The following is a 135,349-nucleotide window of genomic DNA, read 5'->3' as shown; positions in this document are numbered from 1 at the left end:
GTATGTTACAGCAATAGTTTCCTTTTTCTCATTTTGGTAAAGTGTAGTTGGTTTGTGTCCTAAATGTATTGTGAGTCATGCTGTTGATACATGAGCTTTGAGTTTTTGGAATTGTGTGCATAGTTCCATTCTTTATGTATGTTTTGGAAAAACATACGACGACGTGTCACATGGAGAGTAAGATATCTGTGTTCATAAGTGTCGGTTTGTACGCTCAGTGTATTAACAGTGAGCCAAACGCAGTCAGACTTATCCAACCTGTCAGACCAGCTCAGAGAGAGAGAGAGAGAGAGAGAGAGAGAGAGAGAGAGAGAGAGAGAGAGAGAGAGAGAGAGAGAGAGAGAGAGAGAGAGCTCAGACTTGCACGTAGGCTATATTTTGTGCAGTGTGTGTGTGGTGTGTGTGTGTGTGTACAGTATGTGTGTGTTAAAGAGAGAGAGAAGGACTTTACAGCATATTTTTGGAGTTGTATTGGTGTTATGGACAGTGTGCTTTGCTGACACCTGTGCATAACAGTGCATATATCATTTGCATAAATAGATTGTGTGTGTGTGTGTGTGTGTGTGTGTGTGTGTGTCGGTACGTGCACATCTACAATGGCACGGCGGCTTGCCTGCTGAAAAAGCCGCTTTGACGCTGCATCTTGATAGGCTGTCTTGCTGTATTCTCGATTCTGATTGGTCCATTTCAACATCGCGCTGGAACCGCCCCCAGCGTTTCAGCGTTTCACAGTCGCAGACTAGAGGCGGCTTCTCTCCGAGCGGCTTCACGCTCGCGGGGCGGGACTAGGGCGGGACCTTTCGTTGAAGCTACCCAATGACAGCTCTTCCTACACATTTCCTCCCCGCACCCTCCTGTGTACAACGTTTCTACAGGCTACAGCTCCAAGCTGGAAGCTGGTTTGCACGCCCACAAAACGCTGCGACACAGCGGAAAAGCGAATTTGCCATTGTAGATGTGCACGTACAGTGTGTGTGTGTGTGTGTGTGTGTGTGTGTGTGTGTGTGTGGTGGTGGGGGGGGGGGGATAGTGGTGTCATAGTCCAGAGTCTGTGGAAATATGGAAAAAAAAAAAAAAAATTGCCAATGTCCGGGACCCAATCAAAACGGCCCCGCGACCCACCTTTGGGTCGCGACCCACCAGTTGAGAAACGCTGCGAGGACACTAGTATGAGCCAATGGCACATAGCTGCACAAAGGTGCCTAGGTGGGTGGGCGGTCTCATAGAGTCTCCACCCTAGGAATGGTGCACGCGTTGGCTTAGTGGACTCTGTGCTGGTGTCTGTGGCGGTGTCAGTCATAATTTGTGACGGAAGTCAGTGAAGGCACTTGAGCAAACTATGATGTCATCAGTGAATTCAATAATGATGTCACTCAAGCAATTGGGATGTCATCAGAGATTTGAATCCTTCCTGGTATGAGCAGATGGCACACAGATGGAAACTAGCCTTGTGCTAAACCTGGCATTTTTTACACTTGTATCATTTGACATGTTTCAACGTGTTCATTAATTATGCTTTGTCCCTCCCAAATAAACGAATAAAGTAAAGTTGCACGTTGGGTCCCAGTAGTGCAGATGTAAAAGCACTCGCCTACCACCGAGAACCACGTCCAATTCCCGGCAGCGGTACTTCCGGCTTGGTCAGACGTTCTACAGACACAATTGGCCGTGTCTGTGGGTGGGAAGCCGGTGGGGTATGGAAGGAGGTAATGCAACATAAAGGATGCTAACTGCTGTAAAAAAACACAGAAGAGGAAGAAGTTGCACGATGGTGCCTAGGTGGGTGGGCGGTGTCTGTCTGTCACAGAGTCTCCACCCTAGGAATGGAGCCTGCATTAGGCTCTGTTTTGGTGTCATAAATCCTTCCTGGGTCTCGTAAAACTTCAAATAGATGCCGGGTCTGGCTTCATGTTTTGGTAAATAAACGCCGGTCCCAAATAGACGTGGGGTACTTTTTTCTTTACGGTATGTTTTTGTGTTGCGGTCAGACTGAATTCACAGTCACTTACGGTACTGACGTGGGCAGTGTGTGACGTGTTGTTGCGGATGTCAGTCATCTGTTTTGACAAGAGGAGAGATGACTTTCTCCCCGTCAGACAGTTTTACACTTTCTTTCTACATGTTTCCAGTGTTGGTAGCTTGCTACAAGTAGTGAAGCTACATAGCTTAACTACATTTCTCAGTAGCTTCACTACTTTTGAACCAAGTAGCTTTTTCAGTAGCTAAGCTATTTATAGACCCAAGTAGCTTGTAGCTTCGCGCAAAAGCTACAAGCTACTCGCCAGAGAAAATCCGGGGTTTTACCCCACCCTGACCACGCCCCCAGCCAAGCTGAGCCAGCTAACCCAGCGTCGCTGTTTGTAAACTGTAGTACTGTACTTAAGTAGAATTTTCAGGTAGCCTATCTGTACTTTACTGAGTATTTCTTTTTCTTGCAAATTGTTACTTTTGCTCCCTACATTTTAACACAAATATCTGTACTTTCTACCCCTTACATTTTCAAAACAGGCTAGTTACATTTGTCTTAATGCACAACAGACAAAAACCGCAGTGGTGGCCCAATGGTTAGATAAACTATGATTGATTGAATTAATTTGACAAATTAAAAAATACAATACACCAACAAACATACAATATAAAATAATTCATCAGAATATCACAATAAAGTCGTAAGACTTATTTCCATTGCGGTCCTGAGGTCTCGGCTGAGAGGCAGACATCCCATTTTACAATAATACACATAAGAAAGAAAACATCGATATAGGACAATCAAGAATTAAAAAACAAACAAACAAACAGGTTCAAAAACCAGTCAAACAAAGGTTTTGCACTATATTGGGGTGGGGAAAGTGAAAAGGCAGCGCTTGCCCCTCCCTCATTACCACCACTGAGGTGCCCTTGAGCAAGGCCCTTAACCCCAACCGCTCCAGTGAAGCTGATCAGTGGCCAGCAGATCAGACTGTTGTGGTACTGGTCAACTTCCAGGTGTGAATGTATGTGTGTGAATGTGAACAGGGCGCTCCTGAGAAAAGAGAGCATTCGTCTCAGTGAGACTTCCCCGAATAAATAAAGGTTAAAAAACATATCTCTTGTCTCACGCTCTCCCAGCTTTCACACTACTGTACTACCACTCCCTCTCTTCATGCAGAGTCTAGCTCGCTCCACCGCCTCCCTCTCTCTTAGTAATTGTACTTCTACGTAAGGAAAGAATGTGTGTACTTGTTGCATCTCTGCCAATGCCGCACCTAGACAGGATCAGATGCTTTAGGAACCAAGGGCCCCATAAGGACAATAGAGAGAGAGAGAGGCAGAGAGATAAGCCCTCACTCTCCCCGCACAGAAACTAGGCGACCAGCCAAAATCTAATTCAAGTCCCTGTATCACTCCACCAGCCAGTCAGTCAGTCAACCAGTAAAGTCAGCCTTCAGTGGGCGTGTTTTTGATTTAGTGTAGCTGTGAGGCTTAAAGTAACAAACATGATGTGCTAAATGCTAAATGCTGAACTATTTAGTTTCGTCCAATTTCCTTTGAATTGATCACGTCACTTGACAATTTATCACTGTCTTTCAGTCCACATGCACTTTCTCTGGGCGGATTTTGACGTGTCAATATATGTCAATATACCTTGGAAAGCCATGATACATGGATGTGGTTTCATTATTCTGTGATTCTCCTCTCAGAGGTCACATTAGGTCATTCTATACAGTGAAGTAAAGTTTCAAAAAATGGTCTCACTCCAATAAAATGGCGACTATGGGAACTAACATAATCACACATGGATACAATTGGGCTCAATGAATCCACAAGAGTCTCAGCTTTCCAGTCAATCCCAATGTATGCAACTCTAAGCAGAAATATTCAAATAGAATAGGTAGCATTTATACTGCATGCTAAAAACGTCATTTCTTTGTTTTTCGTTTGTTTGTTTTTTACCAGAAACTGCATTAGCATAAAGTTGGCATGTCTGTAAAGGGGAGACTCGTGGTACCATATCTCATTCAGATATATTGAACCCCGGAGAGGTGAAGGGACTCCTTTGAAAATGGTCATGTTAGTTTTTCACTCACCAAAACAGCCTTTAGAGCAGTGGCGGCTGGCCACTAGAGGGCGCCAGGGCGCCGCCCCACCTATGCCCACATGAAGGGGAAAATAAAACGTTATATATATATAGGCCTATTTTTTTATGAGCGAGGTGAATATTAGATAGTGATTATATAATCTGCAATAAATATGTAGATTCATAATGATCCACATAGGCTACTGTTTTTGGGTCAATATTTTCTTGCACCGAATTGCCACGGACGCCGACCGGGGACTTCCGGTTTCCACCAGTGCAGAGTGGTGCAGATCAGGATCTGTGTAGTTGCACATGCACTGTTCACTCTCAAAAACAAAGGGATTTGGGAGGGCTCTGGGCGCACGTATCTAGCGACCAGGTGGAGGTGGGGTCAGGTAGAGTGAGTGTTGTGGCGTAGGCTAGGCTACGTAGATGGGTAGAGACTATAGGGTAGCGATGCAGTATATATAAACACTAGTAGCAGTCCCACGCCGACGGCTTTGCAGCACGCGCGCGAAGCAAATAAGTTTGTTTTCAACTGCCATAAAACACAAAAGACGTTTTGCAAGAATGGAGAAAGAAAATTCTGTGAAGTCACTCAAAACGACGCCGTTTGAGAGACGGAATTTACAGGAGAAGCATCGAGTGAAAGAGCTTAGACCAGATCACCCTGAACTCGCCATTAAACAACAGGCTACAGACAGAGGAAGAAAATACACTTGTTTCTAGTAGCTAGTAACGTCCGTTACTACTTGCTTGATTTAGGGCTGGAGTGGACGATAATTCAATAGCCTATTATTGTTGTCTTTCAGTGGAATCATCGTGATGATATGAAGTTATTTTAATAGTGAGATTTTTGCTGTCTAAATTGATGATGACAAGCAAATGTTACTTAAAAACTGATCAAATGAGGTATGGCAGGAATATTATTTGAAAATATAAGGTTTGTTTGACATCACCATTCAGTTCAATGAGATGAACACTGATTTTGCATACGTGAAACATATGATATTGATATTGAGAATAATCCTTATGATTATCATATTGATTTCAACCCCATTGTCCAGGCCTATATTTGGTATAGCCCTCCACTTTCCACCTCTGAACGCTTTGTCAAGTGCCTTTAGCGACATCCTTAACGGTTTGTCAAGCGTGTTTAATGGAGGCAAAGGCTGTGGCTCAGGAGGTAGAGCGGGTCGTCCACCAATCAGAAGGTCGGTGGTTCGGTCCCCAGCTCCTCCAGTCCGCATGTCGAAGTGTCCTTGGGCAAGACACTGAACCCCAAATTGCTCCCGATGGCTGTGCCAGTACCCTGCGTGGCAGCTGGCCGCCTTCGGTGTGTGAATGGGTGAATGTAGGCACATTGTAAAGCGCTTTGGATAAAAGTGCTATATAATGCATTCCATTTACCATCATATAAGCGATATGCATATGGGGATATGCATATTTTGCACCAAATCTGCATATTACCTCTTTTAAATATGTGCAAATAGCACATAGCTTTTTTTTTTTTGCACAGGTTAACGTCCACAAAAGCCACACAATCCTTTAGACAATTCGCCCCTGAGTGCAGAAAATAGCAGGGTGCCTTTTCATCAATCATCCAGAAAGAAGGATTTTATCAATGTTTCAACACATTTCCTGAAACATGTGGCTCAGTTTCTCAAAACTCTAAAGTTAACACAAAACTGAAGAATATTAACCACTTTGTCAAAACTCCACAAATCTCTTGCAAAATGACACACGTCTCAAAATGTCTTCCCACCAAAACAAAACACACAGCTATTATGTTCATGTCTTACAGAGTATCAGTTACACACTGCTGTGATCAATTCAAAACACTGTTATCAAAATAGTGTTATGTATGTTTTGGCTTCATGAGACCATGTTAGGTCAAGGTCAAGGTCAACTTTATTGTCAATAGAGAGGCAAAGTGAACGCCACTTCCTGCTTCAGCACTGTACCAGAGATTTTATTCCGCTATTTATTTCCCCATACAACCTTTTTTTAAATGCTTATAAAAATAGTTTTACTTGGTCAAACCAAACGGTTCAGCTATATTTAGAATCAGGAGAGACCATAGAACATTTCGCTTGGACCAAAAAAAACAAAAACATACAAAAATATTTTCTTTAAATCCAAAAATGTTTATGCTTTGGTCCGAGGGAAATGTTATGTGGTCTCTCCTGTTTCTAAAATTTCTGAACCGTTTGGTTTGAACAAGCAAAACTATTTTCATAAGCATATTACGAAATGTTGATGGGAAAATAAATGGCGGATGAAAATCTCTGGTACAGCGCTGAAGGAGGAAGTGACGTTTCACTTTGGCTCTCTATTCTGCTATATATGCACGACGTACAGAGGATTGAAATTTTGTTTCTCTCACATCCACGGTGCAGTAACAATATACAAACACACACACAATATCCACCTTATTTTTGGCGGCCATTTTTGCCTGATCTAGCTGATGGGTGCTTCTTCCGGTGTGATCCTCCCAGCCTTGTTGCTGACAGCTTGACACCCGTCTGGGCGAACGGAGCAAATCACTAATCAGGTCCAGCTTGGCAAAAATCTCGTCGATAAATATCCCTTTAAGAGCGCAGTGCATTGATTCATGGGTAATCGTGGCTAATATTAGCCGCTAGTTAGTTATGTTACATGGCAGTAAAACGCCACTGAATGACCAAATTGATATAACTTTTAACCATTTCGGGCAAAACCGTTTCCATACGGACCCATCAGCATTGGTTAGTTGTTTATAACGTGGTTGGCTATATTTCTAACGTTCTATCTATCTCTGCACACTGAGAATACTGGGAGGCGGGCCATAGCATCTCTGTCGATGATTTGATTCGACAGTTCTGGGCACTGGCGTTGGCGTTGGCCAATCCTGGCGTGTTCCACCCCCAAATCGATTGTCTTCTGGTGCAAAGCGAGTGGCTTCTAGGACGAACAGGCTCTCTGAGCCTCGCGCCACTAACGTTATTTTAGAGCAGCGCAGTAAATACAATATTCCTGGAACGCGAGTTTAACTTAACAGTTACATGTCCTCTGCATTCTACATAAAATTAAGATATTACGGGTTGTTTTATTTGGTATGTTACATACTTATTGGCCAAGTTATGTTCAATTCAGCCAGGGTACAAGGGACTGAGTGTAGGTGGCCATCTTTTCAAATCAAGTAGAATACATTAGGAAATGGCAAGCTGCAACAATGAGTCACGTTAAACCGGACCTTGTACGCACAATTATTTTTTACAGTGGGGCATTCAAAAATAAGGTGGATAAAAGATATAAATCTAAAAGTACGTATAAATATAAAATACATAGAGTGCAAATGGACGCATTGCAAATATGGATGTGGCATTACAGTGCTATAGCAGTAATTGATTCAAGTAAAAAATATCTAAGTAAAACGAAGTAAAAAGTGGCTGAAGCCAAAAGTCTGTGCATGTGGGGGAAAGGGAGGGAGGGACAGGTCAGGACAGGAGCTAGCGATTTTGTGTGTGTGTGTGTGTGTGTGTGTGTGTGTGTGTGTGTGTGTGTGTGTGTGTGCGTGTGTGTGGGGGCGGGGGGGTAGTGGTGTCATAGTCCAGAGTCTGTGGTTGCAGGGGGCAGAGAAGGAAGGGGGGAATGTTACATCAAATGCATAGCATTGTATGTTACAGCAATAGTTTCCTTTTTCTCATTTTGGTAAAGTGTAGTTGGTTTGTGTCCTAAATGTATTTTAGCAAAACTCTGTACAATCAGAAACACTACAAAGAAAAGTGTGTATACTGTCTTTCTGGGGATGTCATGATAAATCAGAGCACAGATCAGTCCCCATTACAGCCAGTCTCTTTTTGAGGCCAATGCGGAAGTTGCCATACTCTCAAATGGCCAGTGGGGGGCGCAGCTTGTGTAACATCATCCCTGAACGTCCATTCAACTCTATGTGAAACGAGCCAACTTCTCTCTCGGTCTCTGTCTTAAATAAACACTTTACAAATGAGTTTATGGTCTGAAAAAACAATTTCAAGTATTTTTCATGCTCTCAAGGCCCCAGTTTTTTTAATTATAGCCCCATTCCGAGGAAAATAGGCGATATACTTTGGATATTGGGAAACAGTAATACTTCCGCCCGTTAGAGGCAGCAATGTGCCGCAAAGGCATCTAGTCTGCGGAAAGTACACGAATAAGAAAACCTAGCAAAACAAGGCTAGTATGGCTAGCAGATAGCAAGTCATACTTTAGCAAATTATCAGAAAATAGCGCTACTTTATGATATTTTAATAATGTTAGTAGACACACGTAACTGTATAGATGGCATACATGTAACGTGACGCTCATAACATGGCGGACCATTTAACGTTATCTAACGGTATGTAAAGTAGCCTAACGTTAAATGGTCTGTCCATGTTATACAGTAAGCGTCATAAGGTTATATGTCAACGTGACATAACATCACAAGTTTTTGCAGACATGAATGCTGTTGGTCGTTTGTTCAATTTGCTTTTCTGTATGGTATTGGACATTTAAAAATGATACATACTTGTCTTGAGGCATCCGCCAAGCTCAGCAATTTGTTATCCTTATTTTAAAACATACTTTATCAGATCGATAGAACTCAACATAGCCTAAGGTCTTGCACTAATATGTCTACTGGTAAATTAGGCATATATAGATAATCTACCAAGCAACACTTGATACAAATATAGGTAACCATTTCACAGCAGTACAGCCTACCATGGTGGAAAATTAACCATTCTTTAAGTTTGAATGATATCAAAATATATGTTGCATGGTGTAGCCTTTGTCGAATTGTTACAGCTAACCATATTTCAATAAATATAAATCATTCGTTGATTTGAAGCAGTCTTCTCCATCTTCATTCTTCTTCCTGGTCATTTGGTCGAAGCTGGTTCACTCGACATCAAATATCTTTATATCACATCTTATTAACAACCTGCCTGCTCTGACCAGACAACTATAATGGGCTTGTTCTATGAGATTTGCGGTACATTCGGGTACATGATTTAATTAGCACATAGCCTACACAACAAGGTTCTTTGTTGGCAATGTTTATTGACAAAAACACACTGGCAGATACATACCAAATGGTTCAAAGTAAATATATCAAAAGTCTCAAATCTGTCAGCATTCATTTAGCTTATGTTATTGCAATATCTTAGGTTGAACAACTGATGATCAGCAATATTCTCACAGTAATATGCACATGGGAATCAAAACGTAGCATTCATTTTCACAAATAATTTGACCAAGCTCCACCATGGTACTCCGACGGCCATCCCTTGAAGAAACAAACGACACCGTGTTATATTAATAACATAACGCCACCAAATTTCAGTTAAAGTAGGCTATAACGGTGCTCACACGTTAGCACACGATGCTAATCGAGCTAGCGTTAGCTTACAAACATGAGCATCACTCAAACAGTCCAACGAGTCCAACATAGCAGAGCACCAAGTGCGCGACCAAATCCACCTCAGTTATAAATTTTAGAGTTTGCCCAGAGATAAGTATAATAGCAGTTTACCTTGTGGAGGCTTAGCAGCAGCTAGCAGGCTGGAGACTCACACCAGCTACTCAGGCACAATGCACCAGGATCACACCACACCATGGTCTCTTGGCCAGGCCCCGGACAAGACGGTGGTCGGCTGGCTGGACTCCTACTCGCCCATACCTTCGGACTAAAAGTTATTATATTTGTTGTCCTGGACCATTTCACCACTGCAACCAGCCAGCCAGCGAGCAAGCTAGCAAACAGAAGCGAACAACAAGATGGCAGTCGTTCAAGCCTGTGAGACAAATTCGGAAACTCCCCCGGCAGCCGCTAGGGGCAGCCGCCCCCTCCTCCTTCTTCTTCTTCTACTAGTGTTTAACAGCCCTCTCTCCCCGTACTTCCGTGTAAAGTTAATCCATTCAACCAATCAACGATGAGCAGGAAGCGGGAGATTCAAGCCTCATTTTGTTCCATCAAAACCCAATGGGTGACGTCACGCTGACATTATCCAGTTCTATTATACAATCAATGGCACAGATACAAAAAGGTATTAAGGAAATATGTATTTGTTACTGCAATACACTGAATGTTCAGCTACTGCTGTCATGTGACTATGAGTCACCTGAGGCCTCTTTTATGCGACACATGATTGAAGTGTTTTTCCAGGTGAGTTTTGCCCCCCCCCCCCCCCCCCAGGTGAGACATGAGTGAGGTTGGTGATCAGGGTGTTGCATTTTGAAAAACAGTGTGGAACTGTGCTTAGAGTTGATCAGTTTGGAGTCATGCTGTTGATACATGAGCTTTGAGTTTTTGGAATTGTGTGCATAGTTCCATTATTTATGTATGTTTTGGAGAAACTAAATCTAAGGGACAACGACGTGTCACATGGAGAGTAAAAGATATCTGTGGTCATAAAGTGTCGTTTTGTACGCTCAGTGTATTAACAGTGAGCCAAACGCAGTCAGACTTATCCAACCTGTCAAACCAGCTCAGAGAGAGAGAGAGCGTGAGACAGAGACAGAGACAGAGTGAGAGCGAGAGAGAGATACAGAGAAAGACTGGGCCACATACTGTAATCAACAATGCTGAACTGGTATGCTGGGTCGGTAGGAATGAAAAAAAAGACAGGTGTGTTTCTCCAAAGAATGTAGTAACACAAACACAAGGCAGCAAAACAAACACATCAAATCAAGTTTAAACAAGACACAGCAAGCCAAGCTATCAGCCTACCAGCACCAGCCTTAAAGGCTCCTCCAGTCAGTTTGCATACCTGCATAATAGCAGAGTGGATAATCACAACAATTGTGTACTTTATGAGAAAAGCATGATGACATTTCTCACATAGTGAGTGAATATCATAAGGTTTCTTTCCACATGTGAAGGGAAGTCAGATTTGATCTCAAATCCAAGATGGCCACCAAACCCCCGGGTCGAATGTTCAAATATGCTTACTGTAAATGGTAAATGGTAAATGGCCTGCATTTATATAGCGCTTTTATCCAAAGCGCTTTACAATCAGTAGATAGTCTACATTCACCCATTCGTACACCGATGGCGGCAGGCTGCCACGCAGGACACAACGACGGCAGCTGGGAGGGAGCGGGGATCGAACCGCCAACCCTTGCGTCATTGGCCGACCCGCTCTACCTCCTGAGCTAAAGCCGCCCCGTACTGTATAACAATTGTGCACTTTTTCAAAGAAGCATGAAATTGATCACATAGTATATATATATATATATATATATATATATTAGCATAAAGGGGCATGTGCAATTTAGGAAAACTTGGCAAAAAGGGTTGTATTTTAGAGGTTCGGCAGGAACTGTCACCAGTGATAGCGCAGTTTCAATTGTCATGTCACCAGTGATAGCGCGGTTTCTATTGTGATGGCACCGGTGATGATTGACTATGGCATCATCGGACAAGTACATCACATCTCACATGATGTCACAGTGATGTCATAGTCGCGGTGATGAGGTCATCACCGAAATGTCATCCAGGGATAGTTCCAGGGAGCTGGCTGGATCCGAAGCCCTGGGTCAGCCCATGGTGGCGGCCATTGAATTGGTGTTGACGCGAAGGCTTTGTAACAGCCACGCCCGAATGTACTAAAATGTACATTTGAAAATAATACAAAGTTGGACGTGTCATTTTTGTGTGTTGGAGCGTCGGACCCCAGACTTGCACAAGGCCTGTTGGTTGCATGCGGCCTGTTCCTGGTGTATCAGATCAGAGCCACCCCCTCAGAAGGCCGAGTCGTGAAGCCTATAGCCATCAGACTGCCACCCCGTGTCGGCACACCGTTGTCGCTGCTTAGTCCAGGCGACCTCCCATCTCAAACGTGCGCGTAGTCGAGGTGGCTGCGCCTTTATTTTGGCCTCATTCTCCTTTATTTGAGTATGCCTTACTTCAATAGAAACTACCTGCATTTAGCCTCAAGTCTCCACTGAGGGATTTTCAATAGCCTGTTTCCTCCTAAGTCAAATTAATAACTCATTAACTCAAATCAACTCTCAATAACTGTCAAACTAGATGAATGATGAATAGTTTGACAGTTATTGAGAGTTGATTTGAGTTAATGAGTTATTAATTTGACTTAGTGTGGACCAGTGATGTCACTGGTCCACACTTTAACACTCAATAACTCTCAAATTAAATGACAGACTTCAAAACCGTTTACAGTTTTCTGATATACTACTGATGTTCTAATGATACAAAGCTGGTTGAAAATGGGCGGAGTGTTCCTTTAAGGAGGACGCATGCAGTGCGCACAGTGCAGAGAGAGAGAGAGAGAGAGAGAGAGAGAGAGAGAGACCTCAGACTTACACATAGGCTATATTTTGTGCAGTGTGTGTGTGAATGTGTACAGTATGTGTGTGTTAAAGAGAGAGAGAAGGACTTTACAGCATATTTTTGGAGTTGTATTGGTGTTATGGACAGTGTGCTTTGCTGACACCTGTGCATAACAGTGCATACATAATTTGCATAAATAGATTGTGTGTGTGTGTGTGTGTGTGTGTGTGTGTGTGTGTGTGTGCGTGTGCGTCAGAGTGCACATTATTTTAGGTGTTTTTATTCACTTGATCCCAGCATTGCATGATTTTTAGTTATTCAGTTTGGGATTCGGTTTTATTGTGTGTGTGTGTGTGTGTGTGTGTGTGTGTGTGTGTGTGTGTGTGTGTGTGTGTGTGTGTGTGTGTGTGTGTGTGTGTGTGTGTGTGTGTGTGTGTGTGTGTGTGTGTGTGTGTGTGTGTGTGGGATCAGCAAAAAAAAGTCAAATTAAGTGAAACAGGATTTTGTAATCGTTATTAACAAAAAAGAACATTCAAATAGGCTATGCAAACAGTGCAGACTATGAATTTCAATCAATAATAATTATTCCCCCCCCTTCCTCCCTGTTTATGAGTGCCCCTTGCGTTGCCCCGCATGCCCTTCCAAACGGAGCCACAAGGGGTAGGGGTTGAAAACAATTGCCTAGGAATTGGGGCACAACTCATTACGTGATCATTTTGCCAAACTGGGATAATAAAGCTGTTTCTGTTTCAAACAGATTGAATGAAGTCTGCAGATTGTCATACAGACAAAGTGGAGTTTGTCATCATATTTCCCAAAATTAATTAAGTGAATTTTTGTTAACTAATTATTCTTTAAATGATACTATTCTATTAATTGCCTGGTTTGCTCAGGAGTCACTGGCAAAGATGATTGTAACATAAAGTGGGCTACTATAGGAGAGTGTTTTCAAATTTACGTTATGATTGTATAGCCCACTTCTGGTTTTCAGACAAGTAAAATGCCAACACTTTATTTCTGGTTCAAACAGATTGAATGAAGTCTGCAGATTCTCATAGATACACTATTTTATTTTATTTATTGTATTCATATTTTCACAAATTAATTCATTAAATTCTTGATAACTTATTAATATTTAAATTACTGGAAAAAAATATAACATTATAGAGGCTCACGAGGATAGTAGCCTATATTAAAATGTACGTTGATATTGTAGCCTACATATGCAAAACAGTCTCTTAGAAAATTGTGAAATAGTAACATTGGTCCACAGCCAAAAACATTTCTATTTCACAATTTCGTCTAAAAAAAAATGTTAAATCGGGAACAAAAAGATTGGGAGTTTATACGTGGATGGGAGTTTTTAGAGGGGTGGATCTGGGTTAGCGTTAGCATGGGGCGTGGGAGAGGGGTCCCCGGGGTCTCCCAACCACCTACCTCTAACCCAGACGCAGACCCTAACCCCAAAAAATAATTTTTTTTAGACAAAATTGTGACATAGAAACATTTTTATGCCGTGGACCAATGTTACTATTCAACAGACAAGTAAAATGACAAGACGATCGGGTGTGTGTGTGTGTGTGTGTGTGTGTGTGTGTGTGTGTGTGTGTGTGTTTGTGTCCAGGTGTGCTCGTTGTAATTCACGCAGTGTCGATTGAAACACACCACCCCATTGGGAAACGAGAGGGAATCTCACCATTAAGTGACCCTGAAATAAACGTTCTTTCCGTGAACATTATGACTGACTGACTGACTGACTGACTGACTGACTGACTGACTGATTCACCCTAAAGAGCCGTCTCTTGACCATGCTCTGTGCACGTGGTAAAAATCACAATTAGATGTTTTCCCCAAATTGTTCAGCCCTACTCATGAGCTGTGTGTGTGTGTGTGTGTGTGTGTGTGTGTGTGTGTGTGTTTCTCCTCTCAGAAGATGAGTGTTCGTGTGGAGGAAGAGGTTGGAGCAGAGCCTCCTGACCGCTCTCTGTCTGTGGAGGAGTTTCTACTCTTCAGTCCTCAACATGGACCCTCAGACACAAAGTAAGATGACTGTTACACTCTAAACATTACAACTGTAATGTCATATGGTGCAACACTTTTCCTAGTCACTACAAGAAACTTGAAAGTCTGCAAAAGAAAATAATATGAGCCATGTCATGGTCGGGGTTTAACGCACCCACACGCCCTCTGTTCCATTGTTATGGTCTCCTGAGGCTTGCCGATTTTCATCTTCACCAAAATGCTTGCTTGATGTATCAAGTTGTGTATAATATGAATTTCAGACTGGCTGAGCTCATTCCAGTCTGCTGTCCCCTGCACACTCATAATACTAGAAATAAACATCTTTTATCTTTGGTATAAAAAAAAGAAATAAAAGAAAGCTTAAATGTAGCAGCTTAAGTATTACATGCAGGGGCTCGCAGATCTGGAATGAGCTCGATGACAGTACAAAAATGTTGAAATCCATCTCCACCTTTAAGAAAGCTCTGAAAGAAAAACTGCTTGAATCCTACTTGTAATCAGGCCCGGTTTTACAGGGGTGCAAAAGCACGCATTGCACCCTCATTTTAATTGTCTGCATGCTCAGTTTAAAAGAGTGGTAATATATATATATATATATATTTTTTTTTAATAAATGCTGTAGCTGCACACTTACTGTTTAAACTTGAATTCTAATTGTTGTTTTTCTTTGTTCTTTGATGTGAATGTATGGCTTTTTGGCACCTATATGTAACCTTTTAAGGTTGAGATAATTGTATTATCATTATATGGTCCAAATATTTCAGTAAAGCACTTGAAACACTTGAAATATTCTTGCTTGGCTGGTATCATTCTACTTGAAATGATGGTAAAATGCATTATTTTTAGTAAAATAACATGTCAAATTTTTCGGGCCGCCGGCCTTTGGCCGGCCACCTGGGTCGGCCCGTGCATGTGCACCCCTTCCTAACTAGGATGAATCCCTAGTCATCTTGTTCTGGAACCTGCCCTGCTTGTAATGAGTATCTACACCCCTCTGATAATGGAACTCTGTCATTGTATTATGTATTATGTGGTATGTATGTATGTTCTATGTGTTGTATTAAAGGGCCCATATTATGCATTTCTTAATTTTGTATCATATATATGTTGTTACAATCTTGGATGGTCATATTAAACATGAGCTAAGCTTCAAATAAATAGGTGAAGGTGTTTTAATGTTACTAGAGCCCGACCGATATGAGATTTTTGAAACCGATACCGATACCGATTTTAGGGAATAAAAAATTACAGATACCGATAATATCGGCCGATATATATATATATATATATATATTTTTTTTTAATCAAATATTTATCCCCCATTAGTGCTAATCCCCCATTAGTGCTAATTTTTTATTTATTTATCCTGGTTGCTGCTCCACCCTCTGCCGATCTGGGGAGAGCCGAAAACTGGCTCCATGCTTCCACATGGGCAGTTAGCCAGCCGCTTCTTTTCACCTGACAGGGGAAGCTTCACCGGTAGGACATAGCACGTGGGAGGATCACGCTATTCCAACGAGTTCCCCTCCCTCCGAACAGGCGCCCTTAACTCATTGAGTGCCAATGACGACTTTAGTCGTCAATTGCTTTAGTAACGTTGAGTGCCAATGACGACTAAAGTCGTCTATTGCGTTTTTTGACGGTGGGACGTGGATCAAAGCCAGATCCATCTCCTGTAAAATTTTGGGGCATGTTGAATGTGTATAACCTATTTTACTGACCCATTAGGTGGCGACAGTGCTCTCCAGATTAGAGAAAGGCGAGGAAAAAAGAAAGAAGAAGTCATGGGAAATGAAAATCGCATCGATATGCATGAAGCATAACGTTAGCTGTGCCTGTGAACAGCAGTCAATCTGCTGCCACAATTGAGCCCCTCCGTCTCCGCTGCAATAGCCCCTCCATATGATTTAGTTGCCGACACCAGAGTCTTTCTGAAAAGTTACATTATTCTCAGCTGGGAGCCGGCGACACGCTGTGAAAAAGCGGGGGGATGCAGCGCACTTTTCAGTGCGAGAGCAAACGAGAGCAAACGCAGCAGAGCCCCAGAGACACTCCCACGGAGGAGGAGGAGGGGGGTGGAGCACGCAGGGCAGCAGAAAGCCCAGAAAGCCCAGAATCGGATGCAGCTTCATCCCAGCTCACAACCAAAACCCCAGAAACGAGCGAGCCCGATCCAGACTGCCCCGACGAGCGGCCGCCATCCAGGCAGCAGACTCGCCTGACACAAGCAGCACTCAGAGCGAGCAGCAACATCATGACACACCCACGGAGGAGGAGTTTGCAGTAGAGGGGGGGTGGGGGTGCTGTTATATTGAAGGAAATTACTGTTCAGATGTTTCAGGTCAGAAAATATTAGTTTCAGAGTCAGTGATTTGCTTGAAATGCTATATTTCACAAAAGGCTCAATATCTCAGCTTCTAGATGGAAACGCATGTATTTGCTGTTTTTGACCTATCTTCTCCGGCTGATAACTAAAGAACGGAAAATGATATCAATAAACTTTTTTTTGCTGCTGATACAATAGAGTCTCATCGTTCTTTGTGCGTGTTCGGTGTTTACATAGTAATATCACACAATATTCTGTGGGCCTCGAGAAATCACTGAAAACGCTCTGAAACTCTGGCCCTGGGAGCGTCCGTTCTCCAAAAGTGGCTGGCACTCAATGAGTTAACGACCAGAGGAGGCACCACATCAGCAACCCTCAAATATCAAACACTTGACAAAGATATGATTGAGTTGACATGAATTGAAATATGTGATGTAGGCAGGATATTTTACAGCTTATTAATAAACTCAATGCAATGAAACAGTAAACTTAACTGGGAATTTAATAATTATAAATAACTAGAAATACAAAAACACAATAGAACAAATAGTTAAGAAAAAATATCAAATATACGCAACATGCTGTCCATGCTGTCTATAACTTATATATATATATATATATAAAAAAAAAAAAAAAAACGGCGCGAAATATTACCGATACCGATATATCGGTAATCGCCAATATCGGCGGGCCGATAATATCGGTCGGGTAAATGTTACCCCCATGAACCCCCCCTCTCCCCCATAAAGTCTCGTAGACGAGAGGACATGGATTTGTGCCGATTTGTGTGAGAGCAATAGTTCTAGTGACGTCAGGTAGGACTTGTTACCATGGTGATGACAAGCCTAGCCCGGGCCGGCAGTGCGCGCGCGCCATAGCCTTCACCCGTCCTCCCTGCCCCTCCCTTCCCTGTTCTGACTGCTCCAGTACACTGCAGACTTGTCAACCTAACCCCGCGTCACCAGGCTCTCTCCAACCTGGCTGTGACTCCACTACTGTATGTGCATCACTACACCCTCCCTCCTCCCACCCTCCCTCCTCCTGTGGAAGCTCCGGGGGAAAATGGCGGCGATTGAGTGCCAGGCAGCCTGAATGAATTTGAATGTAACGTTCCCAATTCTATGTAGGCCTATTAAATTCTAAAAAACTACCCTCAACATTTGGGAAGGCTAAGCCACACAACTAGGTCGTTATAATCGCATTTCATGCTTCGAAGGCGACTTGACGACCATGAGGACCGTGAGGACTCAATCACAGCAGATCTCCGCTGATAGATTACCACGGAGATCTCTGTTACAGGCGCAGGCAGTTATGCCTCCTCCTCCTGACCGCCTGGAGTATTTCCCGGAGGGTCGGGGTTCTTAAAGGGACAGGACCTAAAACAGAGCGTTTCAGACAGAGGGTGAACTGAAGGGGGCAGTGAGAGCCAGTACAAGATAAACAATGAGTTTTTTGAACTATGAATGATGCAATAAGTTACTCTACTGGAGGCCAACAATAAAATAATAATACATTATATTAGCAAAATATGGGCCCTTTAAGCGTTATGTGATACGTGTGTTTTACGTATGTATGTTTGTCCATTGATAACTGTAGGCCTTGTATGAGATCAGGCTCCTTCAAAAGCTTTAAACAGCTTCCTGGGAGACCTGGCACACTCACATTATAAACCTGATGATGGTGATGATTATGATGATGATGATAATGTACGGTGATGATGGCATCAGTTCTAAAGTCTATTCAGCTCCAATGTTGACTGAGCGCGCTCAGTGGGACTACATGAGTTTGTAACGTGCACGACTGCATCAAAGAGCTGAATGGGAGGGGCCTTCTTTCCTCATTTGTTGCCGTGGTTACCACTGATGCAAAACCTGGCATCCTGGACACTTATCAACAGACCATGTTATCAAAAACTCCAGATGTCAGAAAAACTGACAATGTGCAATGTTGCAAGAAGTTGTGTGTCTTTACTAGAGCTAATGATGATATGTATCAAACATCTGTGTTTGCAGAGGTCAGCACCACATGCAGAGAGCAGAGTCTCCAGTACCCAGCTGTATGTCTATGAAGAGTGACCAGTCTAAAGACAGACCTCTAAACTTCAGTAATGAACCTGGAAAGAAAAAGAAAAAAAAGAAGAAAAGAAAGAACCAGGAAGGTAAGAGAACTGGTTAGACTGTGGCCCCTATCGTTGCATCGGCGTTGTTTCTAGGCCGAGCGCCTGGCGCAGCGCAAATCAGTGGGCGTGGACCAGCGCACTTGATATCTTCGTGTTGGCGCTACACGCAGCCTACAGCATTACAACCACGCCTTTTAAGCGTCAAATTATGCACCGTCAGTTCATTGGATAAGTGCAATAAACGAATCACAAGCTTGCCTTTTAAGCTCCAATTCCAGTGGTCCAGCAAAACCAGACAAAAGCCAAGTGCTCTGCCCCCCCCCCCTCCCTTCGTCCAGTCTGTCTGTCTCCATATATAGGCTATTATTCCATATTATTATGCTTCTCAAACCAATCTAACTGCAGTTTAAATACTGCAAGCATGTAAATAACAAACAAAAAAAAAAATTATCACTTCATTTGGGGAAAACGGAGGCTATTTTATTTGGGTCAAATTTTAATTTAAAAAAGTCCCCCGAGTTTAAAATCATGGTGGGTGACGTAGCTGTTAACACCAAGGAGGAGATTACGTACCTTGGCTGCATTTTAGATAACAAACTTTCTGGAGAAAGCATGGCCTCGAAAGTAATTTCAAAAGTTAATCAAAGAACCAAATTCTTAGCCAGAATTACTTCTTTCATTGACAAGAGCGCCCTTGAAACCTTGGCAAATGCTCTGATTCAATGTCACTTCGACTATGCTTGCTCCTCCTGGTTCACGGGAATCACCATTAAACTCAAAAACAGGCTACAGACCTCCCAGAATAAATTAATACAGGTTATTCTGAAACTGCACCCCAGAGACCATCTCCTCCCCTCTCACTTCCATAGTCTTAGGTGGCTCAGAGTGGAGGAGAGGGTTTCCCAGATCAAATTGTGCATGGTTTTCAGGATTTTTAAACGGGAGGCTCCTCGCTACCTCTCTGACTACTTTTGTAAAGTCAGTGAGGTACATGGCTACTCCACAAGAGGAAGCACCTCCAACACTGTTCCCCCCAAATTTAAAACTTTAAAGGGTAAATGCACCTTTTCTTACTCAGCAGCTATTTTATGGAACAAACTCCCTGAGAGTATAAAGACCATTAACTCCAGGTTCTCTTTTAAGCTTGCCTTGAAAAAATGGCTGGTTGGCTCCCAAATGGGTTCCTAACCTTTTATTTTTTTCTTATGTCTCCTGTATAGTCGCAGTTTTTAAACCCCAGGTAGGTTTCTGTTTTATTATATGAGCTGGTCTCTATCTTATTATTTATTGATTGATGCATTTTTGTTAGGTATCTAAATAACCATTCAGTCAATGACTAAGCATTCATTGAATGTATGGTTGTGTGTAAAATGTTCTCATCTGTTTGTGTTGTTGTTGCCCGCGCACACACGCGCTCTTACCTGCATACATATTCACTCCTCTTGTCCCACACAAAGGACCACAATGGAAACAAGCCCTTGGGCTTTATTGTGTTTTATTCCTTTTGATCAATATGTTTTGTTGTGTTGTCTTGTACAATTCTGCTATTATTGTATCAATAAAGTTATCAATCAATCAATCAAATACCCTACACTATAGCAAGATCAAAGTGAAAATGATGTTCTAAATGCATCTAGGAAAATATAGCCTATTAGATTGGTGAAAGTTTGTCCAGAAAGATATAATTTTCTCTCGCCTGCTGCAGGAAGGATGATGCACATAAATATACCCTACATTATGTAAAGTCATTGCATAAATGTGAGGTCTCCAGACCATAGTTCAAGCAGAAGGCCACTCACGCGTAATCCGATCTCAACGTGGTCAAAAAATCCTAGTATGACGTCTGCTATGACGTCAAACATGACGTCAGTTAATCCTCATATATATAGCAAGGGTTCTACGTCACCTCTCTCTCTCTGGCCGATCATAGCAGCAGCAGCCCACGGCAGTCCATCTCCCTTGAAGCCGGCCTCCGAAGCGTTGTTTTGCACCAGATCCGCAGACCGAATCAGCACCCACGGGCCTTCTCTACCCGTGGATATTCCCATTCCTGGCATGTCGAGTTCCGAGCCGGAGCAGCCCACGGACCGTGACGGCAGCTTAGACATCGGTCCCCTGTCCCGGACCGGCCACGGAGCGTACTTGCCTTCCGAGGTGTCTGACGAGGACGTTGGCGAAGCGACCGGACCACGGGCTGCCAGCATGGCCCCGACGAGAAGGCCCAGCGCGCGTTCCCGTGGCGCGCCACTGCGACGGCCCGTGTATAACAGAGGACGAAGCGCCGTGCCGTGGACGCCCAAAAACGCGTGCGAGCGTGCCGGAGGGAGAGGCCGCTCGGCGCGGACGTGCGAGAGGCCGCGGGCGAAGACCAGTGGAGGCGGCTGCCCCGAGAGCCGGGAGCCGCCGGGGAAATGCAGGCCGCGGGGCCGCCGCGAGACGCCACGTACTTCCTGGTCGGGAACCGGCTTGGAGAAGCGCTGAAGCTGGAGTTGCCGTAGCATCTCGGGCACTCCGGGCAGACCGAGAGGTCCATGGGGCGAACGGTTCATTCTGGCGGCGACAGCTGAAGTGTAGTGCAGTCTGCTTTCCCTTCCAAATCCAGCGACGTAAGGTGGTCCATTCACGAGGGGAATAAGCACTCCCAGGAATACATGGACGATAGAGGTTCGACGTTACATGCAGTTGAGCAGAGGGTCGCACTCGGCAGTAAAACCCGCATCCATGTAACGTTGATCCATCGGGTGTCCTGTTCTTTCTGTCACAAAGACTATGATCCACCAGATCACATGACGTTTTGTCATCAAGTCTTTAATCCACCGTCACACTTCAGGACATCCTCTTAATCCAAAACAGAGCGTGAAAAGTAGCTGTCTCTCTCCTTGTTGTGGTGTTTGTGAAACGGAGGTTTACGGTAACCAGAGACCTTTTATTGTAAAGATGCGACAGCACACAGCCAATCCGCCATTTTGGAGACTAAGCTTCTGCCCCAGCAAGGAGCCGTATTCCAGGCCAAAATGGCCGCAGCGCTGTTTTCAAAAAGGCACTATATACTCTTGCCTTCTCATTCTCAATTATCTTTGCTGTTACACGCAGCTGAGTTTGTTTATTTTCTACCTCTGGGTCCCCAGTGACCCCACGTGACTGATGGTGACTGATAAATTAAATTAGGAAGCTTCCGTGATGATGACAATGATAATTTCTTAACTTTAGCCGATCTGAGGGGGTTCATTTGAACAACAATCTTAAAAAAAAAAAAAAAAAAAAAAAAAACGCGGGCAGAACCTACCCCGCCTTCCTGGAGCCCGACGACACCTTCATAATACCAGACTCAGCTGTAAGTCGCCAAAAGTCGAGAGTGCCTGCCGCAAAGAGCTGTAAGTCGCCAAAAGGTCGAGAGTGCCTGCCGCAAAGAGCTGTAAGTCGCCAAAAGTCGAGAGTGCCTGCCGCAAAGAGCTGTAAGTCGCCAAAAGTCGAGAGTGCCTGCCGCAAAGAGCTGTAAGTCGCCAAAAGTCGAGAGTGCCTGCCGCAAAGAGCTGTAAGTCGCCAAAAGGTCGAGAGTGCCTGCCGCAAAGAGCTGTAAGTCGCCAAAAGTCGAGAGTGCCTGCCGCAAAGAGCTGTAAGTCGCCAAAAGTCGAGAGTGCCTGCCGCAAAGAGCTGTAAGTCGCCAAAAGTCGAGAGTGCCTGCCGCAAAGAGCCGTAAGCCGCCAAAAGGTCGAAGGCAAGCTGCACTCGGAGCCCGACGACACCTTCATAATACCAGACTCAGCTGTAAGTCGCCAAAAGTCGAGAGTGCCTGCCGCAAAGAGCTGTAAGTCGCCAAAAGGTCGAGAGTGCCTGCCGCAAAGAGCTGTAAGTCGCCAAAAGTCGAGAGTGCCTGCCGCAAAGAGCTGTAAGTCGCCCTGACTGACAAGTTATTTGGCCTGTGATCTGACTATTCTACCCAGCGGGCATCTCAGCCTGCCTATCTCCGACACCTAAGCGGAAATCGCTTCTGGCAAATGGCCAGCGGGAGTCACAATAATAATAATAATTATAATAATAATAATTACAACAATAATAATAATAACCACGCAAGGGGCCATTCTAACACCCCTGGCCCACGGAGCTTGTCTGAGCATCAGCTAGAATGAGTGTTACTGCATAACTTCGGACCGAAGCCAGACGGCCCAGGGAATGCTGACGTCTTTCCGTGTTAAGCTACCCGGTCTTAATACACCACCTCCTGTTCTTAACGAATTTCAAAGTAAAATGCCTCTGGCATTTCTTCAGAAGCAGAATCAGAATGACTTAATGATCCCCGAGGGGAAATCGGGACAGGTTACAGTAGCTCGCTCACAGTACACACATAGCTTAAAATAAAATAAACAGTAGTAAATGCAACGCAAATGCAATATTAAGCAATAAGCAGAAAAAAACACAACATAGCATAGAATAACTAGTAAATGCGCTAGAAGCAAAAATAAGTGGAATGTCTAAGTAGCAAAATACAAAACACGTCAGGTAAGTATACATTCCGTGTCAATTATCATTATTGCACCCTGGACTATATTAAGTCGGCTTGCCCTATACGCCACACGTGGCTCAGCCAGGCACAGTTAACCTATCGGCTGGCTCAGTCTCAGGGAGACTGAGCGTCTCCGAGGTGCTCTTTAAGAGAGGCATTAAATAGACTAATGGCCACAGGCAGGAATGATTTCCTGTGCCTCTCCGTACTGCATCTAGGTGGAATCAGTCTCTCACTGAACGTACTCCTGCGTTCGACTAGCACGCCGTGGAGTGGGCGCGAGTCATTGTTCACGATGGAGCGTAGCCTGGACAACGTTCTCTTCTCTGACACCGCAGCCAGAGAGCCCCGCTGCCCCAGCACACAATAGCATACAGGAAGGCACTAGCCCCCTTCTGCCCTTTCTCGTTCATGGCTCACTACGTCAAGCTCAGGCCTCGGACCGGCCCCTCGGCTCCCCTGCTCCTCATCGCACCCTGTCACCACACGACAAGATCCCGGTTCACCCTGCACCTCAAGCAGACGCTCCAGCAATGCAACCCCCGACGAAGGACTACTCCAGCCACTCCTTCAGGATCGGAGCGACCACCTCGGCCGCCGAGCAAGGAGTGCCCTCCGCCTCCCTCCAGCAAACGGGCCGCTGGCCCTCATCGGCACATCGTCATCGCCCGGAACAATTCCCCCTTCTGCCCCTTCTCGTCCATGGCTCACTACGTCAGGCTCAGGCCTCGGACCGGCCCCTCGGCCCCCCTGTTCCTCATCGCACCTTGTCACTACATGACAAGATCCTGGTTCACCCTGCACCTCAAGCAAACGCTCCAGCAATGCAACCTCCCGACAAAGAACTACTCCAGCCACTCCTTCAGGATCGGAGCGGCCACCTCGGCCGCCGAGCAAGGAGTGTCCTCCGCCTCCCTCCAGCAAATGGGCCGCTGGTCGTCATCGGCATTCTCCAGCTACATCCGCCCGGAGCAGGCGGCCATACTGGCGGCCCAAAAAACCCTCCTCCCTTAAATCGGTGAGCATGGCAACAAACAATGTCCCGGACTTCCGTGCCGATGAAGAAAATGTCTCGTTGGTGGTGGCTCCCCGAAAGCACGGCGCCAGCAAGGCGCAGTAAACTCCCCGGCTCATTTTTGGGGGGGGAAAGAGAAAGAGAGAGCAGAAAGTCAGGGTAGTCGCGCCAAGGCAGCCAAGTAGGCCAAGCCGGGATGCGCCAAGCTAAATTCTAATGTACCAAGATCGAAGGCCCGACCGAGTTGGGAGCGCAGGCCGCAAATAGCCGTTAGCCGCTAAAAGGTCGAAGGCCGGAAAAGTACAATCGCGAAGCGCCAAGGCGGCCAGGTAGGCTAAGCTGGGAAGCGCTATCGCGAGGTGCCCGACCGAGTTGGGAGCGCCAGCCGCAAATAGCTGTAAGTCGCTAAAAAGGTCGAAGGCAGGAAAAGTACAATCGTGAAGCGCCAAGGCGGCCAGGTAGGCTAAGCTGGGAAGCGCTATCGCGAGGTGCCCGACCGAGTTGGGAGCGCCAGCCGCAAATAGCTGTAAGTCGCTAAAAAGGTCGAAGGCAGGAAAAGCAAGATCGAAGGCCCGACCAAGTTGGGAGCGCCAGCCGCAAATAGCTGTAAGTCGCTAAAAAGGTCGAAGGCCGGAAAGTACGATCGCGAAGCGCCAAGGCGGCCAGGTAGGCCAAGCTGGGAAGCGCTATCGCGAGGTGCCCGACCGAGTTGGGAGCGCCAGCCGCAAATAGCTGTAAGTCGCTAAAAAGGTCGAAGGCCGGAATAGTGCAATCAACTACTGGCGCCTGCAGATCTCAATTAACCTCCGGTAATCAGATCTTCCTTTTGGGGGATCTCCTAGCCCATGCAGGCGCCCTCCTCTGCCTCAAGAGCAGCGCCACTGGCCAATGGAGTCAAGCGCCAAAGCATTTGCCATGCACGCCGATTGCTAAATAAAGTTTGTCTAATCCTACCAACTGGCCTCTCCTGATTGAAGTGAGGTCTCCAGACCATAGTTCAAGCAGAAGGCCACTCACGCGTAATCCGATCTCAACGTGGTCAAAAAATCCTAGTATGACGTCTGCTATGACGTCAAACATGACGTCAGTTAATCCTCATATATATAGCAAGGGTTCTACGTCACCTCTCTCTCTCTGGCCGATCATAGCAGCAGCAGCCCACGGCAGTCCATCTCCCTTGAAGCCGGCCTCCGAAGCGTTGTTTTGCCCCACCCACCTCCCCAGTCCACCACCAACGAGTCTTGACTCCCGATCCCCCACGGGGGGGGGATCTCCTAGCCCATGCAGGCGCCCTCCTCTGCCTCAAGAGCAGCGCGGGGGGTCTCCTAGCCCATGCAGGCGCCCTCCTCTGCCTCAAGAGCAGCGCCACTGGCCAATGGAGTCAAGCGCCAAAGCATTTGCCATGCACGCCGATTGCTAAATAAAGTTTGTCTAATCCTACCAACTGGCCTCTCCTGATTGAAGTGTTTTTATTGTAAAACTAAATGTGAAATAGGGCCAAGTTATTGGAGCGGACATCACAGTGTAGCAGATGCCAGTAGAGGCACGTTCCTGCGTTCCGCTGTCACTTATCTAAATCATGTTAAATCGACAAGGGGTATATATAGGCCCAGGAGGACATATATGTTTCACATAGGGTGGTGTTTTCATTTCGATGTTTTATTTGGTCCAATATTGAAATGTTCTACAATTGTAGGTTGTGTTACCATTACACATTATTTAGAACTACCTTTCATATCTATTTCGGCTCATTTGGTTGCTATTTAGTAGCTAAATGGAGCAGCGCAATGCATGCTGGGACATGCCAGGCACTGAACTTACAACTTCTTTTTCCTATGGGAAGCTGGGTGCTGCTATGTGTTGTGTCTGTCTGAGCGAGGGAGTCACAGAGAGAGAGTCGTATTGTGCCTGTCAGACTGATATGAGCAAGAGAGAGGGAGTGACACAGAGAAGGGTGACAGAGGAGAGTCAGAGGAATGCTCCAGGCAACCAGCGCACTGAATAGGCCTGGTTTTCAAAAGCGCAAAGCGGTAAATTTACGCCAGGTGGGAAGATATCATTACGCCGGCATTTAAGGCCGACACGCCCATTCTGGCCCATTCTGGGACTGCGCCACGCCCATTCGGCCTAAAGCGCATTTGGCAGCGTAAAGCCATGTAGATATATTCCCGAGGCAGGCGCAAGGCACGTTTTTTTGCATTTAAGGCCCGTTTTAGCGCCGAAGGCCTGTGGGAGAATAGGGCCCTGTGAGTCTCAATATTATTATTTTTGTCTAAAATGAATTTCTAAAATTTCCACATTTATTTGGATGACAATTGGCGGACCCCCTGCAGTACCTCCACGAACCCCCGAGGGCAGTGGTGCCCAATGTTTTTACATTTCAAATCTACTTTTTTACATTTTTCAACAGCACCCTCCCCCACCCGCCAGGGAGCAGAGTCTCCAGTACCCAGCTGTCTGTCGATGAACAGTGACTTTTCTATGGATAGACCTCTCAACTTCAGTAATGAACCTGGACCTTCAGACACAAGGTAAGAGGACTGGTTATACTGCAATGAGGAAATGTGATTTGATATCCTACAGTATTGAGGTGAGCTTGTATTTACAAGGCTGCAAATTAATGCTGAACAAACAATGACTCAAATTAAACAATGAATAATGAAAATTGAAGAAGAGCTAAGTAGGCTACAGATATGGGCTATATCTGGTGAACACAGAGCCCACTAACAGGTCTACAGCTCAGTTCCTGCAGCATATCGCTCAAAAGGCCACCTCCCTACTGAAGAAAGTATTTTCTATTCATAAGGGGGTCACGCGTTATTTCTCTATCATCACAATTAGCGGTATGTATATTTACATTTACATTCTGTCATTTAGCTGACGCTTTGTGAAAATGTAGGGTAGATTCAGTTGTTTAAAATTGAGGGTGTGGTGTTTATATTATTATAACAATAATTATTTGTATCGATCAATTACTCGAAATTTTAGGGGACTCAAATAGAATTCCATGTGACCCCAAGGTTGGGAAAGCCGGGAGTAGCCCCTCCCTCTCCACCACCCACGCAAACCACATACGTATTCAGATTGTCACTTGCTGATCAGTAAATCTTTAGTGAATTAAACTTTAGGACACAGATGTGTGAAACTCTCTGAGTATAAATTACATCATGCAAGTTCTTATGTGTTTTCCTGCAAAAATGGCTGCATAGTTTCTGTCTAAAACAGTTTAGTGGTAAATACATAGGTGGGTAAACTATCCAAGGTGAGTAGTTTACCCACTATAGGCTATGAATGAATGAATGAATTTATTTGGTGATAAGATAAAAAGAACAACAAGAAGTGGACAAGTACAAATATCAAACATATAAGTCAATAGCAAACATCACAGGAAATCACCGAGGATAAAAACACAATAAAGCCCTAGGGCTTATTTCCATTGTGGTCCCGGTCGTTGGTGTGAGAAATCACTCTGATTGGCTGGTCAGGGGTAGAGAAATCACTCTGATTGGCTGGTCAGGGGTAGAGAAATCACTCTGATTGGCTGGTCAGGGGTAGGGAAAACACACAAAACGCTCTGCTCATTTTCCAACTTCATCTCATCTGATCATTCCAATACACGGATGTTTTCACGACGTGTCTTTGGGAAAGTCCATCGCCTCTCGCTGCACGATACCCATTTAGGCCATGTCCACACGGAGACGGAAGTTATCTTTTTTTTTTTGGTTTCAGAAAAGTTTTCCATAAACATGGAATCGTTTCATGAAATGTGTGTATCCACATGAAACCACTGAATACCACTGAAACTGCTGTAGAATATATGCCAGGCCGGTAAGTGGCGCTGTAACGCTGCCACAAAGTACACCAAAAACAGAGAATAAGACAATCTCGTCAATAATGGCATACAACCTCTAGGGGCGCACAGTCTATAATGTGTATCTCACTGTAGCGAGCAGCTTAAACCCTTGGCTTTGTGGGGAGGTTTGCCATGTCGATGAATAAAATGATTAAACCTATAGGCTACAGGCAAATGCAGAGCTGTTTAGCAGGGCTGATGGTCTCCCTGTAGCCTACAATATAGAACGTTAACTATCGGTGACGTTCCTGATATCATCCACTTCCATGATCTTTAGACATGTTGCAAACACATCCCAGCGTATTGGCCGCTCCTGCACATCACAGCACAGGCTAAATGATGCAACATAAATATACATTATATAAACTCATGGCATAAATGTGTTTTTATTGAAAAAGTCGCGTCAAGTAAGCTAAAGTCTTGTTGGAGTGGACACGAGCGGACATCACAGACATCACAGTGCAACCGTGTGTTCCTCAAACCTCTCACTTCCCTATTCACGTTGTATTTGCGAGGGCTATATATAGGGCAAGCCGAGTATGTCGGTTACACTCAGGGTTTACATTTCATTTCATTTCATTTTGTCCAATATTAAAATATTCCAGAATTGCATGTTGTATTAAAAATAAATATAATTTCTATCTAACACGTTAAGCCTGATTTTGTTTGTGTTATTGTAAAAATTTAGCCGCCGCTAAGCCTTCTGGGAAATATCCGATGAAGGGAGGGAGGGGTGGATGGGAAGAGTCAGCTGTGTGGAGCCCTGAGGATGTTGTACACGCTGTTCTCCGTGTCCACTTGTTGCTGACGGTGGTAATAGGGGAGCATTATATACGTCTATATGACAAAAAACTTTAGCGGATACACCTAAACTCGTCTCCGTGCAGTGGACATGGCCTTAGTGTGGTTTCTCCTTATTATTCACCTCCACCTCTTCCTTTCTTCTTCCACAAGTAAAAGACCAGACAAGACCTGACAACACCAGTTCCATTTGCAACTTTTCATCTGACATATTCTCCATTAGAAGCCTACGTGGAGGTAGAAACCGCTCTTCAAAGAAATTACTGGTGTGGATAAAAGTGGTCACTTTAGACAGTCATTCGGGAACAGTAATAATATCCAACGCGGATTTTTATTTGCGGTTTCATTCAATGAGGAAATAGGCGTGTCTGGGGCTGTAGGAGTTGGAGCAGTCCATATTGCATTGTGATTGGCAGTTGTTAAAAACCACGCCTCTTTTGCGGGCACGAGCTCCAGTGCGCGGGCATTTTCATGTGCATGAGCTCTCAGCTTGATTAGAAAAACCTGGTTCGAGTTAACGAGTGGCAATCGACGTTTACAAGTTAACTACAATCGAGCTGATCTGGTTTAGACAAACCAGATCAAGGGACAGATCCTGGATCTTCTTATAGAACATTCGTGGTATAGGGCCCTGGCATCCTGGACACTTATCAACAGACCATGTTATCAAAACTCCAGATGTCAGAAAAACTGACAATGTGCAACGTTGCAAGAAGTTGTGTGTCTTTACTAGAGTTAATGATGATATGTATCAAACATTTGTGTTTGCAGAGGTCAGCACCACAGGCAGAGAGCAGATTCTCCAGTACCCAGCTGTCTGTCTATGAAGAGTGACCAGTCTAAAGACAGACCTCTAAACTTCAGTAATGAACCTGGAAAGAAAGACTGGTTCGACTGTGAGTCTCAATATTATTATCTTTGTCTAAAATGCATTTCCAAAATTTCCACATTTATTTTGATGAAAATTGACAGACCCCCTGCAGTACCTCCACGAACCCCCGAGGGCAGTGGTGCCCAATGTTTTTACATTTCAAATCTACTTTTACATTTTTCAACAGCACCCTCCCCCACCCGCCAGGGAGCAGAGTCTCCAGTACCCAGCTGTCTGTCGATGAAGAGTGACTTTTCTATGGATAGACCTCTCAACTTCAGTAATGAACCTGGACCTTCAGACACAAGGTAAGAGGACTGGTTATACTGCAATGAGGAAATGTTATTTGATATCCTACAGTATTGAGGTGAGCTTGTATTTACAAATGAATTTGCAAATTAATGCTGAACAAACAATGACTCAAATTAAACAATGAATAATGAAAATTGAAGAAGAGCTAAGTAGGCTACAGATATGGGCTATATCTGGTGAACACAGAGCCCACTAACAGGTCTACAGCTCAGTTCCTGCAGCATATCGCTCAAAAGGCCACCTCCCTACTGAAGAAAGTATTTTCTATTCATAAGGGGGTCACACGTTATTTCTCTATCATGACAATTAGCGGTATGTATATTTACATTTACATTCTGTCATTTAGCTGACGCTTTGTGAAAATGTAGGGTAGCTTCAGTTGTTTAAAATTGGGGGTGTGGTGTTTATATTATTATAACAATAATTATTTGTATCGATCAATTACTCTAAATTTTAGGGGACTCAAATTGAATTCCATGTGACCCCAAGGTTGGGAAAGCCGGGAGTAGCCCCTCCCTCTCCACCAGCCACGCAAACCACATACGTATTCAGATTGTCACTTGCTGATCAGTAAATCTTTAGTAAATTAAACGTTAGGACACAGATGTGTGAAACTCTCTGAGTATAAATGAATTCCAACATGCAAGTTATCATGTGTTTTCCTGCAAAAATAGCTGCATAGTTTCTGTCTAAAACAGTTTAGTGGTAAATACATAGGTGGGTAAACTATCCAAGGTGAGTAGTTTATCCACTATAGGCTATGAATGAATGAATGAATTTATTTGGTGATAAGATAAAAAGAACAACGAGAAGTGCAAATATCAAACATATAAGTCAATAGCAAACATCACAGGAAATCACCGAGGATAAAAACACAATAAAGCCCTAGGGCTTATTTCCATTGTGGTCACCACAATGGATATATGTGTGTGTGTGTGTATATATATATATATATATATATATATATATATATTCGATATTGTGAAATTCAATATCGCCCCAGACACACCAAGCCGACAGTCGGTCGTCGGCCATGTATGGGCGTCTGTCGCTCTAGTATTTGAGTCATTTTGAATCGCCGTCTGGTCGTTGGTGTGAGAAATCACTCTGTTTGGCTGGTCAGAGGTAGAGAAATCACTCTGATTGGCTGGTCAGGGGTAGAGAAATCACTCTGATTGGCTGGTCAGGGGTAGGGAAATCACTCTGATTGGCTGGTCAGGGGTAGAGAAATCACTCTGATTGGCTGGTCAGGGGTAGAGAAATCACTCTGATTGGCTGGTCAGGGGTAGGGAAATCACTCTGATTGGCTGGTCAGGGGTAGAGAAATCACTCTGATTGGCTGGTCAGAGGTAGGGAAAACACAAAACGCTCTGCTCATTTTCCAACTTCATCTCATCTGATCATTCCAATACGTGGATATTTTCACGACGTGACTTTGGGAAAGTCTATTGCCTCTCACTGCATGATACCCATTTAGTGTGGTTTCTCCTTATTATTCCTTTCTTCTTCCACAAGTAAAAGACCAGACAAGACCTGACAACACCAGTTCCATTTGCAACTTTTCATCTGACATATTCTCCATTAGAAGCCTACGTGGAGGTAGAAACCGCTCTTCAAAGAAATTACTGGTGTGGATAAAAGTGGTCACTTTAGACAGTCATTCGGGAACAGTAATAATATCCAACGCGGATTTTTATTTGCGGTTTCATTCAATGAGGAAATAGGCGTGTCTGGGGCTGTAGGAGTTGGAGCAGTCCATATTGCATTGTGATTGGCAGTTGTTAAAAACCACGCCTCTTTTGCGGGCACAAGCTCCAGTGCACTGGCATTTTCATGTGCAGATCAAGATCAAAAGACAGATCCTGGATCTTCTTATAGAACATTCGTGGTATAGGGCCCTGGCATCCTGGACACTTATCAACAGACCATGTTATCAAAACTCCAGATGTCAGAAAAACTGACCATGTGCAATGTTGCAAGAAGTTGTGTGTCTTTACTAGAGCTAATGATGATATGTATCAAACATTTGTGTTTGCAGAGGTCAGCACCACATGCAGAGAGCAGAGTCTCCAGTACCCAGCTGTCTGTCTATGAAGAGTGACCAGTCTAAAGACAGACCTCTAAACTTCAGTAATGAACCTGGAAAGAAAGACTGGTTCGACTGTGAGTCTCAATATTATTATCTTTGTCTAAAATGCATTTCCAAAATTTCCACATTTATTTTTTTGGAAAATTGACGGACCCCCTGCAGTACCTCCACGAACCCCCGAGGGCAGTGGTGCCCAAAGTTTTTACATTTCACATCTACTTTTACATTTTTCAACAGCACCCTCCCCCACCCGCCAGGGAGCAGAGTCTCCAGTACCCAGCTGTCTGTCGATGAAGAGTGACTTTTCTATGGATAGACCTCTCAACTTCAGTAATGAACCTGGACCTTCAGACACAAGGTAAGAGGACTGGCTATACTGCAATGAGGAAATGTGATTTGATATCCTACAGTATTGAGGTGAGCTTGTATTTACAAGGCTGCAAATTAATGCTGAACAAACAATGACTCAAATTAAACAATGAATAATGAAAATTGAAGAAGAGCTAAGTAGGCTACAGATATGGGCTATATCTGGTGAACACAGAGCCCACTAACAGGTCTACAGCTCAGTTCCTGCAGCATATCGCTCAAAAGGCCACCTCCCTACTGAAGAAAGTCTTTTCTATTCATAAGGGGGTCACACGTTATTTCTCTATCATGACAATTAGCGGTATGTATATTTACATTTACATTCTGTCATTTAGCTGACGCTTTGTGAAAATGTAGGGTAGCTTCAGTTGTTTAAAATTGGGGGTGTGGTGTTTATATTATTATAACAATAATTATTTGTATCGATCAATTACTCGAAATTTTAGGGGACTCAAATTGAATTCCATGTGACCCCAAGGTTGGGAAAGCCGGGAGTAGCCCCTCCCTCTCCACCACCCACGCAAACCACATACGTATTCAGATTGTCACTTGCTGATCAGTAAATCTTTAGTGAATTAAACTTTAGGACACAGATGTGTGAAACTCTCTGAGTATAAATTACATCATGCAAGTTCTCAGGTGTTTTCCTGCAAAAATGGCTGCATAGTTTCTGTCTAAAACAGTTTAGTGGTAAATACATAGGTGGGTAAACTATCCAAGGTGAGTAGTTTACCCACTATAGGCTATGAATGAATGAATGAATTTATTTGGTGATAAGATAAAAAAGAACAACGAGAAGTGGACAAGTGCAAATATCAAACATATAAGTCAATAGCAAACATCACAGGAAATCACTGAGGATAAAAACACAATAAAGCCCTAGGGCTTATTTCCATTGTGGTCCCCACAATGGATATATGTGTGTGTGTGTGTGTGTGTGTATATATATATATACCGTATATATATATTTATAAAACGGCTCTCTCAAATCAAGCAATCTGATTGGTTCACAGCCATTGTATAAATCCAATAACCCACTCCAATAACCCATGGCCATGGGTTATTGGTTGCCATGGCAACTCTCTTACTAAAAGCCTTTGGTTACCTCAAAAAAAACAAATGGCGGAGACAGCTGTCAGATCCTTGTGAATCGATCTTCGCTTATAACTTTACTAATACTTTGCAGAAAATTATGTTTTGTACAAGAATAGATGCAGGCTAATGTCTTCTTTGCAAAAAAAAGGCTGTTAACCCCGCATTTAACCCCGTAACGTTAGTTGGTGTCGGGCTTTGCAGAAAGCACTCAGCTTCTCAGCAAGCGCTGAGAATGCAGCGCTGCGCTCGAGCTGCCTGTCGGGCTTTCCAGAAAGCTCTCAGCTTCTCAGCAAGCGCCAGGATTGGCCAATGTCAACTTCAGTCTCCAGAACGATCCAATCAAATCACCCGCACGTCTATCTTCTTGCTAGAGGTCCCGCCTTACAGTAGTGTTTCAACTGACTCAATCAGAATACCATGCCAGTCGGACTTATAGTATTATTATTATATTTATATTATCATACTTGGAAACCGTTTTATAAAAGCAATATAGCACTCGAGCAGCGTGTGTTGTGGCATATATCCCGCCGAGTGGGATAACAACTGATCAGCGGGATATATTTGCCACAACACACTAGCTCTCATGCTATATTGCTTAAATATATACCGTAAAACTGCCAATAAGGGCTTATTATGCTAAAGCAATTTGGACCCGGCCGTAAAAGGAAGACCCGGCGGCAATTAGAGTCAGGCGGTTATTTCCATTTGGGCATAATTGAGCCAGGCGGTTATTATTTTTTGAACAGAAATGCCTGCTCAGCAAAAATGGAAAGTATCAAATTGCTTATTTAAACCAGTGAGATAGTACTTAGTACACACAAGAGGGTAGGTACAGGCAGTTTAAACCAGTGAGATAGTACTTAGTACACACAAGAGGGTAGGTACAGGCAGTTTTGCATGCCTAGTATTGTACAACGGACTGGAATGAACGAAAACAATTGCCTTCGTCTTCATCGCCATCATCATCCAACTACTGTATCAGTTCATTGCTCTCCTCTTCTCCCTCTGCCAAGCAGCCATACCATATTTTAAACAAGTAACATTAGCCTACCGCTCACACATTCAGTTGTTTGTGTTTCATTGGAAAGAAGTCATAGCAATGTTATTAGTCTTGCTTGCCAGACACTCCCAGCAAAGCAGAAGGCACGCTAACGTAGCTAGCTACCAAGCTAACGCCAACCAAACAAACAGCACTGCAGCACTAGCGTTAGACAAAACAAGGAGACTTACCAAATAGTAGGTAGACGCCCTTTTCCCACATGCGCTTTGTACCGCAAAATGACCGGAACGTGGTGTAATGCCTGCATGTGAGAAAGGCGCCGTGCCGGTATAAGCGCGACCCCGTCGTCCCCGACATTTCACCACTTTCGACCTAGTCAGAAGAGCGGTATGCTCTTAAGGGGACGCAAGTGGAAACGGTTCCAGTCATTTTCCGCGACAGCGGTCCTTCAATCATGGGCGAGGAGTAGCCTACACACGTTGCTTAATGTTCCAGCGGGCATAATCTAATCATTCGCGCACATTAAAGCAAACTGGCGAAATGATCTTGTGATAGCCTAATAAGAGCAGTAGCCTATGTCAGCTTGCTGATTTCCGAAGGCAACCCCGGACACATCAAACGAAGCCAGTCTGCTTTCTCTACATACATACAAGCGTTGAGCAGCTTGCAAGCCTTTCTCGCTGTGTCTGTCCTGTGGCTGCTGCTCTCGAGCAGAGAGGGGAGGGGGAAATCGGCTGTGTTGATTACGCTGGCGGCTTGACGCTGCTCTTAAGTCAAACGAGTGTGATTTATTGTGTGACAACTGACAAGCGAACTTATTTCGAGTTTTGCCGACCCCCCAAATAAGCTCCCCCCTCCCCCCGCCCCCCCAACATACAGGAAAATTCGCTGATAGATTCCCACATGCGCGAGCAGAAGTGTGAAGGGAAATGTCTGATATTGACTTACAGGTAATTTTCCGGTACGCATGTGGGAAAACGGCTCAAGTTTCCAATACATGTCCAGTATAATGGGTATAATCCATACTGCATTTATGATCGCTGTTCCGCTGAGAGAAATGCACTTTTACAAGGCACAACTGAGCTACGTTAGCGTAAGTTGCCCACTGCTCCTGGTTTGACAGCGTCTCAGCACGTTGCCTACAGGAATCCGTAGCATTAAACAATGCGGTATGCATACTTGAAACATGTCAGTTACAGCATGTATAAATAAAATATAAAACTGTCTGACAGGATGAAACTTCCGCCTGACTTCCTCCAAAACAACGTCATTACCGTTTCTTGCTCTCTTGTGCTTCGGGTGTGTTCGGTAGCTCGCGGCTTGGTTCGTGACGACAAAAACAACAATAACAACGGTAACCAAAAAAATATTCCATTTCCGGCCCCGGCGGCAAAAAGAGTCAGGCGCTTATTATGCTAAATCAATTTGGACCCGGCGGGAAATGGAAGACCCGGCGGCAATTAGAGTACCGGCGCTTATTGGAAGAATTACGGTATATATATATATATATATATATATATATATATTCGATATTGTGAAATTCAATATCGCCCCAGACACACCAAGCCGACAGTCGGTCGTCGGCCATGTCTGGGCGTCTGTCGCTCTAGTATTTGAGTCATTTTGAATCGCCGTCTGGTCGTTGGTGTGAGAAATCACTCTGTTTGGCTGGTCAGAGGTAGAGAAATCACTCTGATTGGCTGGTCAGGGGTAGATAAATCACTCTGATTGGCTGGTCAGGGGTAGAGAAATCACCGATTGGCTGGTCAGGGGTAGAGAAATCACTCTGATTGGCTGGTCAGGGGTAGAGAAATCACTGATTGGCTGGTCAGGGGTAGAGAAATCACTCTGATTGGCTGGTCAGGGGTAGAGAAATCACTGATTGGCTGGTCAGAGGTAGCTGATTGGATGGTCAGGGGTAGAGAAATCACTGATTGGCTGGTCAGGGGTAGAGAAATCACTCTGATTGGCTGGTCAGGGGTAGAGAAATCACTGATTGGCTGGTCAGGGGTAGAGAAATCACTCTGATTGGCTGGTCAGGGGTAGAGAAATCACTGATTGGCTGGTCAGGGGTAGAGAAATCACTCTGATTGGCTGGTCAGGGGTAGAGAAATCACTCTGATTGGCTGGTCAGGGGTAGAGAAAACACACAAAACGCTCTGCTCATTTTCCAACTTCATCTCATCTGATCATTCCAATACACGGATATTTTCACGACGTGACTTTGGGAAAGTCTATCACCTCTCGCTGCATGATACCCATTTAGTGTGGTTTCTCCTTATTATTCCTTTCTTCTTCCACAAGTAAAAGACCAGACAAGACCTGACAACACAACTATATATATATATATATATATATATATATATATATATATATATATATATATATATATATCGCCTCTCGCTGCATGATACCCATTTAGTGTGGTTTCTCCTTATTATTCACCTCCGCCTCTTCCTTTCTTCTTCCACAAGTAAAAGACCAGACAAGACCTGACAACACAACTATATATATATATATATATATATATATATATATATATAAAAGACCAGACAAGACCTGACAACACCAGTTCCATTTGACACTTTTCATCACTGCTTTGTTTCATTAATCAGGTCTCACACAGGTGCAAATCGTACGTACTTGTTGCAGCATGAACTGGTTGTTCCTGGACCAACATTTCCTCCTAGTTTGGGCCGGGAAAACCCCGCCCCGAACTCATTTGATTGGTCGCCGCAATTGCTTCTTCCTGAAAACGTGTGACAAGTAAAAAAGATGTGGTTAAGATTAGGATTAGGGTTTTCTTATCTAACCACGACCATAACCAAACCCTAACCCTAACCACATTGTTGTACTTGCCTAAACCTAATGTTTTATAAAAATGTGTGTGGTTAGGGAAGGGCTTCTAGTCATGAGTCCAGACAGGCAGCTTGCAGGCAAGTGTTCGCTAAGCCTTGGCTGAGGAGCTCTTTACCTGAGATGATGAGAGCTTCCTCAGCATCATAGATTTTCAGCCTAGCTACCAGGCCAAGCCCCAGCAGCAGCCTAGCTACCAGGCCAAGCCCCAGCAGCAGCCTACAGTAGCTACCAGGCCAAGCCCCAGCAGCAGCCTAGCTACCAGGCCAAGCCCCAGCAGCAGCCTAGCTACCAGCTGAACCACCAGCAGTCTGTGTGCCTGCCTCTCCTGAACCGACTAACCTGTGAAGAGCCCATCCTGATTGTCTTCATAAAGACACAGATACCTTCACAATGTTCATAATGTGTTTCTCTCAGGATGCAGCAGGAGAGAGCAGACTCCCCTGAACCCAGCTGTGTGTCCATGAAGAGTGACCGGTCTATGTCTCACCCTTTTAACTTCAAAGATGGACAGCACTCTACTGATCTGAGGTATTTATTTAAAACTGATGATCACAACAGATGCTGTTGTCAGATTCACAGTTATCAGATGTAGAATTGGTCCGATCCTTCATCACATCCAATCAGAGCAGCATTTACACAGTTGAGTTCATTGTGTGTGTGTGTGTGTGTGTGTGTGTGTGTGTGTGTGTGTGTGTGTGTGTGTGTGTGTGTGTGTGTGTGTGACCTTATATGACCTCATACATCATGTCTTCTCAACAGAGTCGAGGAGAGGTCACAGGGTTCCAGTGGTCCGTCTGCCCAGGAGCATCAAACAGACCTGGACTCCGTATTTACGGTGTGAAAAGAAATAACACAATTTACTTCAGCTACACACAAAAACACCCTGTACTTCACCATCAAGTGAAATCAACCTGTTACAAAAAGGACAGAGGCTACTGTATCACGGCTAGTTATTATGGTTAGGAGTTACTAAGGGGGTATTCACATCTCGTTTGGAGCAGTTGTTTCGAAACAGAGAGCGTTTTCCCCCTTGGTGCGGTTCGTTTGGGGGAGTGTGAACACAGCAATCGCACTCAGATGCGGGACAAAACAAGCGGACCGAGATCGCCAAGAAAGGGTGGTCTCGGTCCGCTTTAAACAAACTCTGGCGTTTTGGCGACTTGTGAAACTAGCGTTTGCATAAATAAACTTTGAGGGATTTTTACATCATCACATCAGCAGTTTGAACTCAATCAACTTATCTGGTATAAATAAAAACAAGTCGTGGTAATCAGAGCCAGCCTTCTTTGTGATAAGATTGTCTGGTTCAATCAGACAATCAGACTGATTGCATGTCTCCCTCTAAAAGGCCGTAGGCTATTATTAAATTATTTATTCATATTTTATTCCTGACAGGACAGGTGTTCATATGCGTAATCTTCTGAAGAGTCTCCGTGATAGTAATAGTAGACGTTGCGAGGGTCTCCAAATTCCCGATAGATAGCCTAAATAGGCTATCTGCAGATCCCTCCCTCCCTCTTTCTTTCTCTCTCTCTCTCCTCGCATGGCACACGCCCGACGTAGCCTGATGTAGGTCTAACAAAAACGCATTCTTATAATCATAGAAAATCTCTGGGAATTATTTTTGCATCCTGGGAGGCTATTAGCCTATCAGAGTGTCTCCTGGCCAATCCAGGAAGTTTGGCAATACTATTTGGATCGTTTGATTTGTGGCTGTGTGAACACAAACGAACCAAGGCACAAATGCAACAATTGTATCAATTAAGCCCCTGAATCGGAACAAAGCAAACAACCTAGAGGTGTGAATACACCCTTAGGATGATGTCATTTAATGGACAAGAGAAACCTTTGACCTAAATATGCCAGTCCAGTACTTTCCCTACAGCCCCCCCTAACGGTACACCTCCAGTACTACAATAATATAAGCAACATCCTAATAAGTACTAAGAATAAGAAAGAAAGAAAGAAAGAAAGAAAGATGGATTTCTAAAAATTAAGAAAGTTATCTGACTACTGTCATGATTGTAATTTTCTGCAGGCCGTAGCATACAGTATAAACCATTCTGGTCATTATAATGTCCCAACCCAGTCTCACAAAGAATTGTGACATGGTAACGTGGGTCCACAGCCCAGATGTTCTACTTTCACCAAAACACATTTAAAATGGTTCAGAAATAAAGTTTGTGCCCCTAGCAACAGTGGGATATCCAGACATCAATCAGATCTAATGGCCTTTTCAACATTACTAGCTCGCCGGCTTTTTCTTTTTAGCTGGATATCGCCCACACCTCCATCACACTCACGCTGGATTCGTGAGCTAATGTCATTTCTTAAACTAGAAAAAGTCAGATGCACAGTCCAGGGTTCTCTGGAAAAGTTTGAAATGACTTGGCACCCCTTCTTAGATTATTACCATAAGGAATTTGATGCAAGAACTTTAGATTAGTAGCCCCCAACAGCTCTACCCTACCCTCTTCCCACCCCCCTCTTGTTCTTTCCTTGTCTCTATTATTTATTTTTTATTTATTTATTTATTTATTTATTATTATTTATTTATTTTACACTTGGTTGTCATTGCATCACAATTATTCAGGAGATTGTATACATGTATGACATCATGCAACCTTGCACCTATTTTGTATTGTCTGTCTTCTACGGGGTTTGTTTTTTCTTGTTTGTATTGTTTAAAAACGAATAAAAACAATTTGAAATAAAATAAATAAAGTTTGTTTGACCACTAGAGGGCAGGGCCGAGGCGGGGATGATGCTCCCACAACTCGCTACTGCGTTATTTCGAATCCACATAGGTTACGCCAAAACCATGCCCTGTGCCCGCCTACGCAGCAGTCAAGCGCCGCCCGGGATTGGCCAGGAGCAAGTCTTTTGTCTTCTTTTGACAGCTGGAATCTCCCACACCACAAACACTGCACGGCCCGCAGCCCAGCGATTTCATGAACCAACTGAATTGTTCTTGATAGCGGACATTGAAAATAAATTACTGTAATAACGCCAATGAAAACATAACACAAGCTTTTAACACACAATCGATTTTTAAACATTTATTTCAAAACATCATTGTAAAATTCAGGCCTTTAGCCAAAGCTTCAATAACAGCTCAGCTGACAGTTTAACCTGCAAATGAAAAATATAAAAAATATAAAATTAAAAATACAATAGGCTACAGCACTTAGGCCTAGCATCCCCCCCCCCCCCCCCCCCCCAGTCCAGCCGTTTGTTCCAGGCCAGTGAAGTCCCAACAATCTCCAAAAACATGCAATAATATAATAGATAAAAAGTTGAATCATACACAATAAATAAAACCAAAAGTAAAGGGTTAGCCTTCCCAATGGCCAAGGGCAGCATCTGTTATTCTGGCCTCATAATAAGCACTGAGGCGGGTGGTCAGAAAGTCAAATAATATTAAAATACATTGTATGCTTTGGTGCGATGTACTGTAGGATTCTGTCTTTCAATATCCTCATTGCAGCCTCGCTGCAGCCTCGCTTGGTGTTGTTGCTTCTCACAGGAATGGTGTCCCTGTAACAGAGAGCCCAACATGAGCGATGAGCGCCTGGCCAATCCCGGCGCTTGACTGCTGCGTAGGCGGGCACAGGGCGTGGCTTTGGCGTAACCTATGTGGGATTCGAAATAACGCCTCGCTACTGGGGCAACTCGGTGGTCACAGCCGGCTCAGTAACCAGGAAGTAGCTGTGGACTGAGGCAGAAACTGATGTTCACATTCAACTATTTTAGAGCCATTGTTGTGAAACTAGAAGGCTTTGTGCTGTGGGTCAACATTTCTATTCCATAATTATTTGTGAGATCATGTTGAATCTCCATGCTGCACTCTTTAGATCAGTGCAGGCTTTCAGTCTCTGAAGATGGATGTAATTTTGTCTGCAGATTTTAGTATGAAGGTTTAATATGTATATTATTCTGTTCCAGCTGCTTGAGGAGAACATCGTCACCTTTGTGAAGACGGAGCTGAGAAGGTTCCGGAGGGTTCTGAGTCCAGATGAGGCAGAATGCTCAGAGAGTCAGACGGTGGAGGAGGAGGTGGATGGTGTGGAGGAAGAGCCAAGGAGGAGCAAAGAGGCTTTTCTAAACATCACACTGCTCTTCCTGAGGAGAATGAAGCAGGAGGAACTGGCTGAGGAGCTGCAGAGGAGTAAGAGTCTTTAACAGCTTTAAAGGGATAGTTTGGTTTGTTTGAAGTGGGGTCCTATCAGCTAGTTGCATACACTAACTGAAATAGGTACAGTGTTCTGGACGCTGAGCGCACCGTTTATCGAGACCCAGCACTCTAAGCAACAGCCTCCACAGCTCTGTCTCTCTACTCTGTCTCAATACTCAAATCAGTTTTTCATTCCTTGGTTCTCTCCCATTTAGAATACTGCCCTGTAATCTGGTCCTCTGCTTCACAATCTGATCTGCTTCACAATCTGATCTGAAAAAGTTGCAGGTTGCTCAAAATAAGGCGGCTCGTTTAGCACTCAGTTGTTCATACAGAACAAGTATAAACTTCATGCATGCACGGCTGTCGTGGCTGATGGTTGTACAGAAAATGTCTCTGTGTCTCTTAATGTTACTGCGGAGCATAATTAGTCATAACAAACCATCCAGCTTGGCTGATCAGTTACATATGACCTCTGGGCATGGATACAGCACTAGAGGTGCTGCGGCTGGTCACTTTACACTCCCAGCTCCAAGAACCAATTTTCTGAAAATTACCATTATATTGTAACGTGTCGGGTAATCCAAGTATTACCTGTAATGTGATGTGCAACATAAGTGTATAGGAACTAATGTGTGTGGGTGTGTTCCTAGGGGAAACGGGGTATATAGGACCAGCGGCCGGGGTGCCGGTGTGAGTCTAGCTATGGAGCGAGCTGAGACGGTCGCTATGTGTAGAGCTAGCTCTGTGAAGCTAGCTGCTAGGAGCTAAAGAAGCCTGTGAATAAAGACCCTGTACCAACTACAACTCTCCGTTCTTTGGCGTATCACCGATACGTTACATTGGTGTCAGGCAGTAAAGCGGTAGCGCCTCTGATTCGGTCGAGAGGGGAGAGAGTGAGGAGGAACAACGGAGAATAGTTGGAGATCAAAGGCTCGAGCGACCTAGCGGTAGCGAGCTAGCTGTGTGAGCTAGCTGCTACGAGCGCCACGTGTGATGGTACGCCTAGAAGAAAGCCTGTCGGCGAACGGGAGAAAAGAGGGGCTGACGACAGAGATCAGCTCGATGCTGGCGGGCATGGAGGCCCGTGTGTTGAAAGAAGTCAGACGGCTGGTGGAAGGAACTCCTGCCTGGGCAGTGGAGGTATTGCGGACGCTGCGAGAAGTCATGCAGCGGTTGGATTTGATGAGCGCAGAGGGAGCGCAGTGTGAAGAACAGCCGGAGGAGCCACAAAATAGACTGTGTTGGAGCTGTGGAGAACCGGGCCATGTGGCGAGGTGGTGCCGAGGCGCTCCCGGGAGACGGACCGGGTATGCGGGACAACGACATGGACAGCAGGGAGCCTGCTGGGCATGCGGCGCGATCGGACATTTAGCCAGAGAATGTCAAGAAGCTGTCGGAGATTGGAGAACAGCGGGAGAGGAGAGACGGGCACGCGCCGGACAGGTGAGGCTTTGTTGGGCTTGCCAGTCGCCTGAACATTTAGCTAGAGACTGCACTAAGAGTGCGAACGCTGGAAGAGACACACAGCCGGGGGAGCAGCCGGAACAACAGGCAGAGGAGCAGCGGAGTAGCGGAGCAGTGGAGCAGCCTGAGCAACAAGCGGCGGAGCAGCGGAGCAGTACAGAGCCGATTGTTCTGGGCAGGAGAGTGACTGTTGAGCCGGCCCAGGCTAGCTGCTCTGGAGCGGGGATCGTTTTGAACAGCCAGAGGGAAGTGAGCGACATCATCTGCAGAGCTGTTACAGTCGGGGGAGCGGCGCTCGTGTCCCCGGGGGAGCGAGAGGGGTCGGGGCCGGAGGAGACGGCCCGGCCAGGCCGCTGCACAGCCCCGACGGCTGCACTGCAGAAAGCCGAGGCGGAGATCGACGCCGATGGTGTTCGCCCTGCTGTCCTCAACACGCCGCACCCTGGGGGAGAGGGACGGGAGGACGAGCGAGGGCAAGAGGTGGAGCAGATAGACGAAGACAGGGCCATCTGGGAGGTCGACGGGCATGAGAGGAGATGCAGACAGATGGAGGATGCGGATATCGGTCCGGTGTATGCGTGGGTGGCGGCCGGACGCCGGCCCCCTGTGGAGGAGATTCACATGTTTTCCGGTGCCACGAAAGGACTGTGGAACATGTTTTCGGACCTGCAACTGGGTGGAGCTAGGGTTTTAGAGAGAAAGGGGCACGGGAAAAGCGGGACACAGTGGGTGGTACCCGGTTGCCTGCGAGAATTGGCACTGAAGTGGATGCACAAGGGCCCATACGGTGATCGTGGGACCGAAGAGACACTCAGCCTCATCCGTGGACATTTCTACTGGGGCAAACAAAAGGAGGACGTGCGGAGATACTGCAGGGAGTGTGAGGTCTGTGGGGCACAAAAGGTGGGACAGACGCTTTAAAAGGGGGGATGGAAATAGTGGTTGAAGTGAAGTGGGATAAGGTGAATAAGAAAAAAAGGTTTAAATGAAGGTAATGGAAAAAGAATGATGTAAATGTTGGGGTTATTGTCTAACTGAAATGATATGTGGGTTGAATTTAAATGAATGGGGAAAGAGGAAAGAAATGATGTCAATGTGATGGGTTTGAGTTAAATTGAAGATGAGTGCAAAGAGAAAAGAGGGAATGTAAATGTTGGGGCTTGTGTTAAGTGAAAATGTTGGGGAAAAGGGTGCTAATGAAAAGAAATGCAAATGGTGGTGGTGGAATGAAAATTAAGAAGTAGTGAAATAATAAGAGACAAATTGGGGGAATACAAAATGTTGTGGGGTGGTGTGTTTTGGTACAGGGGGATATGTGTGGGTTGTGGGTGTTAACGTGGGCGTTAACAAATGTTGGATGAGGAGTATGTAACGTGTCGGGTAATCCAAGTATTACCTGTAATGTGATGTGCAACATAAGTGTCTAGGAACTAATGTGTGTGGGTGTGTTCCTAGGGGAAACGGGGTATATAGGACCAGCGGCCGGGGTGCCGGTGTGAGTCTAGCTATGGAGCGAGCTGAGACGGTCGCTATGTGTAGAGCTAGCTCTGTGAAGCTAGCTGCTAGGAGCTAAAGAAGCCTGTGAATAAAGACCCTGTACCAACTACAACTCTCCGTTCTTTGGCGTATCACCGATACGTTACAATATATTTAAGCAATATAGCATGAGAGCCAGTGTGTTGTGAAGAATATATCCCCCTGATCAGTTGTTATCCCACGAGGCCGCAGGCCGAGTGGGATAACTGCTGAGCAGGGGGATATATTCCACAACACACGCTGCTCGAGTGCTATATTGCTTTTATAAAAGGGTTCCAAGTATAATAATATAATAATAATAACACTATAAGTCCGACTGGCATTTTATTCTGATAGAGTCAGTTGAAACACTACTGTAAGGCGGGACCTCTAGCAAGAAGATAGACGTGCGGGTGATTTGATTGGATCGTTCTGGAGACTGAAGTCGACATTGGCCAATCCTGGCGCTTGCTGAGAGCTTTTGCAAAGGCCGACACCAGAGCCGTATGCCTACACCAAGCAGAGATGGGAAAAGTACTGACATTCTGTACTTGAGTAGAAGTACAGTTACTTGTGTAAAAAACTACTCTGGTAAAAGTAGAAGTACTGATTCAATTATTTTACTCAAGTAAAAGTAAAAAAGTACAGGCTCTGAAATGTACCCAACGAGTAAAAGTAAAAGTATTTTTACCGTATCTTTCTGAATGACTGAACCTCACATCATAGAATATAATTTGAGGATAAAAGATCCCCTACAAATGTTTTACACATCTTAAAACTCTACTTTAAATAGTGTGCTATGGTTTTTCCACACAAAAAAACCCCATTAAAATCATATCTAGTCCTCCCTCATTAATATTTCCATGATATATGAATGTGCAAATAGTTAGACAAGTTTAACTGCTGGATACAAGGTGTCCCTTACAAAGTGCAGAATCACAATACTCGAGACTGATATGATACTGATACCCAGAGATGGGCGAAAATACATCATAAAGTATTTTGATACAAATTACAAATACTTGCTCAAAAAATGTATCACAATACAAATACAAAATACTCATCTGAAAAATGTATTTGAGATACAAATACGTATTTTGTATTTTGAAAATACATAAAAATACATTTTATAAAAACTGATAAAGAACTGCAACAATTAGTCAATCCATCAATTCATTGCTAAATATTACATTAATTGCCTATTTTGATCATCTTTTCATCATTTTGAGCCATTTCTGTAAAGAAAATGTCCTAATTCTCTGATTCCAGCTTATCAAATGTGAAATTTTCTGGTTTCCTTAGATGGTAAATCATCTCTTAGTCCTCTGTGACAGTATTCTCCTTTGTGTACTAGGGTTGGCAGCACCATGGACGATGGAATCGACCATCGTCGATGGGCCGACCCCCATCAACCTCTGACACTACTACATCGGACCATCGTGATTATCTGTTTGAATCAAAAATTTGGCAGATTTAATAATAAAAAAGGCTATCTCCACTCAACCGCGACACACGAGGGACGCACAGGCGGCATTAAACAAGCGGCAAAGCGTACCTTAGCCCCAGTTCAGAGAAGTGGTAAGGCGGAGAGGAAGATAAGATAAGCAGAAGTTGGTTGTGTTGTGAAAATGTTAAGAAAGAAGAAACTTCACGTTCTTTCCTGTTTGCAACCCAATGTGAGTAATGTTACAAGTCTTCAACTGTGAATTCAACTCGCCTGTTTCCAGGAACTCTCTCCATTACATACTGTGTAGGCTGCCTGATGCTGTGTTTCTATCCCTCCTTAAGGTAACCCAATGTTAGGTTCAAAACTGAGCCCACACAAATCTAACGTTAACCACCACTAATTCTGCCCCTTTTCTGCCAGCTAGTTAAATTAAACACACACACGTTGTTGGTCACGATCTGTAACGTTAACGTTTGATTGTTTTGTGCCTTTCAATATTGCTGGTAGTGATAGCCTACTGTTTGAATTGCCTGGCTCTGTGTAGTAGTAGCCTATCCAAGCCCGCTGGTCTCTCATGACATGTAGAGCTCAGCTGTCCTGTTGTAAACGTGAACGTACATTGCAGTGGCGCAGCCAAACGGCACCGCATGGACTTCATAAATCATTAATTAACCCCACCCCCTGTCAACGACGATGCCAACGTCCATCGCGATGTTTCACTGTGGAACCATCGCGATGGTTATTTAGGTGACATCGCACAACCCTATTGTGTACCCTAACACATTACAGTTCTTTCATTTCAGTTTTAGCTGTTTTTCAGCACAGCTAATTTCTCCCTCACTTCAGCTGTTAATCACCTTCTGTGAGGGCTTTTGACTTACAGGCAGCATTTCTACATGTTAACCTCAAGCTTTGGAACTTTGACCATGTTAGCCCTAAATATCTGACATCATAACAGTATCCCTGGAGATGATGCGCCATGGCTGCAGTTATGGAAATCGCCGGCTCCACGGGCTCCCAAAATCATGACTGACAGACAGACAGACACCGCCCACCCACCTTGGTGCCATCGTGCAAATGTGCGCCATCGGCTCATACTACATCAGAGTTGCTCGAGTGACATCACTGATGACATCACAACTGCCTGAGTAACATCACAGTTGCGCAATCAGTGGCTCGAGTGACATCACTGATGACATCACAATTGATCGAGTGACATCACTGATGACATCACAATCATGACCCACACTGCTGCCACACACACTGCCACCCACTTTGCCAATTTTAATTAAGAAGATAGTTAGTTGTGTCTTGATACATACAATATGATACACAGGTTTGAATATGCAGTAAACCGTTTAATTTGCAGATAGGCCAGTGCATGCAATATCTAATCATCAATTTATATTAGTAATTTATCTCTGGGGGAATTTCCACCAACACAAGGCTTCATACTAGACGAAGAAGTGATGTGAAGTCTGACTCAAGACCCACCCTACTCTGCCTCTGATTTGTCGTTGAGTTTGTTCAAAGCGTACCTTATCCCCAGTTCAGAGAAGTGGTAAGCGGAGAGGAAGATAAGATAAGTCGGTTGTGTTGTGAAAATGTTAAGAAAGAATAAACTTCATGTTCTTTCCTGTTTGCAACCCAATGTGAGTAATGTTACAAGTCTTCAACTGTGAATTCAACTCGCCTGTTTCCAGGAACTCTCTCCATTACATACTGTGTAGGCTGCCTGATGCTGTGTTTCTATAGTAGAAGTGACATGTCACATTTCTTTCCTCCACAGTTTAAACCTGTGTCAATGGTAAGAATGTGTCAATTTGAGAATCAAATAACATAAAATTAAAGAAAAAAGTATTTTATGTATTTAAAATACACAAAATACAAGGTCTGAAAGTATCTTGATACAAATTACATCTTATTTTTCTCGGTCCAGCCAAATACAAATTACGAAATACACAAATGTATTTGAAATACTGCCCATCTCTGCTGATACCTAATGGATAAGGAACTGAATGTCCACAGGTTGATCACATTCACAAATTCAAGGTTTATTATTAAGACAGAACTGTCTCTGGTGTTAGAAGAACACCACCATATTCCATATTAGCTGAATGTTGACAGTGCACAAACTGAATGTATGTGTTAGAACAACACCATAAGGGGCCATGCGGTTATTTAAAAAAGAACGCTTGGAAAAGCCAGATTATTGGCAACTCTGGAAGCAGCGAGATGAAAATCCTCCTCTCCTGGGAGAAGACTCGAGGTGGGAGGAGTGAAGAGGAGCAGGGCGCTTTTCCTGTTAAACTTTCCTCAGCTTTCAGCCGCCCAGAGCGCTGCGCTAAAAAAAACACCACCAGCTTTTAAACGCGATGAAATGCTTCTTGAAAGAGATGCGCGCTAAACGCGTACTTATAGAGAATTAATTGCAAAAAGAGGAGCGCTAATAAGTGCTGGCTGTCTGCACGGCTCCTATGTCTGCGTGTGTCTCCCCTCAGAGAAAATCTGTGTTTCTCTTCTTTGTCCCCGCCCCGGAAGAGTGCCAAGTCATACTATTGGCGGAGCTGGAATGAGCTTTTATCAGCAGCGCTGGGAAACTCGTCTATTACTTCTGCTCCGTTCTCCCTTTTCTACTCGTTTTTAAATTACATTCTCGTGCATTTAAACAAAAGTAACGAACCTGTTTTGAAAATGTACACAAGTAAAAGTACAGATACTTGTGTTAAAATGTAACGAGTAAAAGTAAAAAGTCGTCAGAAAATTAAATACTCAAGTAAAGTACAGATACTCGAAAAATCTACTTAAGTACAGTAACGAAGTATTTGTACTTCGTTACTTCCCATCTCTGACACCAAGTAACGTTACGTCTTATTTAGAAATGCAGGGTTAAGAGTGAGGACGCGCGAGAGAGGGGTTAAGACATTAGCCCGCGTCTATTCTTGTACAAAACATCATTTTCTGCGAAGTATTAGTAAAGTTATAAGCGAAGATCGATTCACAAGGATCTGAAAGGTGTCTCCGCCATTTTGTTTTTGAGGTACTTTTAGTAAGAGAGTTGCGCCATCATGCGTCCATAATGACTCATTGTACAAGACTTGAAGGACTAGTGACCCTCCATACAGCAGATCAGGAGAAAGCTGTTTGGCTCGAGCGCAGCGCTGCCTTAGTAAGAGAGTTGCCATGGCAACCAATGGCCATGGCACACCAACCATGGCCATGGCACACCAACCATGGCCATGGGTTATTGAACTCGGTTACTGGAATTATACAATGGCTGTGAACCAATCAGATTGCTTGATTTGAGAGAGCCATTTTATAAAGATCAATAGCACTCTGGAACTCTCTGCCAAAGGAAATCATATCTACTGTTAAGAATAAAACTACTTTTAGAAAACTAACAAAGCAATACCTTGCCAAATAGCTTTTGTCAATCTGTTCAGTGGTCTATTTCATGTTTTTTTCTCTGTATGTTTAATTGTACTGTTATCTGTTAACACGTCATTTCATATTTTCACTCAGTTGTATATCTGTTGACCTTATTAGTTTGTGTTGTTTACAATCAGTGTGTCTAATTGTTTTTTTTATCTTATGTTGAGTCTATTTTTTTATTTTTTTATTATATGTTTGTATTTTCTATGTCCAGGACCCCAGGAAGATTTTAGAGGTGCATTCATGTCCTTCTAAGGGGGATCCTTTAATAAACTAAACTACACAGGGCCAAGAACTAAAACGTAATTTAGCCACCTAAAACAATGCCCACCTAAACAAATCGATATCTGTGAACATGTACGCTCTATTTTGACAATTTTGAGCGCTTTACTTTTCCGCCAAACAGCCGTCTCATTCGGCACTGCTTTTTCTCCCAACCGTACAACTACCGTATTCCTCCGCTAAACGCCTGCACAGAGCACAGAGCCATGATTTACAAAACAGAAAGGCTTAGAAGAGAGACAAAACACTGACTTACTTTAGAGAGAACAAGTCCAACCCGTTCTCACTCCGAGCGCGTAGCATATTGACGCTTTGTCCCGTCCCTTGTGCGTCGCTTGTTACTAACATGGTACCCTTGAGCGACACATGAAACGACTTGGGCTTTCCGACTAAACTCAATGCAAACCCATGGAAGTAATCTTTGACGCTTATGGCAACTGCTCCCCCATTAGCCTAACTGCTCCCCCGTTAGCCTAACTGCTCCCCCATTAACGTCTGGAGGAGCTAACCTCTCCCAGACCCTAACCCTAAACCTAACCTCTCCCACCCCATGCCTAAACCTAACCTCTCCCAAACCCTAACCCTAACCTCTCCCAACCCATGCCTAAACCTAACCTCCCCCAGACCCTAAACCTAACCTCTCCCACCTCCCACGCCTAAACCTAACCTCCCCCCAGACGCTAATGGGCGAGCAGTTGACTAATGGGCGAGCAGTTAGGATGATGGGGGCGCAGTTGCCATAAGCGTCAAAGTTGACTTCTATGGGTTTGCATTGAGTTTAGTCGGAAAGCCCAAGTCGTTTCATGGGTCGCTCAAGGGTACCATGTTAGTAACAAGTGGCGCATAAGGGACGGGACAAAGCGTCAATATGCTACGTGGTCGGAGTGAGAACGTGTTGACAAGTCACCTGGCCTCTCTGGTCTGGGACGTTTTCCCCAATTTATCCTGGGAATGGTGAAAAAGGTCTGCAGGACACCCCGGCATTTAGGCAGCATATTATGGCAGTTCCTCGTATCTCTCTTTCTGCCTGTTCACTCTCTGCAAAAGTTCCTCTTCTGAATATTACTCTCTCTGGTTCATAATTGTATCCTCTTGTCACCAAGGTGAATGGCATATCGTATAGCTATCGTATAGCTATCAAAATCACTCATATTTTCATTTGTGTATTCTATTTGTTGTCTCTTCACTAACAAGCTGGGAGAAATAACCCAAAATAACAGCTGATCTGTGGAGTAATCCAGCGCCGCGGCTCTATGCAGGCGTTTAGCGGAGGAATACGGTAGTTGTACGTTGGGAGAAAAAGCAGTGCCGAATGAGACGGCTGTTTGGCGGAAAAGTAAAGCGCTCAAAATTGTCAAAATAGAGCGTACATGTACACAGATATCGATTTGTTTAGGTGGCCGTTGTTTTAGGTGGCTAAATTACGTTTTAGTTCTTGGCCCCGTGTAGTAGAGAGAGCTGTGGAGGCTGTTGCTTAGAGTGCTGGGTCTCGATAAACGGTGCGCTCAGCGCCCAGAACACTGTACCTATTTCAGTTAGTGTATGCAACTAGCTGATAGGACCCCACTTCAAACAAACCGAACTATCCCTTTAATGTCATGGAGAGAGAGGGGAGGTGGTGGAGAATGGGTGATTTATGTCTGTTAGAGTTTTGTTGGGTTTTCAAGACAATGATGCCACCTATCAATCAATCAATCAAACTTTATTTGCAGACTCCACCGTCCAAATAGACATAAAAACACACACCACAACAACAACAACAACAAAAAAAACATAAGAGGCGATATATCACATATTAACAAAAAGTGCTTATGCAAATTCAATAAAAGGCATCTAAAGATAAGAACAGTAAATGCCATTAAGATGCCATTTAAAAGTGCTTTATACACATTCTATAAAAGGCACGAATACCAGTGTGTCCACATATAGGATTGGTATCTCACAGAGCTACACCTTGGGTTGGTCAACTGTATAATGAGATCATTCTGGGACCCCTGCAGTCTACATATGAACTTATACATCAGTCTTCTCAGGGTGGCCTGGAAGGTGTTTATCCCTAAATCACAAAAAAGCTTGCTGGCACTACTACCCCTGGGCTTCTTGAGCAGGATTCTGAGACAGTCATTATAAGCAACTTTGAGTTTGCGCAAGCTCTCTTTCTTATATCTCACCCAGAGAGGGGCCGTGTACAAAGGGGTGCAGTAAGCTCTAAACAGGTTCACCTTCACTTCATCAGAGCAGTAGTGAAATTTTCTTACTAACACATTGGCTTGGACATATAGCATTCTTCTCTGTCTAAGCATGTCAGCATCATCCTCCATCTTATCATTGATGATGTGGCCTAGATATTTTACATTGGTACACACAGACAGGGTTTGACCAGACAAATAGAAACCTGGGAAATTAAGATGTTGATCCGCCTTGGTCCTACATATCATTATTACACTCTTTTTGGCATTATACTTGATGTCAAACTTGACCCCATACTCTGAGCATATGTTGAGAAGCTGTTGGAACCCTGCACTACTGGGAGATATAATGGCCAGATCATCAGCGTACATGAAATGGTTGATTAAGGTGTTACCCATTATGCACCCTGTTCTACAACCTCTCAACTGCCTTGACAGGTCATCCATGTACAGGCTGAATAGGCCTGGGGATAGAAGCCCTCCCTGCCGTACCCCATTACCGACTCTGAAGGGAGAGGATGAGATACTCCCCCATTTTACCTGCATAGTCTGCCTGTCGTACCAATATGCCAGGATACGTATGATGCTACCTGGAACACCCCTATGCTTCAGCTTGGTGAAGAGCTTGTGATGATTGACTCTGTCAAACGCCTTAGAGGCATCAATAAAGCCTACCAACATTGTTGAGCCCTGCCCTCTGTACTTTTCTACTGCTTCTTTTAATGCATAAATACACAAATCCGTACTGTGCTTGCTCTTAAAACCGAATTGGTTGTCTGTGGTGCAGATAAGATCCCCAACTCTGTCTATTATTACACTTTCTAGCACTTTAGACAGTATGCTGGCTAGGGCAATGGGTCGATAGTTATCCATACTCCCTACCTTCCCAGCCTTGTCTTTAATGATAGGTACTAAGACAACTGTCAGCATAGCATCTGGCAGGATGCCATGTGTTACCAACCCTGAAAGACAGATGGACAGCAACACAGCAACCCTAGGGCTGGCTAGCTTCAGGTGCTCTGCAGTAATGTTATCCTTGCCACATGCTTTGTTATCCGCTAGTTGCCTTATGGCTTGGGAAATCTCATAGGGGCTGATGTGTACCACTTCCTCCTCTATGTTGCCTGTACAGTAGGGCTCGCTTCTGACACAGTTAAACAGAGCAGCATAGTGCTGCCTCCATAGTTCAGTTATATTTTCTCCACCAGATACACCCTCAATGTTACATGGCAGTGCTGTTTTACCCCTATTTATATTTTTAACTTCTTTCCAGAAGCCAGTGACATTGCTGTCAAGCAGTTTTCCAGCCATAGAGTCAGCTCTCAAGGCTTGCTCATGCTTGCCAACAAAGCGCACTGCATATTTGTATCTAGCATTGGTTAGCTTTTTATGCTCTAGAACAGGCCCCTGTCTAGGTCTGCCAGCAATAACCCAGGCCTTATGGGCCGCCTTAGCTTCTGCATGGGGGCCAGCTACATATCTGTTCCACCCACCGATGATGACTCAAATACATTCAGAAAAAATTAAACACGTCTTAACAAGTCAAATGAGATCAAAATGAACAAAACTCAAAATATAATGTTCTTCTCTCTCTAATAATTTGTTTCTTGTTTGGTTATATGTTCTTTCTTTGTTGCGGTTGAGAACTGTGGCTTGACAGCATCTTCCAGCTACAGCTTGTGCACCTGATTCAAATGAATTAGATGAGTGAAAGAATTGACAAAACAATATAGGAACAAATCATTTGGGGCGCCTCATCTAATTCATTTGAATCAGGTGCACAAGCTGTAGCTGGAAGATGCTGTTAAGCCACAGTTCTCAACCGCAACAAAGAAAGAACATATAACCAAACAAGAAACAAATTATTAGAGAGAGAGAAGAAGATTATATTTTGAGTTTTGTTCATTTTGATCTCATTTGACTTGTTAAGACGTGTTTAATTTTTTCTGAATGTATTTGAGTCATCATCGGTTTGGAACATGCCAAATCCATTCCAACAAGAACCCAAGATAAAGAAACTGAGGGTGTATTCACACCTCTGGGTCGTTTGCTTTGTTCCGATTCCGGGGCTTAATTGATACAATTGTTGCATTTGTGCCTTAGTTCGTTTGTGTTCACACAGCCACAAATCAAACGGTCCAAATAGTATTGCCAAGCCTCCTGGATTGGCCAGGAGACACTCTGGTAGGCTAATAGCCTCCTGGGATGAAAAAAATAATTCCCAGAGATTTTATTATGATAATGTGTTTTGTTAGACCTACATTGTAGGCTATGTCGGGCGTGTGAGGAGAGAGAGAGAGAGAAAGAAAGGGGGGGGGGGGGATCGGGAGAGAGAGAGAGCGTGAGAAAGTTATTTATTTATTTAGGCTATTGAGTCTATTGGGAATTTGGAGATAGAAGATCAAAGACCCTCGCAACTTCTGTTATTACTATCACGGAAACTTCAGAGGATTAGCCGACACATACTGTAGGCTATATGAACACCTGTCCTGTCAGGAATAAAATATTAATAAATAATTTAATAATAGCCTATGGACATTTCAAGGAATACATGTAATCAGTCTGATTGTCTGATTGAACCAGACAATCTTATCACAAAGAAGGCTAGCTCTGATTACCATGACTTGTTATTTAATGCAGACCAGAGGTAAGATGATCGAGTTCAAACTGCTTATGTGATGATGCACGGTTTTTAAACGATAAAAAAGCTCGTTCTTCAGGCCATTACACACAGCGCAGCTGATTACGGCAGCTGTTTTATACAAAAATGCGCTTTGTTTCCTGCTTTGTGTCGGATCGAGGTCGGATCACGTTCTCACCACAAACGAACCGCACCAGAGTTCGTTTGGAAGCGGACCGAGACCACCCTTTCTTGGCGATCTCGGACCGCTTGTTTTGTCCCGCATCCGAGTGCGATTGCTGTGTTCACACTCCCCCAAACGAACCGCACCAAGGCGGAAAACGCTCTCTGTTTCGGAACAACTGCTCCAAACGAGATAGGTGTGAATACACCCTGAGTTTAGTCCTCCTTCGTGTTGGAACTTTACAGTTTATAGTGGCTATAGTTTAAAATGATAGAAGCCATGAGCATGTCCAAACTCTGCTGAAAATCTAAACATTTGCCAAACAAGATCTATTCATTACAAGATTTAAAGGTAAATGAGCGGAATCCCTCTGGATAATCTGGTAAAATTATTAATTTGTTAATGTGAGTGTAATACGCTGAACACAGTGGTGCACACTAGGGTTGGCACGATGGACGATGGCATCGACCATCGTTGATGGACTGACCCCCATCGACCTCTTAGCCTTCTACATCAGACCATCGTGATGTGTGCGTGCGCGTGTGTGTGCGTGTTTGTGTGTGTGTGTGTGTGTGTGTGTGTGTGTGTGTGTGTGTGTGTGTGTGCGTGCGCGTGTGTGTGCGTGCGCGTGCGCGCGCGTGTGTGTGTGTGAGAAAGAGACAGTGGCTCCTGCATGGCGAGCAGAGAGATGTGTGACTCAGCAGTGAGTGTAGTGTGTGTTCAGACTATTTGTCAGTGAATAAATGCTACTACTGTACATATATATTTAAACATGTTTCTGATGTCTGCATGGAGCCTCGTTAATAGTTTTTTTAATTACAAACCTGTTTGCGTCGCTTGTCCTTTGATCCGCGTCTTATCGTCTTTTTTCATTTAGTTTTTTTCTCTCTCGTTCTCCACATGCTGAGTGACCTGCTCACCAGAACATTACTCTGTGCTGAGCTCCATAAGAGTAATGTTATGGATATGATTAAAGATAAGATAAGGCTACTAATCATGTTCAACTGACATGATGCGGTGATATTGTCGCACAAAGCACAGATACCTGTACACGGACAGACTTTTAAAAGGGAGCTGTTGCTCGAAATAAGAGAAAACCTTGCTATTTTTTGAGTGTTTGATTATTTTAAGAACACTCTTTTGTGAATGTTTATTCACGTTAACTCGGGAGAGACTCAGCAGCATATCCGTTAAGGAGCGGGCGGCTGTCATAGACAAATGAGGGCGCACTCTGTCATAGCCTCAACACAAGACTCATCAGCCATTGAATGACTGATGAGTGTCACGTTGAGGCTACTCTGGCACAAACTGGACCGTGCGTGAAGTCGCTCGCATTTAGTGCAGAGAACATCAGAATGAATTTACGAACTCACCCACTCCCAGCTCGCCAAAATGAACGTTTGAGAGTAAGGACAGGTGGTCGGCTCATTATGCGTCACATGCTGCATGTGGAGGACGCTTTGACAGTAAGCAGGACGTGAGAGAAAAAAGAAAAAAGAGGGAGACGCAGATCAAAGGACAAAGTGACGGCAAACAGGTATTAAAGATTTTAATAATGAGAATCAGAAACACGTTTAAATGTACCTGCAGTAGTAGCATTTATCCACTGCATTCACACACCTCTGGGCTCTGGCTGCCATGCAGGCACTGCTGTCATAACACATATACACACACAGCCCCAGCCCCCCAACCTGTCAGCCCCCCCGTCAACAACGATGCCATCGTCCATCGTGAAGTTTCACTGTAGAACCATCACGATGGCTATTTTGTTGACATCGCACAACCCTAGTGCACACTGAGAAACAAAACAGCACCACACCAGTTGTCTTTCACACTGAGCTGCACACAATCAGGACCTGTTTGTCCGCTCACCACTGATGAGCTGAAGAGATGTCATGGAGTGGAGATACACATTTACCAGGAAATGTTCACATTTCTCATGTTTACCAAAACATCTGCTCACTGTTGTTCTTTGTTTGTTCTTTGTTCTTTCAGAAACTCAACATCCACAACAAAAACACAAATCCAGTCTGAAGGAGAAGTTTCAGTGTTTGTTTGAGGGCATTGCTAAAGCAGGAAACCCAACACTTCTGAATCAGATGTACACAGAGCATTACCTCACAGAGGGAGGGAGTGGAGAGGTCAATGATGAACATGAGATCAGACAGATTGAAGCAGCATCCAGGAAACCAGTGAGACCAGAAACAACCATCAGATGTGAAGACATCTTTAATCCCTTACCTGGAAGAGACAAACCAACCAGAACATTGATGACAAAGGGAGTGGCTGGGATTGGGAAAACAGTCTTAACACAGAAGTTCACTCTGGACTGGGCTGAGGACAAAGCCAACCACGATATACAATTTATATTTCCATTCACTTTCCGAGAGCTGAATCTGCTGAAAGATAAAGAGTTCAGCTTGGTGGAACTTCTTCATCGCTTCTTTCCTGACACCAAAGACGCAGAAATCTGCAGCTTTGACAAGTTCCAGGTTGTGTTCATCTTTGACGGTCTGGATGAGTGTCGATTTCCTCTAGACTTCAAGAACAACGAGATCCTGACTGATGTTACAGAGTCGACCTCAGTGGATGTGCTGCTGACAAACCTCATCAAGGGGAATCTGCTTCCCCTTGCTCGCATCTGGGTAACCACACGACCTGCAGCAGCTAATCAGATCCCTGGAAAGTTTGTTGACATGGTGACAGAGGTGAGAGGCTTCACTGACCCACAGAAGGAAGAGTACTTCAGCAAGAGATTCAAAGATAAGCAGCAGGCCAAAAGAATAATCAAAGACATCAAGACGTCACGAACCCTCTACATCATGTGCCACATCCCAATCTTCTGCTGGATCTCTGCTACAGTTCTGGAGGATCTGTTGAAATCCAGTGAGGGAAAGAACCTGCCAAAGACCCTGACTGAGATGTACATCCACTTCCTGGTGGTTCAGTCCAGACAAGGGAACATAAAGTATCATGAGAGAGCTGAGACAGAGACCAGGGAGATGATTCTCTCTCTGGGAAAATTGGCTTTTGAGCAGCTGGAGACAGGCAACCTGATCTTCTATGAAGCCGACCTGACAAAGTGTGGCATTGATATCACAGCAGCCTCAGTGTACTCAGGAGTCTTCACACAGATCTTTAAAGAGGATTGTGTGTTGTACCAGCAGGACAAGGTCTTCTGCTTTGTCCATCTGAGCATTCAGGAGTTTCTGGCTGCTGTCTACATGTTCCACTGTCACACAAACAGAGATGAGAGGGTACTGGAGACATTCCTGAAAGAAGAAGAAGAAGCTGGTGAACAATCCCTGGATGTCTTCCTGAGGAGAGCCATGGTCAAATCCCTGAAGAGTAAAAATGGCCACCTGGACCTCTTTGTCCGCTTCCTTCATGGTCTCTCACTGGAGTCCAGCCAGAAACTCTTACGAGGCCTGCTGGGTCAGACAGAGAGCAGTCCTGAAAGCATCCAGAGAGCCATCAGCAACCTGAAGGAGATGAACACTGATGATCGCAAAGGAGTAAACTACATTACCTCTCCTGAAAGAAGCATCAACATCTTCCACTGTTTGATTGAGATGAATGACCAGTCAGTACATCAGGAGATCCAAGAGTTCCTGAAGTCAGAGAACAGATCAGAGAGTAAACTATCTGAGATCCACTGCTCAGCTCTGGCCTACATGCTGCAGATGTCAGAGGAGGTTCTGGATGTGTTCGACCTGGAGGCCTACAACACATCAACAATGGGGCGACAGAGACTGATCCCAGCTGTGAGGAACTGCAGGAAGGCTCGGTTAGTACTCCGTTAGTAACAGTATAGAACAGTGTAGACCAGCGGTTTTAAAAGTGTGAGGCACGCCTCCCCTGACGTGACACCGAAAAAATGTAAGAAAATGCACAGCCTCCACCGGACATGTCCGTCCAGTCACAAAGGTAGCGTACACGGTTGTCTGCAGCACACCCTCTGATGACGGAATTTACGTCACGCAGACCGTGGCTTCATCCGGGGGCACAGCACCCGCAGTCTGACTACCTCTGTGAGGTGAGCTCAGGGTGTCAGAGGAGAAACCAGAAAGAAGGAAAACACAATTTTTTTAAAATGCGTGTTTCACTAATACAATTGTGGCAGTTCTTTGTATGTACATCAAACACATATATGGTCATGAAATGAAAAATTAAAGGAACCACCGCAACACTGAAAATGACTTACTGATATTTATTTGTGAACAACGCGTTTCGCGTACAGCTTCATCAGGTTCACAGAGAATGCCATTGGCACCCACAGGTGAGTTAAATACATTAGGCAGGGTCACATGACCAATTATCACAGTCGTCTTTTTTAAAGATACAAGTTACAAAACAAGTTTTTCAAAAGAATGACATGTATTTACCAATATATCACAATTATGGCAGTTAATTTACATAGTATATCAAATATATTTTTTGAAGATATTTAACACATTGACTGCCAGCCGTTTTTTTTTTGCTGTAGGTAGCTTCTGCCAGGCCGTTTTTTGAGGATTCTGGCTCATTTTAAAAGAGCCGAGGATTTTCTGCTTGGAGTTTGTGAACACAAAGTTCAGAAAAGTACTAATAGAATGTGTGCTTTCTCTGTCTAAAAGAGTTAGTTTGTAGAGTTAGTAGTTATGTAGATATTAGCCGTTGAGTACAGCATGGTTTCAGCTGTCTGAGAGTGAAAGCTGAGATAATCGCAGTTTTGTGAAATTCAATCAAACAGGCAGAACAGTCACTTTAACCATTTATTTTTGGCATCAGTGAGAGATCAGACATCCAAACAATATAGTTCCGAACGCCCTCTCCTTCAACTCCTCCCTCCGTGGGCGTGTCTAGTGGCTTTCAGCCTGCGTTTGTCACAAGCGAGTGCTCTGCTGCTGCTGCTGCTGCAGCGAGTTCGAGCAGCCTCCCTCCCTGGCAGCGAGTTTGAGCAGCCTCCCTCCCTGGCAGCGAGTGTGGATAGGGCTCACTCGTCTCTTGGGTTTGAGAGCCCCGATGAAGCCCCGTGCGACTCTAGGCTTATGCAAATTTGCAATCCCCCGTGTGCTGCTGCTGGCGCGGCCCGAGAGCGGCGAGTCTGGTGACTGATGACTGTAAAATCGGCAAGCCATTTCCTTGAGAATGGAGGAAGCAGCCGCGGGAGGCGGCTGCTTTTGGTTGACTTTCTCTCTGTCGGGAGGGCACCGTCGCCACCTAGCTGGTCGGTAAAATAGATTATACACATTCAATACTTCCAATATCTCCATAGGAGACGCGGGGGGCATTGATCCACGTAGCACCGTCAAAAAAAATATATTTTTTTTTTTGACGACTCAACTCGTCGTTGGCAGTGAACAGCTGGATTGTGTTTGACGACTCAACTCGTTGTTGGCAGTCAACGTGTTAAGATTTTTCAAAGGAAAAAATACATTAAGAAAAGTACAGAGTTAATATTCAGTTACAGAATGAGAACATTTTTAAGACTAAGCACCTGCACTCCCTCTATCACTAAAGGGGGGGAAAAGTGTAATGGGACTTAATGGCTGGTCTCTTCCTAGGCTCCAGATCACCTGTAGGAAGAGACAACAATTAATATAGATCACAAAAAACAACTAAAATCTTGCATTTCATTAAGGCCAAAAGGTTCAATGGTGTGTAATTCAAAAATCCAGAAAGCCTCTCGTCTCAGAAGTTGATTGATCAGATTGCCTCCTCTTGGGTTGGGCTGTATTTTTACACTTTTTTACACCACAGACCGAGCTGACAAAGTGGTAAATATGATGCTGTAGGCTCAAAACTTTAAAAGTTACTAAACCCCAACCAAATCTGTGGTGAAGCCAGACTGACTCTAATGGTGTCAGGCTGTTCTACTGAGCTGTTTTACCACAACTGAACAGCCTGTGGAGCTCACACTGAAATCTCCATCATTTTTCATTATTTTCTTAAACTGTTTTTTACAGAAATGCTTTAATATGATACAATTGCATTCATGTATTATTTTCTGTTTGGTTTATGCTTATATTATACATTAATCACTTTTGGAAAATGTCAAATTATATAGTATAAATTATTGCTATTAGTTTTATTATTATTATTTATTAGTAGTAGTATAGGTCAGGAGGAGGAGGAGGAATGCTTAATAGGTTTTGATTAGGATGCTGGTCTGATAATCTCTCATTTTACATTAAATCTGTAAACAGTCTTTCTATCTGTGAACTCTGAGACCTCAGCTCTGAAGTCCTGGGGCCGGTTGAACAAAACACCTTGAGTTAAGATTTGCCTTAGAGTCTGAAGGCCCTATCTTCCCAAATGTGTTAATTTAGCGTTTGCGCTCGTTTAACGCCGTGCGCAATGCAAATTGGGGGTGGACACAAGCGTATGCCTGTGATAATTGTGCTGCCACAAGCCAAAGCAGGCGTTTCAGCGCTAAAATGTGGTGATAGATGGCATTATGCTATCGTCAGCAGCGCACAATTACTTTGGGCAAAGAGCTTTGAAAAGGACCTCTTACGCGCAAATACCTCTCTGCGCTAGGTTGCGCACCATCATTTCCGTGCAGCGCAGCGCAGTGCAAGTAAAATCCCTTTTGGATATGTCATTACGCACAGCCTTGCCATACCAGGACATCAAATTATGCTGCTAAAATTGGGTATTAGCAGATAATTCAGAGAGAAACTTTTATCACATCCAAAAGAGGGAAATGAATTGAGAGAACTTGTTGGACAATGGACATAGGCTATTTACCTTCATAACCACCCGGAGGGTCGTTGGCACCACAGATGATCTCTCAATAAGCTCTCTCTGTCCTCGCACGAGTGAGTACACTCTATTACGCATGGAGAGAATTACAGCATATTGCATGCCTCGCGCAAACAACCATTGCGAGACGGGAATCTGATTGGTTTTGATTGACGTAATGCCCAGCCTTGTCTGGCCACGCCTGTGAATAATTCTGGTAGTTAAGACCGCCCAAATCCCGTTTGCGCAGGTATTTTGGGGCGCAGATGATTTTGGCACGGCTCTAATTTGCGCTTGCGACACGTGCCGTTAACCTTTCCGCATCCCGGCCGAGAATTGCATCCCCAACATATTTCGGGGCTGTTTTAACTTAGAAATCAGGGAGGTCACGTCTACCAGACAATTATATCACTTTTAAACAGTTACATTTCTTTATAAATCATTACAAGTATGCTCCCGTGAGGTGGGGATGCTTTTTTTTGCTGCTGCGGGGGAGCAAAACTCAGCAGAACACCTGGTGGCGCAAGGCGGAATGCTATCTTCCCTGCCTAAAGGCATGCGCAAACAGGTGCGCAAGCGCTATTAGGGGATAGCGCCTGACGGAAGATAGGGCCCTGAGTCCATAAAATAAAATTGGTTGCACAAAACACCCTTATAAATCTTCTCCTTAAGGTTAAAAGGTTAATGGACACCTTAAATCTTAACTCAAGGTGTTTTGTACAACCGGCCCCTGGTCTCAGCTCTGGAGTCCTGGGGCCCTATCTTGGTACAAGCGCTATTTGCTTTTTGCACTTGCTCCCTGGATTGCGTACCATTCTGCGTGTTTATGCTATCTTCGGTACGATAGCGTCCACTTTTGCACCGGGTTTTCCGGCCCGGCGCATCTGTGGGTGTGCCTTATGGTAAACCAGGCATGGCCACGCTAAACCTCACGTTTGCTATCATCCCTGTGTGCGCAATTCTTTGCGCTTAGAGCTCTGAAAGCAGGTCTAAAACCCCGCTGCACCCTGAGCGCACCATTATTCTCCGCACTGCTCCAGCAGTGCACGGGAAATCCTTGGGGCCCTATCTTGGTACAAGCGCTATCCGCTTTTTGCGCTTATGTCCGGGTTTGCACGCCTTACGTCTTATGCTATCTTCCCTGCGTCTTATGCTATCGTCCGCCTCCCGCCAGTGCCAATTTGTGTGTTGGCACGACACCTTCCAGTTTTGCGCCGGCGTCTGGGCCAAACACAGGTGTGGGTGTGCCCCAAGCCAATCCAGGTGTGTCCCCGCAAAATCCTTGCCTTCTGTTATCGTCAGCATGCGCAAAATTCTTTGCGCACGGATGTCCCATTAAAATACAAATGCCAGGACATCAAATTCTGCTGCTAAACTTGGGTAACAGCAGATTACTCAGTGAGGCAATCAACTATTATTCACTGAAAACCTTTATCACATGTAAAGTACCACAATCATGCTGATATCCTCTTTCTACAGTGGGCTAACCCCCTCTCTCTCCCTCCCTCTCTCTCCAAAACCTTGTACGTGCACACACACACACACACACACACACACACACACACACACACACACACACACACACACACACACACACACACACACACACACACACACACACACACAGTAGATTACTTTGAGCAAATTGTGTGGGCCAGTGATACAGTAACCCCCTTCCCTGCAATTGCACGCATGCAATAGCCTATTAAGATGAACCTGCACTTGGGACAATTTTGATATGTTGAAATAGGCTAGAATTAAATTCTCACACATCCCTGCCTATTAAAGAAACAGATATTTTGACATGTGTATGTTATAGCCTATTTATATGAACAAAACGTCTAATGCACGTGGACAACCATATGACATTTGCGCAAATGAATTGGAGGGAATGAAAGGAGCGACACTGATTGGTTGTGTGGATGATAACGCCCACACACAAGCCCACACGCCTCTGAATAATTTCCAGAGTTAATCCTGCATAAATCACTGTGGTGCTGGGACAAGTGGCATTTTGCGCATCACGGAGAATAGCAGATGATTTGGGAACGTCCATTAATTTGTGCTGCGCCCGGCGCAAGCGCTAAATTACCGCTTTTGCCACGATAGGGCCCAGTGTTATTGTTATGCAATGCTGTGGAGATGTCCAAATTACGCATGGAGATTACAGTGTCCATCGTGCAATTTCATTCAAATTCATTTGCAGAAACAGTTAAATGCCATCCTTAAAATGAATAGACAACACCTGTTTGATATTCCCTTAAGTGCACATTAAAAAATTACATTATTTTGGGAGTTTATGTGAAAATTATGAGGTGAAAATGTTTTGTTAATATGATCGATTATACCCCCCCTCTCTCTCCGAAACCGCACGTGTGCACACACACGCACACCATACTGCATCGCCCAGATTAATTAATCACCAATGCCTTAATGCCAATTAATAGCCTACTATAATATTAGTCTACAATTATTCCCCCCCTTTGAGTAGCCTACATCTGTCAGTTCCCATCTTCCTCCCTCAGGAAGAAAATAGGCTACAAATAGGGGGTAATGGGAAATGAATTGAGAAAACTTGGACATTGTAGCCTACTTGCAATATTATTGTCAATCAAATGTCCCTGTTTCCCCGTTGCAAACATGTTTCTATTTTCCAGCCAACTAAAGAACCCGAATTGCATCAAGTAAAAGCTGCAAATCACAGATGTTTTCAAATGATGTGATGATTGTTGTGAGATGTCAACACACTTGACCACGCCCCCATTTTGCGGTGCGCCTAGCGCTAAACACGCACAAGCGCTAAATTACCGATTTTACGACGACAAGGCCCCTGGTCTCAGCTCTGAAGTCCTGGGGCCCTATCTATCTTTGTAGTAATTCACATGTATTAACTCACATCTAAAAAGGACACAGACTCACTGCCTGCCTCTAACGTGAAGGTGATAGTAGGAACTCTATAATTAAGAAATTCCTTCAAGCCCTCCAGCTCCTCAGATGAACCAGTGAACACAAAACAAATCATCAATGTATCTACCAACATTTGACAAAAGAACAAGAAGGATTGTTCTTATAAACATAATCAACCTCAAATTTGCCTCGTTTTATATATGAGGTCACACCCATTCTCTCATTAACACTGAGGAAAGCCACAGGCTGAAACACCTCTGTTCACTGCTGCTGTGTGGATTAAAACCTTTTTTTCAAACTTGACCTGTAAGTGCTGCTCGTTCCATTTGACTTTTCATTATTTGCTTGAGCCTAAACTGAGTGAAGAAAAGATATGAATATATAGGGCCCTATTCTCCCACAAGCCTTCGGCGCTAAAACGGGCCTTAAACGCAAAAAAACGTGCCTTGCGCCTGTTTTGGGACGATATCAATATGGCTTTACGCTGCCAAATGCGCTTTAGGCCGAATGGGCGTGGCGCAGTCCCAGAATGGGCCAAAGTGGGCGTGTCGGCCTTAAATCTCGGCGTACTGATATCTTCGCACCTGCCGTAAATTTAGCGCTTTGCGCCTTTGAAAACCAGGCCTATTCAGTGCGCCAGTGCACTTCTGCCTCTCCCCTGTCACCCTTCTCTGTCTCTCTCTGAAACCAGGCCTATTCAGTGCGCCAGTGCTCTTCTGCCTCTTCTCTGTCACCCTTCTCTCTCTCTCTCTGACTCCCTCGCTTAGACAGGCACAACACACTTCCCATATAGGAAAAATAAGTTGTAAATTGTCTGGCCTGTCCCAGCATGCATTGTGCTTCTCCATTTCGCTACTAAATAGCAACCAAATGAGGCGAAATAGATATAAAAGGTCGATCTAAATTAATGTGTAATGGTAACACAACCTGCAATTGTACACATTTCAATATTGGACCAAATGAAACATCGAAATGAATACACCACCCTATGTGAAACATATATGTCCTCCTGGGCCTATATATATCTCTTGTCGTTTTAACGTGATTTAGATAAGTGACAGCGGAACGCGCTGTGATGTCCGCTCCAATAACTTGGCCCTACTTCACATTTAGTTTTACAATAAAAACACATTTATGCAATGACTTTACATAATGTAGGGTATATTTATGTGCATTATTCTACCTGCAGCAGGGGAGAGAAAACGATATCGTTCTGGACAAACTTTCACCAATATAAAATTAATCTCATCATATAGGGATAGGCTATATTTTTCTATCCGATGCATTTAGAACATTCTTTTCACTTTGATCTTGCTATAGTGTAGCGTATTTAAACTGCAGTTATTGGTTTGAGAAGCATAATAATATGGAATAATAGCCTATAATGGAGACAGACAGACTGGATGAAGGGAGGGGGGGGGGGCAGAGCGTTTGGCTTTCATCTGGTTTTGCGGGACCACTGGAATTGGAGCTAAAAAGGCAAGCGTGCGATTCGTTTATTGCAGTTATCCAATGAGCATGATGGTGCATAATTTTACGCTTAAAAGGCGTGGTTGTAATGCTTTAGGCTGCATGCAGCGCCAGCACGACGATATCAAGTGCGCTGGTCCACGCCCACTGATTTGCGCTGCGCCAGGCGCTCGGCCTAGAAACAGCGCCGATGCAACGATAGGGGCCATAGGCTACAATACAATAAGCCCTATTGTATTACCTGCCTTCATCTGAGAAGTCCCTTGCCTCCCTTTCTCTCTCTCCCTATCTCTATACAGTATATCTCTCATTCTCTCTTGGCAATGTAAATAAATAAATAGATAATGATAGAGTTAATTTGCAGAAACAGTTAAGTGCCATTCTTACAGTGAATAGACAACACCTGTTTGATACTCTTGGGAGTGCACATTAAAAAATAACATCATTTGGGTGATTTATGTGAAAATTATGAGGTGAAAATGATTATGATCGATAATACAAATATGTGACGGGTTCTCCACGCACACAAACGGTATTAAAGGGAGTGAGAGACGGGAATCTGATTGGTTTGATTGATGTGATGCCCAGTGTCTGGGCTTTACATCAATCAAACCAATCAGTGTGATCTGCATCATTCTTGCCTGCACAGGTGATAAGCACGCCCATTTCATGATTTTGCATGGAGCACACAGGCATTTTGCACGTCAGGGAGAATAGCAGAGGGTTTGGGCACGCCTCTAAATTGCACGAGTGCCCACCGTTAAACACTGCACAAGCGCTAATCAGTGCGTTTGCGAAGATAGGGCCCCTGGTCTCAGCTGTAAAGTTCAACTTCTTCTTTATTCTTTATTCAGATTGAGGTTCTGCGAGTTGAGAGAGGTTCACTGTGAAGTCGTGGCCTCAGCTCTGAAGTCCAACCCCCATCTGACAGAACTGGACCTGAGTGACAGCAACCTGCATGATTCAAAAAAAGTGAAGCTGCTCTGTGCCGGACTGGAGAGTCCACACTGCAGACTGGAGACTCTGAGGTCAGACATCATATTTAATAATGTGCTGATATGAATATTATATGGATTTTGTAATGTGTGGACGTCTGTATAGAGTCGATCAATCTGAAATCAGACATGATCTGGTTTTAGGGGCTTAGATCTCAAATTCTACTCATGTTGTTTGCCTTAATCATTTTACTCTGGAGAGGAGAGAGAGGGAGAGAGGGAGATTCATATAGGCCCTAATTCACCTGATTACAATTTATGCAACTTCTTTGATTCCGTTATATAATACTTGCTTTCTTGCCTTTAAAGGACGGCTTTACCGGTAATCAACCCACTTTGTATCATATATAATCTCAGTAATATAAGCACATGGGCAGCCTTTATCTTCTCTCTCTGTTTACCTCACGGAGAAAAATGCTCCTGCTCCTGTCTGCAGAAACTCTGCCCCCGTCAGCTGCAAGTCATTAATGCTCCTTAAGGCTCTCAATGCATTCTCCGTGGACGTGCGCATAATTAAAAAATAAACAATAAACAATAACAGCCGCCCTCAAGCAGATTCCACGTCTCCAGCAGAACTTCCGCAGCTCCGTTGTGACGTGAAACGCGTCACAACGGCGCGCTATGCCAGAGGAGGAAATGGGAGATCTCTGTGAGGAAAACACAGAGAGGTAAATACTGTCCATGTGCTTATTTTACCAAGATTATTAATGATACAAAGTGGGTTGATTACCAGTAAAGCTATCCTTTAAAGTATTGTATTTATTTGTGTTCTTTCTTTTTGTTGTGTCAAACTCTTCCAACAGGCTGGCAAGTTTGACACAAACAACAACACACCAAACCTCCATCCAAAAACACATAACAGAAGTACAGTAGATCAGGCTGCCATCAAAGCCCTGTGAAGCTGATATTAGTAATATTGTTTATGAAGTCTGTCTTCAGTCAAATGTGAAGAAAGAGAAAGTGGATTATATCACACAGCATCAGACTCCAATGCTTCATGTATCACAAACATCCACCACTGCATATTTAGCATGCTATGGCATGGTATTGTTTCAGTGGTGTTGATGTGACTGGAGCTACCAGAGCCACACACACACACACACACACACACACACACACACACACACACACACACACACACACACACACACACACACACACACACACACAGAGTGAGAACTAACTTGAACAATGAATCTAACATTAAAAATAGCTACTGTAGCAGGGACAAGGTACAGTGTCCCTGCTACAGTAGCTATTTTGGATGCTAGATTCATAGCCAGTTTACAGTAGGCCTGACTAGGGATGTCACGATACCAGAAATGTAGTAGTCGATGCCGATACCAGTGAAATTCCACGATACTCGATTCTTTTCGATACCACGGTAAAAATAAAAACAAAGCGATAAATCCCATGTAGTTCAACATACACTCCTTTATTAGAACCATTTCTTCAGTATTTAAAACAAACAATACTGTGTGCGCTACAGATCAGTTGTGCAGGCATAGAATTGCTTCTCTTTGAAATGCTGGGTGATGAGGTTTCTAGTTTCAGTGTAGAGTTTGGGGATCTCTGTGTACATGAAGTAATTCCTACATGGTAGCTCATATCTGGGGTTGAACTTTTCAAGCATTTTCTGGAATCCATGCTTTTCTACGGTGTAGATAGGAACTTTGTCCATGCATATGAATTCAGCAACTGTCCTATCTAATTTCCTTGCTTCATGTGAGTCATGGCCATATTTTTTGAGCTTCAGAAAAGCCTCCGTTTATTGTTGGCTGTTGCTGCTGCTGTGGCTGTTGCTGGCTTTGCCCTGGCCCGGCCCTGTCCTCCTGGTCCAAGTCCTCCTCTGGCTCATACTGTGAAAGAAAATATATATTTAATTTAGTAGGTACAGCTTAATGACTACACACACACACACACACACACTGCAAGCAGTAGTTTACTGACATGGAGTGGTCGTGACATAACGTTTTTTTTATCGTTTTTTTTTGACAGAGTGAACGGTAGCCTATTACAACCGCACACACACACACACACACACACACAAACACACACACCTAAACAGCAATGCCAGCCTTCCTTCTCAAACAAAACGTTTGATAACTTATTATTTCAGGGTTGTTTAACGTTACCTTAGGTAACGTTATTAATAGATGGGCAATGACAACACGTTAACACGTTGTCAAGTTACGTTACGTTGAAATGAAACGCACTCACCTTGAAATCTTATTATTTCAGGGTTGTTTAACGTTACCTTAGGTAACGTTATTAATAGATGGGCAATGACAACACGTGTTAACAACACGTTGTCAAGTTACGTTACGTTGAAATGAAACGCACTCACCTTGAAATCTTTGTAGAGGTCTGGATGTCGGTCTTTTAGATTCTTCGCTAAGTTGGATGTGTTCCCCCCTTTCATCTGGAAACTGCGCCGGTGTAACATACAGGTTTATCGGGTTCAATTATTAATCCATGCTCATCAGCCTCGAATCCAAAGTACTTCCATACCAGACTTTTGGTGTTTTTCTTGCCAACTAATGGAGGGGCAGCTGTCGCTGCAGTTGTTAAAGAAGCAGATGCGGGTGCCTCCGCCATGTTGCATGTTGTTCTCCTGTGTGTAGTGTGTGGGTATGTAGTCACGTGTTCACGGCTGCACGTCTTAAAAAAAAAAAAAAGGTTGCCAGATAACTGCTGATTTACAGCCCAAAAACAACACAAATGAAGCAACCAGATTTGCCTCCTCGGTTCCCGTCGGTACTTTGGGTATTGGAGGAAAGCGAGTACCGTCACGTTTTCAGAATGTTGGTATCGACTTGGCACCGAAGTATCGGTTCTCATGACATCCCTAGGCCTGACTGAGCAGTGAGCGCTGAACTGCAGGTATTCATGGTGAAAATCCTGAAAGCATTTAGTTATGTTATGAATCTGGCTAACTCAGTTAGCTGGCAAGCTAGTAGGTCTAGATCAATTTTAGGCAGTGTAGCCACTATAAGTTAGCCAACGTTAGTTGACAAATGGTCTCAGTTAGCTAAAGCTGACAATTCAATCAGAAACTGAAAAAAGAAGCTGTCCAGCTAAATGCTTTCGGTACTTTAAGTGATACCACAATCACTTAGCCGGTTTCTGAAGTCGATCTCCGCCGGGCCATACCCGCGGCAGACACTAATTGGGCTTGGGAATCAATCCCAGAATGCAATCCAAATCAATCCCAGAATCCAAAGACAATGCAAGATTGCGCATTGCATCTTGCATCTCAGTGATGGCATCATTGATGATGTCATCCGTGATGTCATCCTTCCTGGCTGAGGCTATCCACCATATTTCTAGCTGCCATGATGCCTGATGGGTGCTTCTTCCGCTTCCGGTGTAATAGACTGTTTTACAGTCTATGGTTTTAACTTGACAAAAAAAAACGTTTATGAGGATTTTACAGCAGAGCTATTCTGCTCTACAGCCGTGTCGTTCGGGTGCTGGGATAACGTAATGCATTGTGGGTAGTCGGCTACTGTTGCTAATGCTAGCGGCTAGCGTAATAGTTACTTTACATGGCAGTAAAACGCCACTGAATGACCAAATTGATTTAACTTTTAACCATTTCGAGTAACACTGTCTCCATACGGACCCCCAGCGTTGGTTAGTTGTTTATAACGTGACTATATTTATAACTTTTATAAGGTACTCCAGTTTCTGGTTTATAATTCAGGTCTGCAGCCGAGTATAACAAAGGAAATGGCAAGCTGCAACAATAAGTCACGTTAAACCGGACCTTGTACCCACAATTATTTTTTACAGTGGGGCATTAAAAAATAAGGTGGATATAAATTCAGTGATGATGTCATCAGTGATGATGCCTTCACTGATGTCATCCGTGATGCTGTCATCAGTGATGTCATAGAGCAGGCGAGGCCGCAATGCGCAGTGGTCATCAGTGATGTCATAGAGAGGCGAAATATGAATGGCGGTGAACGGAGAATAACGTTACTTTTTTGATCCCGTTTGAGTTGTGCCACAGGGTGCCAACATTCATTTTGTCAATTTAAAACATAACTTTGCATGTCAAGAAAGTCGCAGTTTGTCGCCAAACTGTTGCACTATAAGTTATAAATCAGAAAGACTACATACGCTGTCGCCTAAGTGACGTCACTTTCTCTACCGGCAAAGCTGAAGACCGGCGATATGCAACAAGCTTCCACGAGCTATGTAGTTTTTATACGAAACTAACCCCTGCGTTTCAGTTTGACGACAAACTGCGACTTTCTTTACATGCAAAGTTATGTTTTAAATCGACAAAATTAACATTGGCACCCCGTGGCACAATTCAAACAGAATCAAAAAAGGAACGTTATTCTCCATTCACTGCCATTCATATTTTTTTCAACGCTGGTACAGGAAGTGACGTTTCACTTTGTCTCTCTATAAGAACAAGTGAGCCAGCACAGCAGGTGAGCTGCAGGGTGGGCATGCTGCCTAGGATGTTCAGCTGTAATAATTTGAATTGTTATAATAGTATGATCAGATCTCGGTCACCAATCATACATGTTGCTACCTTGGAAACAAGAGAAAAATAAATAAGAAAACAATCAATATGACTACCTTGTCCTCTAGGCCAGTGGTTCTCAAAGTGGGGTCCAAAAAAACTATTTTCACTATAATTCCATCCATAAGTATAACAATGACAGAATACATGACTATTTTGGTCATGGGTTTCATATACTTTCTGTAATAAAACATCCAAAAGCAAATATCTTATCAGATGGGGGACCCTGAGACAAAATCTTATCAAATGGGGGTCTGTGGTCTAATTTGTGTCAGTTTAGGGGTCCTTGATGTGAAAAAGTTTGAGAGCCATGTGTATCTGTTTAAGTCAGGATTCTGTATAGCCTCCAAATGTCCACTAGATCTAGAGATGCCTTCATTCCTTGAATTTCACCGAGAGCCTGCATGGTTATTGTAGGAATGAGTACTTTACTTTACTTTATGTCATTTAGCAGACGCTTTTGTCCAAAGCGACTTACAATGCAATACAATACAGTGCAGTACAATATACAATCAAAGAATACACATTATCAGCAACAATACAGAAAAATATATCAAGCAATGAACAAGGTAAAAAACAACAAATACTTATAAAAGTATCACTTATAAAGACACAGCAAACAATAAGCACGGTGAACAATCAACAACTGAAAAGTAGCACTCTACTGTAGCGCTTTCAGCGCTCTACTGAAAGGTCTGATCCGGAAGGGCCAAAATATAGTCCAAATAGGTGAGTACCTGCTCACCTTTGTTTATATTTAAAACTGTATTGAAATTTCCAACTATGATATTTTGGTTATTCTCTTGAGAAGAGATAATACTATGGATTTCCTCTAAAAGATTGGATTATCTCCATTTGGAGCATATATTGATTATATTGATATTATAAGTAGAGCTGGGTATTGGTTCAAATTTCAAGAATCGATTCGATTCCGATTCACAAGGTTGCGAATCGATTAATCCCGATTCGATTAGATTCCGATTCGATTAATTTCAATATCGATTTGGTTAGTGATACCAAAACGTGTTTTTTGAGCTGTAACCTGAATTACATGACTGTCCAGTTATGTAACACAGGGGTTCCCAACCTTTTTTGCGCCAAGTAGATAGATGGGGAAAAAAAGTTGCGGACCGGTTGTCAATTTTAATATATTTACTCACCAGGTGGTGACAATACAAATAACAAATAACAAATAACAGCCTTTTCATCTGTCAATAAAGACACTTTCACAATTATGCACAGTGATTTTATTTCAGCCTATATAATTTCTAAAAGTAGATATTAATGATCAAACATTTCCATTTATGTAGCCTACAGTATTTATGTTTTTGTTTCAACTACAAACATGAATAAACGTCAACTTGAAACTATGTTTCAACTACCACACACAGCATAATATTTTAGCCTGTTTATTAAAAAAAAAATAATAATAAAAAAATCGATCTCTGGACATATGAATCGATATCAAAGGATTAAAATTAAAATCGATAAAAAATCGGAGAATCGATTTTTTTTTTAACCCAGCCCTAGTTATAAGTTATCTATTGTAACATCTAGCATAGATCTCTATCTTCCATTCTCATCAGTTTGGACAGCGTGGACTGTCTGTTGCAGTTCCTTCTTTTTTCTGATCCCCCCCCCCCATTTTCCCCCTAGTTTTAATTGGCCAATTTCCCCCTGCTGCCCCACTTGGTGCTCCAACCTCTGCCGATCTGGGGAGAGCTGTAGACTCGCACCATGTTTTCTCAGACACATGCGCAGTTGCCAGCCGCTTATTTTCACCTGACAGCGGGGAACTACACCAGCAGGACGTAGCACGTGGGAGGATCATGCTATGGCCACCACTTTCCTTCCGCCCTGAACAGGCGCCCCAACTGACCCGAGGAGGTGCTAGTGCAGCGACCAGGACACACCCATAATCCGGCTTCCCACCTGCAAACACATGGACGCCCGACCAAGCCGGAGGTAGCATGGGGCCGTGAACCTGCGACCCTTGTGTTGTTGCAGTTCCCAAAATCATAGCCCCCCTACTATTTCTAAGGCCATGACTAAAATATATATTATATCCCCAGTCCATTCGGATTTCCATTTTAACTCACTTCCTAGATTTGATAAAACCCTGCAATATTTGATTTGCTCTGATCTGTTGCTTCCGTATAGACAATTGGAGGGTTCAGGTTAAGTTAGGGTCCAGTTAGGGTTAAGTTCCCCATCCAATTCAAATTCTGCTTTTATTACAACTTTTCCAGATAAACTGCCATCTGAAAATTGTGTCCCCAAAAAAGTGGATTCTGGACCATAACTAAATATTTATTTATTTATTTTAAACTACTTGGCATTTAGATGTATTCATCTGGTCTGTTACAGAAAGTTTTCAAGGAAAATGGGCTAATCCTGAAACAGAGGAGTGACAGTCTGTCTGGTTTCAGATGGAAAGACTATATAAGGCTGACATGATGCTGATCCACACTGACAACAAAGTCCATTGGATTATAAGACACTGGATTGGTTAAAGCTTTAATGGAATATTGTATTGTATTGCTTTATTCTTTACTCAGATTGAGTGGTTGCAGCTTGTTAGAGACTGACTGTGAAGTTCTGACCTCAGCTCTGAAGTCCATCTCCTCCCATCTGAGAGAGCTGGACTTGAGTTACAATGACCTGCAAGATTCAGGATGGAACCTGATCTCTGTTGGACTGGACAGTCCAGAATGCAGACTGGAGACTCTCAGGTAAAGTCAGTTTACAGTTTTTCTCAGTTGATTCAACACATTTCCCAAACTTCTCTCAAAACAGGATTCCTGAATCTGCAAAGGTTGTCCCGAAGGTTTTACTTGATGATTTGACTTTTATTGATACAGCTTCACGCCAGTGAAGCTAGTTGAACATAGAGCAGCTAGATGTTAAACAGTGGGAAGGTGACAACATCATCTACCCAGTTTTAACATCTGTCCTCTGGTTACTAGTTAGAGAATTCATATTAAAATGTGACACCAGCGGGCGGAAGGTACCGTAATTCGGCCGTGGCAGTTCTGTGCAGCAGAGCGTCAAAGTATTTTCTTGAAAAAATGTGGTTTTGCTTTTTTTCCAATAGTACAAAATATATTATTTGAACTATCCATTCCACATAAAATTGAGTCGTTTTAGAATCAGTAAATAGGTATATTTAGCGATTTAAAAAAATCAAGATTTCAGGCTTGAGTCGCCTAGCTGAGGCGACTCAAGCTCATTTGCATGCGGCGTTTCACTGGCTATAATGTCTCTATTGTTCCGAGTTTGGCGGGAGAGTTGCTGAAAATTTCCAAATCTGGTTGTGCTTCACTGTTTTTTGGATAAAATTTGACTGAATAACGATATTTGACTGTGGTGCTGCTGACGTTGGGACTGTTTAGTGGTAGATTTGCGGGGAATAGCGGTAGGAATATCGACCGACGGCCTGTATAGGCCCGGAACGGTATTCTTGCCGTATTCTTGGCAATCTGCGAAGGTATGGCAGGAGTAGGTATGGAGGGGATTGTGGCAGGAGAGAAGGGGAAAGGGGGTAGTAAGGGGGGGAGAGGAATAGGGAATCAGCAGAGTAAAAGAAAAAAGGAGTCTGCCGATAGTTCGAGTGCAACGGAGAGTGAGGGGGGTGATGAGGATGAGCTGAAGGAGAGAGTGATAAATGTAGTGGTGAGATTTGTGGAAGAGGGGGGTGTAAAGAAGGTTGAGCCGATGAAGTTATCAAATGCCATTAAAGGACAAGTTGGAGAGGTGAAGTATGCAAAAGTTTTGGGGGATGGAAACTTGCTTATAGGGTGTTGCAGTGAAGGTGATGTTGGGAAGGCAATGCTAATGAAGACTGTGGTAAAAATCAAAGTAGCTAGAGTAGTAAGAGTGGGGGAGAAGAGGGACGGGGGGTGTAAGGGGGTTATTTCTGGAATACCTATTACAGTTAATATGAAGGAGCTGGTGGAACAAGTGAGTAAGGAGAATAGGTCAGTAAAGAATGCTAAAAGAATGACAAGGGGAGCTGAGAAAATAGAGACTGAGACTATTTTGATTGAGTTTGATGGCAATGTTCTCCCAAATGAGATATATTTTGGATTCATGAGGTACAGTGTTAGGGAATTCATTCCAAAGCCAATTAGGTGCTTTAAATGTCAGGAATTTGGGCATATGGCTATGGTGTGCAAAGGGAAGAAAAGATGTGCTAGATGTGGTGGGGAACATGACTATGGGAAGTGTGGAGCTGGAGTGGGGCCAAAGTGCTGTAACTGTGGGGGGGAGCATAGTGTTGCTTACTGGGGATGTGAAGTTATGAAGAGAGAGGTTGAAGTGCAGAAGATAAGAGTAAAAGAGAAAGTATCCTATGCAGATGCAGTTAAAATGGCGGGTAGGAAGGAGCAAGTGAGATATGTTAGCAGTAATCAGGAGGGTGGGAAAGAGCAGGAGACAAGTATTATGCAGAAAGTGGAAAGAAAGATGGAGGAAGAGAGAAAGAAACTGGTGACGTTCATAGCAGGAGTGATAAATGCGACGGTAAATACAACATCTAAGACAGAAAGGATTAAACTTGTGATTATGGCAGCTGTCCGTCACCTGGATATGAGAGGGTTGGGATGGGAAGAAGTCAGGGATGAGTTGAATGCAAGTGCAGAATTGCAATGTATTGGGTGATAGTCACAATTTTAATCCTCCAGTGGAATGCAAGAAGTCTGATTGCGAATGGGCAGGATTTTAAGCAGTTCATTTACAGTAGGAGGGAGAAACCAGACCTGGTTTGCATACAGGAGTCATGGTTAAAACCAAATCTAGACTTTATAATAAAGGGATATGTGGGAATAAGGCGGGATAGGAAGGATGGGGTAGGGGGAGGATGTGTCACCTTTGTGAGGGAGGGCATTCCCTATAGAACTATAGATGTTGGAAATGAGTTAGAGTGTGTGGGTGTGGAAGTGTGGGCAGAAAGGAGGAAGCTGCTGGTTATAAATTTCTATAACCCATGTAGAAAGTTAGAACTCAGTAAGATGGAGGAAGTAGGAGGAAGTGGAGGTAGCTATGTATGGTGTGGGGACTTTAATGCACATAATGTGTTATGGGGGAGTGACAGAACAGATTACAATGGGCAGGTAGTGGAAGAATTGTTAGATGAGAATAATCTAGTAAGTTTGAATGATGGAAGAAGCACAAGGATAGATGTGAATTCTGGGAGGGAATCTGTGTTGGATTTGACATTAGTTTCTAATACTTTAGCTCCATTGTGTGAGTGGCAGGTGTATCAGGAGGGGACTATTGGGAGTGATCATTTTCCAATATTTACTAGAGTAGAGATAGCAACGGGACAGGTCACAGAGAGCACAGGGGGGAAGTGGATTTTTGGAAAAGCTAACTGGGGGAAGTTCATGAGTGAGTGTGAAATAAGTCTACAGCAGGTTAGTGACAGTATGAGTGCAGAAATGATGAGTTGTGAAATAAGTGAGGGTATAATAGCAGCGGCATTAAGTTCTATTCCTAGAAGTAAAGGAAGGGCAAAGAGAAAGCTAGTTCCATGGTGGGATGATAAGTGTAAGGAGGCAGTAAAGAGTAGAAACAAAGCATTCAAACTGGTTAAAAGAGCTCATAATTATCAGCATGTGATACAGTATAAACAAGCTCAAGCAGTGGTTAGGAGGACAATAAGGCAGACAAAGAGGAAGTATTGGAGGGAGTTCTGTGGGACGATAGGGAGTAGCACTCAAATAGGAGAAGTCTGGGGTATGGTAAGGAAAATGGGGGGAGATAGGAGGGAATGGAGTTATCCTGTGTTGAGCTCGGGAGCAGGTGGTGATGTAGCAGTAAATAATAAGGAAAAGGCTGAGCTAATGGTTAAGACCTTTGTTAATGTACATAGCTCCAATAGTTTGACAGAGGAGGGAAAGAGAGGCAGGGAAAAAACGAAAGCTGGAAATATGGAGGCTCTAAGGAGAAAGGAGAGTACTGAGAGTGAGATGGATTTACCATTTACTATGGGGGAGCTGAGGAGAGCATTAGCAAAAACAGGAATGAGTGCACCAGGGAGTGATGGAATATGTTATATAATGGTTAAACATTTAGGAGAAGGGGAATTAGAGAAGGTGTTAAAGTTATTCAATAAAGTATGGAGGGAGGGGAGAGTCCCTATGAGCTGGAAGGAAGCCATTATAATTCCAATCAGGAAGCCTGGGAAAGATCCTAGTAACCCAGGAAACTACAGGCCCATCGCTTTAACATCCCACATCTGTAAGTTAATGGAAAGGATGGTCAATGAGAGGCTCATGCACTTTCTGGAAAGGAGGGGGCTGGTGACAGAGTATCAAAGTGGCTTTAGGAGAGGGAGGGGGACAATGGATTCAGTGTTGTGTTTAGAGGATGAGATTAGGAAAGCGCAGGTAAATAAGGAGATAGTGGCTGCAGTGTTTTTTGATGTAGAGAAGGCGTATGATATGTTGTGGAGGGAAGGGTTGATGATAAAACTGCATAGGATGGGAGTAGAGGGAAATACTTTCAATTGGGTTATGGATTTTCTAAGTGGGAGGGTTATCCAGGTTAAAGTAGGGTCAGAGGTTTCAGGGAAACATGTGATAGAAAATGGTACTCCCCAGGGGAGTGTTATTAGTCCAACGTTATTTTCAGTTATGATAAATGATATTTTTGAGGGTATTCCAGCAGGGATGGGGAGGTCGTTGTTTGCTGATGATGGGGCCTTGTGGAAGAGGGGAGGGAATTTAGAGTATATAGTCAAGAAATTACAGGAAGGGATAGATCGGGTGGAAAGATGGGGATTTGAGTGGAGTTTTAGGTTTTCGGTGGAAAAAACTAAAGTTATGTTCTTCACAAATAAGAAAATTAGGGAAGCGAGAAATTTGAAGTTATATGGAGTTAATTTAGAAAGAGTAGAGTGTTTTAGGTTTCTAGGAGTACATTTTGACCCCAAGCTAACATGGAGGGAACATATTGCTAGTGTAGTAAAGAAGTGTAAAAAAGTCATAAATGTAATGAGGTGTCTTGCAGGAGTGGATTGGGGAGCTGATATAGAGTCAATAAAATATATATATATAGCATTAATCCGGTCAAGAATAGATTATGGGTGTGTGGCATATGGGTCAGCAGCTAAGACTGTGTTGGGACAGTTAGATGTTATTCAGGCTCGGGCTCTGAGGATTTGTTTAGGGGCAGTGAAAACAGCACCAGTGTGCGCACTCCAAGTTGAGGCAGGAGAAATGCCGCTGGGGTTAAGGAGAAAACAGCTGATGGCTAATTATTGGATAAATTTAAGGGGACATGGGGTAAGTCATCCGACTAAGGGGGTCTTGGAGGATTGCTGGGAGAGGGGTAAAGGTCAGAAAGGAAGTTTTGGGTGGGTAGGTAGGAAGGTGGCAGAGGAAATGCATATTCATGAGGAAGAGTTTGGGCCAACGGTGTTGTGGCCAGTGAGACCGGCGTGGGCGTTGAAGGAGGCGAGGGTGGACATGGGCATTTTGGAAATAAAGAGCAGGAGTAGACAGGTAGATTTAGTGCAGGAATTTTATAGTCATATGAACAGGGAGTATGGGAACTACGTGCAGATTTTTACAGATGGATCTAAGGATCCACAGACACAGGTAACAGGGGTGGGGGTGGTGATTCCCAGTAAGAGGATAGATATCAGTAAAAGAACATCAGATTATTTAAGTGTTTATGCAGTTGAGTTAGTGGCAATTTTGTTAGCGTTAGAGTGGGTGGAGGAAGGGGTGGAAAATAAAGTAATAATTTGTAGTGATTCAGTGGCAGCGTTAGTAAGTATTAAAAATGGAGCAGGGAAAAGGCATCAAGAGTTAGTATATGAACTGTTGTTTGTTAATTCAAGGTTAGATAGGCAGGGGAAAATTATAAAGTTCATGTGGGTGCCAGCACATGTAGGTATCTCAGGTAATGAGAAAGCAGACAGGGCAGCAAAGGAGGCGATCAGGAGAGAACAGGTGGACATTGACATCAAACTTTCAAAATCAGAGGGGAAGAGCATAGTATGGAGGGAAATAGTTACACAGTGGCAACAGCAGTGGGATAGGGCAATAAAAGGGAGACATCTGCATAGTATACAAAATAAAGTGGGAGTGGTGGGGAATAGTGGGGCTAATAGGAGTGAACAGAGAGTCATAGGTAGATTGAGAATTGGTCATAGCAACTTAAATGGAACACTTAGTTTAATAGGGAAGCATCCAACTGGGCATTGTAGTCAGTGTCAAGTTAGGGAGACAGTGGAGCATGTTCTGATCTCATGCAGGAGATATGAAGCAGAGAGGGTGATCATGATGACTGGACTGCAGAGACTGGGACAAATAGAGGCCAGTGTGAAGGCTATAATGGGATGTGTGGGAGTAGTGGAGGGGAAGAAAATAGTGGTCAGTTTTTTGAGAGGAACTGGACTGTTAAAAAGACTGTAATGGAATAGGAATAGTGGATGTATTAGTCCAGAAGGAGGCGGTAATGCAACATTTTGGATGCCAACCGCCGTAAAACTAAACAGAAGAAGAAGTTTCGGCCAATGAGTCACATCAATAGAATTCAGCGTGTTACATGGGGCGGGGTGCAAAGCTCTGTTTACAACAACCCAAACAGGCGAAACATGGCCGCCAGACAGTGACTCTCTCTCTCGTAACGGGACAAGCCCTTATAACAAAACAACCACTATTGCAATTTGCAATACATGTCCCGCAAGGTTTCTGAGATTAGGGGAAAGTCTGAGCTGGCGTGGGGAGGAGTTGCGGATTTGTTTGGCGTTAACGTTAGCTGTTGTGTGGTGGCTAGCTGGTTGTGGCCTAACTAGCTAGTAGTTCAGCAGGCAGCGGTCCACAAGCTTGTTGTGACCAAAATCCCCGCATTTAAAGCACTTCATACTCCCAGAGCTTGCGTAAACCATAGAGAACCTCATGCATTACTCAAAATGAAACGTCCAGGGTTTGTGTCTCCAAAAGCAACCCGCTAACGTTAAATGCAAGCTAACATAGCTAGCTGCTAGCTAGTACACAAAGAAAGAAGTGAGTGTTAGCTCAGCGCTGCCGCCATTTTGGCCCGAAAATCGTCCCCTTTTGCGTGGTGTCATCGTCATGGGTGTCTCCAAAATGGCGGGTTTCTTGTGTGCGATTGACTCTCTCCAGCGCTTCTTATCAATAAGTTCTTTGGCGGGACATAAACCATAGATTATTCGCCTATTTTCAGATCAACTGTAACAATCAATGAGGGGAAACACACACATCTCTTGTTGAGAACAAAACTTTAGCGTGCTAGCGAGGCCTGCTAGCCACGGTGTGTGTGTGTGTGTGTTTTATTTTTGTTCAGCAGCTCCTGTCTCTTATCAAATCTTTATTCATATTATATCCTATTATTATTATTATATAAATGAAACCTTTATTGCCCCTCAGGGAATTTTCTCTGCACAAGGAGCCCAAAAAGAACATAATAGGCACACATGTAATAATAATTACAATAATCCAGATGAGAAGTGATAAAAGCATGGATACCTCAAAATTAGACCACGCGTACCCCATTTGATAAGATTTTTGCTTTCAGATGTTTTATTACAGAAAGTTTATGAAACCCATCACCTAAACAGTAGGCTATTACATTCTATCATTGTCTTACTTGTGGCCTGTGTCCCAGTGTGTCAGAGTGACAGTTATCAGCTGTTGGGAGTGGTCAATGTAAATGAGGAGCCAATGTTCACTCCCCCTTGGCTGGCTGTCCCAGGTGTGAAAAACTTCTCAAACTTTGAGGGCTTTTTTCTCAGTTCCTGCTTTTCAGATTGTGAACAATCAAATAAGCATATCTCCTTCATTTTTTTTCAGATTACAATGTGTGACACATCATTTGAAAGCTTACAGTCTGCCATTTCAGAATCTGTAAAAATCAGAAAAATGCCCTCGGCCTAATTGAGGGTCAAAAGGCCAGCTGGTGTCACAAATGTCACTGAACACATTTAAAGCAGGCTAGTTTTGGTCCTGAATTACACTGTGGAGATAGTTCCCTGTGAGCTGAGACTGTGGAAAGCCTTCCTGAGCTACTGACGCTGCAGATTTACTATCCATTTGTTTTTAAAGTGTTTCCTAATTATATCCACTTTTTTCTTTTTTCATGGCTTGTTGTGCAGCATAACAAATCATGTGCCATTTTGGAGGATTTATTGATCCAATCACCTTATAGCACCATGTGTGGAAATCAAACCAGTTTTCCTGTCAGTGTTAGTGGGGACCTGCTTTAGACCAGGGCCTCAACAGTACAGTCTGTCAGTAGAAATCATACAATAATGACACAATATAACAATAGCATGTCTTCTTGTGCTTCAGGCTGAGTGTCTGTCAGCTGTCAGAGAGAAGCTGTGAAGCTCTGGCCTCAGTTCTCAGCTCCCAGTCATCTAATCTGAAAGAGCTGGACCTGACTAACAATGACTTCCAAGATTCAGGAGTGAAGCTTCTCTCTTCTGGACTGAGGAGTCCACACTGTAGACTGGAGAGTCTCAGGTCAGGATCACCATTACTGTTTAACAGACCATTTAAATTCTACTCTACATTTGTATGAAAATACCTGAACTCTCATTTTCCTGCTGATGTAATTTTTGAAACCAAAATGCAGCTATACTTTCTCTCCTGCTGAGAAAACATTTCATTATTTCTCTCCACACTGCATCTGTTGGTAAAATCTGAAGCAAAGGACTTGTCAGATTCTGTTAAACTGAGTGCAGAACTGTATGAAAACACAAATATTGGAGACAGTTTTTTGTAATAATGTGACCTGCTCTGATTAAATCAGTCACATTGACCCCGAAACACATTTTGAGTTTTATACACTGTTGGAAAGAGGAGAATGTCTGCTTTCCGGTGATGTCAATTATCAAAATGATCTTTGTTCTCCAAATATTGAGTGAGATGCAGCCCTTTATGTCTTGACTGTTTCCAAACTGTTTTGAGAAAAACGGCCTCAAAGTTTGACAAAGTAAGCTAGTTATACTTGTCACCCTAACTTTATGAGCTGAATTTGAATTTCACAATAATCGCTACAGAGAATGAAAACCAATGGTTTATTTGACTAAAATCTTCTGAAACCCCAAAACAGCCAAAATCAGCATTTTCTTATAAAATCACATTTCTACACCAACAGTGGGCCTGTGCTACATGTGACTGATTTTGTCCGAGCAGGTCACATATAATAAGTGATTTCAGAGCAGTTTATTAATGGGAATATCCAACATGTAGCTGGTTTTAAGAGCTTCCACTGAGAGCTATGATCTCTTTTTTTAGAGGGTTAGGTTTAGGCTCAAAATCAACAATGACAAACTATTAGTGTTCAGTGAAGAAGCTGTATATGTTATTACAAAAATGTTCATATCAGGCGATGTTGAGTTTCATAACTATGCAAAATCACTATTTCTGTAGGTTTCAGTGGTTAATGTTGCTACTGAATAAAAGTTGAAAGAGTCCAATTTAATGTCAAACACATCTTTACTGCCACAATACTCCCCTTAGTTGTAACATGGAGGTTATCCAACACCTGACTGCCTTCAAGACAAGAATATAAAGTAGTGAGCAGGACCAGATGCAGCTGGAGCAGTTTGTAGAGTTTGAATGAGGAGAAAACCTCCTGAAAACTCACATTGAACACGTTGGTGAACACATTCAACAACAGATCCTCCTGGAAGCTTCAGTTGGTGCTCTCGGCTGAAGGCCATTCAGCTGCCAGCTGGCTGCCATGCAAAGAGCTGAACTTTGTGTCCATGAGAAAAACGTTTGTCTACTCATTGAGAATGCTGGCATCGGCAGCCAACATTACTATCTTTCAGATTCTAGCAGGCCCATTTTAAAGTGAGAGTGAAGATACTAGTACCATATGAAACTAGAAGACCTAATGCATCTATTGGTACCAACATGCCATGCTAGCTTGTTGTGAAGAGGGCTAAATTACCCTACAATTTATAATAATATAATAATAAATAAATTCTGTAAATGACTAAAGGAAAATGTTGGTCATGAGGCTGACCAGTTGAGAACCTCTGCGTTTGTGTGTGTGTGTGTGTGTGTGTGTGTGTGTGTGTGTGTGTGCAGGTTGTCAGGCTGTCAGCTCACAGAGGAAGGCTGTGATTATCTGGCCTCAGCTCTGAGCTCCAACCCCTCCCATCTGAGACAGCTGGACTTGAGCTACAATAATCCAGGAGCCTCAGGAGTGAAGCTGCTCTCTGCTGGACTGGAGGATCCACAATGGAGACTGGACTCTCTCAGGTATGGAGAGGTTAACGTCTGCTAGAAGGCTGTGCCAACTTGTGAAAAACTGATGTTTGGTCAGGACCCCTTTTTAACGCACTGGATACCCCTTTTTCCTCATTCTTCAAAACCACGACAGCATAGCAACAACTTGTGTCACGGTTATGTTTAGGCACCTAAAGCAACTGGGTTAATGTTAGAGAAATGGTTTGGGTTAGGCAGTCATAAATAATATTAAATGTAATGTAATGAAATGTACTTACTTTGAACATGCTGGGAATCGAACCCCGGTCTCCAGCATTGAAGAGGAGGGTATATACTCTGCCTGCTCCTCTCTCTCTCTCTCTCTCCTTGCCTGTTCATGCCCATTTTCTCTGTCCAGAGAATAATATTCCTGTATAGAGTCGTTTCCATGTTGCCAGACACTATGACAGTTTGAGTCTCCCAGCAGCAAAACAAGCAATTTTAGTGAACTAGGGGTGTTAATGATTAACCGATAGTCCGTTAACTGCCGTTAAGAACGTAACCGATTAAAATTAATTAACTGTTTTGACTGACAACATTGTTACTTTGTGTCATCAATTCAGTCTTCATAGCTCAGTGTGTTAATTATACCAGTCCAGCAGAGGGCGTACCTCGCCCAGCTAGCGCAACAGAAGGAGTGGTCACGTGAGAAGGTCGTCACACATGCATGAGGAAGTAGGAAGTGAATTGAGCAAACATGAAACAAAACAGATGCTAAAATTAGCCGCAAGCTCACGCTAGCAACAGCATAGAATGATTACACTCTAAAAGTAAATCTGTAAATACTGCGATGCCGTTCTCAAAATTCAACTCCAGGGGCAATTTATGATTCCCCGACGAGCATCGCTCAACGTCACGTTACGTTCCATTATCGCTGGACGCTGATTGTGGACGCTGTCACTCATAAAAGTTATAGCTAAATATTAATACTAGGCTGATTGGAGCAGGCATCGTGCGTGCAGACTAGAGACAATAACACAGAAGCCTTGCTTTATGGTGGAAAAGAAGCGTGGTGGACGGTGAGGGATTTCATGAAGTTTATTGAACCAGGCGATAACGTCCCCCTTTGCTGAAATGACTATTAACTCATTGAGTGCCAATGACGACTAAAGTCGTCAATTGAAAAAGTAACGTTCAGTGCCAATGACGACTAAAGGCGTCAATTGCGTTTTTTGACGGTGGGACGTGGATCTAAGCCTATTACATCTCCTATAAAAATATGGGAGCTATTGAATGTGTATAACCTATTCTACAGACCCATTAGGTGGCGACAGTGCTCTCCAGATTAGAGAAAGTTGAGGGAAAAAAAGCAGAAAAAGCCTGCTTTTCAGTGTCGCGCTGGGTGCACAAGGCTGAGCGCTCCGAAAATAGACTGGGTGCAGTGCACTTTGAAACGCGCAGCAGAAAGCCTATAATCGGACGCAGCTTCATCCCAGCTCACAACCGAAACCCCAGAAACGCAGACGAACGCGAGCCCCATACAGACTCCCCCGACGAGCGGCCGCCATCTGAACGTTGATCCGTGAGGCAGCAGAGCCTGCCATAGCAGCCAGCAGAGACTCACTTGACACACGCAGCAGCCACTGCCAGCCAGCAGAGCGAGCAAAGCCACCAGAGACACTCCCACGGACGAGGAGTTTGGAGTTGAGGGGGGTGTGGGGGCCGTTTATTGAAGGAAATTACTGTTCAGATGTTTCAGGTCAGAAAATATTAGTTTCAGAGTCAGTGATTTGCTTGAAATGCTATATTTCACAAAAGGCTCAATAACTCAGCTTCTAGATAGAAACGCCTGATTTTGCTGTTTTTGACCTATCTTCTCCGGCTGATAATTAAAGAACAGAAAATGATATCAATAAACTGTTTTTTGCTGCTGATACAATAGAGTCTCATCGTTCTTTGTGCGTGTTCGGTGTTTACATAGTAATATCACACAATATTCTGTGGGCCTCGAGAAATCACTGAAAACGCTCTGAAACTCTGGCACTGGGAGGGTCCGTTCTCCAAAAGTGGCTGGCACTCAATGAGTTAAAGACAGGCGGCTGTTCAAAGGAGGTGAGCCTTATTGTTTTTAGGCTAATTATAGTTTTATTATTATTTTCATGCCATAAATGATATGCAGCTATTGTGTGACTGTGAGGTTAAATAGAACTTGAACTGAGAGAAAGACGAGACTTGATATTTTTTTTACGGGGGGGGGGGGGGGGGGGTTGGGGGAGAGAAACAACGTTAACAATTAACCGATTAACTGATTGTTAAGTTGCGCAACTAACGGTTAAGGAAAATGCAGGAAATTCCCATCCCTATAGCGAACGTGGAATGACGGTGCGCAATTGCCCGACTGGGTTACACTGGTAGTTGTTTGACGAGCTGTAAACTAGGCTATCTCGGTGAGTACTCAACCAATAGTTATAACTGTGGCCCGTGCATCTCTACTGCACCATGATATCGGCACAAGATCGTTATCAGACGATAACGATAGCCTTATAATCGGAAATGTAATTTCTGACACGGCAATTATGCTCAAATGCTTGAATTAACGTTGTTGTTGTCGCAAGTGGTACATAGATAGCTCTGTGGAGCCGATGGGAGCTACTATGCGGTTGTGCTAATGATACGAGCTGATATAGCTATGTATTTGCTGCTAAATCCAGCTGTGGATCCTCATTGTAGCTTCATGCTGTTCAGTTCACACAGTTCAGTTATGAAGGAGAGGCTAAATCCAGCTGTGACTCCTCATTGTAGCTTCATGCTGTTCAGTTCACACAGTTCAGTTATGGAGAGAGAAGATTTTGAATGAAACTGAAACGTTCAGCTGTTGATCCTAAATCTGAGAGTGGATTCAGTCGCTTTGAATAGTGTGAACCAGAAGCGGAGTGGACAGCCGCTTGTCACACAGACACACACACACACGCGCGCGCGCACACGCGCACACACACGTGTGTATGCACACACGCACGCACACACACACACACACACACACACACACACACACACACACACACACACGGCCTCTTGTTACATGACGTCAGGCTCCACACTCATTACTAGTTACCTAACTTTATGATGGTTAATTTGGTAACACTTTACAATACTGGTGCAAACATGTGCATGAATGCATGCTTAACTCATGATGAATTAAGCCATTAATTGATGCTTACCGCATCATCAACTAATGAAAGGTATGTTTGATGAACACACCGAGTCATATATGAATTACTATTAATTAAGTAGGCTATGCCTATATCATCATAGTTAATTCCTCATCAACACATACATTAACACACTGTGTTCAATAATACCGTAATTCATGTGTTAATTACCACTATTAATGTCACTTTTCCCCAACCAATCTGCATTTTCCTTCCTTCTTAGCTATGTTTTATTCCTGCTGTAATTTGCCCTGTTTTTAATATGTATTTATGTTCTTATTACGTGAAACTGTTTTTATATGCACTGTAAGGCGACCTTGGGTGTTCTGCAACCGGAACTTTAGCGTTACCAGACCGCAATGTCGATAGCCCACATCAGAACCAGCTGAGCGAGGCGGTGTGCAGCGTGTCAGGGACCGGCTGGATCTAACCTCTCCCAGCCATTACCTCGTTCATCATGGGCATTCCTTCCTCTTCGAAGCTTGGTCCACTGCAGGGACACAGAACATGTGGCCGGTGTTTTGTGCCTATCTTACCGGGTGTCTAAATGCACGACCCAGCAGGCCAGCCACCCCCTACCACTACCCAGGCTAAGAGCCTCTCTCCCGGCCCGACACCCAGGGCAGCCCCCCTACTACCACCACCCATCCAGTCGCCTGCAACCGGGAAATCGATTGAGTTTCCCCCGTTGCATAACGAAGACGGGATGCGCTAGCCACGCTCCTCCTTGTCCGAGCTAGCCTGGTAAACCAGCCCCTGACGTGAACTCACATTTAATTTCCAAATGAAATGTGAGTTCACGTGACGGGCTGGTTTACCAGGCTATGTCCGAGCGACATCTCAGGGGAAACATACTCGACTTCGGGGAAAGAGAGTCTCTATGTTTTACCGGTGCCTAGCTGGCTGGAAAGAGAGGCGTTCGGGGTGCAGCGGAGTCGCCTCTGCTGTTAGTTTGTCAGTGGTGGCGGGGACACAACTGGGCTCAGTGCACGCCCCGGCCGGCCGGCTACGGCGATTTCAGCAGCTGTGCTGTAGTCTATGATACTATCAGTAGGCTATCATTCTGATTACTTGTTACTAGTGTAGTAGTGTAGGCTACGCTATTTTATGGAGGTTCCTCTCGTGGCTGATCGAGTGATTGATGCTTGGTGCTCACGGGTAAACTCAAATTGACAGTAGCCTAAAAGAGGCTTGCCCATGGGTTTACCCAATCTGGCATCCATTTACCCAATCTGGCATCTGAGTGAGCGTGCTATTACTGGGCCACTGTCAAGGTAGCCACGAGAAAACATATTGTTTCCGGCCAAGACTTTCAGAATAAAAGTCGAAATTCATGTTGTAACCAGCTACGCAGTACTGCGCTCTGCGTGCTTTTATTTTTGATGGCAGGCTGAGGCAACGGAAGTAATTGTTTGTGTGCCATGTCTTTCTTGACACTTATTCTCGTGGTCGAGAGCAACTAGCTCAGCTTTGCACAAGGTGGTGGTCGTTTTGCAAATATCAGCAGCCTCCGTGTTCTAATTATTCTACGAAGAGTACAAACTGCAAAGCCTAAGAGTCGGTCACAGTGGCGGTGGCAGTGTCGAATGGATACCAATCGCAAGAGGAACGAGCGGGTTTGTTAGAGTTTCAGGTAGCTAGCCGTAGCAATTTAGCGTTAGCAATTTAGCTAGCTTGTGGTTTAGCTAGCTTGCTTGTTGTGTGTGCGTGCATGGTGGAGACCTGTCGCTACAGTCACGTTGGTTCGGGAAGTGAAGAGCAACACAAGTGAAAAAGGACGAGAGCTGGAAGTTGGAGTTGGACCCGTTGGAGAGATCGAGCAACGCGGGCCGTGGGGATGAGAGGGGAGAGGCCAGACTGTTTCCCCCAAGCTGATACAGACAAGGGGCACTGGAGAGCGAGTCCTTGCTCCAGGGCAGAATGGACATGTTCACAAACTTGATAAATAAATGTGCTTTTATAACTCCAATGATGGTCTTCACTGATTACCTATATATTTTGAATTGTTCTCATGACTGGAATGCATGCAATTGTGTTGCTATACTGTATAAAAGTGATTTCATGATCAGCATCCATCTACATTAGCTAATGATTTGTGAGGATATCATTATGTTGTGACTTTACAATATGTGGCACAAAACTATTAATTAATACATAAGTATGTTGTGACTTTACAATCTGTGGCACATAACTATTAATTCATACATAATGATATAGGCACTTGTGAGGCACAACACTTAACTCATACATATATGTGGTTCTTGGCATATAGAGCCTGCAAGACATACATCCAGTGTTTGATGTCTGTTGGAGATGCACAGTGGATACAACGTCAGAGAATGTGTTGGAGTTGGTCTGGTTCGGGGCTACCAAGGCGGGCTACTACACGCATAGCCTATATCAGAGCAGCAACATCGGAATGATAACTACAGCTGCTGAAAGCCGTACCCGGCTAAGAGGTTCTGAAGGGCTCTCGGCCGGAGGTGTGGGACCCAGGCAAGGTGAGGGGCAGGGCGGGTAGGGGTTGGGTGGTGGTAGCCTGGGTAAACCCAGCCCCCTGTGACCTGCTCTCAGACAGACCCTGCTCACTAGTCAACAGGTCTGAGAGCAGGTCACGTGGGGCTGGGTTTACCCGTGGTAGTAGGGGGGCTGCCCTGGGTGTCGGGCCGGGAGAGCGGCTCTTAGCCTGGGTAGTGGTAGGGGGTGGCTGGCCTGCTGGGTCGTGCATTTAGACACCCGGTAAGATAGGCACAAAACACTGGCCACATGTTCTGTGTCCCTGCAGTGGACCAAGCTTCGAAGAGGAAGGAATGCCCATGATGAACGAGCTAATTGCTGGGAGAGGTTAGATCCAGCCGGTCCCGACACGCTGCACACCGCCTCGCTCAGCTGGTTCTGATGTGGGCTATCGGCATTGCGGTCTGGTAACGCTAAAGTTCCGGTTGCAGAACACCCAAGGTCGCCTTACAGTGCATATAAAAACAGTTTCACGTAATAAGAACATAAATACATATTAAAAACAGGGCAAATTACAGCAGGAATAAAACATAGCTAAGAAGGAAGGAAAATGCAGATTGGTTGGGGAAAAGTGACATTAATAGTGGTAATTAACACATGAATTACGGTATTATTGAACACAGTGTGTTAATGTATGTGTTGATGAGGAATTAACTATGATGATATAGGCATAGCCTACTTAATTAATAGTAATTCATATATGACTCGGTGTGTTCATCAAACATACCTTTCATTAGTTGATGATGCGGTAAGCATCAATTAATGGCTTAATTCATCATGAGTTAAGCATGCATTCATGCACATGTTTGCACCAGTATTGTAAAGTGTTACCGTTAATTTAAAGAGTCTCTCCTCAACACTGCAGCTGCTCCACCAGTTATTTTCTATCAGTCTGTCTCATCAACACTGCAGCTGCTCCTCCAGTTATTTTCTATCAGTCTGTCTCCTCAACACTGCAGCTGCTCCACCAGTTATTATCTATCAGTCTGTCTCCTCAACACTGCAGCTGCTCCACCAGTTATTCTCTATCAGTCTGTCTCCTCAACACTGCAGCTGCTCCACCAGTTATTATCTATCAGTCTGTCTCCTCAATACTGCAGCTGCTCCTCCAGTTATTTTCTATCAGTCTGTCTCCTCAACACTGCAGCTGCTCCTCCAGTTATTTTCTATCAGTCTGTCTCCTCAACACTGCAGCTGCTCCTCCAGTTATTTTCTATCAGTCTGTCTCCTCAATACTGCAGCTGCTCCACCAGTTATTCTCTATCAGTCTGTCTCCTCAACACTGTAGCTGCTCCTCCAGTTATTTTCTATCAGTCTGTCTCCTCAACACTGCAGCTGCTCCACCAGTTATTTTCTATCAGTCTGTCTCCTCAACACTGTAGCTGCTCCTCCAGTTATTTTCTATCAGTCTGTCTCCTCAACACTGCAGCTGCTCCACCAGTTATTTTCTATCAGTCTGTCTCCTCAACACTGCAGCTGCTCCACCAGTTATTTTCTATCAGTCTGTCTCCTCAACACTGCAGCTGCTCCTCCAGTTATTCTCTATCAGTCTGTCTCCTCAACACTGCAGCTGCTCCACCAGTTATTTTCTATCAGTCTGTCTCCTCAACACTGCAGCTGCTCCTCCAGTTATTTTCTATCAGTCTGTCTCCTCAACACTGCAGCTGCTCCACCAGTTATTATCTATCAGTCTGTCTCCTCAACACTGCAGCTGCTCCACCAGTTATCCTCTATCAGTCTGTCTCCTCAACACTGCAGCTGCTCCACCAGTTATTTTCTATCAGTCTGTCTCCTCAACACTGCAGCTGCTCCTCCAGATATTTTCTATCAGTCTGTCTCAACACTGCAGCTGCTCCTCCAGTTATTTTCTATCAGTCTGTCTCCTCAACACTGCAGCTGCTCCACCAGTTATTTTCTATCAGTCTGTCTCCTCAACACTGCAGCTGCTCCACCAGTTATTATCTATCAGTCTGTCTCCTCAACACTGCAGCTGCTCCACCAGTTATCCTCTATCAGTCTGTCTCCTCAACACTGCAGCTGCTCCACCAGTTATTATCTATCAGTCTGTCTCCTCAACACTGCAGCTGCTCCTCCAGTTTTTATCTATCAGTCTGTCTCCTCAACACTGCAGCTGCTCCACCAGTTATTATCTATCAGTCTGTCTCCTCAACACTGCAGCTGCTCCACCAGTTATTAGCTATCAGTCTGTCTCCTCAACACTGCAGCTGCTCCTCCAGTTATTTTCTATCAGTCTGTCTCCTCAACACTGCAGCTGCTCCACCAGTTATTTTCTATCAGTCTGTCTCCTCAACACTGCAGCTGCTCCACCAGTTATTATCTATCAGTCTGTCTACTCAACACTGCAGCTGCTCCACCAGTTATTATCTATCAGTCTGTCTCCTCAACACTGCAGCTGCTCCTCCAGTTATTTTCTATCAGTCTGTCTCCTCAACACTGCAGCTGCTCCACCAGTTATTTTCTATCAGTCTGTCTCCTCAACACTGCAGCTGCTCCACCAGTTATTATCTATCAGTCTGTCTCCTCAACACTGCAGCTGCTCCTCCAGTTATTTTCTATCAGTCTGTCTCCTCAACACTGCAGCTGCTCCTCCAGTTATTTTCTATCAGTCTGTCTCCTCAACACTGCAGCTGCTCCTCCAGTTATTATCTATCAGTCTGTCTCCTCAACACTGCAGCTGCTCCACCAGTTATTCTCTATCAGTCTGTCTCCTCAACACTGCAGCTGCTCCACCAGTTATTATCTATCAGTCTGTCTCCTCAACACTGCAGCTGCTCCACCAGTTATTCTCTATCAGTCTGTCTCCTCAACACTGCAGCTGCTCCACCAGTTATTTTCTATCAGTCTGTCTCCTCAACACTGCAGCTGCTCCACCAGCTATTTTCTATCAGTCTGTCTCCTCAACACTGCAGCTGCTCCACCAGTTAATATCTATCAGTCTGTCTCCTCAACACTGCAGCTGCTCCACCAGTTATTTTCTATCAGTCTGTCTCCTCAACACTGCAGCTGCTCCTCCAGTTATTCTCTATCAGTCTGTCTCCTCAACACTGCAGCTGCTTCACCAGTTATTATCTATCAGTCTGTCTCCTCAACACTGCAGTTGCTCCTCCAGTTATTTTCTATCAGTCTGTCTCCTCAACACTGCAGCTGCTCCTCCAGTTATTTTCTATCAGTCTGTCTCCTCAACACTGCAGCTGCTCCACCAGTTATTCTCTATCAGTCTGTCTCCTCAACACTGCAGCTGCTCCACCAGTTATTTTCTATCAGTCTGTCTCAACACTACAGCTGCTCCTCCAGTTATTTTCTATCAGTCTGTCTCCTCAACACTGCAGCTGCTCCTCCAGTTATTTTCTATCAGTCTGTCTCCTCAACACTGCAGCTGCTCCACCAGTTATTTTCTATCAGTCTGTCTCCTCAACACTGCAGCTGCTCCACCAGTTATTCTCTATCAGTCTGTCTCCTCAACACTGCAGCTGCTCCACCAGTTATTATCTATCAGTCTGTCTCCTCAACACTGCAGCTGCTCCACCAGTTATTCTCTATCAGTCTGTCTCCTCAACACTGCAGCTGCTCCACCAGTTATTTTCTATCAGTCTGTCTCCTCAACACTGCAGCTGCTCCACCAGTTATTTTCTATCAGTCTGTCTCCTCAACACTGCAGCTGCTCCTCCAGTTATTCTCTATCAGTCTGTCTCCTCAACACTGCAGCTGCTTCACCAGTTATTATCTATCAGTCTGTCTCCTCAACACTGCAGTTGCTCCTCCAGTTATTTTCTATCAGTCTGTCTCCTCAACACTGCAGCTGCTCCTCCAGTTATTTTCTATCAGTCTGTCTCCTCAACACTGCAGCTGCTCCTCCAGTTCTGTGTCTTGAGGCCAAATGTAGTTTTTCTTTAAAGTCTAAAGTTCATGAGGTGGGAGAAGAGAAACCACGCCGCTGTCTGTCAGTGGAGGTTTATTAAAATCTGATAGAGAACTGAGGCCTCTGATTACTGGTGCTACTAGTGTCCAGTAAACTAAAAACACAGGAAGCCGCCATATTGGTCTGCAGTAAACGTTACTATGGTTACAGACATTATTGACAGGAGTGGAGTGACTCGTGTTAGCGTACAGACTCAGTCTGGTCATGTGACTCAGGTCTGCACCAACATGAACATTGACTCTGATTCATGAAGTCAGTGTGAACAGAGCTGCTAGAAGCTGAGGAATATTGTTTGATTTTGAATGGAGGATATTAGTGACGGCGTCTGGAAAAATCCCTCCTATGGAAAGTTATGAAGGTTATTTGTTCATGATCAAAGAGATGATGCTGTCTAACTTTATTTACCCCCCTCCCCCACAGTGTGGACCATGATGCAGTGCGGTGGTTGAAACCAGGCCTGAGGAAGTGTAAGTGTGTATTTAGTTTGATTCAGTTTCTATTGAAATAGAAAGCTCATGTGTGACATCTATTCATTCAAATCCTATTCTGAAAGAAGATGGCTGACAAAATGTGTTATGATGAAATTGAAGAAATGAACTGTCAGTCTGTTAATACCATAAAACTTCAATTAAAAGCCAAGTCCCATATAGACACCATTCCCTTTCAGTGGCCAGATGTCGCTACACGTTTTGAAAAATAAATGCGGGCCTAATTATTTATTTATTTATCTGTTTGTTTATTTACTTGCATTCAAACGTCCCAGGTCAGATCACTACAGAGAGAAAAAATTGCGACCTGAAATTCAAGCTGTCCATTTTTTCTTTTTACTGAGAATGAACCGTGGAATGACGGTGCGCAATTGCCCGACTGGGTTACACTGGTAGTTGTTTGATGATAATGCTCGAGCTGTAAACAAGGCTAGCTTGGTGAGTACTCAACCAATCTGAAAAAATGATGTCACGATAAGTCCCTTAGACACATACAGTGTGGAAAATAGGGTCCAGGTTGGGAAAAAAACGCAATTATCCTTTAAGCGCCCTCACAAAGTTTGAAGTTGATCCGACAAATAGTTCTAGAGATAAACCACTTTCTGTGTTTGCCAGTAGGTGGTGTTATGCCGAGTCTGTGTGCATGGGTTGAGGTGTGTGTGTGTGTGTGTGTGTGTGTGTGTGTGTGTGTGTGTGTGTGTGTGTGTGTGTGTGTGTGTGTGTGTGTGTTGGGTGTATCGGTCACAAAAGTGACATGGGGTCACATGGTGACTAACAGACAGCGCTACCTACCCTGCCTCCACAACTTGATTATAGGAGTCAGTCTGAGCAGAAGCAGAGCACACACACACACACATACATACACACGCGAGCACACACACACACACACACACACACACACACACACACATACACATTAACACACATACACACAAACACACATGCACACACACACATACACGCGCGCGAACACACACACACATATACACATAAACACACATACACACACACACACACACAGACGCGCACGCACACACACACACAGACGCGCACACACACACACACACACACACACACCCATTAGCACACATACACACACACAGATGCGCACGCACACACACACACACACACACACACACACACACACACACACACACATACACACACACACACACACACACACACACACACACACATACATACATACATACCGTAGCATACATACATACATGCTGGAGCCAGATCTGTTTTGTATTCCTTTTGTCACCCTCTGCTGGTTGTTGTGTGTAGGGTCTTCTGGAAGCAGAAGGTGCTTCTCTTTGTGCCTGATGGACATCACCCTGCAGCACAATTAAATATCCAAATCGTAGGCTACTGTGACCTCACTTGGTTTGCCATTTAAAGAGGAGTATGTTTGATGAGCAGCTGGCTTCTGTTTATTTGACTGAATGACTGGAGCATCATCTCGGAGAAAGGGAAACTTTTTTTTTTTTTTTTTTTTTTTTTAACGGAATCTGGCTGTCATTAGGCATTGATTAACTGGATGCTATTGCTAACTGATACCTTGAACATCCATTTGCAATGATTCTGGCTGGATATTAACTATTGTAAATTTGTCACAATGAATGCAATTTGTGCACAATGTGTAAATACATTTAATATTAATTGTTTAGGCCTAATTATTTGTAAAGTCGCAACACATTAGAGATGTGTGTAGTTCTTCGTAGATTTAGCCTCTTCATTTTGCTCTCGAATGCACCAGGTTGACGGATTTTATTTTAACACATTCACTGCCAGCCGTTTTTTCAATACTGTAGGTAGGTTCTGCCAAGGTTTTTTTTTGAGGATTCTGGCTCATCTTACAAGAGCCGAGGATTCTTTTCTGCTAAGATTTTGTGAACACAAATGATCTCAAAAGAACTAATAGAATGTGTGCTTTCTCTGTCTAAAAGAGTTAGTTTGTAGAGTTAGTAGTTATGTAGGCATTAGCAGTAGAATACAGCATGGTTTCAGCGTCTGAAAATTTATTCTGAGATAAATGGCTTTTTGTGAAATTCGATAGAACAGTCACTTTAACCATTTATTTTTGGCGTAAGACGTCAGACATCTAAACAATAGTTTTGAACAGTAATTTCCTCCATAGCAGCAGGAAACCCCCCTCTCCTTCAAACTCCTCCCTCCGTGGGTGTGTCTCTGGTGGCTTTGCAGCGTTTGTCACAAGCGAGGCTCTGCCTGTCTGTGCTGCCTGGCTGCTGGCGGCTGCTCTTTGGGTGAGTCTGCATGAGTCGTTTCGGTTGTGAGCTCAGCTGCAATGAAGCTGCGTGCGATTGTGGCCAGCATGCTTTGCAAGGTGACGAGCGTCAGGCGGCAGGGAGGGAAGGAGGGGCCATTTCGAAATCGACCAATTGAAGACGGAAATACAGAAGGGCAGCCAATCACGCTGTAGCAGCAGGCAGGGCTGCTGAAATGTAATCTCCTCTCTCCCTCAGTCTCCCTCCCTCCCTCTCCTCCTCTCCCTCTCCTCCTCTCCATCAGTCTCTCTCCCTCTCCTCCTCTCCATCAGTCTCTCTCCCTCCCTCTGCTCCTCAACCTCTCTCTCTCCCTCAGTCTCCCTCCCTCTGCTCCTCTCCCTCTCCTCCTCTCTCCGTCAGTCTCTCTCCCTCTCCTCCTCTCTCCCTCAGCCTCTCTCCCTCCCTCTCCTCCTCTCCCTCTGCTCCTCTCTCCCTCAGTCTCTCTGCCTCCCTCTCCTCCTCTCCCTCTGCTCCTCTCTCCCTCAGTCTCTCTGCCTCCCTCTGCTCCTCTCCCTCTCCTCCTCTCTCCCTCAGTCTCTCTCCCTCTAGTCTCTTAGAACAGATGAGTTGGCTTCCGCAATTTTCAAATGCTTCCGCCATACCGTCTGTAATTCGTGGGGGAGAATCATGCACCAACCGGAATGGGAAGAAGAAAGGCGGGTCTTCCGCTCATTAGGCCAATCTGAATCCAATATGCCGCATTTTTCGTGGACACACGTGTTGTGATTGGTCGGATTCCGTCGAACTTCCTTCCAGTCTGAAGGTTTTTTCCCAACTTCCTTGTGCATGTTCTGGGGGTGTAACGTACAGACTGTTTAGCTGCATTCGCCGGATGTAGATGAGACTGTTTTCTCTCCCTCCCTCTGCTCCTCTCGCTCTCCTCTCTCTCCCTCAGTCTCTCTCCCTCCCTCTGCTCCTCTCCCTCTCCTCCTCTCTCCCTCAATCTCTCTCCCTCCCTCTGCTCCTCTCCCTCTCCTCCTCTCTCCATCAGTCTCTCTCCCTCCCTCTCCTCCTCTCTCCATCAGTCTCTCTCCCTCCCTCTGCTCCTCTCCCTCTCCTCCTCTCTCCCTTAGTCTCTCTCCCTCCCTCTCCTCCTCTCTCCATCAGTCTCTCTCCCTCCCTCTGCTCCTCTCCCTCTCCTCCTCTCTCCATCAGTCTCTCCCCCTCCCTCTGCTCCTCTCCTTCTCCTCCTCTCTCCCTCAGTCTCTCTCCCTCCCTCTGCTCCTCTCCTTCTCCTCCTCTCTCCCTCAGTCTCTCTCCCTCCCTCTGCTCCTCTCCCTCTCCTCCTCTCTCCCTTAGTCTCTCTCCCTCCCTCTGCTCCTCTCCTTCTCCTCCTCTCTCCCTCAGTCTCTCTCCCTCCCTCTGCTCCTCTCCCTCTCCTCCTCTCTCCCTTAGTCTCTCTCCCTCCCTCTGCTCCTCTCCTTCTCCTCCTCTCTCCCTCAGTCTCTCTCTCTCCCTCAGCTCCTCTCGCTCACCTCTCTCTCCCTCAGTCTCTCTCCCTCCCTCTGCTCCTCTCCCTCTCCTCCTCTCTCCCTCAGTCTCTCTCCCTCCCTCTTCTCCTCTCTCTCCCTCAGTCTCTCAAATTCAAATTCGCTTTATTGGCATGAATGTCTCAAGTACAATATTGCCAAAGCATAAAGAATTGATAAAACAAAATAACATTAATAAAATACAATTGATTACAGTTACAATACATACAGTAGTCACATGTCAACAGATCATATTAATTCATGGTTTTTCCCTCTAATGTCATGGCAGAGTGTTAGCCTACATATTGTGCAGCTAAGTCTGTCAATTGTGGTTCTTCACCTAAACAGTTTCATCAGTTCATCACACGTTTTTCCCTGATATGACGAGTCTGCTGCTCTGAGCTGCTGCAGGAAGGCCTCTCTGACAGCAGGGGGCAGTCTGCTGACTGCTGCTCTGAGCTGCTGCAGGAAGGCCTCTCTGACAGCAGGGGGCAGTCTGCTGACTGCTGCTCTGAGCTGCTGCAGGAAGGCCTCTCTGACAGCAGGGGGCAGTCTGCTGACTGCTGCTCTGACCTGCTGCAGGAAGGCCTCTCTGACAGCAGGGGGCAGTCTGCTGACTGCTGCTCTGAGCTGCTGCAGGAAGGCCTCTCTGACCGCAGGGGGCAGGAGAGGAGAAAATGGACCTCACTTTCTATTTCCCCTGAAGAACACTGTTTACACACTCTCAGTTCTCTGGGCCTCCATTGCTTCTTATGAGGCAATGGAGGGAGGCTGTCAGGCTTGGAGGTGCGCGCCATTATCGTTATAAATGTAAATAATATTCCTGGAATGCGTGTTTTAACGAGCCAGTTACATTTCTTTGCATTCTTAGACATTACCGTTTGATTTAGTTTGCATAATTGCTCAAGTTAGTAGTTAGTTTATGGGCTAGAAACTCTGCCAGATGACAGGCACTAGGCGCCATTTTCCCCTTCATTTGGAAGAGAAAATGATCCTGAAATGAAGATTTGATTGACAGCTGCATGTCGTGATATGATTGGTTGAAATGGGGTACAAATCTGATAGTACTAGGTGACGTCAGCAAACTGTACATTACTGTTATCAATGAAATCTTGAAAAACGAACTGTTGATGTGAAAAAGTGTGAAAAACTAAAGAAATTAGATTTGTGTGATTTGTTTTGCATACATTATTAAATAGGTGCACTGCATACCCAGGTATTTGAACTAAAAGAAAAGAAAAGTCATTCTTGGGTTCAGCTCGACTTTAAGGATCTCTTAAGGATCTGTTTCTGTGGGTGTTGTGTCCCATGAGGTGTGTCTCTGGTTCATTGGTTAACTCTCTCTCTCCCTCAGTCTCTCTCCCTCTCCTCTCTCTCCCTCAGTCTCTCTCCCTCTCCTCTCTCTCCCTCAGTCTCTCTCCCTCTCCTCTCTCTCCCTCAGTCTCTCTCCCTCTCCTCTCTCTCCCTCAGTCTCTCTCCCTCTCCTCTCTCTCCCTCAGTCTCTCTCCCTCTCCTCTCTCTCCCTCAGTCTCTCTCCCTCTCCTCTCTCTCCCTCAGTCTCTCTCCCTCTCCTCTCTCTCCCTCAGTATCCCTTCCTCTCCTCTCTCTCCCTCCTTCTCCTCTCTCTCCCCCAGTTTCTCCCCCTCTCTCTCTCCCTCAGTCTCTCTCCCTCACGGCTCGTGCACACCATGAAACGCTCTGCGGCATGCCTCCTGTGAAAGCCTCTTTGACGCTGCATCTTGATAGGCTGTCTTGCTCTACTTCCACGTCTGATTGGTCCATTTCAACCTCGCGCCCCCTGCCGCTGGAACCGGCCAGCGTTTCGCTGTTGCAGACTAGAGGCGGCTTGTCTCTGAGCCGCTTAACGCTCGCGGGGCGGGACTAGGGCGGGACCTTTCGTTAAGCTACCCAATGACAGCTCTTCCTACACATTTCGTCCCCCCACCCTCCTGTGTACCTCGACCTGAAAAGGTTTCTACAGCTCCAAGCTGGAAGCTGGTTTCCACGCCCACAAAACGCTGTGACACAGCGGAAAAGCGATTTTTGCCATTGTAGGTGTGCACGAGGCGTCAGTCTCTCTCCCTCTCCTCTCTCTCCCTCCTCTCCCTCTCTCTCTCCCTCCCTCTCCTCCTCCCCCTCTCTCTCTCCCCCAGTTTCTCCCCCTCTCTCTCTCCCTCATTCTCTCCCTCAGTCAATTCAATTCAAAGAGGCTTTATTGGCATGACCATAGTGAGTTACAGTATAAAGCACATAGTACATGTTAGTACAGACAGAGGGAGAACAAAACAAAAACAGTTTGTAACATACAGAACAGAAACATTATGTTACTGTAACAAAATACAGGTAGTTCCAACAACAACCGTGTCAACAATATTTTGTATTGAAATATATACAGATATATACTGTATATGGGGCGGCTGTAGCTCAGGAGGTAGAGCGGGTCGTCCACTAATCGCTTTGGATAAAAGAGGTCGGTGGTTCGATTCCCGGCTCCTCCAGTCTGCATGTTGAAGTGTCCTTGGGCAAGACACCGAACCCCAAATTGCTCCGTTGGTGTGGCAGCACCCTGCGTGGTAACCTGCCGCCATCGGTGTGTGAATGGGTGAATGTACCTACTGACTGTAAAGCACTTTGGATAAAAGCGCTATATAAATGCAGGCCATTTACCATTTACCATTTACATATTGATTGTGCTTGAAATAGAGAGAGGGAAGGGGCGGTGTGTGTGTGTGGGGGGGTGATGTGTTTTTCTGGAGAGGTGTGTGTGTGTGTGTGTGTGTGTGTGTGTCTGTGTGTGTGTGTGTGTGTGTGTGTGTGTGTGTGTGTGTGTGTGTGTGTGTCGCTCTCTCTCTCCCTCTCCCTCTCTCTCTCTCCCTTAGTCTCTCTCTCTCCCTCTCCTCCTCTCTCCCTCTCCCTCTCCTCTCTCTCCCTCCCTCTCCTCCTCTCCCTCTCCTCTCTCTCCCTCAGTCTCTCTCCCTCTCCTCTCTCTCCCTCTCCTCTCTCTCCCTCAGTCTCTCTCCCTCTCCTCTCTCTCCCTCCCTCTCCTCCTCTCCCTCTCCTCTCTCTCCCTCAGTCTCTCTCCCTCTCCTCTCTCTCCCTCCCTCTCCTCCTCTCCCTCTCCTCTCTCTCCCTCCCTCTCTCCCTCCCTCTCCTCTCTCTCCCTCAGTCTCTCTCCCTCTCCTCTCCCTCCCTCAGTCTCTCTCCCTCCCTCTCTCTCTCCGCCAGTTTCTCCCCCTCTCTCTCTCCCTCATCTCTCGCTTATCTCTCTCCCTCTCATCTCTCTCCCTCTCCTCCTCTCCCTCTCTCTCTCCCTCATTCTCTCCCTCCCTCTCTCTCTCCCTCTCTCCCTATCTCTCAGTCAATTCAATTCAAAGAGGCTTTATTAGCATGACCATAGTGAGTTACAGTATAAAGCACATAGTACATGTTAGTACAGACAGAGGGAGAACAAAACAAAAACAGTTTGTAACATACAGAACAGAAACATGATGTTACTGTAACAAAATACAGGTAGTTCCACTTCCAACAACAACCATCAACAATATTTTGTATTGAATCATACATTTACATATTGATAGTGCTTGAAATAGAGAGAGGAAAGGGGCGGTGTGTGTGTGTGTGTGTGTGTGTGTGTGTGGGGGGGGGGGGGGTGATGTGTTTTGTGTGTGTGTGTGTGTGTGTGTGTGTCGCTCTCTCTCTCCCTCTCTCTCTCTCCCTTAGTCTCTCCCTCTCCCTCCCTCTCTCTCCCTCAGTCTCTCTCTCTCCCTCTCCTCTCCCTCCCTCTCTCTCCCTCAGTCTCTCTCCCTCCCTCTCCTCTCTTTCCCCCCTCTCCTCTCTCACCCTCCCTCTCCTCTCTCCCTCCCTCTCCTCCTCTCCTTCTCCTCTCTCTCCCTCCCTCTCCTCCTCTCCCCCTCCTCTCTCTCCCTCTCCTCTCTCTCCCTCAGTCTCTCGCCCTCCCTCTCATCTCCCTCCCCTCCTCTCCCTCTCTCTCTCCCTCTCATCTCCCTCCCCTCCTCTCTCTCCCTCTCCTCTCTCTCCCCCTCCTCTCTCTCCCTCAGTCTCTCGCCCTCCCTCTCATCTCCCTCCTCTCCCTCTCTCTCTCTCTCTCTCCCCCTCCTCTCTCTCCCTCAGTCTCTCTCCCTCTCTCTCTCTCTCCCCCTCCTCTCTCTCCCTCAGTCTCTCTCTCTCTCTCTCCCTCTCTCTCCCTCCTCTCTCTCCCTCAGCCTCTCCTCTCTCTCTCTCCCTCTCCTCTCTCTCCTCTCTCTCCCTCTCCTCTCTCTCCTCTCTCTCCCTCCCTCTCCTCTCTTTCCCCCCTCTCCTCTCTCACCCTCCCTCTCCTCTCTCCCTCCCTCTCCTCCTCTCCTTCTCCTCTCTCTCCCTCCCTCTCCTCCTCTCCCCCTCCTCTCTCTCCCTCTCCTCTCTCTCCCTCAGTCTCTCGCCCTCCCTCTCATCTCCCTCCCCTCCTCTCTCTCCCTCTCCTCTCTCTCCCCCTCCTCTCGCTCCCTCAGTCTCTCACCCTCCCTCTCATCTCCCTCCTCTCTCTCTCTCTCTCTCTCTCTCCCCCTCTCTCTCTCTCTCCCTCTCTCTCCCCCTCCTCTCTCTCCCTCAGTCTCTCTCTCTCTCTCTCTCCCTCTCTCTCCCTCTCTCTCTCCCTCCTCTCTCTCCCTCAGCCTCTCCTCTCTCTCTCTCCCTCTCCTCTCTCTCCTCTCTCTCCCTCTCCTCTCTTTCCCCCCTGTCCTCTCTCTCCCTGCTTCTCCTCTCTCCCTCAGTCTCTCTCTCTCCCTCAGTCTCTCTCCCTCTCTCTCTCTCTCTCTCTCTCCCTCTCCTCTCTCTCCCTCTCCTCTCTTTCCCCCCTGTCCTCTCTCTCCCTGCTTCTCCTCTCTCCCTCAGTCTCTCTCCCCCCTCTGTGTGTGTGGCCCAATCCCAATTCTTCCTCTTAGCCCTTCCCCTTAGTTTTGTGCGTTCATGTGAGGGGAAGGGGTATCCCAATTCTCCTGTGGATCGAGGGCGAGGGCCAAGGGCTAGGGCTGAATAGCATCAAAACCAAGATTTTCCACGTGCGTGTGTGCATGCGTATGCATGCGTGTGTGTGTGTGTGCGTGCGTGCGTGCGTGTGTGTGTGTGCGTGCGTGTGCGCACGTGTGTGTGCGTGCGTGTGCACGTGCGTGTGTGCATGCGTGTGCGTGCGTGTGTGCGTGCGTGTGTGTGTGTGTGTACGTGTGTGCGTGTGCGTGCATGCGTGTGTGTGTGAGTGAGAGAGAGAGAGAGAGTTCATGTCTTTAGTAAAGTGTTAGTCTGCTTGTGTTGCTGTGTAAGGACACTAGGACTCTATATGGTCATTTTTATTCAAGTCATATTCATACTGGTTCAAATATAAATATAGTCTTTACTAACTTTGCTGAGCTTTTGTGTGTGAAAGAAACTAAACAGCAGCAGCATAAAGACGCAGGTCTCAAATATAAACAGGTTGAATTCAGTGATTGAAGCAAATAAATGTAAATCAGACAATAATAAACACAACAGATGTGTTAGATGAGAAGCTGCTGTTGTATTGAGTCTTGTTGTCTCATCAGATGCCTGTGATCTCACACTGGACCCAAACACAGCAGAGAGACACCTCCTCCTGTCTGAAGACAACAGAAAGGTGACGAGGGTGAGAGAGAAGCAGCCATATCCTGATCACCCAGAGAGATTTGACTCCTACACTCAGCTGCTGTGTAGAGATGGTTTGACTGGTCGCTGTTACTGGGAGCTGGAGAGGGAAGGACAGGTTGATATAGGAGTGACTTACAGAGGAATCAGCAGGAGAGGAGGGGGTGATGACTGTGAGCTTGGAGGGAATGAAAAGTCCTGGAGTCTGTGGTGCTCTGATGATCATTACACTGCCCTGCACAATAACAGATTCACAGCCATACCTCTCCCCTCCTGTGTCTCTAACAGAGTCGCAGTGTATCTTGACTGGCCTGCTGGCTCTCTGTCCTTCTACACAGTTTCCTCTGACAAACTGATTCACCTCCACACTTTCCACTCTTCATTCACTGAACCACTTTACCCTGGGTTTGGTTTTGGTTCTGATGCCTCACTGTCTCTGTGTCAGATAGAGGAGTGAGAGAGAAACACACTGTGACCAAACACAGCTGCTACATGATGTGAAGGCTTAGGTTTGTTGTTGAGTCATGTGTGTGTGTGTGTGTGTGTGTGTGTGTGTGTGTATGTGTGTGTGTGTGAGAGAGAGAGAGTGTGTGTGTGAGCATGTGTTTGTGTGTGTCAGAGAGAGAGGGGGTCTGTGCTTGTGTGTGTGTGTGTGTGTGTGTGTGTGTGTGTGTGTGTGTGTGTATGAGAGAGAGAGGGTGTGTGTGTGTGTGTGTGTGTGTGTGTGTGAGAGAGAGCTGCTATGATGTGAAGGCTTAGGTTTGTTGTTGAGTCGTGTGTGTGTGTGTGTGTGTGTGTGTGTGTGTGTGTGTGTGTGTGCGCGCGTGTGTGTGAGTGTGTGCATGCGTGCGTGCAGGGGCGCCGTATAGGGGGGGAAAGGTAGGACGATTCTAAGGGCCCTTGAAGCTGACAGGGGCCCTGTCAGCTTCAAGGGCCCTAAAAGCTTGGACACTAGGCAATTTTTTGCAGTATTAAATTATTAACCTATTGTAATGAATATACTATTTTATTCAATGTAATAGTAAAACGAATTGCTTCTTTTTGGCAAAAAAGAAAAAATCCTCTTGCATACACACCCCCCTTCGATTTTCAAGAAATGGTTTCTCCCTGCCCAACACTGACAGGAAAAATAGGCACGCCTCCCATCCAGGCAGCGTGGGGCAGCAGCAACACTACGCAGTACGCGCTGAGATCAGATGAGAGGAGAGAGCAGAGAGGAGACGCAACCAGCAACATGCCAAAAGCAAAGTCAGGTTCCAAAAAGAGAAAGGATAGGCAAGAAAGAGAGCAGAGAGAAAAAAGAGCACAACAGTGCCTCACGCAGTTTTATAGGAAGGCAGGTGAGTGAGCTGGACTGGTGCAGCTGTCTGCCTGTCTCTGTGTGAGGCGAGGCAGATAGCCTACGCTACGTGAATCACTCTGTTAACCTAGAGAACTGTCTAGTGACAGACTAGACTCTAGTCTGTCTGGCGCCATCTGAACATTTATTCAACTTTTCTTAACTACTGGAAATTACCCTGTTAGACCTTAGTGAAATATGCTTACTTCACAGAGTGTTTACATTTCCCTCCTGTCCTGTCTAGCAAACATTTAATCAATGCAAACAATTGTTTGCAAGCCGTTCATATAAATCAGTTGTCCCTCCCTGCCTGGCTCTTGCCTAACACAACAGATGCAGAATCAGACACAGCCCCCCCCCCCCCCCCCCCCCACCGGCACCTTCCAATGAACCAGTCCTCCTAACTGATGAAGGAGGTGAGACACACACACACAGGAGCAGTATTGTGTTGAATGACATGGTAGTTGGCACAATTGCAGTGGGTCTGTGGGGATTTATTTGTAATACTAATAATAATAATAATAATAATAGTAATAAAAAAATAAGAAGGATCAACACAATTTATTTGTCCACATAATGACCATTATATGAAAGGAAAAGCAGCCCACAAATGACAGCCAATGAGAAAAGGAGAACATAATGATATTAAGACTGAATAATGATATCACAACAGTCTCATGCTAAACACTCCTGTTGGACTCCACATGTGTATCAATATTATTTCTAGTCATTAGTTGATAGTATTTCTTTGTTCCCTCTGGTGTATTCAGAGCAGAGAGAGAGTATGATGATTCAACAGGGATGGTGGTGAGATGAAGGTGGGTGAGAAAAGGAGCAAATATTGATGGTTAAGACTGAATAATGACAACACTACAGTGTTATCCTAATATAATTTAAAATGCGATATTATCCTCTAAATCAGCTTCAAACAGCCCAAATTTTTCGCCGCCGCCCTTCGGACGCCGGCATCAGTGGGGCCCATGCTATGTCCTGTCATGGGGCCCAAAATCCCTGGCGGCGCCCCTGGTAATCAGAGCCAGCCTTCTTTGTGATAAGATTGTCTGGTTCAATCAGACAATCAGACTGATTGCATGTCTTCCTCGAAATGTCCGTTATTATTAAATTATTTATTAATATTTTATTCCTGACAGGACAGGTGTTCATATAGCCTATGTCTCTGCTAATCCTCTGAAGTCACCGTGATAGTAATAGCAGAAGTTGCGAGGGTCTTTGATCTTCTATCTCCAAATTCCCGATAGACTCAATAGGCTAAATAAATACATAGGCTTACATAGGCTACATAGCCTACATAAATAAATAACTTTCTCCCTCTCTCTCTTTCTTTCTCTCTCTCTCTTTCTCTCTCTCTCGCTCCTCGCACGCCCGACATAGCCTACAATGTAGGTCTAACAAAATGCATTCTATAATCATATAGGAAAATCTCTGGGAATTATTTTTTCCATCACGAGAGGCTATTAGCCTACCCGAGCGGGACATCCAGGATATCGCCCTATCATCGCTCATTACTTTCCCTGAGTTTCCCTTTCCATCAGTCGGAAGCTCTTGAAAATTGCGAGAGCAAACCGTCCGTTTTTAAGAGACTACGTGCAGTGTATCTGTGTACCTGTAAATGTTGCGTTCTCTGCACGTTCAACCTGTATTGTGTGCTGCAGGCTGGCCAGCGCGGACAGACAGTTTCCCAGCCCCATAAATGTCACAAGATTCATCAGAAATAGCTCCCCAACAGATACAAAAACATGGGCACATGTGCTTGATGTACATACAAAGAACTGCCGTGATTGGATTTGTGAAACACACATTTAAAGAAATCATGATTTCCTTCTCCCTGGAGCTTCTCCTCTGACAGCTCCTCACTCGCCTCAGGCAGCCAGACTGCAGGAGCTCCGCCCCCGGCTGATTCGTGCGGTGGAGGCTGCGTAGCCATTGTGCAGCATGGCCAAGTAGCACCAGAGATTTGATATCCCACCGTCTCTGGTTGCGCATTTTCTTCTTAGATGTTTCCACTCACGACCGCACCTCCTCTCAAGTTGTCTTGCGCCCCCCAGTGGAGACGCCGTCTAAACTTTGAGAACCGCTGGCCTAACCCAATCATTAAGGCTTAGCCAACAAAGTCCTCCCTTACCATTAGCCTTTATTCCCAATGTAAGATGAAATCTCAACTGCAATAAATCCGAAATCCTCATCATTGGCCCAAACTCCCTCACCCGCTCTGCTCAGGACTTTACACTTAACATCGACGGCTCCAACATCACCCCCTCCACCCAAGTCCGCAACCTCGGCCTCATCCTTGACCCCACCCTCTCCTTCCTTCCCCATGCCAACCATGTCACCAAAACCGGCTTCTTTCATCTCAGGAACATTGCTCTCCTCCGCCCCTCCCTGTCCTTCTCCGCCGCTGAAACCCTCATCCATGCCCTCATAACCTCCAGACTCGACTACTGCAATAGTATCCTCTATGGCTCACCCAACAAAATCCTCAATAAACTTCAATATGTACAGAACTCTGCTGCCCGCCTCCTCACCTCCACCCGCCGCTGAGACCATATCACCCCTGTCCTTCATGACCTCCACTGGCTCCCAGTCAAATATAGGATCAACTTCAAAATACTACTCATCACTTACAAAGCCCTAAACAACCTGCCCCCCCCCCCCTACCTCTCTGATCTCCTCCCCCACCACGCCCCCACTCGCAGCCTCAGGTCTGGAGACACAAACTGCTTGAAGATCCCCAGGACCAAGCTCCGGACCTGGGGCGACAGGGCCTTCTCAGTTGCTGCACCCTCCCTCTGGAACACTCTCCCCATCCACATCCGTCAAGCAAACACCCTACCATCTTTCAAACAGGCCCTCAAAACCCACCTCTTCACACTCGCCTTCACCTGCTAACCCCATCTCTTATTTTCTTATTTTTTATTTATTTTCCTATTACAAATGTATAAATGATTTTACTCTGTGTGTAAAGCGACTTTGAGTACTTAGAAAAGCGCTATATAAATTGAATGTATTATTATTATTATTATTATCTCTAGTGTATTGACGTGAGAGTGAAACTTACTCACTTATGTGTTTGCAAGTGATCTCTGTTTAGGCAGCAGGGTAAAGATTACAGTTCATTAATTCACTGGTCTTCTTGATCTTCTGCGCTATCCGTCATGGCGTCGCTCTGAACTGGGGCATGGTTGGCTTGGTGATACCCAGCTCCATGGCATCGGTTTCATTTGGACCACTTGGGATGTCGCTTGTTCTGGTCTTCATTCAAAGGCTGGATGCTTAGGAAATCCACAATCCCCAAATGTGATAAGTGTTGCATGTAGATGATCAAATATCCTATTAGTTTGAGAAGGTGCAACTCTATTATGTCACGTGGAGTTGCTTGCTACTCCCGTAGCTTCTGCTACGTTAGTTACCAAACAGTCCTAATCATCAGTTCTACAGGTCTGTGCATCCACAGACGACCAACTGTCCTCAAGAAACAGTAGCTTCACAGGTCTGTGTGTCCACACACGACCAGCTGTCCTCAAGAAACATAGCTTCACAGGTCTGTGCGTCCACACACGACCAACTGTCCTCAAGAAACATAGCTTCACAGGTCTGTGTGTCCACACACGACCAGCTGTCCTCAAGAAACATAGCTTCACAGGTCTGTGTGTCCACACACGACCAGCTGTCCTCAAGAAACATAGCTTCACAGGTCTGTGCGTCCACACACGACCAGCTGTCCTCAAGAAACATAGCTTCACAGGTCTGTGTGTCCACACACGACCAGCTGTCCTCAAGAAACATAGCTTCACAGGTCTGTGCGTCCACACACGACCAGCTGTCCTCAAGAAACATAGCTTCACAGGTCTGTGCGTCCACACACGACCAACTGTCCTCAAGAAACATAGCTTCACAGGTCTGTGTGTCCACACACGACCAGCTGTCCTCAAGAAACATAGCTTCACAGGTCTGTGTGTCCACACACGACCAGCTGTCCTCAAGAAACATAGCTTCACAGGTCTGTGTGTCCACACACGACCAACTGTCCTCAAGAAACATAGCTTCACAGGTCTGTGTGTCCACACACGACCAACTGTCCTCAAGAAACATAGCTTCACAGGTCTGTGTGTCCACACACGACCAGCTGTCCTCAAGAAACATAGCTTCACAGGTCTGTGTGTCCACACACGACCAGCTGTCCTCAAGAAACATAGCTTCACAGGTCTGTGCGTCCACACACGACCAGCTGTCCTCAAGAAACATAGCTTCACAGGTCTGTGTGTCCACACACGACCAGCTGTCCTCAAGAAACATAGCTTCACAGGTCTGTGCGTCCACACACGACCAGCTGTCCTCAAGAAACATAGCTTCACAGGTCTGTGCGTCCACACACGACCAACTGTCCTCAAGAAACATAGCTTCACAGGTCTGTGTGTCCACACACGACCAGCTGTCCTCAAGAAACATAGCTTCACAGGTCTGTGTGTCCACACACGACCAGCTGTCCTCAAGAAACATAGCTTCACAGGTCTGTGTGTCCACACACGACCAGCTGTCCTCAAGAAACATAGCTTCACAGGTCTGTGTGTCCACACACGACCAGCTGTCCTCAAGAAACAGCTTCACAGGTCTGTGTGTCCACACACGACCAGCTGTCCTCAAGAAACATAGCTTCACAGGTCTGTGCGTCCACACACGACCAGCTGTCCTCAAGAAACATAGCTTCACAGGTCTGTGCGTCCACACACGACCAACTGTCCTCAAGAAACATAGCTTCACAGGTCTGTGTGTCCACACACGACCAGCTGTCCTCAAGAAACATAGCTTCACAGGTCTGTGTGTCCACACACGACCAGCTGTCCTCAAGAAACATAGCTTCACAGGTCTGTGTGTCCACACACGACCAGCTGTCCTCAAGAAACATAGCTTCACAGGTCTGTGTGTCCACACACGACCAGCTGTCCTCAAGAAACATAGCTTCACAGGTCTGTGTGTCCACACACGACCAGCTGTCCTCAAGAAACATAGCTTCACAGGTCTGTGTGTCCACACACGACCAGCTGTCCTCAAGAAACATAGCTTCACAGGTCTGTGTGTCCACACACGACCAGCTGTCCTCAAGAAACATAGCTTCACAGGTCTGTGTGTCCACACACGACCAACTGTCCTCAAGAAACATAGCTTCACAGGTCTGTGTGTCCACACACGACCAGCTGTCCTCAAGAAACATAGCTTCACAGGTCTGTGCCTCCACACACAGCCAGCTGTCTTTAAGAAACATAGCTTCACAGGTCTGTGCCTCCACACACAGCCAGCTGTCTTTAAGAAACATAGCTTCACAGGTCTGTGTGTCCACACACGACCAGCTGTCCTCAAGAAACATAGCTTCACAGGTCTGTGCCTCCACACACAGCCAGCTGTCTTTAAGAAACATAGCTTCACAGGTCTGTGTGTCCACACACGACCAGCTGTCCTCAAGAAACATAGCTTCACAGGTCTGTGTGTCCACACACGACCAGCTGTCCTCAAGAAACATAGCTTCACTTCAGCTACCAGACTGCATTTGATCCATGCGGTTCATCTGTCGGCGTCCTCAATCAGTATCATCAACATGAGCTGCTCTTCCTTTGTATCTTAGGATGATGTCATTTCATGGACAAGAGAAACCTTTGACCCAAATATGTCAGTACAGTACTTTCCCTACAGCCCCCCCTAACGGTACACCTCCAGTACTACAATAATATAAGCAAAATCCTAATAAGTACTAAGAATAAGAAAGAAAGAAAGAAAGAAAGAAAGAAAGAAAGATGGATTTCTAAAAATTAAGAAAGTTATCTGACTAGTGTCATGATTGTAATTTTCTGCAGGGCGTAGCATATAAACCATTCTGGTCATTATAATGTCCCAACACAGTCTCACAAAGACTTGTGACATAGTAATGTGGGTCCACAGCCCAGACTTTCTACTTTCACCAAAACACATTTAAAATTGTTGAAAAATAAAGTTTGTTTGGCCACTAGAGGGCGGGGCCGAGGCGAGGGTGAGGCGAGGATGATGCTCCCACAACTCTCTACTGGGGCAACTCGGTGGTCACGGCCGGCTCAGTAACCAGGAAGTAGCTGTGGACTGAGGCAGAAACTGACGTTCACATTCAACAATTTTAGAGCCATTGTTGTGAAACTAGAAGGCTTTGTGCTGTGGGTCAACATTTCTATTCCATAATTATTTGTGAGATCATGTTGAATCTCCATGCTGAACTCTTTAGATCAGTGCAGGCTTTCAGTCTCTGAAGATGGATGTAATTTTGTCTGCAGATTTAATATGTATATTATTCTGTTCCAGCTGCTTGAGGAGAACATTGTCACCTTTGTGAAGATGGAGCTGAGAAGGTTGAGTCCAGATGAGGCAGAATGCTCAGAGAGTCAGAGGGTGGAGGAGGAGGTGGATGGTGTGGAGGAAGAGCCGAGGAGGAGCACAGAGGCTTTTCTAAACATCACACTGCTCCTCCTGAGGAGAATGAAGCAGGAGGAACTGGCTGAGGAGCTGCAGAGGAGTAAGAGTCTTTAACAGCTTTAATGTCATGGAGAGAGAGGGGAGGTGGTGGACAATGGGTGATTTATGTCTGTTAGAGTTTTGTTTCATTTTCAAGATATTGATGCCACCTATAAGTGAAAGAATTGGCAAAACAATATAGGAACAAATCATTTGGGGCGGCTGTGGCTCAGGAGGTAGAGCGGGTCGTCCACTAATCGGAAGGTTGGTGGTTCGATCCCCGGCTCCTCCAGTCCGCATGTCGAAGTGTCCTTGGGCAAGACACTGAACCCCAAATTGCTCCCGATGGCTGTGGCAGCACCCTGCGTGGCAGCTGGCCGCCCTCGGTGTGTGAATGGGTGAATGCAGGCACATTGTAAAGCGCTTTGGATAAAAGCGCTATATAAATGCAGTCCATTTACCATCAGTTACCATTTGGGGCACCTCATCTAATTAATTTGAATCAGGTGTGCAAGCTGTAGCTGGAAGATGCCGTCAAGCCACAGTTGAACATTATATTTGAGTTTTGCTCATTTTGATCTCATTTGACTTGTTAAGACCTGTTTACATTTTTTCTGAATGTATTTGAGTCATCATCGGTTTGGAACATGCCAAATCCATTCCAACAAGAACACAGGATAAAGAAACTGAGTTTAGTCCTCCTTCATGTTGGAACTTTACAGTTTATAGTGGCTATAGTTTAAAATGATAGAAGCCATGACCATGTCCAAACTCTGCTGAAAATCTAAACATTTGCCAAACAAGATTTAAAAGTAAATAAGCAGAATCCCTCTGGATAATCTGGTAAAATTATTAATGTGTTAATATGAGTGTAATACGCTGAACATAGTGGTGCACACTGGGAAACAAAACAGCACCACACCAGTTGTCTTTCACACTGAGCTGCACACAGGACCTGTTTGTCCGCTCACCACTGATGAACTGAAGAGATGTCATGGAGTGGAGATACACATTTACCAGGAAATGTTCACATTTCTCATGTTTACCAAAACATCTGCTCACTGTTGTTCTTTGTTCTTTCAGAAACTCAACATCAACAACAAAAACACAAATCCAGTCTGAAGGAGAAGTTTCAGTGTTTGTTTGAGGGCATTGCTAAAGCAGGAAACCCAACACTTCTGAATCAGATGTACACAGAGCATTACCTCACAGAGGGAGGGAGTGGAGAGGTCAATGATGAACATGAGATCAGACAGATTGAAGCAGCATCCAGGAAACTAGTGAGTACACAGTAGTACAATAATATAAGCAAAATCCTAATAAATACTAAGAATAAGAAAGAAAGAAAGAAAGAAAGAAAGATGGATTTCTAAAAATTAAGAAAGTTATCTGACTAGTGTCATGATTGTAATTTTCTGCAGGGCGTAGCATATAAACCATTCTGGTCATTATAATGTCCCGACACAGTCTCACAAATAATTGTGACATAGTAATGTGGGTCCACAGCCCAGACGTTCTACTTTCACCAAAACACATTTAAAATTGTTAAAAATAAAGTTTGTTTGGCCACTAGAGGGCGGGGCCGAGGCGAGGATGAGGCTCCCACAACTCTCTACTGGGGCAACTCGGTGGTCACGGCCGGCTTAGTAACCAGGAAGTAGCTGTGGACTGAGGCAGAAACTGACGTTCACATTCAACTATTTTAGAGCCATTGTTGTGAAACTAGAAGGCTTTGTGCTGTGGGTCAACATTTCTATTCCATAATTATTTGTGAGATCATGTTGAATCTCCATGCTGCACTCTTTAGATCAGTGCAGGCTTTCAGTCTCTGAAGATGGATGTCATTTTGTGTGCAGATTTTAGTATGAAGGTTTAATATGTATATTATTCTGTTCCAGCTGCTTGAGGAGAACATCATCACCTTTGTGAAGATGGAGCTGAGAAGGTTCCGGAGGGTTCTGAGTCCAGATGAGGCAGAATGCTCAGAGAGCCAGAGGGTGGAGGAGGAGGTGGATGGTGTGGAGGAAGAGCTGAGGAGCACAGAGGCTTTTCTAAACATCACACTGCTCTTCCTGAGGAGAATGAAGCAGGAGGAGCTGGCTGAGGAGCTGCAGAGGAGTAAGAGTCTTTAACAGCTTTAATGTCATGGAGAGAGAGGGGAGGTGGTGGACAATGGCTGATTTATGTCTGTTAGAGTTTTGCTTAGTTTTCAAGACAATGATGCCACCTATAAGTGAAAGAATTGACAAAACAATATAGGAACAAATCATTTGGGGCGCCTCATCTAATTCATTTGAATCAGGTGCACAAGCTGTAGCTGGAAGATGCTGTTAAGCCACAGTTCTCAACCGCAACAAAGAAAGAACATATAACCAAACAAGAAACAAATTATTAGAGAGAGAGAAGAACATTATATTTGAGTTTTGCTCATTTTGATCTCATTTGACTTGTTAAGACCTGTTAATTTTTTTCTGAATGTATTTGAGTCATCGGTTTGGAACATGCCAAATCCATTCCAACAAGAACACAAGATAAAGAAACTGAGTTTAGTCCTCCTTCATGTTGGAACTTTACAGTTTATAGTGGCTATAGTTTAAAATGATAGAAGCCATGAGCATGTCCAAACTGTGCTGAAAATCTAAACATTTGCCAAACTAGATCTATTCATTACAAGAGTTAAAGTTAAATGAGCAGAAACCCTCTGGATAATCTGGTAAAATTATTCATTTGTTAATATGAGTGTGATATGCTGAACACAGTGGTGCACACTGGGAAACAAAACAGCACCACACCAGTTGTCTTTCACACTGAGCTGCACACAATCAGGACCTGTTTGTCCACTCACCACTGATGAGCTGAAGAGATGTCATGGAGTGGAGATACACATTTACCAGGAAATGTTCACATTTCTCATGTTTACCAAAACATCTGCTCACTGATGTTCTTTGTTCTTTCAGAAACTCAACATCAACATCAACACCCACAACAAAAACACAAATCCAGTCTGAAGGAGAAGTTTCAGTGTTTGTTTGAGGGCATTGCTAAAGCAGGAAACCCAACACTTCTGAATCAGATGTACACAGAGCATTACCTCACAGAGGGAGGGAGTGGAGAGGTCAATGATGAACATGAGGTCAGACAGATTGAAGCAGCATCCAGGAAACCAGTGAGACCAGAAACAACCATCAGATGTGAAGACATCTTTAATCCCTTACCTGGAAGAGATGAACCAACCAGAACATTGATGACAAAGGGAGTGGCTGGCATTGGGAAAACAGTCTTAACACAGAAGTTCACTCTGGACTGGGCTGAAGACAAAACCAACCACGATATACAGTTCATATTTCCGTTCACTTTCCGAGAGCTGAATCTGCTGAAAGATAAAGAGTTCAGCTTGGTGGAACTTCTTCATCTCTTCTTTCCGGACACCAAAGAAGCACAAATCTGTAGCTTTGACAAGTTCCAGGTTGTGTTCATCTTTGACGGTCTGGATGAGTGTCGATTTCCTCTGGACTTCAAGAACAACGAGATCCTGACTGATGTTACAGAGTCAACCTCAGTGGATGTGCTGCTGACAAACCTCATCAAGGGGAAACTCCTTCCCCTTGCTCGCCTCTGGGTAACCACACGACCTGCAGCAGCCAATCAGATCCCTGGAAAGTTTGTTGACATGGTGACAGAGGTGAGAGGCTTCACTGACCCACAGAAGGAAGAGTACTTCAGGAAGAGATTCAAAGATGAGCAGGAGGCCAAAAGAATAATCAAAGACATCAAGACGTCACAAACCCTCTACATCATGTGCCACATCCCAATCTTCTGCTGGATCACTGCTACAGTTCTGGAGGATCTGTTGAAATCCAGTGAGGGAAAAGACCTGCCCAAGACCCTGACTGAGATGTACATCCACTTCCTGCTGGTTCAGTGCAAACAGCAGAACATCAAGTATCATGGGAGAGCTGAGACAGATCCACACTGGACTACAGAGACCAGGGAGATGATTCTCTCTCTGGGAAAATTGGCTTTTGAGCAGCTGGAGACAGGCAACCTGATCTTCTATGAAGCCGACCTGACAAAGTGTGGCATTGATATCACAGCAGCCTCAGTGTACTCAGGAGTCTTCACACAGATCTTTAAAGAGGAGTGTGTGCTGTACCAGCAGGACAAGGTCTTCTGCTTTGTCCATCTGAGTGTTCAGGAGTTTCTGGCTGCTGTCTACATGTTTCACTGTCACACAAACTATGAGAGGGTACTGGAGAGATTCCTGAAAGAAGAAGAAGATGGTGAACAATCCTTGGATGTCTTTCTGAGGAGAGCCATGGTCAAATCCCTGAAGAGTAAAAATGGCCACCTGGACCTCTTTGTCCGCTTCCTTCATGGCCTCTCACTGGAGTCCAGCCAGAAACTCTTACGAGGCCTGCTGGGTCAGACAGAGAGCAGGCCTGAAAGCATCCAGAGAGCCATCAGCAACCTGAAGGAGATGAACAGTGATAAGAAGAATGATGCACATTTCTTAACCTCTCCTGAAAGAAGCATCAACATTTTCCACTGTTTGATTGAGATGAATGACCAGTCAGTACACCAGGAGATCCAAAAGTTCCTGAAGTCAGAGAACAGATCGGAGAGTAAACTCTCTGAGATTCACTGCTCAGCTCTGGCCTACATGCTGCAGATGTCAGAGGAGGTTCTGGATGTGTTCGACCTGGAGGCCTACAACACATCAACAATGGGGCGACAGAGACTGATCCCAGCTGTGAGGAACTGCAGGAAGGCTCGGTTAGTACTCCGTTAGTAACAGTATAGAAGTGGTTTTAAAAGTGAGGCGCGCCTTCCCTGACGTGACGCGGAAAAAATAGAAGAAAATGCACAGCCTCCACCAGATATGTCAGTGCAGTCACAAAATTAGCGTACGCAGAATGACGGAATTTACGTCACGCAGACCGTGGCTTCATCCAGGGGCACATCGCCCGCAGTCTGACTGCCTCTGTGAGGTGAGCTCATGGTGTCAGAGGAGAAACCAGAAAGAAGGAAAACACAATTTTTTTAAAATGCGTGTTTCACCAATCCAATTGCGGCAGTTATTTGTATGTACATCAAACACATATATGGTCATATTTTTGTATCTGTTGGGGAGCTATTTCAGACAAATTTTACTAGATTTATGGGGCTGGAGAACTGTCTGTCCACGCTGGCCAGCCTGGCTGCAGACACAGTCCATAGAGGATGAACATACAGAGAACTCAACATTTACTCGATACACTGCACGGGGCGGGTATCCTGCTAGTTATAATAAAGATGATTTTAAAAAATGATTAAAAGTCCTTCAGAGTGGATAAAGATGTATAAAATGTTTTAAAGAGGATATTTGAAAAAAGCAGGATAAAGAGGTTTTAACATATTAAAGAATATAGGATAAAGATGTTTACAACATTTTTGGAACTCCTTATGCCCGAGTGGAGCATACAAAAAATAAATGGCAATAATAAATGGTGTGTGTGTGTGTGGGTGGGTGTGTGTGTGTGTGTGTGTGTGTGTGGGGAGGAGGGGGGGGGGGGGGTGTTGGTCTATATGTGCTCTGAGGGGAGGCGCAGTCTCCCACACTTTAAAAACCCCCGGTGTAGACTAGAGTGACCTTCATACCTGACACCATAGCCGCTTTCAGACATGCCTTGGAACTCGGGGGTTATCTAGAGGGCATCCGGATGGCGGTGTATGTATGAACACATTTTGGTGAGCTATGCACGCTCCCGCGACCCTCCTATTCTCCTGAGGTAAGACAACCTCGAGCCCTAGTATCAGGGGCGGATTGTCCCCCCCCCCCTCCAGAGCTCCGTGAAGTAGCCAGCTCAGTGAGTGCATGAGGAGAGGGAGAGAGACAGAAAGCCAGTGTGACAGATTATTATTATATAAATAGTCGATGTGAATGAGCGAGCAAAAAAAACATCATGCCATTTCAGTTTTTCCAAATGAAGCTCAAACCTGCTCCGTGTGTGTCAGCTAACAGGCTACATGTTGCTGGATTGAAACGCTCATGGCTTTGATCTTATTTCATTTCTGCATAGCTTCGCACAGCACACACATTTAATGAGCATTTTTGGACGCGAGGGTCGTCCTGCTTCCCAGTATTGGACATCGCCAGGTAGGGTATCTGGATCTGGTTGCGTTCATGCCTTTGATTTAACGTTTACACAGCATTTGTGAAGTTTCACGTGCAGAACCGCAAATTCCAAGTAGCGTCAAGTCAGGATGCATGTGTAATATTTTTTTGTGTGTGTTATCCGAAAAATACAGAACAGAGATAAACTGGAAGAATATCTGCTCCCTTCGAAAAGTCAATTTTAACCCGTAGTGAGTCGACCGTTCTGATTTCTTGTTACTAAGCAATACAACATTGATTTTATTTTGAAGGTAAAAACGTCTAGCTTCCTGTATTCTGTATAATTCTAGTAGGATGGACGGATTTTAGGACTGAACATAGCAAAGACCCGTTTTATTTTTAGCGCTTGAGACTCGAGGAAATCGATGCATCTGGGCGTGAGTTGTAGGGTTGTTTAATTAATTACTAGTCTCTTAGAACAGACGAGTTGGCTTCCGCAATTTTCAAATGCTTCCGCCATACCGTCTGTACTTCGTGGGGGAGAATCATGCACCAACCGGAATGGGAAGCAGAAAGGTGGGTCTTCCGCTCATTAGTCCAATCAGAATCCAATATGCCGGCAGAAAGGCGGGTCTTCCGCTCATTAGTCCAATCAGAATCCAATATGCCGCATTCGCGTGTCGTGATTGGTCGGATTCCGTAGAACTTCCTTCCAGTCTGAAGGTTTTTTTCCCAACTTCCTTGTGCATGTTCTGGGGGTGTAACGTACAGACTGTATATAGCTGCATTCGCCGGATGTAGATGATACAGTCTGTTTTAAGAGACTAATTAATTACTAACGTTATCCGCAAAAGATTATATACCGTGAACGTTAGGCAGTTATCGCCCATTATGTATTTTTAGCAACTTGTTTTCAGATTCTGCATGTCGTGATAGTTTGTTGAATGTCAATGCGATTCACTTAAGGCTATGCTCAGACAGTGAAGTACAGCTGTGTGGTCAGTTTTCACAACTCCCCATTGTGTGGTCATGCCCAAATCCCCCCCCCCCCCACCCCCCCCCCCCCCCCCTCTCTACTTTACACCCGGAGGTGGTCCACATGTATGAAAGCAACATGCCTCATGTCTGAAAGGGTACACTTCACGTATCGCCCGGGTTTCATGTCTGAAAGTGGCTCATCAGAGTTACAATAGAGATCTATAATTCCTCAAACATACACACTGTTGTGCTACACAGCAGTGATACACAGTGTTGGGCGTAACATGTTACAAAGTAGGCTAATGTCTTAAGAGTACAGTAGTTAAAAGTAGTGTCACTGTAATCACATTATTTTTTCCTGTAACGGAGTAAAGGTATTACAGTTGTTCCAGGTTCAGTCACATTCCAGTGACTGATCTAACAGATTGGTTGTTTCTTGAGTTTAATTCTTTAGTCCATTGGTTCCCTGGGGGTCATACAATTATTTTGGCAGGATTGAAATAAATAACCAAATAATTAAATAAATAAATAATTAAATAATGTTTTTTTTTTTAATGATTTTTCTCCCATGATGATTAAATATTTCATATCAATGATTTAATGTATTATATAAACCTTATATATGTAAGGGTTAATGCACGACGAGGTGTCTATTATCACTTTTTAAGGGACGACGTGGATGGTTGCCTCCGCGAAGTCCCTTAAAAAGTGATAATGGACACCTCGAAGTGCATTAACCCGCTTATACCATGGTCACTTGCCAAAGAAACAAAACAAGGCCATTCATTTATATTTCCATGCATTTTGAAATCAAAATCTAGTTTTCATAACCTTGAATATGAGTTCAGAACCGGCGAGACAAAATAGTCCCCTCGAGATTAGGCTATCATTGGATAAAATGGCTGCTGAGTTTCTACACCTGGCACAATTCTAGAATCAAGCTAACTAATAATTTCCCCAATCGTAGCCTATGTAACAACATACAAAATAAAACGGCAATGTCTAAGAATGCAACGCCATGTAACTGGGTCGTTTAAACTCGCATTCCAGGGAATTACGTTAACGTCTGCGGATCTTATAAGACGTAAACGGCGCGAGGCAGGAGTGAAAACTATCTGCTTTCAGTATGTTGGAGTCCAGGTATGTTTTGTACAAGGACGTCTCTCAGTGTGTTGCTGTTAACTCCCCATTTCGTTGTTTTCTTTTTGTTGATCTCGTCTTTTTCCTCTTTGACTTGATTTGTAAAGAGGCAGCGCACGCTCTCCCAGAGCGACTGGCTGCTGGTTGCTGCAAGTTGTAAACAGAGGGTTTGACAGTTGACAGCTGAGAGCCCGGCTTCTGTCAGCTGACCAGAACGAAAATCAGATTTCTAAATAGCCATTATTTTAATAAACTGAGCACTCAGGGGTAATCTAAATAGTTACTTTGCCATATTAAGCGTTAACGGTGGTATAGAGCTCAAACTGGTCTCTTGATAACACTGTTGAAACTATGGCGCATTGATATGAATGGTGAACAGACCATTTGGCTGAACGACTTTACCAACTGTACATTATCACTTTTTAATGGATACCCTGCAGCCAATCAGAATCGAGTATTCACCCAGACCATGGTATAAACACCTATATAAACTATAGCATATATCAACTGTATAAAACTGATTTTATGATTGAAATCTGTGTGTGTGTGTGTGTGTGTGTGTGTTTGCGTGCGTGCGTGCGTGTGTGTGTGTGTGTGTGTGCGTGTGAGTGAGTGAGTGAATGCATGCATGCACACACACCAGGAACTAATCTCCCACGCAGACCCTGGCACAGTGACATGTGATTGCTAGCTACCTAACTACTGCAATGAAGTTGATTTGTGTATGAAAGTTTCCCCCAGTCTTCTCCTGCCTTCAGCTCATGTCAGAAATATCATAATTACAGAGAGTCACATGACCGAGCTGACAAAGTGGTAAATATGACGCTGTAGGCTCAAAACTTTAAAAGTTACTAAACCCCAACCAAATCTGTGGTGAAGCCAGACTGACTCTAATGGTGTCAGGCTGTTCTACTGAGTTGTTTTACCACAACTGAACAGCCTGTGGAGCTGACACTGAAATCTCCATCATTTTTCATTATTTTCTTAAACTGTTTTTTACAGAAATGCTTTAATATGATACAATTGCATTCATGTATTATTTTCTGTTTGGTTTAGATTTTAAGGGAAAAAAAGTAGAATATTTAACGGTGTTTTGTGCAGTCAATTTTATTTTATAGACACCTTAAATCAGACTCAAAGGAAAGTCTTAACTCATGGTGTTTTGTGCAACCGGCCCCTGGTCTCAGCTCTGAAGTCCTGTGGCCCTATCTTGGTACAAGCGCTATTTGCTTTTTGCACTTGCTCTCTGGATTGCGCACCGTTCGGCGTGTTTATGCTATCTTCGGACGAGCGCAGCTGCCAATTTGCGCTCTGGCCACGATAGCGCCCACTTTTGCACTGGGTTTTCAGGCCCGGCGCACCTGTGGGTGTGCCTTATGGTACCAAACCAAGCATGGCCACGCTAAGTCCTCACATTTGCTATCGTCTCTGTGCGTGCAATTCTTTGCGCTTAGAGCTCTGAAAAGCAGGTCTAAAAACCAGTTCTAAAATTCTCACACATCCCTAACTATTAAAGAAACAAATATTTTTACATGTGTATGTTATAGCCTATTTATATGAACAAAACGTCTAATGCGCGTGAACAACCATATGACATTTGCGCAAATGAATTGGAGGGAATGAAAGGAGCGACACTGATTGGTTGTGTGGATGATAACGCCCACACCAAGCCTGCACGCCTCTGAATAATTTCCAGAGTTAATCCTGCATAAATCACTGGGACAAGTGGCATTTTGCGCATCACAGAGAATAGCAGATGATTTGGGAACGTCCATTAATTTGTGCTGCGCCCGGCGCAAGCGCTAAATTACCGCTTTTGCCACGATAGGGCCCAGTGTTATTGTTATGCGATGGTGTTGATGCGATGTTTGATGTGATGCTGTGGAGATGTTCAAATTACGCATGGAGATTACACAGTGTCCATCGTGCAATTTCATTCAAATTCATTTGCAGAAACAGTTAAATGCCATCCTTAAAATGAATAGACAACACCTGTTTGATATTCCCTTAAGTGCACATTAAAAAATAACATTATTTTGGGAGTTTATGTGAAAATTATGAGGTCAGTGTTTCCCACAGGATTTTGAGAATTTGTGGTGGGGGACCGCAGACCCCCTAGGGGGGTGCGGGGACATGCCCCCCCCGCGAGATTTTTTTAAACATTTTAAAGTAAAATGCATGAATTTGGTGTACTTTGAGAAAGCTTAAGAGCAAAATTAAAAGGCTAGATCTATGAAGAACATGTCATCATTACTGTACTGTGGGTTTACAATGACAAACTAAATTTCTCCCTATAGGTCAGGGATACTCAACTTGCTTTGCCACTTTCGTGAAATGATAGAAGGCGAGGGGCCAGTTAATAAACAAACAATATACATTTTTCTGTAGCGGATTGTAGGTTTTTGGGGTGTCAGCCGGAGTTTAGGCTGACAGTGTTGTGCACATCGGATAGTTAGTTAGGTTAAGTTAGTTGGGTTAAGTACATACATAAGTGCCTGGGTAGCGAGCAGATGGCGGTATTTGACAATTTAGCAGCTAAATCATAGATTATTGAAAGATATTCCATATTCCAGACTGAAATGCTATAACAGAAGTATTGGCCAGAATGACATGAACATTTATTGGACACTTATTCAGCGGATATCTTGCATGTTGCGTTCAGGTGCACTGTAAAAAAAAAAAATTTTTTTTTTTTTGGTCAACATCTTATTGTGGCGGTCCGCCACAAATTCCTTTATGTATGGGAAACACTGGAGGTGAAAATGTTGTGTTAATATGATCGATTATACCCCCCCTCTCTCTCTCCAAAACCGCACACGTGCACACATACTGCATCGCCCAGATGAATGAATCACCAATTAATGCCAATTAATAGCCTACTATAATATTAGTCTACAATTATTTCCCCCCCTTTGAGTAGCCTACATGCATCTGTCAGTTCCCATCTCCCTCCCTCAGGAAAAAGATACGCTACAAATAGGGGTTAATGGGAAATGAATTGAGAAAACTTGGACATTGTAGCTTACTTGCAATATTATTGTCAATTAAATGTCCCTGTTTCCCCATTGCAAACATGTTTCTATTTTCCAGCCAACCAAAGAACCCTGCTCTCTTATCCCCCGCTCCCCCCCCTTCCCTTCTCCTGCTCTCTCCTCTTGCTCCTTCCCCACCTCCTATACTCTCCAACATTTCCCATTCCCTCCCCACCCCATCACTCTCTCACATTCCCCCTGCTCTCCTCCCTTCTCCTGCTCTCTCCTCTGCTCTATCCTATATTTCTATATTTTCTATATTTCTCTACCAATTGTTCAAAGTGTTATCTTTATTCTGTAATTGGCTACTGTTGTGTCAGCTAGAATTAGCTAGACATATTCTCTGTGAAGCCCTCTGAGACATGCTTGTGAATTAGGGCTATATAAACTTGACTTGACTTGACTTGACTAACCCGAATTGCATCAATTAAAAGCTGCAAATCACAGATGTTTTTAAATGATGTGATGATTGTTGTGAGATGTCAACACACTTGAGCACGCCCCCATTTTGCAGTGCGCTCAGCGCTAAACACACGCAAGTGCTAAATTACAGCTTTTATGACGATAAGGCCCCCTCAACTCTGAAGTCCTGGGGCCCTATATATCTTTGTAGTAATTCACATGTATTAACTTTCACATCTAAAAAGGACACAGACTCACTGCTTGCCTCTAACGTGAAGGTGATAGTAGGAACTCTAGAATTAAGAAATTCCTTCAACCCCTCCAGCTCCTCAGATGAACCAGTGAACACAAAACAAATCATCAATGTATCTACCAACATTTGACAAAAGAACAAGAAGGATTGTTCTTATAAACATAATCAACCTCAAATTTGCCTCGTTTTATATGTGAGGTCACACCCATTCTCTCATTAACACTGAGGAAAGCCACAGGCTGAAACACCTGTTCACTGCTGCTGTGTGGATTAAAACCTTTTTTTCAAACTTGACCTGTGAGTGCTGCTAGTTCCATTTGACTTTTCAGTATTTGCTTGAGCCTAAACTGAGTGAAGAAAAGATATGAATATATAGGCTACAATACAATAAGCAGCTCAATCGGTGCAGGGAGATCACAGAAACAGAGGTAGGCAACAGCACTCGAATTAGAGTAAAAGCACACTGATGATGGCCTAAGGCTGAAACGCATCTGTTTTGCCCTTAATAAAAAAAACTCAAGATTTACTCTAATTCGAGTACTGTTGCCTACCTCTGTTTCTACAATACAATAAGCCCTATTGTATTACCTGCCTTCATGTGAGAAATCCATTGCCTCCCTTTCTCTCTCTCCCTATCTCTATACAGTATATCTCTCATTCTCTCTTGGCAATGTAAATAAATAGATAGATAATGATAGAGTTCATTTGCAGAAACAGTTAAGTGCCATTCTTACAGTGAATAGACAACACCTTTTTGATAGTCCTGGGAGTACACATTAAAAAATAACATCATTTGGGTGATTTATGTGAAAATTATGAGGTGGAAATGATTATGATCGATAATACAAATATGTGCCGGGTTCTCCACACCCACAAACGGTATTAAAGGGAGTGAGAGACGGGAATCTGATTGGTTTGATTGATGTGATGCCCAGGGTCTGGGCTTTACATCAATCAAACCAATCAGTGTGGCCTGCATCATTCTTGCCTGCACAGGTGATAAGCACGCCCATTTCATGATTTTGCACGGAGCACACAGGCATTTTGCACGGCAGGGAGAATAGCAGAGGGTTTGGGCACGCCTCCAAATTGCACTAGTGCCCACCGTTAAACACTGCACAAGCGCTAATCAGTGCGTTTGCGAGACCAGGGCCCCTGGTCTCAGCTGTGAAGTTCAACTTCTTCTTTATTCTTTATTCAGATTGAGGTTCTGCGAGTTGAATGAGGCTCACTGTGAAGTTGTGGCCTCAGCTCTGAAGTCCAACTCCCATCTGACAGAACTGGACCTGAGTGACAGCAACCTGCATGATTCAAAAAAAGTGAAGCTGCTCTGTGCCGGACTGGAGAGTCCACACTGCAGACTGGAGACTCTGAGGTCAGACATCATATTTAATAATGTGCTGATATGAATATTATATGAATTTTATAATGTGTGGACGTCTGTATAGAGTCGATCAATCTGAAATCAGACATGATCTGGTTTTAGGGGCTTAGCTCCCCAGCTAGTCTGCTTTGAACATAAGTTATCTATTGTAACATCTAGCATACTGTAGATCTCCCTCTTCCATTCTCATCAGTTTGGACAGCGTAGACTGTGTGTTGCAGTTCCTTCTTTTTTCTGTAGACTGTAGGCTGTAGACCAGGGGTGCCCAAACTTTTTTGACCCAAGATCTACTTTTCAAGTAGCCAGCCTCCCGAGATCTACCAGTCCAGTTTCAACATCGCAAACGCACACACATCGTTTCCAGCCTGCAGTAACTAACCTCACAACACTTTCTCGTTGTCCCACAACCACTTGACATTAGGGCTGTGAATCTTCACTGGCCACATGATTCGATTCGATTACGATTCAGAGGGCTACGATTCGATTCGATTACGATTATCGATGCATCTTAAATCGATGCATCACTTTTTCCCCCAATACATGATTTATTTTTTCTCACTTTACAATACAATTGCATTGTATTATGATCCATAATTAAAATAAACAACTGCATGTACTTCCATTATATTTTGTTTTATTATAAAAAAAGAAAAAGAAAATCCCCCCTCAATGCCATGCGATCTACCACACTACCGGTCGATCGCGATCGACGTATTGGGCACCCCTGCTGTAGACTAGCACCATGCTTCCTCTGACACATGCGCAGTTGCCAGCCGCTTATTTTCACCTGACAGCGGGGAACTACACCGGCAGGACGTAGCACGTGGGAGGATCACGCTATTGCCACCAGTTTCCTTCCGCCCGAACAGGCGCCCCAACCGACCAGAGGAGGCGCTAGAGCAGCGACCAGGACACACCCATAATCCGGCTTCCCACCTGCAAACACAGCCAATCGTGCCTGTATGGACGCCCGACCAAGCCGGAGGTAGCATGGGGGTGTGAACCTGCGACCCTTGTGTTGTTGCAGTTCCTTCTTAAGCAAAATCATAACCCCCCTACTATTTCTAAGGCCATGACTAAAATATATATATATATATATATATATATATATATATATATGGATACTGTATATCCCATATATATATATATATATATATATGGGATATACAGTATATATGGGATTTATATACTGTATATCCCATATATATATATATATATATATATATGGGATATACAGTATCCATATATATATATATATATATATATATATATATATATATATATATATATATATATATATATATATATATATATATATGGATACTGTATATCCCATATATATATATATATATATATATATATATATATATGGGATATACAGTATATATGGGATTTATATACTGTATATCCCCAGCCCATTCGGATTTCCATTTTAACTCACTTCCTAGATTTGATAAAACCCTGCAATATTTGATTTGCTCTAATCTGTTGCTTCCGTATAGACAATTGACCTATCGCTAAGCCCCACCCCCCGTCCTCACTTGCACAAACACAAGGCAGACTAACTAGAATAAATGGCAGCCGTCACTGTCAAAGTTATATCCCAAGACGCTCTTCACAACTTTTTGAGGCCTGATATTGTCTAGAATCATCATAAAGTACTTCACTATGCCATGGAGGGCGATGTACAACATTTAAAGCTATCGATAAAAATAAATGAGATAAGTGCATGGAAACGGCTTTAGCAAATCAAACCAAACATGCACTTAACGAAGGAAGACAGCGAGATAACCAGTGGGGATAACAGGCGACTGACATCCAGAATTTACATTTTATTCACTTGAGTAACCTCTCCGTGGATTATATATATGCCGAATTGAAGAGTGGCGCCTGGCAATCTGTTTTATGTAGGCCTACCTCTGTATAATCAACAAACGTTAAATTAATATAGTAGGCCTACCTCTGTATAATCAACAAACGTTAAATTAATATAGTGTTGATGTTTTTCATAGCGAGACAACAGCACGCACGCATGGGTGTAGCAGATCAGGAGAGGCATAGCCTACAACAGACCACTTTTTCCATCATGTTTTCTCTATTGACTACCTCACATTTATTTGGGGAACGAGATTAATTCCCTCGTTTTAGGGTTTGACTGGTGTCTGGCGATGTTTTAATCACATCAATCAATGCGCCTCCTCTTCAACCAACTCCGGCATTACGTGCATAACGTAATGACTGGAAACTCGCATAATTCAGCATTTTCTTTTGCCAACTTTCTGAATACCATGATGATATAATGATACTTTTGGATCACGGAAGGCAAATGAGGGAGAGGACTCATGTCGCTGTCACCACGATGCAGATTTAACGTCCAAAACAGCAGCATCATTGTGGATGTGAGTGGATCTACGTTTACTAGTTTAATATTATCCATTGCCTGGCCTCCCAGGATACCTCGTAATGGTCAATTTACCCCCATGCACATCGTTTGACCATTTTTTCAACTTATAAATGTATGAAACCAGAGGAAACTCGCGTTTTCTAGTGCTTCTCTATGGAACTCTAAGCTGAGAATGTCCGATTGTATTGTAGAGCTGCACGCCCTGTAATTGGCTCGTCTGCGTTCGTGGCAGGACTTAACGATAGGTCCATTGGAGGGTTCAGGTTAAGTTAGGGTCCAGTTAGGGTTAAGTTCCCCATCCAATTCAAATTCTGCTTGTATTACAACTTTTCCAGATAAACTGCCAACTGAAAATTGTGTCCCCCAAAAAGTGGATTCTGGACTATAACTACCGTAAATTCCGGACTATAAGCCGCGGCTTTTTCCCCGTTTTTTGGCCCTGCGGCTTATATAACGGTGCGGCTTATCTATGGATTTTTTCAGAAAAAAAAAAAAAATACAAATAAAATCTCTCTTTTTTAGCACTCTTTCTAACTATAAATCCACTTCTGTTTTAACTCATTGAGTGCCAGCCACTTTTGGAGAACGGACGCTCCCAGTGCCAGAGTTTCAGAGCGTTTTCAGTGATTTCTCGAGGCCCACAGAATATTGTGTGATATTACTATGTAAACACTGAACACGCACAAAGAACGATGAGACTCTATTCTATCATCTGCAAAAAAAAGTTTATTGATCCCATTTTCCGTTCTTTAGTTATGAGCCGGAGAAGATAGCTTGATTCATCCAAAAAAAGTAATTTTTTTCTAGAAGCTGAGATAATTGGCCTTTTGTGAAATTAAACATTTCAAGCACACACTGACTCTGAAGCTAATCTTTTCTAATGTAGTCACACCTCAAAAATAATTTCCTTCAATAAAACAGTTTAGGCCAGGGAATTTTGTTTGGCAGAATAATATTTTTAGCTACAACCAGCAGCGCTGGCCCCTGCGTGCGCTGCTGGTTGCAGCTTCTTGCTGGTCTTGATTTGCTGCTGGTGGGCATCGGATATTCTGGCTTGCGTTTGTCAATCCTGTCCTGCTGCCTGGGTCTGTCTGGGTGTTGCGTGCTGCTCTGCGTGCCCCCCCCCCCCCCCCCGCCCCGCCCCGCCCCGCCTCGCCTCGCCTCGCCTCAACTGCACACTCCTCCTCCTGTCTGTGGTGGCTCTCTGCTGAGTTTGCTGTGCGCACAGTGAAGGGTGCAGCTTTTTTACAGCGTTCCGCGTGTGTTTGTCACCGGCAACGATGCTTCCAGTTGAGAATAATAACTCCACGGTGTGGATGTGCGGATGTGCTGTCGCAACCGACACAGAGCGGCTCAATTGTGGGAGCAGATTGGCTGCTGCAGGCACAGCTGCAGTAACGTGCTTCAGCATATCGATGCATACGGATGCGATGCGATTTCCGTTTCCATAACGACTTCTTCTTTGTTTTTTCCTTGCCTTTCTGTTATGTGGAGAGCACTGTCGCCACCTAAGGGTTCTGTAAAATAGGTTATAGACCTCCAATAGCTACAATAGTTGTACCAGAGATGTATCAGGGATTGATCCACGTCCCACCGTCAAAAAACGCAATTGACGACAACCGTCGTCATTGGCACTCTACGTCAGTATTTGAATTGACGACAGCTGTCGTCATTGGCATTCAATGAGTTAATTTCCTCTCTTGCCCTCTTTTCACCACACCGCGGACACTGTGTGCACTGTAAAAATAAACAAAGGTGGTGTTGTGTTATGTTGTTTTGTTGAAATGTTACGGTAATACGGTAAATGGGAGCTTCCTCAAACAGCCATCTCTTTCCCGACAATCCCCTCTGTGCGTGACCCCTTACATATGGTAATTACGGTAAGCAAACGGCCACTCGGCCAACAACTCCCTCCCCCGACTACCAGGAGAAAATCACAAACTTTGGCGAATTCACACAAAGGAAGATCAAGGAATATTCCATCGAACCGGAGCAGATCATAAATATGGATGAAGTGCCTTTGACGTTCGACCTGCCACTCACTCGGACTGTTAACAAGAAAGGTGAATCGTCGATCACATTGAGAACCACTGGGCACGAGAGAACGAATTTCACTTGTGTTCTGGCCTGCTCTGCATCTGGAGTAAAGCTGCCGCCAATGGTGATTTTTAAGCGGATTACGATGCCGAAAGAGAAAATTCCCAGTGGGATATGCCTCAGAGTCAACAAGAAAGGGTGGATGATGGAAAGTGTCATGAAGGAGTGGCTGGCTGAGTGCTACGTCAAGCGCCCTGGAGGATTCTTTCACCAAAAAAAAGCTTTGCTCGTTCTCGACAGCATGAGGGCTCATATAACAGATTCCGTGAAAGCAGCCATCAAGACCACAAACTCCATTCGGGTTCCGAAAGGCTGGACTGCTGCGTGATGATGACGCCGGCACAGCTGGGCGCCTTCAGAGGCTGTTCGATTCCGACACCGACAGTGACGAAGAGGAGTTCCTTGGTTTTGAGAGTGACAACGAAGGAGAGAGGAGAGCGGTTGACGAAGCCACCCTGAACCTGTTCGTTTCCGACACTGAAGTTGAGGACTTTGCTGGTTTCAGTACGGAGGAAGAAGAGGAAGACGAGGATTAGTGACTTGACTTTGACTCTGACGCTGCACCTTCACCTAAAAGATGAAGACAAGGATTACGGTACCTGGTTTGATTGTTGACAGCACCTTTTGTTGAAATGTTAATAAATGGGAGCTTCCCCAAACAGCCATCTCTTTCCCGACATTCCTCTCTGTGCACGAACCCTTACATATGGTAATTAAACATCAAAACACCCGCGGCTTATAGTCCGGTGCGGCTTATATATGTAAAAAACAGTCAATTTTGCTGCTGCGGCTTATATACCGGTGCGCCTTATAGTCCGGAATTTACGGTACACATTTATTTATTTATTTTAAACTACTTGGCATTTAGATGTATTCATCTGGTCTGTTACAGGAAGTTTTCAAGGAAAATGGGCCAATCCTGAAACAGAGGAGTGACAGTCTGTCTGGTTTCAGATGGAAAGACTATATAAGGCTGACATGATGCTGATCCACACTGACAACATGCTGAAGTCTATTGGATTATAAGACACTGGATTGGTTAAAGATTTAAAGGAGTATTGTATTTTATTGCTTTATTCTTTATTCAGATTGAGTGGTTGCAGCTTGTTGGAGACTGACTGTGAAGTTCTGACCTCAGCTCTGAAGTCCAACTCCTCCCATCTGAGAGAGCTGGACTTGAGTTACAATGACCTGCAAGATTCAGGATGGAACCTTCTCTCTGTTGGACTGGACAGTCCAGAATGCAGACTGGAGACTCTCAGGTAAAGTCAATTTACAGTTTTTCTCAGTTGATTCAACACATTTCCCAAACTGAGGTCCATTCTCTCAAAACAGGATTCCTGAATCTGCATAGGTTGTCCTGAAGGTTTTACTTGATGATTTGACTTGTATTGATACAGCTTCACGCCAGTGAAGCTAGTTGAAAATAGAGCAGCTAGATGTTAAACAGTGGGAAGGTGACAACATCATCTACCCAGTTTTAACATCTGTCCTCTGGTTACTAGTTAGATAATTCATATTAAAATGTCACTGAACACATTTAAAGCCGACTAGTTTTGGTCCTGAATTACACTGTGGAGATAGTTCCCTGTGAGCTGAGACTGTGGAAAGCCTTCCTGAGCTACTGAGGCTGCAGATTTACTATCCATTTGTTTTTAAAGTGTTTCCTAATTTATATCCACTTGTTTATTTTTTCATGGCTTGTTGTGCAGCATAACAAATCATGTGCCATTTTGGAGGATTTATTGATCCAATCACCTTATAGCACCATGTGTGGAAATCAAACCAGTTTTCCTGTCAGTGTTAGTGTGGACCTGCTTTAGACCAGGGCCTCAACAGTACAGTCTGTCAGTAGAAATCATACAATGATGACATTACATATAAGTGTCAGTAAGCCTCATCAACACAGTCTGTCAGTAGAAAAATGCAATAATGACACAATATAACAATAGTATGTCTTCTTGTGCTTCAGGCTGAGTGTCTGTCAGCTGTCAGAGAGAAGCTGTGAAGCTCTGGCCTCAGTTCTCAGCTCCCAGTCATCTAATCTGAAAGAGCTGGACCTGACTAACAACGACTTCCAAGATTCAGGAATGAAGCTTCTCTCTGCTGGACTGAGGAGTCCACACTGTAGACTGGAGAGTCTGAGGTCAGGATCACCATTACTGTTTAACAGACCATTTAAATTCTGCTCTACATTCGTATGAAAATACCTGAACTCTCATTTTCCTGCTGATCTAATTTTTGAAACCAGCTGAGAAACCAAAATTCAGCTCTTACTTTCTCTCCTGCTGAGAAAACATTTCATTATTTCTCTCCACACTGCATCTGTTGGTGAAACCTGAAGCAAAGGACTTGTCAGATTCTGTTAAACTGAGTGCAGAACTGAATGAAAACACAAATATTGGAGACAGTTTTTTGTAATAATGTGACCTGCTCTGATGAAATCAGTCACATTGACCCCGAAACACATTTTGAGTTTTATACACTGTTGGAAAGAGGAGAATGTACTTTCTGGTGATGTCAATTATCAAAATTATCTTTGTTCTCCAAATATTGAGTGAGATGCAGCCCTTTATGTCTTGACTGTTTCCAAACTGTTTTGAGAAAAACGGCCTCAAAGTTTGACAAAGTAAGCTAGTTATGCTTGTCACCATAACTTTATGAGCTGCATTTGAATTTTACAATACTCGTTACAGAGAATGAAAACCAATGGTTTATTTTACTAAAATCTTCTGAAACCCCAAAACAGCCAAAATCAGCATTTTCTTATAAAATCACATTTCTACACAAACAGCGGGCCTGTGCTACATGTGACTGATTTTGTCCGAGCATGTCACATATAATAAGTGATTTCAGAGCAGTTTATTAATGGGAATATCCAACATGTAGCTGGTTTTAAGAGCTTCCACTGAGAGCTATGATCTCTTTTTTTAGAGGGTTAGGTTTAGGCTCAAAATAAACAATGACAAACTATTAGTGTTGAGTGAAGAAGCTGAATATGTTATTACAAAAATGTTCATATGATGTTGAGTTTCATAACTATGCAAAATCACTATTTCTGTAGGTTTCAGTGGTTAATGTTGCTACTGAATAAAAGTTGAAAGAGTCCAATTTAATGTCAAACACATCTTTACTGCCACAATACTCCCCTTAGTTGTAACATTGAGGTTATCCAACACCTGACTGCCTTGAAGACAAGAATATAAAGTAGTGAGCAGGACCAGATGCAGCTGGAGCAGTTTGTAGAGTTTGAATGAGGAGAAAACCTCCTGAAAACTCACATTGAAGAACACATTCAACAACAGATCCTCCTGGAAGACAATAAAGCAGCAACTGGTCCGCAGTTACATTGCATTTATTTTCGTGGTTCACACTCAAATTAATATTTACAGTGGCAGTGAGCTTCAGTTGGTGCTCTCGGCTGAAGGCCATTCAGCTGCCAGCTGGCTGCCATGCAAAGAGCTGAACTTTGTGTGCATGAGAAAAACGTTTGTCTACTCATTGAGAATGCTGGCATCGGCGGCCAACATTACTATCTTTCAGATGCTAGCAGGCCCATTTTAAAGCGAGAGTGAAGATACTGGTACCATATGAAACTAGAAGACCTAATGCATCCATTGGTACCAACATGCCATGCTAGCTTGTTGTGAAGAGGGCTAAATTACCCTACAATTTAGGCTAAATTCTGTAAATGACTAAGGGAAAATGTTGGTCATGAGGCTAGACCAGTTGAGAACCACTGCTTTAGTGTGTGTGTGTGTGTGTGTGTGTGTGTGTGTGTGTGTGTGTGTGTGTGTGTGTGTAGGTTGTCAGGCTGTCAGCTCACAGAGGAAGGCTGTGATTCTCTGGCCTCAGCTCTGAGCTCCAACCCCTCCCATCTGAGACAGCTGGACTTGAGCTACAATAATCCAGGAGCCTCAGGAGTGAAGCTGATCTCTGCTGGACTGGAGGATCCACAATGGAGACTGGACTCTCTCAGGTATGGAGAGGTTAACGTCTGCTAGAAGGCTGTGCCAACTTGTGAAAAACTGATGTTTGGTCAGGACCCCTTTTTAACGCACTGGATACCCCTTTTTCCTCATTCTTCAAAACCACGATAGCGTAGCAACAACTTGTGTTGCGGTTATGTTTAGGCACCTAAAGCAACTTGGTTAAGGTTAGAGAAATGGTTTGGGTTAGGCAGGCTTAAATAATATTAAATGTGACTTACGGTTTAAATGTAGACTTACTTTGAACATGCTGGGAATCGAACCCTGGTCTCCAGCATTGAAGAGGAGGGTATATACTCTGCCTGCTCCTCTCTCTCTCTCTCTCCTTGCCTGTTCATGCCCATTTTCTCTGTCCGGAGAATAATATTCCTGTATAGAGTCGTTTCCATGTTGCCAGACACTATGACAGTTTGAGTCTCCCAGCAGCAAAACAAGCAATTTTAGTGAACTAGGGGTGTTAATGATTAACCAATAGTCCATTAACTGCCATTAAGAACGTAACCGATTAAAATTAATTAACTGTTTTGACTGACAACATTGTTACTTTGTGTCATCAATTCAGTCTTCATAGCTCACAGTGTGTTAATTATACCAGTCCAGCAGAGGGCGTACCTCGCCCAGCTAGCACAACAGAAGGAGTGGTCACGTGAGAAGGTCGTCACACATGCATGAGGAAGTAGGAAGTGAATTGAGCAAACATGAAACAAAACAGATGCTAAAATTAGCCGCAAGCTCGCACTAGCAACAGCATAGAATGATTACACTGTAAAAGTAAATCTGTAAATACTGCGACGCCGTTCTCAAAATTCAACTCCAGGGGCAATTTATGATTCCCCGACGAGCATCGCTCAACGTCACGTTACGTTCCATTATCGCTGGACGCTGATTGTGGACGCTGTCACATAAAAGTTATAGCTAAATATTAATACTAGGTGATTGGAGCAGGCATCGTGCGTGCAGACTAGAGACAATAACACAGAAGCCTTACTTTCTGGTGGAAAAGAAGCGTGGTGGACGGTGAGGGATTTCATGAAGTTCATTGAACCAGGCGATCACGTCCTCCTTTGTTGAAATGACTATTAAGGACAGTAGGGGTGCTCCGATCCGGCTAAGCCACGATCCGATCCGATTCCGATTCCTGGGGTCACGATCCGATTCCAGAATCGATTCTCGATTCCAACGATTCTCGATTCCAGAATCGATTCTCAATTATGTAGTTTTATATTGCAATAACACACAAAGGTAAATATAAGACAAAAAATGACAAATGTATTAATGCTGAACTTCAAATTCAACTTCTGTATTACAGTCAGGGCCTAAATTTATTTAGCAAACTAGGGGGGAATTCCCCCCTTATGTTCTTCAGATAAGATGGATTTATACGCTGGGGGGGATCTGTAGACTTTGAGAAGGATTTATAGATTTTGGGGGGAATACATTAACCAGAGTTCTTAAATGCAAGAAGTGGTGGCACCGTGGCAGTACAGTACACAAATGACATGAACATTTGGACACTTATTCAGCCGGTATCTTGCATGTTGTGTTCAGGTGCACTGTAAAAAAATTTTTTTTAACGATTTTAAGAATCGATTCTTGGGAGTTTGGAATCGATCCAGGAATCGTGGCATTAAGAATCGCGATCCTTTCAGAATCGATTTTTTTGGAGCACCCCTAAAGGACAGGCAGCTGTTCAAAGGAGGTGAGCCTTATTGTTTTTAGGCTAATTATAGTTTTATTATTATTTTCGCTTGTGATTCATGCCATGAATGTCACATAAATGATATGCAGCTATTGTGTGACTGTGAGGTTAAATAGAACTTGAACTGAGAGAAAGACGAGACGTGATATTTTTTTACGGGTGGGGGGGTGGTTGGGTTGGGGGAGAGAAACAACGTTAACAATTAACTGATTAACTGATTGTTAAGTTGCGCAACTAACGGTTAAGGAAAATGCATGAAATTCCCATCCCTATAGCGAACGTGGAATGACGGTGCACAATTGCCCGACTGGGTTACACTGGTAGTTGTTTGACGAGCTGTAAACTAGACTATCTCGGTGAGTACTCAACCAATAGTTATAACTGTGGCCCGTGCATCTCTACTGCACGATGATATCGGCACAACATCGTTATCGGACGATAACGATAGCCTTATAATCGGAAATGTAATTTCTGCCGCTGCAATTATGCTCAAATGCTTGAATGAACGTTGTTGTTGTCGCAAGCGGTACATAGATAGCTCTGTGGAGCCGATGGGAGCTACTATGCGGTTGTGCTAATGATACGAGCTAATATAGCTATGTATTTGCTGCTAAATCCAGCTGAGAATCCTCATTGTAGCTTCATGCTGTTCAGTTCACACAGTTCAGTTATGAAGGAGAGGCTAAATCCAGCTGTGACTCCTCATTGTAGCTTCATGCTGTTCAGTTCACACAGTTCAGTTATGAAGGA

The 135,349-nt window shown here is 44.3% G+C and overlaps 2 protein-coding genes across 2 annotated transcripts; both read left to right on the top strand.

Moving 5' to 3' along the window:
• Positions 1-14,286: 14,286 nt before the first annotated feature.
• LOC310791534 (NACHT, LRR and PYD domains-containing protein 3-like) lies at positions 14,287-103,959 on the top strand (the record flags this gene model as incomplete). The annotated part of the gene is made up of 15 exons (XM_083653208.1): positions 14,287-14,393; positions 18,714-18,859; positions 26,750-26,870; positions 29,765-29,889; positions 30,052-30,172; positions 32,215-32,339; positions 32,503-32,623; positions 38,003-38,116; positions 38,348-38,423; positions 41,534-41,651; positions 56,894-58,685; positions 66,856-67,029; positions 67,800-67,803; positions 93,821-93,863; positions 103,218-103,959. The coding sequence occupies 15 exons, from the start codon at positions 14,287-14,289 to the stop codon at positions 103,751-103,753; spliced, it is 3,723 nt and encodes a 1,240-aa protein (XP_083509334.1). The 3' UTR covers positions 103,754-103,959.
• Positions 103,960-111,151: 7,192 nt separating this feature from the next.
• On the top strand, positions 111,152-130,177 carry LOC310791533 (NLR family CARD domain-containing protein 3-like; the record flags this gene model as incomplete). Its single annotated transcript, XM_083653207.1, has 4 exons — positions 111,152-111,188; positions 114,085-115,900; positions 124,228-124,401; positions 130,000-130,177. The coding sequence occupies 4 exons, from the start codon at positions 111,152-111,154 to the stop codon at positions 130,175-130,177; spliced, it is 2,205 nt and encodes a 734-aa protein (XP_083509333.1).
• Positions 130,178-135,349: the final 5,172 nt, after the last annotated feature.

This window comes from Poromitra crassiceps, assembly GCF_964638095.1.
Source record: "Poromitra crassiceps genome assembly, chromosome: 16".
NCBI classification, from domain to species: domain Eukaryota; kingdom Metazoa; phylum Chordata; class Actinopteri; order Beryciformes; family Melamphaidae; genus Poromitra; species Poromitra crassiceps.
This window is presented reverse-complemented; position numbering and strand designations above follow the sequence as displayed.